At 42.3% G+C, this 143,037-nt stretch overlaps 3 protein-coding genes and 1 pseudogene across 22 annotated transcripts; 3 read left to right on the forward strand and 1 right to left on the reverse strand.

Moving 5' to 3' along the window:
- Positions 1–7,459: 7,459 nt before the first annotated feature.
- On the forward strand, positions 7,460–14,168 carry LOC131817696 (KRAB domain-containing protein 5-like). Its single transcript, XM_059151227.1, has 3 exons — positions 7,460–7,540; positions 13,368–13,494; positions 13,990–14,168. The coding sequence occupies exons 1-3, from the start codon at positions 7,460–7,462 to the stop codon at positions 14,166–14,168; spliced, it is 387 nt and encodes a 128-aa protein (XP_059007210.1).
- A 7,921-nt stretch (positions 14,169–22,089) lies between these two features.
- On the forward strand, positions 22,090–23,757 carry LOC131817697 (zinc finger protein OZF-like). Its single transcript, XM_059151228.1, has one exon. It carries the CDS (start codon positions 22,090–22,092, stop codon positions 23,755–23,757), a length of 1,668 nt encoding a protein of 555 aa, XP_059007211.1.
- Positions 23,758–60,401: 36,644 nt separating this feature from the next.
- LOC131817370 (KRAB domain-containing protein 5-like) lies at positions 60,402–97,225 on the forward strand. Of its 20 annotated transcripts, none has more exons than XM_059150642.1 (9): positions 60,421–60,609; positions 64,672–64,798; positions 67,431–67,612; positions 68,433–68,491; positions 72,109–72,235; positions 72,729–72,824; positions 75,514–75,595; positions 80,924–80,985; positions 84,078–87,251. In XM_059150642.1, the coding sequence occupies exons 4-9, from the start codon at positions 68,477–68,479 to the stop codon at positions 84,143–84,145; spliced, it is 450 nt and encodes a 149-aa protein (XP_059006625.1). In that variant the 5' UTR covers positions 60,421–60,609; positions 64,672–64,798; positions 67,431–67,612; positions 68,433–68,476; the 3' UTR covers positions 84,146–87,251. The 20 variants fall into 20 exon arrangements, with proteins under 20 accessions (XP_059006617.1, XP_059006616.1, XP_059006619.1 ...); XM_059150643.1 differs by lacking the exon at positions 84,078–87,251 and adding an exon at positions 81,565–83,471; XM_059150641.1 differs by lacking the exons at positions 80,924–80,985; positions 84,078–87,251 and adding an exon at positions 95,188–97,225.
- Positions 97,226–101,382: 4,157 nt separating this feature from the next.
- On the reverse strand, positions 101,383–102,198 carry LOC131817698 (nuclear transcription factor Y subunit beta-like; annotated as a pseudogene).
- Positions 102,199–143,037: the final 40,839 nt, after the last annotated feature.

Consider the following 143,037-nt stretch of genomic DNA (forward strand, 5'->3'; position numbering starts at 1 on the left):
AGCTGTAGATTCATTGCTTTGCCAGCCATGGAGGCCTCAGCAGGTCAGGCCTTCAAACCTGCAGCCCGCCTGGTAAAAGGGCTGGGGATTTGTAGGGAAATCTGGGATTATGTCCCATTTTCAGAGGAATTGTGTCTGTGCTGCCAGCCATGTTCATCATGTCGTCAGGGTGGAACCAGGTTCCTGAATCAAAGGGCTGAGAAGGGAGGAGAACAGGTTTGTGGGGAAGAGAAAGATTACTTATTTGGAAATGGAGTCTCACTGAGGTGGGAAGTGTTATGCCCCAATAATGGGTTTGTGATTAAAGGAGTGAGACTGGGCGCCTGGGTGGCTCAGTGGGTTAAGCCTCTGCCTTCAGCTCAGGTCATGATCTCGGGGTCCTGGGATCGAGTCCCGCATCGGGCTCTCTGCTCATCGGAAAGCCTGCTTCCCTCTCTCTCTCTGCCTGCCTCTCTGACTACTTGTGATTTCTCTGTGTGTCAAATAAATAAATAAAATCTTTAAAAGTAAAAAAAAATTTTAAAGGAGTGAGACTGATACAAAGCGAAGGCCAAGCAAAGCTTTATTTCACGCCAAGCATCAAGAATGCAACCCAATGTGGGCGCCTGGGTGGCTCAGTGGGTTAAGCCGCTGCCTTCGGCTCAGATCATGATCTCAGGATCCTGGGATGGAGTCCCGCATTGGGCTCTTTGCTCAGCAGGAGCCTGCTTCCTCCTCTCTCTCTGCCTGCCTTTCTGCCTACTTGTGATCTCTCTCTGTCAAATAAATAAATAAATAAATAAATAATCTTAAAAAAAAAAAAAAAAAAAAAAAAAGAATCTAACCCAACGTTCGGGGCCGCACCTCTTACCAGAGAAGGCGACCCTTCGCTGCTTTACAGACTAGCTTTTAAGGGCAAAGGCCATGCGGTCGGGCCTGGCCACGCACAGGTGGCCAATGAGATTGTAACACACACAGGAAACTCCACAGTGATGCTAGGTGACCAATTGAGTTACAATTTACCCTAGTAGACATTTGAACCAGCGTTATTACACCTTGATTAGGATTGGAACCAAAAAGGCTCCCAAAGGGCGGGCCCCATACTCCTTGATAACCAGGGAGACACTATGCACCCCCCCCCCCATAGAAGTGTCCACCTGTCCTGACCCACCTTTGTATCTGGGCTTTGTTACCTGAAGCTGGTTTCTGGGACTTGTCTCCAAGTAAATCTCCTGGGGAAGGGGTGCAAGGACAGTTTTTGAATAGGTCCTTATATTCCCCCCTTTTCTTTGGAGACTAGTCAAATCTTTGACTTTTTAGCTAGTTCTATAACCTCTTTTTAATGGCTGCTAGACTGTTTTAATGACTCCAGTGTGATTTACCCCAAAACAGTATTTTCTACTAATGTTATGCAGAGCCCCCCTCCTCCTTTTATCGGAAACAGTAGGTTAAGTGCCCCCCTTTTTTTCCCAACTGCTTATACCTCCCTCCTATATCTTAACAACAGGGCCAACAATAAATTTAATGAACTCATTGTTTTGTTTTGTTTTATTTTGTTTTTTGTGTTTTAGTTTTAGTCCATGATTGGCAGGGTCCATTGGCAGCGGCAACCACCTCTGGGGGGTCGTTCTCGTCCTCGGCTCATTTGATGTGACCCACATGAATCCAGGTCCTGAAGCCATCTACTTTTATTGCTATGGTGGTGGTCAGGATGACCATAAATGGTCCCTTCAAGCAAGGCTCCAAGCCTCCCACTTGGCAGCAGAGCATCCAAACTTAATTCCCTGGGTTGGCGAGGATGTGGCTCCACCTCCAATTCTGTCCCAGTGTGGGCAGTCCAGATCCCTGTATGGGCTCCTTTAAGACAGACTGTAATGCCTGCAGTGACTGGAGTACAACCTCTTTCTCTTTCCCCTCTTCCCATTCTAGTTCTTTCCGCATTTACCGCCTGACATTGAACACATTTATCAACCACATCTTGAGCAATACGCCCTAATTTAGAAACCTAGAACTGCTTACCCATAAGCTCTTTAAACTTGCGTGTCCCCAAGTGAGTGCCCTGATGTATTTGGCTTACTAATTTTCTTCTAGTCTTAGTCCAATCTCCTTTATAGCCTAATTTAGTCCACTCTACCATAGTGAGTCCTCCCTTAGTCAGTTCATAGAGGTCGCGCCATCTCCAACAACTGCGGTATCCACAGCCTGCAGTAGCCCAATGTCCCAAGAAACTCCCTCATGGAGACCAAAGCCTAAGTAAGTGGTGTGGCTCTTACAAAGCTGTGTTTTCATTGCTGACACCTGATACACTTAATCTTGCTGAGTCTGTAAGAGAGCTCTCATCTCCTGCAAGCAAGACCCATAGTCTTCAGGACCCATAGTCCTCAGCGGCTATTTCTAGTATTCCCACTAACTCAGTCAGATTCTTCCTGTTGGGCTGCCAGGAAGGGCTACCAAAGATGGCGAAAGTTCCCGCCACAAGACCTGAGCTCGGACAGGAGAACAAAGGCCCAAGCAGGAATCTGAGACCCCCGCCCCGGGCTACTGTGGACCAATGGGATCCCGATGAGCAGGCGGGATATCCAAATAAGGGAAACTTGCCAAAAGACCCCTGAGCTTCCCCCAAGACCCCTTAAAAGCCCCCTCCTCCCTGCCTTGGGCGCGACTTCCGCCACTCTGCTTTCCAGAGTTGCAGAACCTCGCCCGAGGGTGCCCACCTCCTCCCGGCACAACTTTCCTGGCTCCCCTTCTCCTGAGCCCTGAAACTTCGCCAGAGAGCATTTTTAATAAATCTTGCCTTGCACCCACTTTGCCTGGTGTTCTGTTTATCTCGCCGGAATGGACTTTACACTTCCTTTCAAATTCCTCAATTTTGTGAAGTTTCTCCCTTATATCTGGGGCTGACTGACTGGCAAAGGCAAGATTGCCTACATGAGTTATCGTCCAACTTCTCTGAAGCTTACCTTAAGTTGTCTAGCTTAGGTAAAAAAACATTTAATAACAATCTAATCTAGAATTTAATACCCATAAAGCCGTGTTATTAGAACATAATTTTTCTCTCTAAAATAACCCTCATTTCCAGAGATAGCCAAATCAGGACTAACTTGTTTGAAAAACAAGTCCAGTTTTAACAAACTTGGCCTAATTATTTACATAAGCTCAGCAAGAACAGTAAGTAATCATGATCTTTTAGAATCTGCTTTGCTGAAACTTTTTTTTTTTTTTTGGTTTCTGTTTTTTTGACAGAGAGAGATCACCAATAGGCAGAGAGGGAGGCAGAGAGAGAAAGAGGAGGAAGCAGGCTCCTAGCTGAGAAGAGAGCCAGATGTGGGGCTTGATCCCAGGACCCTGAGATCATGACCTGAGCCGAAGGCAGAGGCTTAACCCACTGAGCCACCCAGGTGCCCCTGCTGAAACTTTTTATAAGGAATCTCTAGGTTGAACTTTTAGTAGCCTCTCCGGGCCAGAAGCCAAGCCACAGTACTTGCCTTCAGACATGCCTGCAATACCTGTTGATTTGGGCAAACTCCTGAGGTGCCCAAGGTATCTTGAGGCCTTTACTCCTACCAGGGAGTGACATTCTTTACTCACCTGGTGAGGCTGCTGGGAACTCTGTAAGCAAGGTATCAGGCCAACAGTTCCAAAGGGCTTTACGGCTCCAGGTTTTACAAAGTCAACCTTAGTTCCTTTAAGCTGGCCATATCTGAGTCTTTTAAAATATGAGCCTTGGTAAAATAATCAGTGTCCAATGCTTTCCTGTTACAAGGAGAACAGATTCTTATTGAACTTATGCAAATGACTGACTGCCAAGGAAGAACTTATTGAGCCCTTTTGGTTTCAGGGGGTTCAGATAGAAAAGTTGAATGCCTTGATTCATTTACAAATGAATACCTTTACATCTCTATAAGTTAAAGGTAACTTAAGAAAAAGTTTCCCTAGTCTAGAGGAGCAAACATTACAGAACTGGTAATGTTTCTAAAACACGAAGAGACACAACATTACAACCTTTCAGTTTTTCTAGTCCCATGTTACTAATTCTGGTTTAGTCTGAATGTAGCCCTTACTTCTGTAAATCTTTACCCATTTCAGTTCCCAGGATTTTAACATATCAAAGACCTGTATTTGTCCAGGAAGTCTTCCCGTATGGATTTCCTTTAAGGTGGAACTTATCTTACAAGAGAACTAAAACAATTGTAAATGAAAAAACTCAGAACAGATATAGTTAAATATCAAGTGATGACCCTTATCAAGACATTAACATTTTAGGAATTGTATAGAACCTTTAGAATAATTACAGCATTTACCCAAATGCAAACCCAAGGTTTATCAGTAACTTAGCATATCAAGGAAGCCTTATGAGCCAAAGAGATCTCATTTACAACTCTGGGCAGGCAAAGAGAAAACCATTTACATTTCAATTAACCGAAGAAAACTTTGCCCTCTTAAACAGAGAGAAAACCAGCTTTTCTATACCAGTGTCTTTCCTTTTTTAATTTTTACGTGTGCATCCTTAAGATAGGAGTTTTCTGGGTTTCCTTCCCATTATGAATAAAGTCGCAGACAAAAGGAGGGGGATCTTTCGGATGCTTTCCTGCTCGAGTCCCTCGCGGGCACTTAGGAGCATCTTAGCTAAGGTCTGTCCGTATAAACCCCGGACTAGGCTACTCCTTGGAGTAGATGACCGTTATGTCATATGACGCCCCACGAGACTCAGGGTGCAGTCCACTCAGACTCCGTAGCCGAAGCGGTGGAACCACACAGACACATTCACACAGTCAGGCACTCTTCAGATTCAAACAGGTTAGACACCTCCCCCCACCAAGTCTCCCCTTCCATTCTGTAGCAATGGATCTAGATCAAACAGTGGCCCCAGGCCTGTTTTTCTTATTTAAACAGGATCAGAGATCTGGTATCTTTTCACCTATTTCCTACTTTTCTACAGAGTTGTTTCCCTTATTTCCATCAGTCTTAATTACACTTAGCAGAATTTTCTACTCTTAGAAATACCTTAACCTCTACTAAAGATTAAATATAAACCAATTGTGAACTGTTACAACAGAATTCTTTAGATGGCAAATTTATCAATTAGTTAAGAACAAAACATGTTTACCAACAGATTTCAAAAGCACAAACCTAGTTCCAGCAACAAACGCACTAGCATTTCATCCCATTTGGTTGAAGTTTCAGGTTAACAAAGACCTTGAAAGCTACTTTAACAATTACCCATTGAAACTCTGAGACAGACAAACATCATTTTAGTCATCTCTTTGCTAACAGATTTCAACACAGATTTTTTTTTAATTTTTATTTTTTTTTCATTTTTTCAGCATAACAGTATCATTTTTTCACCACACCCAGTGCTCCATGCAATCTGTGCCCTCTATAATACACAACACCTGGTACCCTGACCTCCCAACCACCGCCCCCCCACTTCAAACCTCTCAGATTGTTTTTCATAGTCCCTAGTCTTTCATGATTCACCTCCCCTTCCAATTTACTCCAACCCCCTTCTCTCTAACTCATGTCCTCCATGCTTTTTGTAATGCTCCACAAAAAAAATGAAACCTATGATAATTGACATTTTCTGCTTGACTTATTTCACTCAGCATAATATCTTCCAGTCCCGTCCATGTGAAAGACCCGCGGATCCCCTTACCCAAGAATCCAACACTGCCACTGGATGCAATCAGCAAGAGGTTCTTTATTGTTACACAGGCGCCTGCGGGTGGTCAGCGCGCGCCTGCGGGTGGTCAGCAGCTCCTGCTAGCTGAGCACACCCGGCTGGGGTGGTGCCGGGTTTTTATAGACAGGTACAAACAAGTTTTGGGTGGGGCGCAACTGATTGGTTGACGGTTAGAACTTTTGAAAAAGGCATACTGTGGAGTTTGCTGATTGGCTTTGGGGACCCGCGCGAGCAAAAAAAGAGGCGGGAAGGGGGAACAAGCTGATTGGTTCTGAGGGCCCGCGCGCGGGAGGAGAGAGGCAGGGAGGGGGAACAAGAAGGGGGAAGGTAGGAATGCCATCATGGCGTCTTCTATTATTTCTATAAGCCAAGCAGTTACAGAAGGGCAAAAGAGCAATTAATAAGCAATTAATCACACAATTAATAACCTAGTCTTATATCTAAAGGCCAGCGGTTTATAGAAAAGCAAACAAGCGGTTTTAGTTATTCTATTTGTCTACTAAGGGAGGGGGCTTTCCAGGGAAGAGGTCTTTCACATGTTGCTACAAAAGTTGGGTATTCGTCCTTTCTGATGGACGCATAATACTCCATAGTGTATATGGACCACATCTTCCTTATCCATTTATCCATTGAAGGGCTTCTTGGTTCTTTCCAGTTTGGCGACCGTGGCCATTGCTGCTATAAACATTGGGGTACAGATGGCCCTTCTTTTCATTACATCTGTATCTTTGGGGGAAATACCCAGGAGTGCAATGGCAGGGTCATAGGGAAGCTCTATTTTTAATTTCTTGAGGAATCTCCACACTGTTCTCCAAAGAGGCTGCACCAACTTGCATTCCCACCAACAGTTTAAGAGGGTTCCCCTTTCTCCACATCCTCTCCAACACATGTTGTTTCCTGTCTTGCTAATGTTGGCCATTCTAACTGGTGTAAGGCGATATCTCAATGTAGTTTTAATTTGAATCTCTCTGATGGCTAGTGATGATGAACATTTTTTCATGGACAGATTTTTTTTGACCTGAAGTAAAAACTCTGGAGTTTCACATTTACTATTGTTAACTCAAAAGACATGTTTATCCTAATCAACCCAACAAGCTTAACTTAGTTCAAATACTGATTTATGTTCCACCTGGACCCACTCCATTTCGAATGTTTACCTGAGGCCCAGGTGGGAAGATCCGGAATGGGGGTGTTAGGCCTAGGAGTGCTCTTCTTGTTTTCCGACAGTGAAAAACAGAACAAAGTGTCACCAAAAGGCAAAGAAAGGGTTCCCAATTCTAGGGCTAATCAGCTCCAAGAGAGGAGCACACACCATGCTTTCCCGCCAGCAAGGGGGAGAGGCTAGGCAGTCTCCGTCGGGCCAGAGAGGGCAAGGAATGTCCCCGAAACAAAGTTGTTTCAGCAGCTGCTTGGGAATATTCCTTAAGTCTCTGTCTCGAGTTAGACTAACCCCAGTTGGCTCCAGTTATAGCCATTTGAAAGTCAGAATTCCTCACTCTGTTTGCCCCATTCCTTTAAACACAACAGCACAGCACAGCAGACAACAAAAAGACAAAACAAAGACAACCACAGGCCCAGCAGATCTTATCCAGAACCTGCCACCGGTGGGGACTTTTTATCTTCTGGCCGTCCAGGGGGACTCGAACCCCCTGGCCACCTAGGGGGACTCAAACCCCTGGTGACTACCTGGGGGACTCGAACCCCAAGACCTTAGGTGACAGCCTAGGGGGACTCGAACCCCCTGGCGATCTACCAGTGGAGGAAAGGGGCGTCCCCGCATCCTCTCCAGCCCTGAGGAGCATGGCCGCGTCCGGTTTCACCCCAGTGGTCTATACCCGGAGCTCCACCCAGACAGACCAACCGATCGGCGGATCCCACAGAGTAAAATCTGTGAGATCTTACCTCGAGGCTTTTCCCAGAAATTCTGATGCTGGCTCAGTTCTCGTCGTTTAATCCTGGACGGAGCCCCCATATGTTATGGACCCAATAATGGGTCCATGATTAAAGGAGTGACACTGATACAAAGCGAAGGTCAAGCAAAGCTTTATTTCACACCAAGCATCAAGAATCTAACCCAACGCTTGAAGCCGCACCTCTTACAAGAGAAGGCAACCCTTCGTTGCTTTACAGACTAGCTTTTAAGGGCAAAGGCCATGAGGTTGGGCCTGGCCATGCACAGGTGGCCAATGAGATTGTAACACACACAGGAAACTCCACAGTGATGCTAGGTGACCAACTGAGTTACAATTTACCCTAGTAGACATTTGAACCAGCCTATTACACCTTGATTGGAATTGGAACCAAAAAGGCTCCCAAAGGGCGGGCCCCATACTCCTTGGTAACCAGGGAGACAGTATGCATCCCCCCCCCCCCCATCGATGTCTCCACCTGTCCCTGACCCACCTTTGTATCTGGGCTTTGTTATCTGAAGCTGGTTTCTGGGACATGTCTCCAAGTAAATCCCCTGGGGGAAGGGGAGCAGGGACAGTTTCTAAATAGGTCCTTATAGGAAGCAGAGTCAGAATCAAAATTACTCAATTTCCTTACCCACTGACAAGCCCTTGATACAGGCAGAGCGACTCTCCTTTAGAGACTCAACAAACTCCACGTTCAGGCTTTGCTAAGGGCAAAGGGCAATCCTAGCCTGACAATCCTACCCCAACCAGGATCCTGGAAGTCTACTCTATTCCTTGTAAACTTTATCTCTAAACGCTCCAAGATACATGTTGACAATCATTCCCAAGCATATGGCCCACTGACATACATCTAAAGGGTCTCACAACAAAGGTTTTATTACCAATAATGAATAACCTTTTCCCCAATAATACCTAGCTCCTCAAGGTCCTGGAAACCTTGCATCCAAAACTCCTTAGAGACTTACACCATCCCTGACCCCCTCCCAACTGGCGAGTATATAACGAACCACTCCTCACAGCCCCAGTGCAGCAGCTCTATCTGCCCGAGGTCCTGTCCCTGTGCTTCAATAAACCACCATTTTGCACCAAAAATGTCTAAAGAATCCTTTCTTGGTCATCAGCTCTGCACCTCACACACCAAACCTCACTTATATTCTAAGAACCAGGTTCCTAATCAAAGGGCTGAGAAGAAAGAAGAGGTCTGTGGAGAAGAGAAAGGTTATTTATTAATGCTTCCCACTGAAGCATTAATTGCTTTTATGTTTGTTCAACCTGATGCCTTTCAAGTGGTTTTCATTTCAGTGACCAAGACAGCTGTTGTAAGAAGACTGCATAGTTTACAGTGAGAAACCACTCAGTGTTTTCTGGAATGGCTAAAATAAAGAAAAATGACAACACCCAATTTTCCTGAGAATGGTGAGTTAGAATTCTCATATCGCTGATGGGAAAGTAAAAAGAACATGCAGTGTGGAAGACTGTGTGGCAGGTCCTTATGAACAGAAACACTTACCTACTGAAGGGAAATAGTCACCTGAAAATATGTCTCCTTAGCCTGAACATTATTTTTGGGTCAGTTATTTTGAATCAAGGAAGATAAAGGAAAAACACTGAAATCCTGTGTTTACTTTGAAAGAGACATTTGCATTTATAAGTGTGTAAGCTGTCTCCCTCTGTGTAGCAGAAAGAGGAAGAAGGTGTCAGTCTCCAGAAACTCTGATGGTGGGAAGGCAGGCCTCAACTCTGCTTCCAGCCCCAGCCTTGGTTCCCCTAGTTGGCCAGGTCACCTCCCCAGTTCCCTCCCAACCTGTGGAGTTTCAGAAAGAATCTTCTCTGCGGGCCTCCCCCTCAGATTCTGTTAGTTGGTTTGGGCGAAAACGACACTGTTGTGTTAATTAAGGGCGCAGGTGATTCTGTGAGGCTGGGTGGGTGGGTGGGTGGCCCGAGGGCTTTTGGTGGTTTTCTGAGAGTAAATTTTCAGCTTTGGTCCGGGAGAAGTGATAAGGTCTGGGAGGGTCGGGTCCCTGCAGCCCGCAGTTCTGATGCTGACGCTGAAGTTGTGAGTGGCAGGGGCAGGGGACCCCTCCCTCCCCCCTCCCTCCCCACAAAGCAGGTGAGGAAAATGCAGAGATGGGTGTCCTCCTGGGAGCACACAGTTTCTGAGCTGCTCCGGACACAAAGGACTGGGAAGTTGGGCCTTTTCTGCATGAGTCCTGCCCGTGGGCGAGTGGTGTGAGGGCAAGAAGCTCTGTTGGTGGATTTCAGGGCATTTTCTCCTGATGCAGCTGTGATTTCCCCACAGATCCCTCGTGAGGACGAAATCTATAGGTGGAGGTGAAGGCAGAAATGGCCGGTTCTCAGGTGAGCCTGGTGTCCCCGCGGAGCCGTGTCCTCTGTTTCTCCACAGACCCTCGCGTTTAGAAGCTGCAGATGCAGATGCCTCTAGTGCGGGTGCTTCTCGCTTCTGCGTTCACCTGTTTTTAAGATCTGGTCAGAAGTGTACTCCTGGTTAGATCTTTAGAATGCTTCTCTATGTCCCAGAGCCTTCTGTCCTTTGTCCCCAACCTGGCTAGGGCATCAGCCATTGTCACTTTGAATTAAAGTCTCTCGAGGAGTGACAATACTCCATTGGTGGCAGATCCAGAGGGGAAGGTGTCGAGTCCTAAATTTCTTACGGCTGATGAGGTCTGGTCCTGGGATATCAGGGAGGGAAATAATTAATCATTCGGGCTCATCTGAATTCTCGATCAGTTGTGTGCAGCCGGGGAGGAAGGAAATGCAGATAAGAGCTCGGTGGGTATGAGTCCAGAAAAACTTGGAAACGTCTCATTCTAAGAAAGGGGGTGTGTGTGTCCATCTTTAGCACGTGAGAGAGATATTCTACTTAAAATGCACTAGAAGAGGGTGCCTGGGGCCTCAGTCAACTAAGGTTTGACTGTCGATTGCCGCTCAGGTCGGGATCTCAGGGTCCTGGTCTGGTATCCCCGCTTAGGCTCTGTGCCCAGAGGGGAGTCCCTTTAACATTCTTTTTACTCCTCTCCTGCCCTTCCCGACCTCCTCTAAAATATAAGTCTGTCTTGGGGAGTGAGGATGGTTCAGTTAGTTAAGAGTCTGCTTTTTGCCTCAACCTCAGGTCGTTATCCTGGGGACTTAGATCCAGGTTCGTTGGGGTCCCAGGTCGGCAGGGATCCTGCTTCTTCCTCCCCCTCTGCTTTACTCCCTGCTTGTGGTCTCTCTCTTGCTCCTTTTGAAATAAATAGAATACTTTTTTTTCAAAATTTTATTTATTGTGGTACTTTGGTGGCTCAGTGGGTTAAGCCTCTGCTTCCAGCTCTGGTCATGATCTCAGGGTCCTGGGGTCCAGCCCCACATCAGGCTCTCAGGTGGGCAGGGATCCTGCTTCTCTCTCTCCTTCTCCTGTTCTGCTACTTGTGTTCTCTCACTTGGCTCTTGTTGAAATAAATACAATCTTTGTAAAAAGTTTTATTTGTAAGCAAAAGAGTGAGAGCACAAATAGGGTGTGTTAGGGGCAGAGGTAGAAGGCTCCCCACTGAGTAAAGACACTCCCCCACCACCTCAATGTAGGAGTCCATCCCAGGACCTTGTGTCTTGCCCTGAGTAGAAGGCTGATGCCCTCTGACTGAGCCATCCAGGTGCCCCTATAAACAGAATATTTAAAGAAGATGAAAATTAAAATAAATCTTAAAAATTAAAAGAAAATAAAGGAGTAAACTAAGTATTACTAGCACAGGGACGCTCTGCTGTCTCAGTGTAGTCTACTCTGTCAGTCGTTTGGGGCCCCAGACATGGGTCCTTGATCAGCCTGAAGCCTGTCCCGCACCACTGCCAGAATTCCCTGAGGCAGAACAAAGGCAGTGGAAGTTTCCTGAAGACCAAAGAGATGAGCAGGCAGGACGGCATAGGAGAGCCTGTCTGCAAGGGGTGGGGGGGGGGGGGGTGGTTGTTCCTTAAAGGGGGAAGGAAGGTGAGGAGTTCTGGGGAATGAGGAACTTGCTCCTTTTTGCTCACTGTACCTGGTTGTCAGAAGCCCATTGATTCTTAGGCTCTTGGGAATTTTGAGGTGGGTCCCCTGCTGTGCCTGTCTGGACTCAGCCAAGGGGACACTGGGACCCTTCCTCCACTCCTTTGCTCAAGCTTCCTTGCCTAAAAGCAGCCTCTACAAATCTTACAGTGATTCAGTTGTTTATGTATATCTCTGTATTTCCAAAATCAGATTTATATTCTGAATTCCTGTTTTCAGTCCAATGGAAACTCCAGTGATAATGTGTCCTTTGATGTGCATTTGGCAATGATAAACGTTTGTTTCCATTCAGCTGATGGGAACTTCTTTTATTGGCTTGGTGCTGTCTGCCAGATCCTCCCCTGAAATGTTCCTGTTTTCCCTCCTGTCATTTGTAAGGAACATAGGATACTGAGGAATATGCAGGAACTGTCGCATTTCAGGTGTAAACTTCTTTTTTCTGTGTTTTGCTTGCTTGTAGGTTCGTTCTTTCTTTCATTCTTTCTTTTACACATTTTCTCAGTTGTGAGACAGAGCACATGAGTGAGGACAGGGAAAGAAGGAGAAGCAGATTACCCATTGAGTGGGGAGCCCAACTGAGGGTTCCACCCCAGGAGTCTGGGATCATGACCTGAGCTGAAGGCAGACCCTGAGCAACTGAACTATCTGGTTCCCCCTTGCTTATAGTTTCTGAGGAGGAAAACAAAGTCAAAAGAGGTGTGGATAAAATTCAGTTTCCTTCAGCTTCCAATCTCTTGATAAATACCTGAGAAAGACAAGAGTGGGACATTCCCCAGGGAACTCACAACTGCCTCAAGGTTCATATTTTGTTGGATGCAAATAGCAGCCTTAGCTTGACAGTAGACCTCCAGGATCTTGTAATTCCACTTTATTTTTTTTTAAAGATTTTATTTATTTATTTGTCATAGAGAGAAGCGAGAGCAAGCACAGGCAGACAGAGTGGCAGGCAGAGGCAGAGGGAGAAGCAGGCTCCCCGCCAAGCAAGGAGCCTGATGTGGGACTCCATCCCAGGACGCTGGGATCATGACCTGAGCCAAAGGCAGCCGCTTAACCAACTGAGCCACTCAGGCGTCCCTGTAATTCCACTTTAACAAATGAAAATTGCTTTGGAAACTAACTTGAACTCTATTCCCCAAATGTAGCTTACCCACCATCCTTCAAGCTTGTGGCTTTCTGATAGATATTTGGAGGGTCTCCTGACTAAAGTGTTAACTAAACAGTGAGTGGCCTCATCAAAACACCAGCTGGGAGGCCCTGAGGGTCCTGGAAACTTGCTTCCAAATTCCTTAGAGCCTCCTGCTATCCCTCACTCCCTCCCCATCTGAACGCATAGAACCAGTCACTGCTCACAACTTTGCTCTTCCCTTGCATTAGGACCACAGTGTTTGTACCATGGGTATCTCAACAATCCCTTCATCATTCACTCCATAACCCCAATATTTCACATCAGAAACATGTCTAGAATTGCTTGACCATTGGTTCCTCTCCCATAACCCAACACTTTGCACTGGACAAGGAGGGCTGTCACCTCTGTGTAGTAGATAGAGTTGACTTCTGAGAGTGAAAGGAGTGAAAGTTCTCAACCAGGCAGCACCCTGCCCCATAGGTTTTCTTTCTTCCCATACTCCTATCACGGAGATGAAAAGGTCAGGTCTGGTTCTAGCTGGTGACACTAATTTTCTCTTCATCTTAGGGACCATCTTAGGGGCACAGTTTGTCACTGGTCACTTGGTGACTGTGTTATTTGTTACAGGGACTGCTGACCTTCAGGGATGTGGCCATAGAATTCTCCGAGGAGGAGTGGGGACGCCTGACCCACACTCAGCGGCAACTGTACAGGGATGTGATGTTAGAGAACTATGGACATCTCCATTTCTTGGGTGAGGAAGACTCCTTCCAGGTTTCTAAAGCCCCACACAGGGTTTTGTTCCTTCCTGGGAAGACTGCCTCTTGGGAGATTTCTCTTGGAATGACTGGATTCCAGATCCAGGCAGAAAGGGAAAAAAGTAGGGGTCTGTGGATGGAGAGACAAATCTTCATGATGTTTCCTTTTCAGCGTCAGCTTCTACTTCCTCGAGGTAACATCATGGCTTGTGAAGATGAGTGGCAGTTCTCAACATTGAGTGACATAGAATGGTGCTGCTTACATCTGAAACTGAAATTTACCCTTCTTCTTATGTCTGCTACTTGGAAGTGGAGATCAGGATGTGAACATTGGAAATGCCTCCAGTGTGTTCTAAATGGACTTTTGGGCAACAGCTTTTGGGAAACCATTTTCTAAAATTGTCTAATACTGTCTCTACTCCACTGAACACAAGACTCATGGGAAGTTAGAACCGGCAGCAATAGTCGTTTTCCTTTTTCCTCGTAAACAGGTCTCCTCCTGTCAAAGCCAGACCTGATCATGTTTTTGGAGCAAGAGAAGCAGCTCTGGGATGTGAAGAGAAAGGAGTCCAGAGGCTTCTCTCCAGGTAGGTGGGAAAGAATGAGGCAGATGACAGGGGAGGTCCAAGTCCTAAGGAGGAAGGTAGACCTTAAAATGTGGTTCTGGTAGCTTTCCTTGAATGAAAATCAGTTGGAGACATGCCCAGTTTCCTCTCTCTCTTTCTCTCTCTCTCCCAGAGGGGACATCTGCTCTCCAGCATTATCAAGCTCTTTCATTCTCTAGGGACTCTTTCTTCAGCTCCAGTGATGATCCAGCATATAATCATCATATAATTGGAGGGGAAGGCCTCCTTAATCTCCCTCCATTGCTATGAGGACCCTGGGGAAGTCATCGTATTTCTGAGGACCTCTACGCTAAAGTCTTTGTAAATTCTCGTTTTCATCATGAGACAAGCAGGTCAGGGGGTTTGGTGCAGAAATTTCCAGAACACTTGAGACAGATTTCTAATGTTCTCTGGCTTATACTTTCTAATGTTACAGAGGCTTCAGTAACTTCATCAGTTAACAAAGCACCGCCCTAAAATGAGAAAATGTACTGCTTTATTTACCTTCAAATGTTCTTTTTTCTTATTCTTTCTTTCTTTTTCTTTTTTTTTTTTTTTTACATACAGTTATTTCCACTCTTTGAATTTGGTTCCTCAGTGGTGAAATAGTGTAATAATGTCTCTCTTTGTTTCTTATAATTCCCACATAACAAATGCTACTGGGGAACTAGCACATTTAGAACTTGAACCTGTAGCCTTTAATAAAGTCTCATTTATTACTTCATTTTTTGATAATTTCATCATGATTCTGTCTTCTGTGAACTTCTTGTGACTTTGTCATATGTGTTTTCACTTTCTGGTTAATTCTATAAGTGATTTAGCTCAATATTTTGTACATCAAATATCCTGATATGACATGTGCATGTGCTTTTTAAGAAGTGAGTTAGACTGTTAGTAAAATTCCCATATATTTTGTTTAAAAATTTTATTTGAGAAACAGAGAGAGAGAAAAAGTGAGTAGGGAAAGGGCAAAAGAAGAGGGAAAAGCAGACTCCCTGCTGAGCAGGGAGTCTAGTGTGGGGCTGGATCCCAGAACCCTGAGCTCATGACCTGAACTGAAGGAAGCTGCTTAACTAATTGAACCCCACGGGTACCCCAAATCCCAATGTTTGGAAAATCATCTTTTCAATACTGTGATGTTATTTCTGGTAAATAAATAATGAACTTTTTCTTCCACATTTCTCAGAATGTATCAGAATTTAACCCCAAATATTAATTTAATATACAGTGTCTCAGCATATTTTTCAACTTTCACGGTGTTTATTTACTGAGAAAAGAAGATGTTGTTTGTTTCCTCTGTCTTACAGAATGAATTACAGGGTTACAATTTGTGCAGGAGGAGGAGTGTATTAATAACCTAGTATTTCTTTCAAGTCTTTTAATTGCTCATAAAATTTTCATTTATAGCATTTTGTGATTGATTTTAATGAGAATTATTTATGATGCTATAGTCCATGAAGACATGCCAATCAAATGCTTGTTTTTCATGGGTACATGGACACAGTTTTAAATTATGGTTATATTGAAGTTTTCCTTTTCTGTCATACATCAATGTTTTATTTAGAATTTCGTGGGTCAAGTTTTGTCTTAGTCTGGTATGGTTATTTCCTAATAATGTGCTGCTTCTGTCTGGCTCATTCCAGAAAATTAGCTAGGTGTAGATTTGGTTTTATCTGTGTATGTTGTTATAGAAAGAGAATTTTTCAGCTCAGTATATTTCAAGACCATCGAAGTATGCCTCAAAAAAGAATGACCTTCATTCTTTTTGCTGATAAATTTTGTGTGTCTTTGTCTTGTGTTTGTATGTCACACATACATACTGTGTGACCCCTACTTTTTGTCTCCTTGGTGAGTGGTCAGTGAATGTTGTACTGTGTCTAGGTGATTTGTTGTCAACATAGAATTCTTTTCACCATGTATTTGTGGGTGAATCTTTATTCTCTCTGCATGAGAGAAAGACTGTTTTGAATTCAAAGTAATTTTCAAACATTTTATACTTCTGTATCATGTTTTGGTATGAAATATGAAAGATAGATTTTATCTGTAATTGTAAGATGAAAACCCATGATATGCCTTGGTACCTTTCTCATTGCCTTTTGTGTCTTCTGGGAGTATTTTCCTTGTGGTTACCTTAGAGATTCCTTAAAACAACATTGTTGTAAAACAAACCATTTCAACCTCTGTGTTGGGTACATAGAAGATTCTTTCTCCTGTTTCTATCCCTGCACCCACTTTGTTAACAGTCACACATTCTTTTATGTTGTGTACTTTATGACCTACTTTAATGATTTTTATACCTTTTTTTTTTTAAACAATGCTCTGTAGCAGAAATGAACGTGACTGGTATCTCATTACAACACTGCAGGTTGGTGTAATTGTCTACATATTTATTCAGCAGAGAGCTTTGTGTCCTTGTGTGATTACAGTTCCTGGGAAGAATTCCTTTTTTTTTTTTTTTTTTTTTTTTAAAGATTTTATTTATTTATTTGACAGAGAGAGAGATCACAAGTAGGTGGAGAGTCAGGCAGAGAGAGAGAGAAGCAGGCTCCCGCTGAGCAAAGAGCCCGATGCGGGGCTCGATCCCAGGACACTGAGATCATGACCTGAGCCGAAGGCAGCGGCTTAATCCACTGAGCCACCCAGGTGCCCCGAAGAATTCCTTTTATTTCTTCGAGAGAATATTCCTTTAATGGTTCTTTTAGTCTGTTTGTCTCCTTGGATAGATCTACTGGTAAACGTAGAGAGGTCTTGTCTTGGGAATGTCTTTATTTCTACATCTGTGGAAAAGAGTTCTGCCTGATAAAGTATTACTGGTGGTAATTTTCAACCTTTCGGTACTTGATTGCATTATGCCGGCCCCATTCTTGTTTGGACTTCTGGGAATCCCACTGTTGCTGTTCTGGGAGCTCTTGCACAAGGTGAAGTACATTTGCCATGCCGTTCTAAAAGTCCATTTTCCTTTGTGGTCTTTGATGGATTAACTACAACATGTTATCAGTCCTCCCATTCTTTGTATGTGGTCTGCTGTATATACCATAGTTTTATAAGGAAGTAATTTGAGGAAATTGAACATAAGGCAATCATAGGGAAAAGACATTTACTGTAGTGCACTGGAGTCATCAAGATAAACTTGTCTGGGTAAGTGGACCATTATTGATGAAAAGCACGTTATTCATTGGCTAACTGTATTTGTTAGTAGATCTGGAAGTATTCAGGGGCAGGTCGATCTCCAGAGAGGGATCAGTATTTTCATTGTGATTCTTTTTTTTTTTTTTCTTTTGACTGTATTTTATACATGCAGATGGATGTCCAAACAAAACCAGAGTAGCGGGGCACCAGGGTGGCTGAGTGAATTGAGACTCTGCCTTCAGCTCAGGGTAGGGTCCCAGGGTCCTGGGATTGAGCTCCACATCAGGCACTTTGCTTGGTGGGGAGCCTGATTCCTCTCTCTCTCTCTGCCTGTCTTTCTGCCTACTTGTGATCTCTCTCTCTCTCTCTATCAAATAAAGTTTTAAAAATCTTTAAAAAAAATAAAAAAAGAGAAAGGCAGAATGGCAAAACTTTCATCAGATAAACTAGCCTTTTTAAGTTTTGGTAGAGATAGCATTTTCTATAGATCGCTTCAATATTTATTGTTTTTCAAATATTCCAGTGAAGGAACATGGATGCATTTCCTAGTTATTCATTCTTTGATTCTTTCACAGTATATTACACTTTTCTTCTTTCTGGTTTGACCTCTACCATTATATTAAATTGGAAGATTTTTTTGGGGGGAGGGGGTTTGCTCAAAATGTATGATGTGTCTGTTTTGGGAATTGTTCCTTGTTGTGTAAAAACAAAACTAATTTTTACGTGTTGGTTTGTGTACCAGTTTTATAAAATCCCTATGAGTTTCAACAGGATTAAAACCATAAGCATTGGGCACCCGGGTGGCTCAGTTGGTTAAGCAACTGCCTTCAGCTCAGGTCATGATCCCAGGGTCCTGGGATCGAGTCACGCATCGGGCTCTCTGCTCCATGGGGAGTCAGCTCCCTCTGACCTTCTCCCCTTTCATGCTCTCTCTCACTGTCTCTTCTCTCGAATAAATAAATAAAATCTTAAAAGAAAATAAATAAGGATTCCCAGGAGAAGCAATGGCCATGGAGCAGGAGGATTCTAGACTCATGTGTCCTGTCATGAGTGCCACTAGGCAACTGTCAGGTCATCCTAAATGACCAGACATTGGGCTGAGGAGTGACAGGACAGACTCCCAAGTGAAAGAAGAGAGAGGCCACATGGAAGATGGCAGATAATGTGGAGACATGGTTTAGGGAGGAGAGGAGTATAGCACTGTGGAGGGCAGGGAGCCCCAGCTGTGTAGTAGGTGTCATGACAGAGGAGCACTCAGGGGATGCCTAAGGAGGTTTCCCAAAGCCATTGGCTTGGAAAGGGAAAAGGGCTGAATTTCATGAGTTCCTGGAGTCAGCACATCTTAAAGCCTGGAGGTTTAATGATCAGCAGGTTTGGATGGGATAGAACCAGGAGGGCACTGGGGTGCTCCCAGACAGAAGGTTGGTAAACAACCTGGAGGCACCGAGTTTAGAAACAGTCATCTGAAGAACACCTGGGGTGCACAGTGGGGAGAGTATTCAGTAGTCTAGGAGCACATTCCTGAGAGGAAATATTCAGTGACATGTGGCTTCCAAAATATGGGATCCCTCTCCTGTCCTGTAGATAAAGCAGAGCCCCACTCAGTGAGGACACTGACTGGCTGCCTTGCTTACAACAGTCCCCACCCCATGTGATCTGAGGGGCCTGTCCTCAGTGAGGCTTCCCTCAGGCTCAGCAAGGTCAGCCCCTGCCCACATCACATCTCCTGAGCAGAGATTCTGCAGGTTTGCAGTCCCGGTGGAGTTGATGTCAGGTCTCATTTCACAATCAGAGCAGAGCTCACCTAGTCCAAACTGGCCACATTCAGGCCAGGGACCAAACACTGCCCGTAGCAGGCAAGGAGAGCCCCTGCAGACCACTGTTCTAAAGGATACAGCAGGACACATCACTGACTTTTTTCTAATGGACTGAGGAAGGTAGAGAGTTAGACAAATGCCAAGATGAAAGAATTTATCCCAAAGAAAAAAATTAGACCAGGGCAGAAGATACAAGGGAAACAGATAGTAGTAACCGTAGAATTTAAGTCAACAATCAGACGGATATTCAAAAGGTTGAGAAAAGGATAGTGAGAACTTTACCACAGAGGTAAGAGTTAAAAAAATAATTGGGTGCTTGGTGGCTCACTTGGGGAAGCCACTGACTCCTGATTTCTGCTGAGATCTTGATCTCAGGGTCCTGGGATCGAGCCCCACATCAGGCTCATTGCTCAGCAGGGAGCCTGCTTCCCCCTCTCTCTCTGCCTGCTTCTCTGCTTACTTGTGAACTCTCTGTCAAATAAATAAAGGAAATATTTTTTAAAAAAATTATAAAAATCAGACATAGATGAACAATGCAGTAAGCGAGAATAGAAACAGGTTTGATGTAAGGGTATGCTGGAAGCAGAAGAATGACTTTGTCATATGGAAGGGAAAATATAAAAATACAGAGTCTGAACAAAACCGGAGGGAGAACAATCATGCATCACAGGATTTATTTAGGAAACTCATTGACCCCATCAATAATAGCAAAATTCCTAGGTCTTGGGCTTTTCTGTGCTGGTAGAGTATTGATTCCAAATTCAACGTTCATACTTTCTATTGATCTAAGGAGATTTCCCTTTTCTTTGGTTCTTGTTTAGTAAATAAGTCTTTATAATTTGTCCATTTTTAGGAATTCTCTAGTTGTTTTTTTTTCTTCATAAATTAACCCATTAATTATTATATTGGTTTATGGAGTTTACACATTGCCAGTTTTATTTATTTTATTGATTGAAAGGGGCATTATTTTCTGTGTTCCATTAGTGTTCATCTTGTATTTTATTTATTTCAGATTTTTCTTTATTTTGTTTCTCTACTTTCATCCTAGTTTCTTCCTTTTTTAGTTCTTCTGGTGGAAATTAAGTTGTTTTTTTTTTTTACAACATTTTTCTTAACTTTGTATTGTATAACATGAAGAAATTGGGAAATGGAAAAACTGGCAGAAATAAACAATACAAAAAATGACCAAAACAGTAAATAAAATTAAAATGATGATTTTTAGGGATTTTCTTTTACGATTTTATTTATTTATTTGACAGACAGACATCACACGTAGGCAGAGAGGCAGGTAGAGAGGAGGAAGCAGGCTCCCCAGCGAGCTGAGCGCCCTATGTGGGGCTCCATCCCAGGTCCTGATCCCAGGACCCTGATCATGACCTGAGCCCAAGGCAGACACTTAATCGGCCCGATTTTTAGGGTCTATAATCATGTCATGTGTGAACAGAGAGAGTTTTACTGTTTCTTCTTCAGTTTATATTCCTTTACTCTATTTTTGGTTGCATAATTGTTCTGGCCAGAGTGTCCAGTACTATACTCAGGGGCAGTGGTGGGGTCACTTCATTACCTGCTGATCATAAAGGAGAAGCTTGCAGACTGTCCCTACTGAATAGGTTAATTTGCAGCTTTTCATACATCTGTGGCGTTCATAAGGTTGAATAGGTTTCCTTCTTTCTCTGCTTTGTTTATAACATGACATGTCCAGTGTGCCCATATTTGTATTCTGCCTCACTTAATATGATCATGTCTTTTTTTTTTAAAGAGTTTATTTATTTAAATGACAGAGATCACAAGTAGGCAGAGAGAGGAGGAAGCAGGCTTCCTGCTGAGCAGAAAGCCAGATGCAGGGCTTGATCCCAGGACCCCGGGATCATGAACTGAGCCAGAGGTAGAGGCCTTAGCCCACTGAGCCACCCAGGCACACCAATCATGTCATTTTTTATCTTCATTCTGTTATTGTGAAGTCTTCAATTTACGGTTTTCTATATGTTGGAGGGCCCTTAATTCCTGGACTGTTTCCCACTTGGTGATCTTTTGTAAAAAGGGAAAATGTGCTGTTGATTCAGATTGCTATTTATTGTGGGCTTTGAATGAATATTCCTCACAGGCAGTAGTTTGTAAACTTTGTAGTGTCTTTGTCTGGCTTGCATGAGCTGGTAATGCTGGTGCCACAGAGAGAGTGTTCTGCTAGTTTCCCTGATCATCACTCCTTGGAAATGTTTGAGGAGATTTGCAGTCCTTTCTCCTTCAGTGTCTGTTTGAATATCCAGTGAATTCATCTGGCACACAATTTTTGTTTGTTGGATTTTTTCCTTTATTCCTCTTTCATTCGGCTTCATGGTTGCAGATCAGTTGAGATTTTTTTGACTTTTCTGAAAGAGGGAGTGGAAATTGGTTATACCTTTTTTTGAAATGTATACTTGTTTTTTAGTATCAATTTGTGGGCAATGATTATCCATTGTTGCCTCTTATAATTACTTTGATTCCTACAGTCAGTTAAACTGTGTCTGCTTTCACTTCTTCACCAGTCATTTTAGTCAGTTTTTTTCTCTGTTATTCTTAATTTACTTCTTGGTCTGCCAGTGTTCATCTTTTCTGACAAACAGCTCATCCTGTGGTTGATACCTTCCTATTTTTCACTGCACTCTATTTGGTTCAGTTCAGTTTTATGTTTCAGTATCCATTGTTCTGCTAGTTTTGATCTCATGTGACCCTTTTTCTGATTGTTAGAGATACAGGAAAGTGATTTGTGCTACACCATGACCATACTGCAGAATTCTCTATTAGACTCTTTGCTCAGTACGTTCTGTGCCATGTTATGTGTCCATGGAGAAATGAAGTCCTGATGACTCCTTCTCAACCATTTTTCTGACATTGTCTGATTGACTTGATGCTTTTATATTAGCAGTCATCAGTATATTCTTCTGAATGTAGTAAGTGTAATGGTTTAACTTTTATTTGGTATCTTTCAGCTCTATCTTCACATGATACTCAGAGTTTTCTGCTAAAGCGGAGCACAGAAGGTTCTTTCCAGAAAGTATCAATGCACAGATACAAACATAGTGCTGTTGAGATTTTACACTTAAGCACAGACTGGGACAGTGATGGGGAGAGTAAAGGGCATCAGAGAAATCCCGGACGATATATGCAAACCAAGGCAATTGCCCTTAATGAGAATCTCACTGCCCCAAATGGTGAAGGAAATAAAGTGCTGTGGAAAACATCCCTTTTTAAGTCAACTGTTTCTGCAGAGCAGTGTGTTTCTTTCAGCACAAGCTCCAATCAAATATTCAATCATAGCGATTTGTGGACAGACTGTTCGGAACATCTGGAAAGTAACATCGCCCAAGCTGAAAATACTTTGAGCCATTTGGAAGATAAGATTGGCCTGAACTTTCAGTCAAGTATTTCTGATCATCAGAGATTTAGAAATGAAGAAGAAAGTGCTCAGTGGGATCCATACGAGACAGGTTTCACCGAGGAGTCCACCCTGCAGAATGACCAGAGGGTTTCCACTGGAGTCAGAATTGCTCAATGCACTGAATCTCAGAAAACATTGAACCAGGGCTCCAGTGTTCACAGATGTCTCAGGGCTAGGTTTGAAGAGAACCATCATGAATGTGATAAATATGGGGAAGGCTTTCATTCAAACTCTAACCTGAGTATACATAACAGTGTACTTTTGGGAGACAATCCTCATAAAGATAATGAATGTGGGAAATCTTGTAACCAGTCCTCCAGTGTTGGTGATCATCAGAGAATTCACGAGGGAAAAAATGCATTCAGTCCAAATAAACAAGGGACCATGTTTACTCGGTCAGTAAGTCTAAAAAGAAATGACATAGTTCCTAGGGGAATGGAAACCTACATCTTTAAGGAATGTGGTAAATCCTTTGACTGCCAATCAACACTGTCTCAACATCAGCGAATGCGTACTAGAGGAAAAGTATACAAATGTGAAGAAGGTGGTCAAACCTTTAAGGACTGTTCATCAATAAATGGACATTTGCAGATCTGTACTGGAGAGGAAAATTACAAGTGTAATGAAAGTGCCAAAGTCTTTAAATCACACTCAAAACTTACTGAACATCACAGAATTCATAGTGGAGAAAAACCTTACCAGTGTCAAGAATGTGGCAAGACTTTTAAGCATAATTCACACCTCAGTCGACACAGCAGAACTCATGCTAGAGCAAAATGCTATAAATATCAAGAATGTGGGAAGGCCATTAATGGGAGCTCAAGGCTTACTCAACATCAGAGAATTCATATTGGGGAAAAACCTTACCGGTGTCAAGAATGTGGCAAGACCTTTAAGAATAATTCACACCTCAGTCGACACAGCAGAACTCATGCTAGAGCAAAACGCTATAAATATCAAGAATGTGGGACGGCCATTAATGGGAGCTCAAGGCTTACTCAACATCAGAGAATTCATATTGGAAAAAAACCTTACCAATGTCTAGAATGTGGCAAAGCCTTTAACCACAGGTCACCCTTTATTCGACATCACAGAAGTCACACTGGAGAGAAACGTTACCAATGTCAAGAATGTGGTAAGGCCTTTATTGACAGTGGTGCCCTTGTTCGACATCACAGAATTCATACTGGAGAGAAACCTTACCAATGTCAAGAATGTGGCAAGGCCTTTAACGTGCACTCACACCTCACTCGACATAACAGAACTCATACTAAAGCAAAACGCTATTAATATTAAGAATGTGGGAAGGCTATTAACTGAAGCTCAAGCCTTACTCAACATCAGAGAATTCATATTGGAGAAAAACCTCACCAATGTCAAGAATGTGGCAAGGCCTTTAACCACAGGTCACCCCTTAATTCGACATCACAGAATTAACACTGGAGAGAAACATTACCAATGTCAGGAATGTGGCAAGACCTTTGTTGACAGCAGGACCCTTACTCGACATCACAGAATTCATACTGGAGAAAAACCTTACCAATGTGAAGAATGTGGCAAGGCCATTACCCATCTTTCACAACTTACTTGACATCACAGAATTCATATTAGAGAGAAACTTTATGTCCAGAATGTGGCAAAGCCTTTAATGAAAGCCCAACCTTTACTCAACATCACAGAATTCATACTGGAGATAAACCTTAATATCATAAATGTGGCAAGCGCGTTAACCATAGCTCAGCCCTTATTCAATATCACAGAATTCATACTTGAGGGAAACCACATCAATATCACAAATTTTCAAAACCTTTATAATCACTCAATCCTCACTAATTATCATCAAAATTCATACTAGATAGAAAGCTTACCAGTGTACACAATGCAATAAAAGGAGCACCTGTGTGGCTCAGTCGGTTAGGGTGCTCACTCCTGCTCAGGTTATGATCCCAGGGTCCTGGGACCAAGCTCCTCATTGGACTCCCTGCTCAGCGGGCAGCATGCTTCTCCCTCTCCTCCTGCCTGACCCTCCTCACTACTTGTGCTCTCTCTCCATCTCTCTGTCAAATAAATAAAATCGTGAAGAAAGAAAGAAAAAATTGTGAGAAAAATCGGTTAAGGAGTGCTCACCCATTCATGCCTATGAGAGAATTTATATCAGATGATAACTTCAGAAATAGAACCAGTGTGGCAAGGTCTTTGTCAAGCATGCACGCCTTCTAAACAGAGAATTCATACTGGAAAGACAACGGATGGATAATGTGGCCAAACCTCTAGCAGGCGCACAATCCTTACTGCACGTCACAGAATTTACACTGCAGAGAAAATTATGAATGTAATGAATGTGAGAGAGTGCCTAAGGACAGCTCTCTCCTCACTCTGTATCGGAGATTTCATACAGGAGAGTAAGTGTACAAATACTAAGAATGGGGATGCCTGGGTGGCGCAGTGGGTTAAAGCCTCTGCCTTCGGCTCAGGACATGATCTCAGGGTCATGGGATCAAGTCCCACATCGGGCCCTCTGCTCTGTGGTGAGCCTGCTTCCTCCTCTCTCCCTCTCTGCCTGCCTCTCTGCCTATTAGTGATCTCTGTCGAATAAATTTTAAAAATCTGAAAAAAAAAATAAGAATGTGTCTGCCTTGTCAGTTGGGACTCCCAACTTAACGTTGTAGTTTTTTATAGGAGTAAAAGTGTGAAATTTAAAGCACATAGCCAAGCCTATAACTGGAATTCAATGCTTACTCAGTATCTCAAAATGCATATTAGCTTCAAACCCTTGGAACATCATGAATGTGGAAAGACCTTCATTTTGGTATACATTTGGAGTAAACACCAGACAGTGCGTTATAAAAGTAAATTGAAAAATAGCAATGCTTTAAAACTAACTAAACATCAAATGCCAATAAATGTTACAGAGATCAAGCCAATGGAATACATTATTCAGTCTATTCAGAAATTAGTCTGTATGAAAATAGTCATATAAAAAGAAATCAAACACTTAGAAAAATGTATGTGGTATTCTGTTGAATGGATTAGCGGATGAACTTTCACATATGTATGAGGGATTTCAATATTTTTAAAAATTTCTTATATTGACCACATTTGAGATTTTTGACTAAGAATTATTAATGCGTTTTCCCCTGAAATCACTCCAGAAAATTTCTCTTTTCCCTTGGGTGTGTAAGACCATGTTGTTGATTCTTGCTACGTTGAAGATACTAGATGTCCTGCTCCATTAAGTAGGACTCCTGTGTACCTAATTTTCCATGGAAGAGGACCGTGTGATATACAACATAGAAAGTACATCTCAGTGGAGATGGTGCTTACGGTTGATAACACTGGTGTTAAGATTCCATGGGATAGGTGTTCAGAGCACACACTTCTGCATGTATTGACACTAAAGAACTCCCTCAATATTAGAAATAGGAGGTTTTCCTAATTGTTCTTTAAGGAAAAAGAGGTAGCCGACCAGTAAACTACTAATGTACCTTCCTACATGCAATCGTTAGAGTATGACTTGATGTGCTTAAATGAGGAAATCCTGACATGACTGAAAGAGGGTAGCTAACTCTTTCCTACAATGCCATACTATTGAGGATACACATTTCTGAGGAGTGTATCTCTGTTGTGAAATTTTTGGAAATAGGTACTACCACATCCTTCTTGCAACACTTGAATGCTTTTGCACATGCGTATTTTGTATTTCGAATGGTGACAGTAGAGTGGATTTGAAAAACATAACTTAGTGTATGTGTGAACATAATACATTTTCATTAATAAAACACTTTTTCTTAACATGGATATGGGTGTTGTGAATGATGTGTTATCCTCCGTTTAGTGTTCATCTATCTCTTTGAGGGTTGTAGGGTGCTGATCAAGTCGATCACCTGTTTGATACTGGAGTAGAACAATAAACCTAGGAATCCATTCTGTCGTCTGAAGGTTTAAGGCATATGTGATTATTTTCCCCCTAGTCTATGCTGTGATTTTCTCCTCTTTGTGAATAATATTACAGTGGATGTATTACCGAGGTATGTAACATAGAGATATTGTTGGTGTTTTAGCTCACGTGCTCCATGATACTGCTACTTGGCATTGATTTTGTGTAGCCAGCAGTTTTGCAGGGCCCTTGCACTAACAGGAGCCCTTTTCACTAGTGCATTCCCCAGTCAGCATACTTCAGGTTGACAAGTTAGTGGAACATCTCATGACATCTGCACTCTGTCCTTGTAAGCCACCATCTCTCCTTTCTCCCAGTGCTTTCCTTCCCAGAGAAGACTCCCCCTCCCACAGCACTTCCCTAAATCTGTTTTAGTCAGAATGGCATCTTCTGGACTTAGACTTGGGACACTCTAGCACTGCACCATGGCCCTAAATGAAGGTATGTGTTCCACGTCCTACATTGAGTGTTGTTTTGATGTGACTATGAGGTACGCATGCGCATATGACCATCCCATGTGTGTCATAGATACCCCATAGGAAAGAGAAATCTATCCCAATAGGAGTGAGGACATAGCCCAGGGAAGAGACAGAAATATTTTCTGCTGAAGAATTAGAATGTAGAGGAGGACAACTATCCCTAGTTGCCTGTGACTCCCTAGATGTAGAAAAATAACTTGTATTTGTTTTATGACCTACTTACCTTCAGATCTCCAGTTGTATTCGTGGTCATTTTTCTTTCCACCTATGTAGGCACTACAACCATTCTTTTTTGACTATATTATTAATAGAGTGTCCTCAAGAAAATGCTTAATTGAGATTAGACAGATGGAAAGCAAATCGGTATTAATGCAGACAATGTGGGATGTGAATCTAAGTAAAAATTTGAGGAAGGCACCATCCTTCACGAGAAAGACAGGATTTATTAAAATGAAATGTGAGGAACTCTTATCCAGGTTGGGAGGGACCTGGAGGTGGCTCCCTTTAGTCACTGCAAAGGCACAGGATCTCTTTCTCGTGTCATCTGATGAATATATGTTATGGGGAAAAGAAATGGAACATGTGAGTTTCTCAGTAGTAGGGAAGTCCTGATTTATCCTGATGATTTGATCGACCTCCTGTGTCTTCCTGAGGACTAATGCTGTTGGATGTCAGTGATTACTCTACTTCCCCTGGCTAGATCCATGACAAGGGATGGAGAAGGGTGTTGGATGATGCAATCACGTGGGCAGCTTTAAGACGTCACGTGGTAAAATAATTGTTTGAGCTGAAGAAGACTTATGGGCAGTGGCGTAGGGTGGATGAGGAAGACATGTGCTGTGGTTGCTTCCAAGCCCTGTTTCCCAGGTAGTTAACCCCAGTCAAGGTCAGATCTGGTGTGGTTGGGTGATCTTCAGGGAAGCTGCTTCACTACTGTGTGGGACTTGCCTCCCTTTTCTCAGAGCCATAATCAGTGTAGTTCTAGGGGTGCCTGGGTAGCTCAGTCATTAAGTGTCTGCCTGAAACTCGGGTCATGAGCCCTGCATGGTGCTCCCTGCTCAGCAGGAAGCCTGCTTCTCCCTCTCTCACTCCCCTTAATTGTGTTCCCTCTCTGTCTCTGTCTCTGTTGAATAAATAAAATGTTAAAAATATAATTTAAAAAAATAAAGAAATTGGTGGAAACATTTATAGTCTATTACGGTATGCAAGAGCCCACACCCTTGAGAAAGAAGTATACAACCACCTCCTTCAAACAGGAAAACTGTAGCTCTTAGGCGCTCTGGGGGTGGGTCAATTAAGGGTCTCACTTTGACTCAGGTTTCCAGCACATCCCTGCGGTGGGCTCCCTGCTCAGTGGTGACTTGGTTTGTCTCTCTTCCCCTGCCCATCACAACCCACATGCAGGAGTGCCTCTCTCAGTCTCTCAAATAAAATATTTAAAAAATTAAAGTGTAGCTCTTTTTCAGCAGATGTCCCACCCATGTGCTATTTCAATCAACTTACTACGTTGTAACCTAAAATATTACATAAGTTCTTCCTGACCACTGTGCTGAAGGATCCGACAATTTTCTGATCCAGAAACCAAGCTGGCTGTTACCCTTTGAAAGGCAATGCATACAGGATGAGTTTTGATGGGAATGGAATATCAGCATTATTCAGGAGGCGAGCCACTTGGAAAGAAGAAAGACTCATATTCAAAAATCAACTCCAGGGGCACTTGGTTGGCTCAGTGGGTTAAGCTTCTGTCTTCAGACAGGTAATGATCTCAGGTTCCTGGGATCAAGTCCCACATCTGGCTCTTTGCTCAGTAGGGAGCCTGCTTCCTCATCTCTCTCTGCCTGCCTCTCTGCCAACTTATGATCTCTGCCAAATAAATAAATAAAATCTTAAACAAACAAACAAACAAACAAACAAAAAGCCTCCAAGGATTTGGCCAGGCCTTCAGAATTTTAAAGGAGCTTGAGGACAGTGAATCAATAGGAGAGAAGCGGGTCAGTCTGATACAGTTCATGATCGCCTGTCCACTCACTGTGCCTCCTAGGGACCATAGGGAGGTGCTTGGAGGTTGTGTATGGGTTCTCAGGGGTGGTTGAGCCAAAAGGTGGGATTACCAGTCCTTGTAAACAATGTGTGATGTATAGATGTACAAAGAAGGGTTTAGTCCATCATTCATGGAAAGGTGCATCCCGAAATTTAAAGACTATTAAGTTCGCCAAGGCAGGGTTTCAATGTAAATTAGAAAACGGTCTTTTAGGTTTGTCCTGTGTTACAAATGCTATTATTTCCTTCTGCTGTGATGCTGAGATGTATATATTCATATACATATACACATACACATACGTATATATGTAAGATTCAATTAGATGGAGGACCTTTATTAGGAAAAGAGATGATACCTGCTCTGGAATAATTTTTGCCTCTGCATACGGGGGAGAGGGGGGAATCCAGAGATGTTATTGCCCATTGCCTACAGGCTTTCGCAGCATGGGGAAAGCCACACCAATTAAAGATAAATAATGGTCCAGCCTACACCTCACAATCCTTTAAAGCCTTCCTACAACAACTTGACATTCACTTGATACATGGAATACCCTATAACCCAAAAGGACATAGTGTTGTGGAGCGCACGCATCTTACATTAAAAAATGCACTTTATAAACAAAAAGGGGGAATAGGGGACACCTTCAGGTCCCCTAAAGATAAGCTCAATACCATTCTCTTTATTTTGAATTTTTTGACATTGGACAAAACGGGTAAATCAGCTGCAGACAGGCATGCAAGTGATTCTGCTGCTTCCCCTAAGCTTTAGTACTTTGGAGGGACATCCTCACAGGAAAGTGGAATGGACCAGATCCAGTGTTAGTATGGAGTAGGGGGTCTGTATGTGTTTTTCCACAGGAAAAGGAGGCTCCAATTTGGATCCCAGAGCGGCTGGTGCGTGCATCCTTGACTCGGAACACTAGTCATGATGCTGAAGATGCTAACTCTGGGGATGCTACACCTCCTGCGGCAGACTCAAGCCAGAGAGCTGTGGGCAGTGGTTAAAGCATGGTTTTATCCTTTACCAGTGACTAACTCTTCTCTCATATTCCCTCCTCTCCCTTTGATGCATGGCAGGTCTGTAACTTGCTAGGAGCATGTACTAATATCTCAGCAGTGTCCATGTTAAATGGTGGCAAATTCCTCAACTGTTCTTATAAACAAAATGACTCTAGTACCTTTGAGACAACAGTTAATGTGTCTTGTCCCAATAATATTACTTATCAGCCCACTCCCATATGGGTCTCACCACCGTTTCTTTTCCTCGTAACAAGTGCTAGCGAGCTGAATGATACATTGAATTGCACTAAGAATTGCTATCTTTCCCAGTGCTGGAATGTCACGGCCTTCAAGCTGGCTGTGATTATGCGTATCCCTACCCACGTTCCTATCCCAATTTCCATTCCAGAGGACAAGTTACCGGTGGTGCTATCCAGAAAGAAGAGAGATTTTGGTATCATAGCCGCCATTGTGACAGCATTGGCTATATCTACAGCATAACAAAGGACTTCAAATCTCCTCAAACATTTCCAAGGAGTGAAGATCAGAGAAATCAGCAGAACATGCTCTCTAGGGCACCAGCGTTACCAGGTCATCTGAGCGAGGAGAAGACACTATAGCTAAAGAAGTCTACAAACTACTACCTGTGCGGAATATTTATGCAAAGTCCACAATAAAATAGAACAAACTAAGTCAAAAGCCGATTTTACCATTTGGCAACATAAGTTAATAATCTCGCTGGAATTAAGGGTGTTGAAGTATGAAAAACTATAAATTGAAGACTCCATAATAACAGAATGAAGATCAAAAAAGGCATGATCCTATTAATTGAGACAGAACACAAGTATGAGCATATTGGACATGTCATGATTAAAAATACTCAATAAAAGTGCCTGGGTTAGGGCGCCTGGGTGGCTCAGTGTGCTGAAGCCTCTGCCTTTGGCTTGCGTCATGATCGCAGGGTCCTGGGATCGAGCCCCATATCAGGCTCCCTGCTGAGCTGAGCTTCACCCTCTCTTTCTGCCTGCCTCTCTGCCTACTTGTGATCTCTGTCTGTCATAAAAATAAATAAATCTTTTAAAAAAAAAAAAGAAAGAAAAGAAAAAAGTTGGAATAAACAACTTTCCTACTAAAAGAAGGGAAAAACTGGGGTGCCTGGGTGGCTCAGTGGGTTTAGCCTCTGCTTTCAGCTCAGGTCATGATCTCAGGGTTCTGGGATCAAGCCCCACATTGGGCTGTGCTCAGCAAGGAGCCTGCTTCCCCCTCTCTCTCTGCCTGTCTCTCTCTGTCTACTTGGGATCTCTGTCAAATAAACTAAGTATTTAAAAATATAAAATAAAATAATAAAATAATATAAGGGGAAAAATACTGAAAATAAGTTTTCCTTTCAGAAAAAACTACTGAAATTTAGTAGAGAAAGAAAATAACAAAAATGTGAAATAAATAGAATAGATCAGAATAAACAATAACAATACATTGAATGTAATGCTCTTTTTATTTTTTATTTTTTTTTCTGTTGGTTTTTTAAAAATTATTATTTTTTTATTAACATATAATGTATTCTTTGGTTCAGGTGTATAATGCCCTTTTTAACCAAAATAATAAACAAAACTGGCAATGCTTTAATTAGGTCAACAATTACATACTAATCAGGTAACTTAGAAAAAAAAAATACCCAGATAATTCATAAAAATGCACAAGTTACTAAGACTGAATTATCAAACTTATACCAAAAAAACTGGGAATCTTCTTAGATCAGAATAACAGTTTAATTTGGAAACAAAACTGTCTCAGCACAGAAAAGCTCAAGATCTAGGAATGATACTATATTTGATGGAGTCACTCTGTTCCCTAAATGAAATCTTGAGAGAGATGATATATCTCTCTTTGATTCAGATTCATTATTTTTCATTCATTCATTCATTCATTGTCCTCTAGGTCAGAAAGTTGTTCCTCTATTTCTTCCTGCCTCCTGTTCATTGCATCAAGCCTGTTTCCAAACTGATTGATTGCATTGTTAATCTCTTTGATTTTTTTAAAAGATTCATTTATTTGAGACAGAGAGAGAGAGAAAGAGCATGAGTAGGAGCTATACGAAAGGAGAGGAAGGGAGAATACCAAGAAGACACCACAATGAATGAGGAACTTGACTTGGGGCTAGATCCCAGGATCCTGAGATCACTACCTGAACCAAAACCAAGAGTCAGATATTTAATGGAGTGAGATACTCACATGCCCCCATTTTTTTTTTTTTTTCTGCTCTCTATGTTAAGGTTCTCATTATTCTTTTCTCATCTCTGGGAATATCCCCCAAGATTGTTGCCTTAAATTCTCCATCAAGCAAGTCACTCATTTATGTTTCCATTAGGTCTCTAGCTATGACCATATCTCATTTCACGTAAGATAAATTTTTTCATCTTGGTATTTTGTCTAAGTCTCTGCCTTCTTCTGTATTTGGAAAAGCCACTAATGTGCCCTCTTCTATCCTTCAGGCCAGTGGTCTGCAGAGGCTCTCCTTGCTTGCTGTGGGAAATCTTTGGACCCTAACCTCACTGTGATTAGGTGAGCTCTGGTCTACCTGTGATAGGAGACCTGACATCAACTCCATCAGAGCTGAGGCCCTACAGAACTCCCTGCTCAGCAGATGTGGTGTGGGCAGGGGCCCACCTTGCTGGTCCTCAGGCAAGCCTCACCAAGAAGGGCAGTCCCACCAGAACACAGGGAAGTGGGGCTTGGTGCAAGAAAAGCAGACAGCTAGTGTCCCTGCTGAGTGGGATTCTATGTTTATGCTCTAGGGCAGGAGAGGGAAATGGTGCCATCCAGCTTCTGTGTTCTTGAAAACACATCTCACTGCAAGTTTTGTCTCAGGATAGGACTTTTAGACTACTGAATAATCTTCCACTCTGTGCCATCCTTCAGATGGTTGTTTCCATGTTGTCTGCTCCCAGGTTGTCTGCCTCCCTTCTCTCCAGGGGCACCAAAGTGCCCTCTTAGCTCTATCCCAGACAAACCTATTGCCTATACTCATGTGTTTGGCAGTAAATCTGTATAACTTCACCTACACCCAGTGAAATAAAGACATAATGATAAAACAGCCATCAGGTTGCCAGGATTCCAGCTACAGCTTGTAACATGAAGACTGTTGCTATTGCCAAGCCCCAGAGGCCACGCTAGTGTGGGAAGAGGAATGATCATTCATTTGAGTCGAGTGGCCCATGGAAGGTTTATGACATCCAAGCTGACATGGGTTGTGTGGTCCTGTGTGATTGCTAAGCAGGACTAGACGCAGGAAAAGATGGAAACAAATCACAGAGAAGTTGATTCCAAGACTGTGGCAATGTGAATCCATATCAAGAAATGACTTCTGTAAGCAAGTGAAAAGAAAGCACAACATTTTCAGAATACATTTCAATTTGTTAGTTATGTTGGGGGGATAAAAAAAGAATAAATACTTCAGTTACTACAGAAATCTCACAATTCATTGATTTTTTAATGCATTTCTGATTGAAATTTTAAGGATAATGTTGTGTTTACAGAAACTAAAAGGATTCTATCTCTGTGGTCTTGGTGTAAGAAAAAGTTCCGAAGAACAATAAAAAACACTAACCATGAAAGTTGAAATGACAAATTAGAGGACAAGAAAATTAAGAATTACTGATATGGTAATATGGGGATAGGCACAACAATCCAAGATTTCCAAATGTTCCAGTGGATTCTAACACAGGCTAAAATGGACGCCTCTACAGGAACTAAGTCACAGGTCATCCCTGAGTTATCTATAGATAAGTCACTCTTGCAAACCCTCTATGCCTCTGGTCACGTTAGTGTTGGGACACAAACACACACAAAATACACAACACACATTTTCTTTATTCATTAATGTATCTGACTCTGACAGAGTCTTCACTTCTTTCATCTCTCTCTTCCCTCTATACCTTCCTTGAGCTCCCACCTCAAATATACTTCCTTGAGCTTCCTGAGATGACCCCATATGCACTTTAGTTCATGTTCTTGAATGAAAGCAATCCAAATTTAAGTGATTTGGAACAGGGGTACCTCGGTGGCTTAGTTGGTTAAGTGGTTATGACTCAGGTCATGATCTCAGGGTCCTGGGGTGGAGCCCTGCATTGGGCTCTCTACTTAGCAGGGAGTCAGCTTCAGAAATCCCTTTCTCTCTGCCCTTTACCCTACTAACTCTCTCCCTCTCTCTAAAATAAATATTAAATATTAAAAAATAATAATAATAAAGTGTAGCTCCCGGGTGCTAATCAGTTAAGCAATAACCTCTTTGTTTCAGATCAGGTCACAATCTCAACATCATATTATGGAGCCCTGGGTTAGACTTTGAGCTCAGCAGGATGTTGGCTTGGGATTCTCTCTCCCTCCCAGTCTGCCCCACCCTGCCGCACTCCTTTGTACTTTCTCTAAATTAAGTAAATAACTCCTAAAAAAAATGTATTGGAAATTATTTAAATATTTTTCAAATAAGTCAAGAAATGTATACAAGACATTAATATAGGTTACAAATTTTAAAGGGATTGGATATAACATTTTCACTCTAAATCTGTATTTAATCAATTTTCTCATAAGAAAATAATTGCAGGTCTAAGTAGCTGTTCATCAGCTATGCATTTACATATAGCATAAAATCCCTGAGCATTAAGATGAAGGATACTGTTAATTCTAGGGCCTTTTTGAAACAACTAGTTTTGGGGCACCTGGGTTTCTCAGTGGGTTAAGCCTCTGTCTCCAGCTCAGGTCATGATCTCAGGGTCCTTGGACCGAGCCCCACATTGGGCTCTCTGCTCAGCAGGGAGCCTGCTTCTCCCTCTCTCTCTGCCTGATGCTCTGCCTACTTGTGATATTTCTCTCTGTGTCAATAAATAAATTAAATCTTTTTAAAAAGCTTTAAAAAAAATGAAAGAAAGAAACAGCTAGTTTCAGGACAAAGTGTGATTGCCTTTGTGCCAGATGCTGTGGTGAAGTTCAAGAGACGTTCTCAAATATCTACATATCTACATCCATGTGTGTAACATTTATATATTACACTGGCCCATAGAATAGTAGGGTTCAATGGCATTGTGGGAGTACTACCTTGGGGAAAATTGTGTTCCCTGAAGGAAAACAGAAAGAATTCAGATCAAATTTCCTAAATCCTATCAGATTGACAGTCTCTTTTGCTGCAAGGAACATGGATTGATGCCTAGTGGTGAGGCAGGTATCCTGGGGCAAAAACAGGGCAAGAATAAGTTCAATGCCTGGGGGTAAACAACACTAGAGAGAAGAAATGGAAAAACCAGAGTATATCTAGGGTATCTGAGCTATTTTATAAGACCTGAGCATCTACCTACTCACTGTGTACATAACACAAAATATGTGTCTTCTTTCCTACAAGTACACAACAGCCTTTTCATGGTATAGCTGACCAGAAGATGACACATACTGAATAATGAATTATTATCCTTCTTTTTTTTAAAGATTTAACTCACTTATTTTATGTACAGTGTTTGTATACAATCATGGGGAACAGCAGGCAGAAGGAGAGAGACATATTTGGCTGAGCAGGGAGCCAGTTATGGAGCTCCTTCCCAGGACCATCCTGTTCTGAGTAAAGGCAGATGCTTAACTAAGTCACCCAGACGTCCATATCCTTCAATTGATCCAATTTCAAATGTAAGCATAACAGGGTACTCAACTTAATTTTATCAGCTTCTACAACTGATAAAAACCCACTTTTCACTCAGGTCAGGAGTATAAGGAGAGCATGGGCTGTGAAACAACATAGGGACATCTAACCTAAAAACTGGGTGGGCTGTTTGAAGCAGAAATAGTCACCTCTATTTACTGGTGATCAAGAGGGAGAAACAGGGAACAAAAGCAGGGGGAGCTGCAGACAGAGGGAGGGGGAGAAGCAGGCTTCCCACTGAGCAGGGAGCCCAACACATGGCTCAACCTCAGGACCCCAGGATCATGATCTGAACAAAAGGCAGACACCCAACTGACTGAGCCACCCACTTGCCCCTCAATTCTCTTTCTTTCTTTAAGAATTTATTTATTTATTTGACAGAGATGACAAGTAGGCAGAGAGGCAGGCAGAGGGCAGGGGGGAAGCAAGGTCCCTGCTGAGCAGAGAAAATGATGCAGGGTTCGATCCCAGACCCTGGGATCATGATCTGAACCAAAGGCAGAGGCTCAACCACTGAGCCACCTAGGCAACCCCCAATTTTCTTTTTTTCACAAATACAGTGCACTACTGTAAATTCACTTTCCCTTCATTATGACTGTGTTAATGTTTTATTTTCTCAAGTTTCATTCATTATAGAAATACAATATACACCATTGACCCCAGCAAAGTATGATATAATGGACTGTTAATGTTCTAGGTAAGGGTTCTGGTCAAAAATAGAATATTTCCATCTAAAAGTAGGTATGGCTTTCAGTTTAGGGAACACAAACGATCCACAGAGATGTCCAATTGTGGAGAGGTTGGCAGCCCACATGCCTACATTTTCCATGACTAAAATATAATTAATCTAGTTGTTTTTTTCTCTAAAAATAAATATGCTGATTTAGAATCAGAGGCAAAGAATTAGGAAAACATGTTCTAATCAGAGGAATGAAATAAATCTCTAAAATTGGCCCTGAATTAATAAGGAAGTACTTACTGTCTGAGGAAGAATTCAAATAACTGTCATAAAAATCGTCATGGAGTAAGAAGAAAAGTAGGAGGGTAACTAAATGCCATCAGTAAAACTATACATGACAGAAATGTAACCCCAAAGACACAGAAAATACAACAATCAACCAAAGCTTGGAGCTGAAATGTACAATCACTGAAATTAAAAATACACAAAGGGGGGACGCCTGGGTGGCTCAGTTGGTTAAGCGGCTGCCTTCGGCTCAGGTCATGATCCCAGCGTCCTGGGATCGAGTCCCACATCGGGCTCCTTGCTCCGCAGGGAGCCTGCTTCTCCCTCTGACTCTTCCTTCCACTCTGTCTGCCTGTGCTCGCTCTCATTCACTCTCTCTCTGACAAATAAATAAATAAAAATCTTTTTAAAAAAATAAATAAATAAATAAATAAAATAAAAATATACAAAGGGGTCAGTCACAGACTTGATCAAAGAGAAGAAAGATGCAGACAACCTAAAGACCCCAGGTTTTAAATTATCTGCTGAGAGGAACAAAGAAACATGTGGAAAACAGCAGAGTAGGGACTCATGAGACACCAACAAGTGCTCTCATATGCACGTTATGGGGACCCCAAAGGTAGGGGAAAGTAAATGGGGAAGAAGGTTTATTTAAAGATCTAAAGACTTGTAATTTCCATGTTTGTGGAAAGAAGAGACAAATTCAAGAAGCTCAGGAAAATTAAAGTAAGATAAAATTCAAGACATGAACACAGTGACACATTACAATTAACCTATGAAAAGTCACCAGTAAAAAAGCGAATTTTGAAACAGTGTGATAAAAACAATTCATCTTATTTAAGAGATCTCCATAAGATTATTACTGGGATTCACAGCAGACCTGGTAGGAAGAACTGCATGGGACAGTTTATTCAAGCACTGAAAGATCAAAATATCCACCAAGAATCCTCTATCTGGGAAAACTGTTTTCCATAAAGGTAGAAATGAACACTTTTCCCACATAGAAACCCCTGTTAAGTTTACTCCTAGTCCTGTTCTACAAGAAATGTTAAAGGAAATCCTTCTAGATCAAGTAAAAGAATTCTAAGCAGTAATTAAAACCATATACCAATAAAAACCTCTCTGCTAATTATAAATATTTTCACAATTATAGAAACCTGCAGTGTTGTAATGAGGTAGCACAAGTTGTTTTTATTTGTGCCACAAAATGTCTTCTTTATAGATTTTATTTATTTGACACACACAGAGAGATCACAAGTATGCAGCGAGGCAAGAGGGGGTGGGAAGGGGTGGAGAGAAGCAGGCTCCCTGCTGAGCAGAGAGCCCAATGGAGAACTCAATCCCAGGACCCTGAGATGATGACCTAACCTGAAGGCAGAGGCTTAACCCTCTGAGCCACCCAGACGCCCCTACAAAATGTTTTTAAATCAAAGCATTTAAATCATAAACCCAATATAAAAGATAGAATTTGTGATACTGGTAACAAAGTGGGTGCAGGGGTGGAGATAAGTTGAATAATTTTGTATGCAATTGAGAATATCAGTTTAAAATGCTTACTTAATATCTCTTTTTAAAGATTTATTTCTTTATTTGTGAGAGAGAGCACGTGTGTACAAAGAGGGGAAGCAGCTGGCAAAGGGAGAGGTAGGCTCCCCGCTGACCAAGGAGACCAACTTGGGACTCTAGCTTCCAAGATTCTAGCTTCCAATCACAGTTGTGCTCAGTAGAGAAGAGAGAACATTGTAGAATCTAGAATCCCAGAACCCTAGGATCATGACCTAAGCCAAAGGCAGATGCTTAAGTCACCAAGCCACTCTTGCATCCCATAGAATAAAATACACAAGCAAAAAGGAAAGCACAACTACTTCATGTTGTGGAAAGTCCCAGACAAAAGAAGTACATTATTATAGAATTGCAAAAGCAGAAAAAAGACCAAATTGAAGATAAAAAATTCTCAATAAAAAATTAGATGAATTATCTAAAAGGAAAATCACTATATAACTGTATTTTCAAACACAGACTGTGACCCCATGAAAAACAAACATTGGAATTGTTGGCATGCCTTCACTGATAGTAAAATTGTAATGAATATTCATTAATATTAACCATAAGAAAGTCTAATGAAAGATTTTACTAGTAAGCACTTAAAAGACATTGAAAAATGTATGATGTTAATATACACCTCCTTTTATGTAGAATATAAAGCTATAATTCATTCTGTAGAACCAAGCAACCAAAAACCTTTTTTTTCTAAATAAACACCAACTTTGGAAAATATACTGACAATGACTTTATTTTTTTAAAAACGTATTTGGGGGGCGCCTGGGTGGCTCAGTGGGTTAAAGCCTCTGCTTTCGGCTCAGGTCATGATCCCAGGGTCCTGGGATCGAGCCCCGCATCGGGCTCTCTGCTCAGCAGGGAGCCTGCTTCCTCCTCTCTCTCTGTCTGCCTCTCTGCCTACTTGTGATCTCTGTCTGTCAAATAAATAAATAAATCTTAAAAAAAAATAAAATAAAATAAAAAATAAAAACGTATTTGGATGAATTCAGGTATATTCTGAGGAAATCAGAAGAAAAATCCAATGACTAATTTTTCCCTGAAGTAAAATTACATTTATAAGCAAAAGTTTTTCTTAAATATAGGGATTGTACTAATTATCTCCCTCACTTTTTATAAAGTACATGTCCATGTCCCATCGGAACTTTGGATCTAAAAAATCAAAACTGAATCTCATATACAACTAATTAGAATGGAAAAACACACAAGAACTTCATATAAGATAAAATTATTAAATGATACAATTATTAATAAATAAGGTAACAACTGAGACTATATTAGAGGCTATAAATTGAGTTCTAAATGTCCTAGCTCCCCTATGGCATTATTTAAGTAGGAATTCTAGGAAACAAATAGATACATTACAGTATTTCACCATGTAGGAATGGAACACACAGACTGTGAACTTCTGAAGGGAAATACAGGATGTGAATTTTCTCATTTTAGGGAGGTACTTTGTAATCTGATGAAGTTACAGAGTCTCAGTTTTGTATAGTCCATATTAAACCCTCCATAACACCCAAAAACATAAACCTGAAAGTATGAGATGTCTGTCTCCAGTGTTTCTGGAATTTCCACACATACTCCAACATGTTCAGCACTACCCTGACACATATCTCACAGGAGGCAAAACAGAACTTACGAAGGGCTTAACACGAAAGTCTTCAGAAGTAGGGTGATTTCCCCAGGGCCCTCACAGCAATGGAGAAAATCTCAGATTAGGGGGGCCCTCCCCCTCCAAGGAGAGTCTCCAGGCCCTCCCTGTGGATATGATGAACCATCACTGGAGCTGAAGGAGAATTCTTCAAGAATGTAAGAATTTTATCATCTTGGATAGCAGATATCCCTCACTGAGAGGGAAACCAACAACACTGGGCTTCTTGAACTAATTTCCATTCAAGAAAATACATGGGGGGTGCCTGGGTGGCTCAGTGGGTTAAAGCCACTGCCTTCAGCTCAGGTCATGATCCCAGGGTCCTGGGATCAAGCCCAGCATCGGGCTCTCTGCTGAGCAGAGAGCCCGCTTCCCTTTCTTTCTCTCTGCCTGCCTCTCTGCCAACTGGTGATCTCTTGTCTGTCAAATAAATAAATAAAATCTTAAAAAAAAAGAAAATACATGGAAGCTACACACTTTAGGTCAACCACCCTCTTTCACATTTGGATCTCACCTCTGTCATCTGCTTCATTCTTTTCCACCTACCTGGATGGAAAGCTACTGTCTCCTTTCTTATCACATCCCAGAACTTACTCTGTTCCAAAAAGGATACCAAGTCTGGCTTGGACCCAATGAGACTTGTTCATTAGAAAAAAGGAAAACAAGTACTGCTGGAGATTCTAGCTTCCAATCACAGGTGTGCTCAGTAGAGAAGAGAGAACATTGTAGAATCTAGAACATGGGAAATGGAAATCTAGAAAATTTGGGAAATGGTTTCCCAAATGGTATTGCTCAAAATCCCCTTTACAACAGGATGGAGGGATTGCCAATGTTCACACCCTGACCTCCACTTCCAAGCAGTAGATAGAATAATGAATGAGAATTGGTGCAGAAGATGTGGGCAGTACCACTTAAGCCACTCAATGTTTAGAACTGCCAGGAATCTACAGAAGTGATGATGTTACCTTGAGGAAAGGGAAGCTAAAGCTGAGAAGGAAACATCATAAAGATGTTTCTCTCCATCTACAAAACCCTACTATTCCCCTCTCTTCCTGGATCTGAAATTCAGCCATTCAAACAGGAATCTCCCAACAAACAGTCTTCACAGGAAGGATCAAAACCCAGAGTGGGGTTTGGAAAATCTGGAAGGAGTGTTCCTTACCCAGGAAGCAGAAGTGTCTGTAGTTCTCCAACATCACATTCCTGTACAGTTCCCGCTGAACGTGGGTCAGGCATCCCTACTCCTCCTCAGAGAATTCTATGGCCACATCCATGAATGTCAGTTGTCCCTGCAATAAATACCACAGTCACCAAGTGGCCATTGACACAGTTCACGATGGTCCCTAAGATGAGAGAGGAAGTTAATGTTCACCTCTAAACCCAAGATCCAAACTTTCTTGGTCCTGCTTGTACCCTCTGAACTTTCTACCACATTTTACTTACCCTCTTGTTTCCACCTTATCTTCATTTTATTCAAAACACCCATGGACAGAGTCTGCTCCCAGGAAAACAGAAACTATCCAACTAAGGGCACTTACAGCCCTGAGGAAGAGCTTGGGCTGGTGCAATTTGAACTTCACCCCCATGACAAGCAGATGGACCAAGCAGTAAATGTTGGAGTGATCTACAGTCCCCTTTATCTCATGATAATATGAAAATCTCCACCGAAGAAGGTATACAAAGTCCATTTACATAAATACAAAGTATGTAGACAAGGTTTCCTTGAGGCTCTTGTGCCATCTAATGCCCAGCTCTACAGAAGATAAGGCTCCAGTTTCTGAATATGTACCCTAACCCCAAATAATAGGAAATCCTTCTCCCTTGTTCTAGGAGTCTCTATGTTGCAAGTTATTTCCTGTGATTTTTTTTTTTTTTTAGGCAAATCAAGTTTGCATTCTGTGACAACACCATCAATTGTAGTTTCTATCTGTGACTCACCAAGCAGTGAACTCCTGTTAGTCCAGTTTTATTAGGACAACTGGTTCTGCCTTCAGAGAACATCCTCCTTTGTACAGGAAGATCATTTTTAACCCAGTAATAGGCTCTAATGTATTCTGTGACTTTGAGGTAAGAGGATGGCATAGGATCCACAAAACCAGTATAAATACTGTGGGTTTATCCAAAATAATTTGTCAAATGAAGTCCTCAACAAAGGAATACACAGTTTTGAGTACTGTGTTACTATCATACAGTATTAGTTGTGGCTACTTCTTAAGTGGGATGTTTTAGTGGGTTACAAATGTACTTATCACATTCTATTGTGAATTCGAATTTTAAATCAGTACATTGGAGATCTTGTAAAAATGTAGATTCTGTTCAGAAATACTGGGGTGGGATGGGAGTCTGCATGTCTAAGGAGGCAATAGCACATGACCCAAGAGATCTATTTTTTAATGAGAGTTAGAACTCCAAGGCATGAATTATTGGAGGACTTGGAATTGAAATGGTTGGTTTTTGTTTTGTTTTACTGATTTTCATTTAATTTCAAACACAGAGAGAAAGAGAGCAAGAAACAGCATGAGCTGGGGTGTGGGCAGTAAGGTGAGGTTTGCAGAGAGAGAGGGATAAGCAGACTCCCCACTGAGCAGGGAGCCCATCACAGGGCTCCATCTCGGGACTCTGGCACCATGACCCAAGCCAAAGGCAAACAGTTCACTGACTAAGCCACCCAAGTGTTTCTGAGTAGGTTTTATACCAATGACAGATTCTACTGGAATAGCAAGAAAGTCAACAACAATCCTTTTCTCACCATTTCCTAGTTTCTAGAGAGCATCTAACAATTGTTCATAAATTAAGGTGAAATGAAGAATAATAATCTTAGAGAAGAAAACATTATTCTTCTAATTTTACGGGATATTTTGTCAAACATCCAGTAACATGGAAGGGATCAGGCTTTCACCAAGGTTATCTGACCTAGAGTTGATCTAAAATGGCACTCAGGTCAATATACAGAGAGACCCTAAAGCAGTGTTCATAGAAGGTGCCCAACCTGAGAAGAATGATGAAAACAAGAAGGATCCACCCAATGCTGATCTACCATTGTACATTCATGCACACATCCATATATTTAGAAGGTACTTATACCCACAGGAAAAGTGATAGAATAGAAAATTTTTGTGATGCCTAATTTAAGAAACAGTTTCAATGACATGACATTCATAAATCTTTTTGCTGATGATGATGCTTTTTTTAAAAAGATTTTATTTATTTATTTGACAAACAGAGAGTCAGTGAGAGAGAGAACACAAGCCAGGGCATTGGAAGAAGCAGACTTTCCACTGAGCAGGGAGCTGGATCTGGTGCTCCATTCCAGGATCCCAGCATCATGACCTGAGCCCAAGGCAAAGGCCAAATGACTGAGCCACCCAGGTGCCCTGATGACGATGCTTGTCTTTTATTACACTATCAACACAAACACACTGGATGACAGAAAGAAAACAACTCTTTATTTCTGACACTACCATGATAAGGGCTAGAAGCAAAAAATGTTCACTTGTAGTCCAGAGGGCTGACCTACAGCTGGCATAGTTTTTCTGTTGTTGTAGTTTTAAGATTTTATTGAGAGAGAGAGAGAGAGAGCATGAGCAGGGCAGAAGGAGAGGGAGAAGCAGCCTCCCCATGGACCAAGGAGTCTGATGTGGGCTCAATACCAGGACACTGAGATCATGACCTGAATCAAAGGCACACCCTTAACTGACTGAGCCACCCAGGCATCCTGCCTGCATAGTTCTAGAAGTATCACCTAAGGCCAAATTGCTACATTCTCAGTGGATCTTGAAACTACCTGTACATCTCCCCCATATTAATATCAAGTGGAATAAGTGTCCGAGGAATCTTGCAAAAGGAGTTTTACAAGTATAGATTCAAAGAAACATTTATGATCTTATACTCCTTGCACAGCCCCTCCCCAATGAATATAAAGCACAGAACCACCAGTTTGATGCAGCCAAAGTGCAGCTCTTCCTGCCCATTGATACAGTGCTGTTAAAATAAACTTACTCAGGGCACCTGGGTGGCTTAGTGGGTTAAAGCCTCTGCCTTCTGCTCCAGTTATGATCCCAGAGTCCTGGGATGGAGCCCCACGTTGGGCTGTCTTCTCAGCAGGGAGCCTGCTTCCTCCTCTCTCCGCCTGCCTCTCTGACTAATTGTCATCTCTGTCTTTCAAATAAATAAATAAAACCTTAAAAAAAAGAAAATAAATTTACTAACTTGCACCATATATCCTCTCAAGAATTCTCTCTTTCTTGGCCATTGTAGTCAATGATCCTGTATCATAGTAGTTCATTGAAAAATTTGATTAAATTATGATTTGTGTTGTATTAGATCTCAGGATTTTAAAATACTGAACAATGTTCATTTTGTGACTCTTGGGTTTTTTCTGAAAACACAAAGAAGTAAATAGAAGAGTAAGTCTGTGATAGGAGTGTCCAATAGAAGAAAAACTATGGGATGGTGGGTTGACTGAATGAGAATCTCCAACCCAGAACTCATATATACCAACTACACAGAAGTGAGAACCCTTCTTGTCCAGTGCAAACTGATGGATTTTGGATATGAGCCATTTGTCAAGAAAGAATTTTTGAGATGTTTTTGATGTGAAATATTGGGGTTCAATAGTGAATTATGAAAAAAATCATTGAGATATTATTGGTACAAAAAATATGGCCTTATTAAAGCACAGGTGAGGACCTTTTGGTCAAAGAGTTGCACTGGGGTTGTAAGCAGTGACTGATTACATACTTTCAAATGGGGAGAAGGTGAGGGATGGTGGAAGTGTCTAAGGAATTTGGAGTCTAGGCTTCCAGAACCTTATCAGGAGATCCATCAGATATCTATCAGTGGGTCATATGCTTGGAGGATGATGGCCAACACATATTTGGAGAGTAGAGATAAAAGAAGTTTCCAAAGGGATTTTCATATGTTAAAGAGTTTTTAGATGATCCTGGAGGCCTGGCACATCAAACTAAGGCTGCTTTTCACCTCCAACAAATCATGAACATTGAGGCAGTTGTGAATTCCTTGAGGAATGCCATACCCTGCTTGTCTCAAGTATTTATCAATGGGCTGCAAGTTGAAGGAAATGTATCCACACTTCTTAGGACTTTGTTCTCTTCCTCAGAAACTATAAGCAAGGGGCACCTAGGTGGCTCAGTTGGCTAAGGGTCTGCTTTTGGTTCAGGTAGTGATCCCAGAGTCCTGGGATGGAGACTTTCCTGGGGCTCTCGCTCAGTGGGGAATCGGCTTCTATCTGTCCCCCACCCCTAATTCTCATACTCTCTCAAAATGTAAATAAAATATTTTTTTAAGAAAAGAAACTCGGGGTGCCTGGGTGGCTCAGTGGATTAAAGCCTCTGCTTTTGGCTCAGGTCATGGTCCCAGGGTCCTAGGATCAAGTCCCGCATTGGGCTCTCTGCTCAGTGGGGAGCTGCTTCCTCCTCTCTGTCTCCCTGTCTGCATACTTGTGATCTTTGTCTGTCAAATAAATAAATAAAATTTTAAAAAGAAAAAGAAACTAAAAGCAAGTGAAACTCGGAACAAAGAAGTTTCCAATTGGAAGGCAATGGTTGCTGCATGTGGCTCAGAACATCTAAGCTCCTTACAAATAATAAGAGGGAAAACATGAATATTATAAGGGATGAATCTGGCAGACAACACCAAGCAAATAAAAGCAGTTCTCATCAAGTGTATAGAAACAAATTGCTATCAGTGCCTAAGGCACACCCAAGGACACACCATCATGGGTGTTTCCTTAGAGTCCAGAAACAGGAATTCAGAATAAAATCTTATTATGAGAATGCAGTGGATTTATATACATTTCAATCACATGTAGATTCTGTAGAGCCTACTTTTAGGCAAAGAGGCTTCAGTAAAGGAGGGGAGAAAGTGCCCATCGTGACCCTCCTGCTGAGTCCAAATAGCCCCAACAGGGGGCCCACCTCAAGGTAGCCATAGGACCTAACAACCAGGTACAGTGATGAATAAAGGGTCCTAAGTCCCCACAACTCCTCACCTTCCCCCTTCCAACACAGCCCCACTCACTGCATCCTGGCAGCCAGCCTCTCCTCTGGTGCCCTGCCTGCAGCTCTCTGGCAGGGTGTTCAGTCAATTTATGTCTCCTGTGTTCTTCCTCAGGTGCATTCTTCTCAATGCCCACATGACTGGCTTCCTCCCAATCTTTGATCCATGTTTGGGGTCCCCATCTGACTGTCAGAGTCATTGAAACACCAGTTTCCATGACCTGTAATAGCTAGTATGTTTTAGTTTTGGGTTTTTTTTTTTACTTTATTTAAAGATTTATTTATATTTTAGAGAGAAGAGGGGAAGCGCTGAAGAAGAGGCAGAGAGAGAATATCAAGCAGATTCCCTGCTGAGCATGGAGCCAAAACAGGGCTCCACTGAAGGACCCTGAGATCAGGACCTGTTCTGAAATCAAGAGTCTGACGCTTAACCCACTGAGCCATGCAGGTGCCCATCTAGTATATTTTATTATTATTTTTTTAAAGATTTTATTTATTCGACAGAGAGAGATCACAAGTAGGCAGAGCAGCAGGCAGAGAGAGAGGGAAGCAGGCTCCCCGCTGAGCAGAGAGCCTGAGGCGGGACTCCATCTCAGGACCCTGAGATCTTGACTTGAGCCAAAGGCAGAGGCTTAACCTACTGAGCCACCCAGGCACCCCCAGAAGCTTTTTATCCTGATGAAGTCCCAAAAGTTCATTTTTGATTTTGTTTCCTTGCCTTTGGAGACATATATTGAAAGAAGTTGCTGTGGCTGATGTTAAAGAGGTTACTGCCTGCATTCTCCTCTAGGATTTTACATCACAAAATGGGCAAAAGACATGAACAGACACTTCTCCAAAGAATACATACAAAAGGCTAAAAGCACATGAAAAAATGTTCATCATCATTAGCCATCAGGGAAATTCAAATGAGAACTACATTGAGATACCACCTTACACCAGTTAGAATGCTCAAAATTAATAAGACAAGAAGCAACAACTGTTGGAGAGGATGTGGCAGAAGAAGAACCCTCTTGCACTGTTGATGGGAATGCAAGCTGGCATAGTCACTTTGGGAAGCAGTGTAGAGATTCCTTATGAAATGAAAATACTGGGCGCCTGGGTGGCTCAGTGGGTTGGGGCCTCTGCCTTTGGCTCAGGTCATGATCCCAGGGTCCTGGGATTGAGTCCCAAGTTGGGCTCTCTGCTCAGGGGGGGAGCCTGCTTCTTCTTGTCTCTCTGCCTGCCTCTCTGCATGCTTGTGATTTCTGTCTGTCAAATAAATAAATAAAATCTTTAAAAAAATTAAAACATTGAAAAAATAAAATTAAATTCAGATGTTAAAAAAAGTTTCCATTTATAGATATAGCTTTACCCCATAGTCAATGCCAACAATGAATGAAGATTTAGAAATCTTAATAAACGCAGAGGTATGGTAGATTCTGACCTTCTGCTTGAAACAGAAGCCACCACCCCCTTCCCACTATGAGGATGGTGGGCAGACGTGAAGGTCCTAACAGCCAGGACAGGTGAGGAGAGGAGGCAGCCAGACCCTGAGATATGAGTTCAGGAATCTGTAACCTCACCAACCCCCTGACCGCACTTATCATTTCTCCTTCAGTGGCAATGAGAGTGCAGGCTGGGAGGAAGAAAGTTTCCAGAAACCCTTTTCCAGTCGCTAATTAAAAAAAAAAAAAATCAACCAAACAAAACAATTACACATCTCCTTTCATTGTCTCCCAAGGGAGTTTTGGAACGTTTGAGAATGACTCTTTCTCCATGATCCCTAAAGGCAGATGCTGGCAAACATTAGCACATCTAAAGACCACTATCACAATACTGCAATGAAGTGGGCAGGAAACACATGGGTCTCCTTGCACTCACAGAGAACATCTGTAAGAAGTCATTCTGCCAGGAAAACATGTTCTTTCCCTCTTTGGACTGTCACGTGCACCAAAACATCAGTTATGAGCAGAGACAAAAATGAGGCAGGCATCCCCTGAGGATTTCCAGACAGATGCAAGTGAAAGCTATCCACGACACCAATATTTCAGTTAGAAATCAGTGGACTTAATCTGCATGACTCTGTCCCCATGTTGAGTTCTCGGCATAGTTCAATGCAAATTAATATGAATTCATAGGAAGGTGAACAGTGACACTGACCCCTACTCACAACAGGAACAACAGAAGAGTGTCCATGGAAGAAAGAGGGAAGTCTCAGAAGAGCCCCTCACAAATAAAAGCATTGGGGTCAGACTTTAAGAGGCAGATTGTACTACATTTTTTAAAATGATTTCATTTATTTATTTCACAGAGAGAGAGATCACAAGTAGGCAGAGAGGCAGGCAGAGAGAGGGGCATCAGCCTCCCTGCTGAGCAGAAAGCCAGATACAGGGCTCAATCCCAGGACCCTGAGACCATGACCCAAGCCAAAAGCAGAGGCCCAACCCACTGCAACACCCAGGCACCCCAGATTGCACTATTTCTATCAATCACTTAACCCAATGGAACTTACTGAAATCTAGAGTAGTGAAGGATTACCATAGTTCTCATCACTTGATTTTTTCCCCAGAATTGTTAACAATAAGCACTGGTTGAAATCCCACTGAACGGGGTCCAGGCACTAGTGATGAGGGAGCAGGAGGCTGGCTGAGGACAAAGCAAAAGCTGGCACCTTGCACCTCCTCTCCACCCACTCCCCTTGGTAATATGTGTCACATTCCTCAGGCACCCCTGACTGCCCTAAAAGGAAAACAAAGAGTTAACTTGCCGAGATCACAATCCTGCAAGGCAGGAGTCTCCCTTGGTTTACAAATGTCCTTGAGATTTACAACAAATAAATTACCTTATCAATAGCCCAATTTCCAAAGGCACAAAACTCAATTCCCCAAGCCCTAATGTCACCCTCCCCTCCATAAAAACTGAAGAAGGCTGTGGTAGAAGGAAAAGTAAATAAAGTTAAATTTCTTCTAAACCCAAATCTCACTAACAAGGACGCTTGATAGCAGGAATGTAACATTCCACCAGGAGACTCCCAATTGTCTTTATGTTAGTGCCTCATCAGAGGGAAAGTGGCCTTGGCTTAATAGTAACCAGGTTTTAGTATCCTGACAGTCTTCTTTACCCCAATAGCCCTTGTTCTCACCTACCCAACTCCTGTGTATATAACCAGCCACTCCTCACATGCCGGGCGCAGCAGCATCTCCGTCTGCCCACAGGTCCTGTCCCTGTGCTCTAATAAACCACCTTTTTGCACTAAAGACGTCTTAAGAATTCTTTCTTAGCCGTCGGCTCTGAACCTCACCCCATTGAACCTCACTTAGGTTCAAGAACTTCATCACTAGCACGGCTCCTGTGAGAAATCTTCAGTCCCATTCCTGAATGTCAACCATCTCTGAGATAAAGAATACATTTATCATGTGGCCATTATGCAGAGTTTTTCATTTTGCCTAAGAGAGTTCAGAGAACTGACTTAGGTGAGTGGCATGAATTACACACTGAGATGATTAGACACAAAAACGCTCCCTGATGTTTTCCCTAATTCAGAGGAAAGAGGTCAGCATAAGGTTCACAAAACCCTGATAAATACTACTTCCAGGGATGGTAAAATGTATTAGGGCATCAACACAGGCATACATGGATATGTTTGGTCTCTCTATTTACATCGTAAGTTGTGTATCTTTCTCAATGGGAGTCATGGTGAGTCAGAAGTGCACTTCTTCAAAATTTAATGTATACAGCCACAAGCTGGAGATCTTGTTCAAATACAGGCTCTGATTCCATTCTGGGGTGGGACCTGAGTTTCTGCAGTTTTTTTTAAAGATTTCATTTTATTTATTTGACAGAGATCACAAGTAGGCAGAGAGGCAGGCAGAGAGAGAGAGAAAGGCCCCGATGTGGGGCTCGATCTCAGGACCCTAGGATCATGACCTGAGCTGAGCCACCCAGGTGCCCTGAGTTTCTACATATTGAACAAGTTCACCAAGTGTTGCCTCTGGTCTAAGAGACACACTCTTTTTTTTTTTTTTTTTTTTAAGATTTTTTTTTAATGTTTTTATTTTAGAGAGAGTGTATAAGAGGGGAAAGGGTCAGAGGGAGAAGCAGACTCCCTGCTGCACAGGAAGGCCTATGAGGAGCTCAATCCTAAGACTCTAGGATCATGACCTAAGCCAAAGGCAGATGCTTAACTGACTGAGCCGCCCAGGCGCCCCTAAGGGCTTCACTTCCGAATAGTAAAGAAGTAAAATCTTGAGGGAAATAGTTATGTGTGACTTAGAACAGTTTTATGGAAATTATAGATCCTTTTTAAAAAATATTTTATTTATTTGACAAGAGAGACAGATTACAAGTAGGCAGAGAGAGAAGAGGAAGCAAGTTCCCAGCTGAGCAAAGAAATTATAGATTCTAATATATGACCACAATCTTTTTTGAATATTTCCCTAGGTATTATTCAAAGAGCTTTCATCATTAACACATAAAACCACAAAAATAAACTAAGAGAATATTATTCTTCAACTTTTATGAGACTATTCTGTCAAACATCCAGTAAACAGAAGGGCCTGGGTTTTAACCTCATTTGTGAGATGTAGAATTTCTCCAAAAGGACCGCATTGGTCAATGTACAGAAAGGTGCTAAAAGACTATTCATGACAGGTTTTCTAAGTGAGAGGAATAATATAAAGAAGGTAAGACCACAGAACTCATCTAACAACTTCTATATTTTATGCATATACTGATACATTGACAAGATAATTATATACACTTTAAAAGAGATAGTGTAGAGGCACCTAGGTGGCTCAGTGAGTTAAAGCCTCTGCCTTTGGCTCAGGTCATGATCCCAGGGTCCTGGGATTGAGCCCTGCATGGAGCTCTCTGCTCCGCAGGGAGCCTGCTTCTCTTCCTCTCTCTGCCTGCCTCTCTTCCTATTTGTGATCTCTGTCTGTCAAATAAATAAATAAAATCTTTTTTTAAAAAAAGAGGTAGTGTATGGGCGCCTGGGTGGCTCAGTGGGTTCAGCCGCTGCCTTCGGCTCGGGTCATGATCTCACGGTCTTGGGATCGAGTCCCACATCGGGCTTTCTGCTCGGCGGGGAGCCTGCTTCCTCCTCTCTCTCTCTCTCTGCCTGCCTCTCTGCCTACTTGTGATCTCTCTGTCAAATAAATAAATAAAATCTTTAAAAAAAAAAAAAAGAGGTAGTGTAGAAAATTTCTCATTGTGACTGCAATTTTAAATATTTTCAGTGGTATAAAACATACACATCTATTTGTGGATGACTCTTTTGGGTAGTTTCAACACACCATGGAGACAAATATACAGACTAAAATAAGAGCTACTGTTTCTGATTCTTGTTTTCATTGAAAATTTATTTTGTTGATCAATTGGGTGTTATCTTTTAGAATTCTGGGACCCTTGAACATATGTTAATATGATATGATTGTTTCCCAGCAATAAGAAGAATGTGTCTGTGTGACATGAGCGTGGAATGGGTGTAAATTTGCAAGACCAATGCCCTAATGATTTAGAACCTCCACCTGCAAAGTTAAGAATCTCCAAGTAAAAAAAGGTGAGAGCCTTCATTTCCCAAGCAAACTGTAAGCAAAGAGAAAGGAGAGAAGGGGCTTTCCAGATTAAGCACCATGTTTTGGGGCTCCTGGGTGGCTCAGTGGGTTAAAGTTTCTGCCTTCAGCTCAGGTCATGGTCCCGGGGTCCTGGGATCGAACCCCGCATCTGGCTCTCTGCTCAGTGGGGAGCCGGCTTCCTCCTCTCTCTCTCTCTCTCTCTCTCTCTCTCTCTCTCTGCCTGCCTTTCTGCCTACTTGTGATCTCTGTCAAATAAATACATAAAATCTTTAAAAAAATAAATAAAAAATAAACACCATGTTTTATACTCATCTCAAAGCAATTCACCCAGGACCCATAGTAAAAGACAAACTTTTTTTTAATTAATTTTTTAAAAATATTTATTAGTTTTTCAAAAATTTAAAAAAAGATTTTATTATTTTTATTAATTTTTATTAATTTTATTTATTTAACGATTTTTTATTAATTTTTAATAATTTTATTAATTTTTAATTTTTTTAATTTTTAAAAAAGATTTTATTTATTTATTTGACAGAGAGAGATCACAAGTAGGCAGAGAGGCAGGCAGAGAGAAAGAAGAGGAAGCAGGGTCCCTGCTGAGCAGAGAGCCGGATGCGGGGATCAATCCCAGGACCCTGGGATCCTGACCCATGCGGAAGGCAGAGGCTTTAACCCACTGAGCCACCCAGGTGCCCCTTATTAATTTTTTTAAACATTTTATTTATTTATTTGAGAGAGAGAGAGAACACAAGCAGGGGGAGGGGCAGAGGAAGAAGGAGAAGCAGGCTCCCCACTGAGCACGAAGCCCAACAGGGGTCTCAATCCCAGGACCCTAGGATCATGACCTGAGCCAAAGGCAGACGCTTAATGAACTGAGCCACCCAGATACCCCCTTTACTAACTTTAAAACAGTATTATCTCAGCAATTGCACTGTTTACCCCAATGGTAAAGATGTAGTGAAAAGAAGGGGCACCTGCACCCCAATGTTCATAGCAGCAATAGCCACAACAGCCAAACTGAAAGAGCTGAGAAGTCCTTCAACAGATGAATGGATAAAGAGGTCGTGGTCCATATACACAATGGAGTAGTACTCAGCCATCTGAAAGGAAGAATACCCACCATTTGCATCAACATAGATGGAACTGGAGGGGATTATGCTGAGTGAAGTAAATCAATCAGAGAAAGACAATTATCATATGGTTTCACTCATATGTGGTACCATAAGAATAGTGTGGAAGACCATAGATGAAGGGAACGAAAAAAATCAGAGAGGGAGATGAACCACAGGAGACTCAACTCTAGGAAATGGACTGAGGGTTGCTGGAGGGCGGATTGGGTGACTGGGGGATGGGCATGAAGGAGGGCATGTGTTGTGATGAGCACTGGCTGTTAAATGCAACTGATGAATCACTGAACACTCCATTGGAAACTAATGATACACTCTATGTGGGCCAATTGAATTTAAATAAGGATGAAATGCTGTATTAGCTGTAGAGCGGGGTGATCTGGCAGAGAACACCTGAGCTGAGGGGATGAAGGTAACATCAGCCATAACATAGCACATCACAGCGCTGTCAGGTGCCTGATGTACCCAGGACACATCACCAATTTTTGTGTCATTGGAAAAACAAAATCCAGACGCCTCCTGCCTGCACCAGTGCCTCCCTGTCACTTGCTGTGGACCTCCATCCTCAGCTGGACTCCAAGTAGATCCCAGGAGCTCACATTCCACCAGCAGCCCAGGCACCTGTACCAGCTCTTACCAGTGCATCACACTGTGGGCCTGGCCTTGTGCCCTAGGCTGTGTCGGCATTGGACAAGTGGGGCTGCCGGCCTCCATGCGGGGGAGAGCCTGTTCCAACATGCACAGAGCTATAGCTTAAAAACAATTATTTTTTGTATAAACCTGACTTATTAGCTACAATCCTGTTTCCACAATATATGTGAATTACAATAAAAGTTGACTTTTTTTTAAAGATTTTATTTATTTATTTATTTGTCAGAGAGAGAGAGAATGCGGGAGAACACAAGCAGGCAGAGCGGCAGGCAGAGGCAGAGAGGGAAGCAGGCTCCCCACTGAGCAAGGAGCCTGATGCGGGACTCTATCCCAGGACTCTGGGATCATGACCTGAGCTGAAGGCAGTGGCTTAACCAACTGAGCCACCCAGGTGTCCCAAAAGTTGACTTTTTTTTTTTTTTTTTTTAAAGATTTTATTTATTTATCAGAGAGAGAGAGCGAGCACAGGCAGAGGCAGACAGAGGCAGAGGGAGAAGCAGGCTCCCCGCCAAGCAAGGAGCCTGATGCGGGACTCGATCCCAGGACGCTGGGATCATGACCTGAGCCGAAGGCAGCTGCTTAACCAACTGAGCCACCCAGGCGTCCCTGCAAAAGTTGACTTTTAAAGAAAGAAAATTATAATCAGAATTGAATCATGAGAAAACATCGGCTTTATGCAAATATCAAGGCACATTTAGCTTCCAAGCCCTATAATCTGCAGGGTATGTAAGTAGTGTTTCTTTAGCAAACTACACAGCAAAGTTCTTTTTTGCAGAAAATTCTGAATTATTTTAGACCACCAATCCTTCCTGTTTATTTGCACATTTTCTTTTTTTTTTCTTCTTCTTTTCTTTTTTAAGTGTGCTTATGGAGCCTGACTCTGGGCTCAAACTCATGACCATGAGATGAATACCTGAGCCCATATCAAGAGGCAGATGCTTAACCAACTGAGTCACCCAGGTGACTTTTTAAAAAAATGATTTATTTATTCTTTTAAAGATATCTTAAAAAAAAAAAAAGATGGTTTTTTTTTAAAGAAAAGATTTATCTACCCATTTTAGAAAGAAAGAGAGAGAAAGGAGCGGGGAGGGGAAGAGGGAGAGAGAGAAACTCAAGCAGAGTCCTTGCCAGGTGCAGAACCCAACACAGGGCTCGATCATACAACTCTGAGATCAGACCTGAGCCAAAATCAATAGTCCAACACTCACCGACTCTGCCACCCAGACACCCCAGATACCACTCTTTCTAAGAGGTGGAGACTGATTGACCTGCTAAACTTACTGACTCCCTTCCAGTCAGTACAGAATGGGGATGGGCAGATAGCAATTTTACAGTGGAGAGACTGGATAACACTACCAACTCTTGATAACCACGTGATCAAGATTACCATCGCCAATGATAAGTAGTAGCTAATTGCATGAATTCCCTGATGTGATATGATGTGATTAGATGAGATGTGAGATGTTTTTATAAAAATCTATATACATGTCTTAAATCCATCAGAATCCTTGAGGAGAACACAGGCAGCAATCTCTTTGACCTCAGCTGCAGCAACTTCTTCCTAGCAAGGGAAGCAAGGGCAAAAATGATCTACTGGGACTTCATCAAAATAAAAATATTTTGCCTAACAAAGGAAACAGTCACCAAAACCAAAAGACAATGAACAAAATGGGAGAAGATACCTGCAAATTAACTATCAGATAAAGGGCTAGTATTCAAAATCCATTAAGAGGGACGCCTGGGTGGCTCTGTTGGTTAAGCATCTGCCTTCAGCTCAGGTCATGATCCCAGAGTCCTGGGATCGAGTCCCGCATTAGGCTCCTTGCTCAGCAGTGAGCCTGCTTCTCCCTCTGCCTCTGCCTGCCATTCTGTCTGCCTGTGCTCGCTCTCTCTCCCTCTCTCTCTCTGATAAATAAATAGTGTCTTCAAAACCTATTAAGAACTTATCAAACTTAACACCCAAAGGACAAAATATCCAATAAATAAATGGGCAGAAGACATGAACAGACACTTCTGCAAAAAAGACATCCAGGCCACCTGGGTGGCTCAGTGGGTTGGGCCTCTACCTTTGACTCAGGCCATGATCTCAGGGTCCTGGGATTGAGGCCCATGTCAGGCTCTCTGCTCGGCGGGGAGCCTGCTTCCCCCCCTCTGTCTATCTGCTGCTCTGCCTACTTGTAATCTCTCTCTGTCAAATGAATAAATAAAATCTTAAAAAAAAAAAAAGAAGAAGAAGAAGAAGAAGAGAAGAAGACAGCCAAACAGCCAATAGACACATGAAAAAGTGCTCAACCACTTGGCATCAGGGAAATACTAATCAAAACCACAGTGAGATCCCACCTCACATTGGTCAGAATGGCTAAAATTTACAAATTAGGAAACAACAGGTGTTGGCAGAGAATGTGCAGAAAGGGGAACCCTCCTACACTGTTGGTGGGAATGCAAGGTGGTGCAGCCACTCTGGAAAACAGTGTGGAGGTTCCTCAAAAAGTTCCAAATAGATCTACCCTACCACCCAGCAATCACACTACTGGCTATTTACCCCAAAGGTACGAACATAGTGATTTGAAGGGGAGGTCCAAAAATGAGTGCTATGAGTTGTGTAAGACTGAGAAATCACAGACCTGTATCCCTGAAACAAATAACACATTATATGTTAATTTTAAAAAGGGAGAAAAAAATCTATAAACACTATCGAATCAGACAAACCCAGGTACTAGAAAGTACCTGGCCAGTCATCCACACACCTATCATGTTCATAAAAACTGAGGAGACAGAGAATCTGACAGAATCTGACAGAGAGAAGAGGAGGTGGGAGACACATGTGGGCTACATGTAATGTGGTATTTTGGATTGGATCCTGGAAGAGGGAGGAAAAAAGACATTTGTGTTAAAACTGATGAAATAAGAATAAAGTCTACAATTCAATTTCTAATGTGGTGTCAGTGTTGGTTTCTTAGTTTTCCAGAATGTACTATGGTAACCTAAGATGTTAACAATAGGGGAAACAGACTGAGTGGAAGATGGGAATTCTCTGTATGTTCTTTGCTAAACTGACTCCAAAGTAAAAAATTACATTAAAGTTGCAACCATCTGGCATCTGGGTTGTTCAGTCGGTTAAGTATCTGCCTTCTACTCAGGTCATGATCCCACGGTCCTGGGATCAAGCCCCTGGTTGTGCTCTCTGCTCAGCAGGGATCCTGCCCCCCCCCCCCGTCTCTGCCCACTTGTGATCTGTCAAAAAAATAAATAAAATCTTTAAAAAAAAAAAAAAAGACACCCTACATGTGATTTCTCAGACAGGGCAGTCCTTTAGAATTACCTGGGAGTTTCAAAAAATATGTCAGAGATTCTGATGGAATTGTATCATGTGGCTATCATCAGGGATTTTGAGATGTACTGTCCTAGATGACCATATTGAAAACTCTACAGGCATAAGTACTTGTCAAATTCAACTATACCTTATATCTATGAACACTGAAGTTTTCAAAGTATTAGGATGTGGCTTTGGTAGCATTTCTCAGATGGGAAAGATTTTTGCTATTAAGAATCAAGATTGGGCACCTGGATGGCTCAGTGGGTTAAAGCCTCTGCCTTCAGTTCAGGTCAGGATCTCAGGGTCCTGGGATCTAGCCTCGCATCTGCCTCTCTGCTGAGTGGGGAGCCTGCTTCCCCCCTCTCTCTGCCTGCCTCTGTGCCTACTAGTGATCTCTCTCTGTCAAATAAATAAATAAAATCTTTTTTTTTTTTTTTTAAAGAAAAATCAAGATTGGGGCACCTGTCTGGCTCAGTGGAGCATGCAACTCTTGATCTTGGGGTTGTGAGTTCAAGCCCTTTGTTGGATACAGAGACTGCTAAAATGAAAATAAAGACTCAGACCTAGGCAGTATGCAAAGTGAAGTAAGTCAGAGAAACACAAACACCATAGGATTTCATTTATATGTGGAGTCTAAAAAACAAAACAAACACACAAAAAAAACAGAACTCTTAAATGCAGAGAACAAATGGGCGCTTGCCAGAGAGAAATGGTGGGGTGATGGGTGAAAGAGGTGAAGAGGAATAACACATACAAACTCCCAGTTATAAAATAAATAAGTCAATATGGGAAACATAGCCAATAATACTGTAATTAACATTGTATGGTGAGTAAATTTATCATGGTGAGCACTGAGCAACATATAGAATTTTCAAATCACTATGCTGTACACCTGAAATTAATATAACATTGTATGTCCACTAAACTTCAATAATAATTTTTTTTAATTTTATTTATTTGACAAAGATCACAAGTAGGCAGAGAGGCAGGCAGAGACGGGGAGGAAGCAGGCTGCCCGCTGAGCAGAGAAGCTGATGCAAGACTCGATCAGGACCCTGAGATCATGACCTGAGCTGAAGGCAGCAGCTTAACCCACTGAGCAACCCAGGCGCCCCATAATAAATGTTTAAAAAAAAAAATTGGGACCACTTCTCCATCAGTTTGCATTATATGTTCCAACTCTTTTCATGCTTTTGTACCTTCTTCATATGTTTTCATTGTTTGAGGAGAGTTGATCATTTAAAAAAATATATTTTATTTATTTGACAGAGAAAGATTACAAGTAGACAGAGAGGCAGGCAGAGATGTGGGGGGAAGCAGGCTCCTTGCCGAGCAGAGACCCCGATATGGGGCTCAATCCCAGGACCCCAAGATCATGACCTGAGCTGAAGGCAGAGGCTTTAAACCACTGAGCCACCCAGGCACCCTGAGGGCTGGTCATTTTAAAGATAATCAACATGGCAATATCTCACCAGATTGTCAGGAAATCTTATGAAATATTTTGAAACAAGTGAGAAATTTGAAACCTGTGAAAGATTTTAAAACCTGGTTTCCTTTCAGGGGAATGCTGGCATCCTAGGATTGGTGTTATTTGGCACATGTTTCCCTGTGATGATTGGGATGAATCACAGACTCATTAGTTTTTATCTTTGCTGAAATAGCTTATGATAGTTCTCTACAATAAAATATTTGTATTTAAATACTGTTTCTTCTTACACTTTTGTTAAACGATGTGTTTTGGTTTTTTTAAGTAAGCTCTACACCCAATGTGGGGCTCAAAATCATGACCCTGAAACCAAGAGTTGCACGCTCTACACACTGAGCCAGCCAGTTGCGCCTAAGAAATACTCTTTATTCCACTTGAACACACACATAGTGAAGCTGCCTTGGCCCCTCCAATCAATCTAGAAGTCTTTAAACTATAGCAAATACTCTTAGCCTCTGTGATTGATTATCTTATCTTTGAATATCTATAGGTCATACATTCTTTCCTAGAAACAGCAGAGCACCTCTGTGCTTCACCAAACAAAACCCAGACCCAGGGGCGCCTGGGTGGCTCAGTGGGTTAAGCCGCTGCCTTCGGCTCAGGTCATGATCCCAGGGTCCTGGGATCGAGCCCCGAGTCGGGCTCTCTGCTCAGCGGGCAGCCTGCTTCCTCCTCTCTCTCTCTGCCTGCCTCTCTGCCTGCTTGTGATCTCTCTCTGTCAAATAAATAAATAAAATCTTTAAAAAAAAAAAAAAAACCCAGACCCACTGTGTAATCTCTGGGTACTAAGGAACCAGACCCCTGACACTCTTGCACAACCCCTGGGGCATAAGGAACCAGACCCCCTAGTACAAATTCTAAGCACTGAGATAACATCTGTAGCTGGTGTCATCAGAGTCTGCCTTCTCTCCAGGTGGCCAGACTCCTAAATCAAGCCAAAATTCCTTCCCAGTCATTACTCATCTCTTGGGGAGCACCTGGGTAGCTCAGCCAGGTAAGCCTCCAACTCTTGATCATAGCTCAGCTCCTGATAGCAGGGCCTTGAGTTCAAGCCCCACGCTGCCCCCCATGCTGGGTGTGGATCATACTTTAAAAACAAAACAAAACAGAAATTCATGTCTTGTCTCTTGGGTATTGGTCTTTTGAGCCATGGGAACCTGGACTTTGGGTGCTGTAACAAAACATCTATCAATGTGGGATTACAGTAGGGCAAAAAAAATTCACCGAACAGAAAAAAAAAGTAGATATAATCCAACTATTTCAAGAGACATGGATTTATGGCTCACCTCCAGCATATAATATATAGATCAACACACTGAAGATAGATGAACAAAGTAACTAGTAACTAGTACCTATTTTCAAGGGTTTTTTTAAATTGATTTTTTTTTAAATTTTTATTTATGTATTTGTCAGAGAAAGAGAGAGAGAGCACAAGCAGGCAGAGGCAGAGAGAAGCAAGCTGCCTGACCAGCAGTGAGCCGGATGTGGGACTTGATCCCAGGAGTCTGGGATCAGAACCTGAGCCGAAGATGGCTTAACCATCTGAGCCACCCAGGCATCCCTAAACTGGTTTTTTAAAAAAGATTTCTTCACTTATTTTAGAGAGAGCCCGTGTGCGTTGAGGGAGGGGCAGAGGCAGAGAATATCAAGCAGACTCCCCGCTGAGGAACGAGCCCTAAGAGGGGCTCGATCTTAGGACCCATGAGATCACGACCTGAGCTGAAATAGAAGTCCCACACTCAACCCACTTAGCCACCCAGTTGCCCCTATTTCATGGTTTAAAGCAATAGATTGGTGACCTAAACCATCAGATTCCTGTCCACCCACCCACCCATCCTTGTTCCTTGAAAGCTGCTGGACCTGAATCCTCTGGTTGCTCAGCCGTCCTGCGGGGGGTGAAGAACGGAAGCTGTGTTCTGGTGGAAGTGGGTACAAAGCTACAGGTTCTGCACAGGCGCTATGCCTGACCCTTCCAGCTCATGTACCCTGAACAGACAACAGACATCTCCAGTTTTCCATCAACTAAATAAGCCATTCTCCCTGTCCGGGCTGCAGGTACAGGTCCGGAGTGGAGCCAAGGTCGACACAGATCCCCGCGGAGGTCCCAGCGCCCCCTCACGTCTCCACTTGCTAGCAGAGGCAGCTTCAGACTCAAAGCTTTCCCGACTAGTAAGAGGAAAACATCTCAGCTTCCGGCCTAAGTGTCCACAGCACAGTAAGCTTTTACCCTGAACGGTTGGAAACGTTTACTGTAGAATAGTCAGGAGGCTTTGCTAGGGGCTCCGCGTGATGCCGGAAGAACACAAACGAACCCAAACCAGAAGACCAAGCTCAGCCTGGCAGATAGGGCAGGGCGCACAGAAGCCGACTCCCCGCTCACTCGTAGACCCCGCCCCCGCCCCCGCGACCGCCGCGGACCCGCCCTTTTCCACTCCCAGCACCGCCATGGCGTATTTCCGGCAGACCCGGAAGCGGTTCTGGAGCCCTGGCGGTCTCCCTGTAGAAGGTCACTTTGTTTCCGCTTCAAGCTGTAGCGCGGCGGCACTCAGTCGGCCAAGGTCCGTACATGGGTGTGGGGGTGGTAGGATACTAATGGCCCCTGTGTTCTCCAGTCATGAGCCCGGACGTCGCTGCGACACGATCGGAGGGCTGGGTCTCGCCTCCGTTGCCGGTAAAATCCTGGGGAGGCCACCCCTGGTCCCTCTCCAGCTCTGGCGTGGGGACACCACCTGCCTCTTCGTTTCTCTGCTTGGTACCCTTGGCCCACCTTCCTCACGCACCCGGTGCCGTGTGAAAGCCCCACTAGTGGCCGGATGCCACTCGCGGGGGCGCCGTCCCGCCAGCGGCCGCCCCCCTGCCCGGTGTCCTCCCTGGTCCGGGGCTTCTGTGCACCTCACCCTGTCTTGAGGCGCCACCCCCACAGCATCACGAAGGGCCTCTTTTGCCTGGGCTTCTGCTCACTGTTGCTACCCCTGCAGAAGGTGACAGGCTCGTGTCCCGTGACAGGTCGTGTTTGTTCCATCCCTAGGCTCATCCCATGAGGGGGATGTGCTAGTCGTGCTGTGGCTCGGGGGCAGCTGTGCAGCAGCAGCTTGATGTAAGAAAGATGTTAGAGCCTGAAGTGACGGCCAAGAAATAATTCTTGAGACGTCTTAGTGCAAAAAGGTGATTTTATTACAGCACCGGGACAGGACCTTTGGGCAGGACCTTTGCACTGGGGTCATGAGCGGTGGCCCATTGTATACTTTCAAGTTGGGAGAGGGTTAGGGATAGCGTAAGTCTCTAAGGAATTTCGGGAACAAGGTTTCCAGGATCTTGAGGGGGCTAGCTGTTAGGGTAAGGTCATTTATTACCATCTAATAAAACCTTGGTCATGAGACTCTTCCAGTGTATATCAGTGGGTCATATGCTTGGCGGATGATTGTTAACACATATCTTGGCGGGGTGGGGGTGGGGGGGACTAGGTTAGAGCTACAGGAAAATTCTAAAGGAGTTTTTATGTGTTAAAGTAGACGTGCAGGATCCAGGAGGTTGGGCTGGGATTGCCTTTTGCCCTTATCAAAGTATGAACATCAAGGCAGCTGAGTTCCTAGAGGAATGTCACTCCCTGTTTGAAGGACTTACCATTGGGCTGTAGTCAGTAAGAGCATTTAATAAGTTATCTTCTGCCTCGATTTCCCACATCACAGCGGAGGGCTGGGATCCACATCTTTTGGGGTCCTAAACAAGCCAGGTTCTGCCATTCCCGCTGACAAAACTCAAAGGCAGAGAAACCAGTGGTGGTGAAAGAAAAAAAGGATTTGCTTCAGGGAGGCAGACAGTGGGAAGACATCAGAGTAGCCTCTCAAAGACTGTTCTCCAAACTATTGAAAATACTGCCAAGTTTCTAAGGAAAATGTAGGGCAAAGGTGGGTGGATGAGTAGTAGTGCAGGTAGGCAGTGGAAGTCTAAGTGACGGCGTCTGTGAGTCAATCATTGGTGGGGACTGGCTGGCTCAGGGCCATTCTTTCCTTGAGGGGGTGGATTCACTTTCCCTCAGGATGATTTGCTCTCAGGATCTTCCATGTGAGCTGAGACTGGAACTGGAAAGAACCCAACCAGAAAGATTGAGGTCAAAATGGAGGCACCCAAAGTCCTCTTTTAGTGGCATGTGTTCGGCCCCAGTGCCCCACTGGAAAGAGTATTCCCCATACAAGGGTTTTGGGGGGTTTTGTTTTTTGGGTTTTTTTTTTTTTGGTTTTGGTTTTTTGGTTTTATTCTGTTTTGTTTTGTTTTTCCTATCTTTGTATCCTCAAGTTTCATTTAAATTTGATTCCAATTTTTTTTTTTAAGTATCCAGTGTTTTTCCTTTAAATTGTATCACAGATGAGTTCTCAAGGGTTTTATAATAATTATATATTGAAAAGACTCTTAGTATCTGGTACATAATTTTACACTATTTCATTGTGCACTTGCTTAACATACAGGAGTCCTAGTGCTGCTTTAACAAAGTACCACAAATAGGGATGCCTGGGTGGCGCAGTTGTTAAGCATCTGCCTTCAGCTCAGGTCATGATCTGAGGGTCCTGGGATCAAGTCCCACAAGAGGCTCCTGCTCAGTAGAGAGCCTGCCTGTGTGCATTCTCTCTCTCTCTCTCGCAAATAAATAAAATCTTTAAAAAAAAAAAAATACCACAAATAGGGTGGCCTAAAACAGAAATGTTAAAAAAAAAAAAGAAAGAAAGAAAGAGAAGCCAAAATAAAATAAAAACAAATGTATTGATTCCTAGTCCTGAGTGTGGAAGGTGTCTGCAAGGCCCTGTTCCCTCTGAAGCCTGTCGGGAAAAAAATCTTTCCTTGGTTCTTCTAGCTTTTTTTTTTTTTTTTTTTAAGATTTTATTTATATGCCAGAGAGAGAGAGTACACACAAGCAGGCAGAGAGGCAGGCAGAGGCAGCAAGAGAAGCAGGCACCCTGCCAAGCAATGAGCCCGATTGGGGACTCAATCCCATGAACCCTGGGATCAGGACCTGAGCTGAAGGCAGCAGCATAACCAACTGAGCCACCCAGGCATCCCCTCCTCTAGCTTCTGGTCTTGGTGGGCAGTGTTTGACTTTCCCTGGCTTGTGGTGCATCACTCCAGTCCTTCATCTTCACAAGATGCATGTCTTTATATAGGGACACCTGTCATATTGAATTAGAGCCCTGTTCTACCCCAGGATAACCTCATCTTAACTCATTATATCAGCGATGACCCCACTTCCAGTAAGATCACACTGAGGAAGCCAGGGGCAAAGGGGGTGTGGGTTAGGACTTAACAATATCTTCTCTGAGAAAAAGCACAGTTCAACTCCTAATACTAAGGATATTGATGATCTCTTACATTAAGTCAAAAACTAATTTAACCAGACCATCTGATATGTTTAATGTTACGTTCTCCTTTGTGCAAATCTGGAAATGCTTCATAAGAAAGAGTCACAGTGTATTTGCTGATGGGAAATGCAACCCGTTCGATTTTTGTTTGCATTATTTTTTAATTACTGCTAGTAAAGCAGAAAGACTGATGTCACTGTGTTAAGGATTTGCTCTGTGTTCTTGTAGGGACACAAAGCAGGCTGCCCCCAAAAGTGGCACATAAAAGTTGTTCTGAGCTAAAAGTAATAAAAACCCAGCAGATGCAGGAAAGGCCCTCTGCTTCCCATGTAACTGCCTAACACACATCAGAAAGATCAGCCTGCTGCAGGAAGACAGGTGTTAACCGAGGCCCCTCATCTGCCTGATGGAACAATCTTGTTTTTCCAAGCTTCTCTTTCACCTTGCCAAGGAGTCTTCTTCCCTGCCCCTCTCCTTAGCTCAAGTAAGCTTCGTGGTGCCTAGTTGTCTTTGGACTTGCATGTCTGAGTTCCACGGATGTACGCCTGTTTCGTGTCAATTTGATTCTTAAGCCCAGTGAGAGGGAACACAGGGTAGGGGAAGTTCTCCCTCACTGACATTCTCAATTCTCTTGTTAGTCTAACACTCGAAATACAAACTCTGCTGTTTCAGGTATGTAATCACGTCGCCCATGAATAATAACAGTTCTAGCCTTCTACTGTCCTTGTCTTGTTTCCACCTTTACCTGTTTCTCTGGGTCCCCGCTCAGGCATCCTGTGTGTAGTGAACGGGAAGAACCCGGACTGGGCCCCTAGTCCCAGACTCACTTTCACGAAAATGCTCTCAATGTTGACTGCTGATCATAGTGTTTGCTGAAACTTTCTTGCTGAGATGTAATTTTAAATGTTGTATTTGGCATGATTTTACTACCAATTATCTTGCTGATGGGTTAATTGTACTCAAATATGTTTTGCTTAAATCTGTTATTTTGAGGGGTGCCTGGTTGGCTCAGTGGGTTAAGCCTGCACCTTTGGCTCAGGTCATGACCCCAGGGACCTGGGATTCAGCTCAGCATCTGGCTCTCTGCCCAGCAGGGAGCCTGCTTCCCTTCCTCTCCCTGACTGCCTCTCTGCCTACTTGTGAACTCTGTCAAATAGATAAATAAAATCTTAAAAAAAAAAAAAAGTTAGAAATCTGTCTTCAAGGTTTGTCCTCTAATACAAATGGCATTATTATCTTCTGCTATGATGCCGAGTTATATGTGTGTGTGTGTGTGTGTATTCAAGAATCAATTAGATGGAGGACCTTTATTAGGAAGAGAACTGATCATGATGTGGGAAACAAAGGCAGAAGAAAAACTACTAATATCCTTATACCTACAGGTCATTGACATATCCTTGAAACAGGCAGAGTGACATTTCTCCAAGGATTCAACTGCCATGATGTTAATAGGTTGCTAACGGGAAAAGACAGTCCTGACCTTAACTCCCCAACCCCCACCAGGATCCTGTAAGTCTACTTTAACATAAAACATTTCCTTTGGAAACTTCCCCTTTCTCTCAAACCCCCTAGCTATCTATTGGTAATCATCCTCCAAGCAGATGGCCGGCTGGTAGACATCAGAAGGGTTCCCTGACTAAAGATTTTTGGTTGGCAATTAATGACCTTTTCCCAAGAACCGATAGGCCCCTCAAGGTCCTGGATACCTTGCTTCCAAAATTCCTTAGATTCTTGTGCTATCCCAAACCCCATCCAACTTGAAAGTATATAATGGGCCATGCCTTATGACAGAGTGTGGTCTTTCTTCCCCTGGGTCCTGTCCCCATGCTTTCATAAAATCACCTTTTGCACCATAGACATCTCAAGAATTCTTTCCTTGCCATGGGTATCAAGCCCTAATGTTCTTTCCTGCATAGATACCAGAGATGAACAGTTTATATCACAAACAGTTGCCTACCTATAACAGACACATGAAAAAAGTTTCAACATCATTAGCCAACAGGGAGATTCAAATCAAAACCACATTAAGATACCACCTTACACCAGTTAGAATGCCCAAAATTAACAAGACAGGAAACACCAAGTGTTGGAGAGGATGTGGAGAAAAAGGGGCCTTCTTACACTGTTGGTGGGAATGAAAGTTGGTGCAACTACGTTAGAAAACAGTCTGGAGATTCCTTGAGAAATTAAAAATAGAGCTACCCTATGATTCTGCAATTGCACTCCTGGGTATTTACTCCAAAGATACATATGTAGTAAAAAGAAGGGCCATCTGCACCCCAGTGTCCATAGCAGTAATGGCCACAGTCATGAAAGTGTGCAAAGAGCCAAGATGCCCTTCAACAGATGAATGGATAAGGAAGATATGGTCCATATATACAATAGAATACTATGCCTTCATCAGAAAGGATGAATACCCAGCTTTTCTATCAACATGGATGGGACTGGAGGAGAGAATGCTGAGTGAAATTAAGTCAAGCGGAGAGAGTCAGTTATCATATGGTTTCATTTACTTGGAGCATAAGGAATAACAGGGAGGACATTAGGAGAAGGAGAGGAGAATTGAATTGGGGGAACTTAGAGGGGGAGATGAAGCATGAGAGACTATTGTCTTTGAGAAAGAAACTGAAGGTTATGGAGGGGATGGGGTGGGGGGTTGGGTGAGCCTGGTGGGGGGTATTAAGGAGGGCACATACTGCATGGAGCACTGGGTGTGGTGCATCAACAATGTTGGAACATTGGAAAAAAAATAAAATTGAAAAAAAAAAAAAATAAGAGTTGTCTACCTGGAGGACAAACATTGATAAATATTGATAAATATTTCATCTTTCCTTTCTCTGAATGTAATCCCCTCTTTGGAAATTCGAAATCTTACCTCCTTCTTAAGTCACCGTGACACAGAAGCTTCAAACACCTGTCTTTGCGTCTCATGTCTTTCTTGTTTCCATAATTAAGAACTTAATTGTTTTCTCTACTGAAATTGTTTTCTCTACTCTTACATCATTTTAAGTCTTAGACCAGCCGAAGAATTGAGAACAGCGCAGGAAAAACAAATTTTCCTCTCCTCACATTCATTCTGTTGTGTGAACTGACCTCCATGCTTCACACCCAGAACAGAACATGCAGACAGCTGGGGATCAAGGGCAGCCAGAGTTTCATTGCTTTGCCAGCCATGGAGGCCTCAGCAGGTGGGGCCTTCAAACTTGGAGCCCACCTGGGGAAAGGGCTGGGGGTTTGTAGGGAAATATGGGATTATGTCCCATTTCCAGAGGAATTGTGTCTGTGCTGCCAGCCCTGTTCATCATGTCATCAGGGTGGAACCAGGTTCCTGAATCAAAGGGCTGAGAAGTGAGGAGAAGAGGTCTGTGGAGAAGGAAAAGGTTACGTATTTGGAAATGGGAGTCTCACTGATGTGGGAAGCAGAGGCAGAAGAAAAATTACTCAATTTCCTTATCCACTGACAAGCCCTTCATACAGTCAGAGTGACTCTCCTCTAGGGACTCAACAAACTCCACATTCAGGCTTTGCTAACGGCAAACGGCAATCCTAGCCTGAAAGACCCCTACCCCCAACCAGGATCCTGGAAGTCTGCTGTAACTATTCCTTGTAAACTTTATCTCTAAATGCTCCAAGATATGTGTTGACAATCATTCCCAAGCATACGGCCCACTGACATACATCTAAAGGGTCTCACGTCAAAGGTTTTATTACCAATAATGAATAACCTTTTCCCCAATAATACCTGGCTCCTCAAGGTCCTGGAAACCTGGCTTCCAAAACTCCTTAGAGACTTACACCATCCCTGACCCCCTCCCAACTGGCGAGTATATAATGAACCACTCCTCACAGCCCCAGGGCAGCAGCTCTTTCTGCCTAGGATCCTGTCCCTGTGCCTCAATAATCCACCATTTTGCACCAAAAATGTCTAAAGAATTCTTTCTTGGTCATCAGCTCTGCACCTCACACACCAAAACTCACTTATATTCTTAGAACCAGATTCCTGAAAGAAAGGGCTGAGAAGTGAGGAGAAGAGATCTGTGGAGAAGGGAAAGGTTCCTTTTTAAGAAAAGGAGTCTCACTGAAGCATTAATTGCTTTTTTCTTTGTTCCTCCTGATACTTTTCAATTGGTTTTCATTTCAGTCACCAAGACAGCTGTTTTAAGAAGACTGCAAACTTTACAGTGAGAAACCACTCCGTGTTTTCTGGAATGGCTAAAATAAAGAAAAAGGATAACATCCAATTTTCCCGAGAATGCTGAGAATTAGAATTCTCATATCGCTGATCCGAGGGTAAAAAGAACATGCCGTGTGGAAGACTGTGTGGTAGGTACTTATGTACAGAAACACTTACCTACTGAAGGAGAATATTTTGTTACCCAAAAATATGTCTCCTTGAACTGAACATTATTTTTGGTCGGTTATTTTGAAGCAAAATAAGATAAAGGAAAAACTCTGAAATCCTGTGTTTACTTTGAAAGAGACATTTGCATTTATACAGGAAAGTTCAGTCTCTCAGTGGTCTCCCTCTGTAGCAGAAAGAGAGAGAAGGAACCAGTCTTCAGAAACTCTGATGGTGGAGAAGGCAGGGCTCAATCTCTGCTCCCAGCCCCAGCCTTGGTTCCCCTGCTTGGACTGGTCACCTCCTCAGTTCCTTCCCAGCAAGGTCACCTGTGGAGTTTCAGAAAGGATCTCTGTCACTTGGTTTGACCTAAAACAACACTGTTTTGTTAATTAAGTACTCAGGTTATTCTCAGTGAGGCCAGGGGGCGGGGGGAGCCTGAGGGATTTGGTGGTTTTCTGAGAGTAGTTTTTCAGCTTTGTTCCTGGAGAGGTGGCAGAGTCTCTGCTCCGTGAGTCTGGGAGGGTAGGGGCCCTGCAGCCTGCGGTTCCTATGCTGACGCTGAAGTTGTGAGTGGCGGTGGCAGGAGACCCCTCCCTCCCCACAAAGCAGGTGAGGAAAATGCAGGGATGGGTATCCTCATGGGAGCTCACAGTTTCTGAGCTGCTCCGGACACAGAGGACTGGGAAGTTGGGCCTTTTCTGCATCTCCGAGTCCTGCCCGTGGGCGAGCAGTGTGAGGACAAGGAGCTCTGTTGCTGGATTTCAGGGCATTTTCTCCTGATGCAGCTGTGATTTCCCACAGATCCCTCTTGAGGACGAAATCTAGAGGTGGAGGCAAAAGCAGAAATGGCTGGTTCTCAGGTGAGCCTGGTGTCCTCGCAGAGCCGTGTCCTCTGTTTCTCCGCAGACCCTTGCGTTTAGAACCTGCAGATGTGGATGCCTTGACTCCGGGTGCTTCTTCCTTCTGTGTTCACCTGTTTTTAAGATCTGGTCAGAAGTGATAACTCACAGGTCTTTAGGATGCTTCTCAGAGCCTTCTGTCTTGTCCCCAACCTGACTTTGATAGGGCATCAGTCATTGTCACTTTGAATTAAAGTCCCACGAGGAGTGACAATATTCCATTGGTGGCAGATCCAGAGGGGAAGGTGTTGAGTCCGAGATTCCTGTGGCTGATGAGGTCTGGTCCTGGGATGTCAGTGGGGGAAATCATTTCTCATTCAGGCTCTCGGGATTCTCGATCAGCTGTGTGCAGTCTGGGAGTAAGGAAATGTGGACATAAGCTCTGTGGCTATGAGTCCAGAAAAACTTCGAAAGTTTTTATTCTAAAAATGGGTGTGTGTATCTCCATCTTTAGCACTTGAAAGAGATATACTACTTAAAATGCACTAGATGAGGGGTGCCTGGGTGGCTCAGTGGGTTAAGCCTCTGCCTTCGGCTCAGGTCATGATCCCAGGGTGCTGGGATCGAGCCCTGCATCGGGTTCTCTGCTCAGCGGAGAGCCTGCTTCCTCCTCTCTCTGCCTGCCTCTCTGCCTGCTTGTGATCTCTCTCTCTGTCCAATAAATAAATAAAATCTTTTTTAAAAAAATGCACTACAGGAAGGTGCCTGGGGGCTCAGTCAACTAAGGTTGGACTGTTGATTGCCACTCAGGTCAGGATCTCAGGGTCCTGGTCTGGTCTGGTATCCCCGCTTCAGGCTCTGTGCCCAGAGGGGAGTCCCCTTGACATTCTCTTTCTCCCTCTCCTGCCCTTCTCCATCTCCTCTAAAATATAAATCAGTCTTGGGGACCTAAGGTGGTTCAGTTGGTTAAGAGTCTGATTTCTACCTCAACGTCAGGTCCTGATCCTGGGGACTTGAGTTCCAGACCCACATCAGGTTCCCAGGTGGGCAGGGATCCTGCTTCTTCCTCTCCCTCTGCTTACGCCTGTTTGTGGTCTCTCTCTTGCTCCTTTTGAAATAAATACTATAGTTTTGTGGGGTTTTTTTCAAAATTTTACTTATTGTGGCACTTGGGTTAAGCCTCTGCCTCCAGCTTAGGTCATGATCTCAGGGTCCTGGGGTCCAGCCCCACATCAGGCTCCCAGGTGGACAGGGATCCTGCTTCTCCCTCTACTCCTGTTCTGCCTGCTTGTGCTCTCTCACTTGCTCTCTTTGAAATAAATACAATCTTTGTAAAAAATTTTATTTATTTGTAAGAAAAAGAGTGAGAACACAAATAGGCTGTGTTATGGTCAGAGGTAGAAGGCTCCCCACTGAGTAAAAACACACCCCTGGGCCTCAATTTAGGAGGCATTCTCAGGACCTTGTGTCTTGGCCTGAGCAGAAGGCTGATGCCCACTGACTGAGCCACCCAGGTGCCCCTATAAATAGAATCTTTAAAGAAGACAAAAATAAAAATAAATCTTAAAAATTAAAAGAAAGGAGTAAGCTAGGTATTACTAGCACAGGGACGCTGTGCTATCTTAGTGTAGTGTCTCTGTCAGTCGCTTGGTGCCCCAGACATGGGTCTATGATCAGATGGAAGCCTGTCCCGCAGCACTGCCAGAATTCCCCTGAGGCAGGACAAAGGTGGTGGGAGTTTCCTGAAGACCGAAGAGATGAGAAGGAGGAGGGCACAGGAGAGCCTGTCTGCAAGGGGCTTGGGGGTGTTGTTCCTTAAAGGGGGAAGGAAGGTGAGGAGTTCTGGGGAACCAGGAACTTGTTCCTTTCTGCTCACTGTACCTGGTTGTCAGAAGCCCATTGGTTCCTTAGGGTCTTGGTAGTTTTGAGGTGGGTCCCCTGCTGGGCCTGTCTGGACTCAGCCAAGGGGACACTGGGGCCCTTCCTCCACTCCTTTGCTCAAGCCTGCTTGCGTAAAAGCAGCCTCTACAAATCTTACAGTGATTCAATTGTTTAGGTATATCTACTGTATTTCAAAAATCAGATTTATATTCTGAATTCCTGTTTTCAGTCCAGTGGAAACTCCAGTGATGATGATGTGCATTAGGCACTGATAACGTTTGTTTCCATTCAGCTGATGGGAACTTCTTTTATTGGCTTGGTGCTGTCTGCCAGATCCTCCCCTGAAATGATCCTATTTTCCCTCCTGTCATTTGTAAGGAACATGGGATACTGAGGAATATGCAAGAACTATCGCATTTCAGGTGTCAACTTCTTTCTTTTGCGTTTCACTTGCTTGTAGGTTTGTTCTTTCTTTCTTTCTTTTACACATTTTCTCAGTTGTGAGACAGAGCACATGAGTGAGGACAGGGAAAGAAAGAAGCAGATCCCCACTGAGTGGGGAGCCAAACAGAGGATTCCTTCCCAGGAGTCTGCGATCATGACCTGAGCAGAAGGCAGACCCTTAACCAACTGAATGAACTATCTGGTTCCCCCTTGCTTATAATTTCTGAGGAGGAGAACAAAGTCAAAAGAGGTGTGGATAAAATTCAATTTCCTTCAGCTTCCAGTCTCTTGATAAATACCTAAGAAAGGCAGAGTAGAACATTCCTCAGGGAACTCATAACTGCCTCAAGGTTAATGTTTTGTTGGATGCAAAAAGCAGCCTTAGCTTGACACTAGCCAGACCTCCAGGATCTTGTAATTCCTTAACAGATGAAAATTCCTTTGGAAACCTCCTTGAACTCTATTCCCTAAATGTAGCTTGGCCATGATCCTTCAAGCTTGTGGCTCTCTGATAAATACCTGGAGGGTCTCCTGACTAAAGTGTTACTAAACAGTGAGTGGCCTCATCAAAACACCAGCTGGGAGGCCCTGAGGGTCCTGAAAACTTGCTTCCAAATTTCTTAGAGCCTCCTGCTGTCCCTCACCCCCTCTCCCCCTGAACGCTTAGAACCAGTCACTGCTCACAACTTTCCTCTCCCCTTGTGTTAGGACCACAGTGTTTGTACCATGACATCTCAACAATTCCTTCATCATTCACTCCATAACCCCAATATTTCACATCAGAAACATGTCTAGAATTTCTTTTTTTTTTATTTTTTTATTTTTTTATTTTTCATAAACATATATTTTTATCCCCAGGGATACAGGTCTGTGAATCACCAGGTTTACACACTTCACAGCACTCACCAAAGCACATACCCTCCCCAATGTCCATAACCCCACCCCCCTTCTCCCAACACCCCTCCCACCAGCAACCCTTAGTTTGTTTTGTGAGATTAAGAGTCACTTATGGTTTGTCTTAGAATTTCTTGACCATTGGTTCCTCTCCCACATCCCAGCACTTTGCACTGGACAAGGAGGGCTGTCACCTCTGTGTAGTGGATAGAGTTGACTTCTGGGAGTGAAAGGAGTGAAAGTTCTCAACCAGGCAGCCCCCTGACCCTTAGGTTTGCTTTTTTCCCACACTCATATCACGGAGATGAAAAGGTCAGGTCTGGTTCTAGCTGGTGACACTAACTTTCTCTTCATCTTATGGACCATCTTAGGGGCACAGTTTGTCACTGGTCACTTGGTGACTGTGGTATTTGTTACAGGAACTGCTGACCTTCAGGGATGTGGCCATAGAATTCTCCGAGGAGGAGTGGGGACGCCTGACCCACACTCAGCAGCAACTGTACAGGGATGTGATGTTAGAGAACTATGGACACCTCCATTTCTTGGGTGAGGAAGACCTACTTTCAGGTTTCCAAAGCCCCACACCGTGTTTTGTTGCTTCCTGTGAAGACTGCCTCTTGGGAGATTTCTCTTGGGATGACTGAATAACAGATCAAGGAAGAAAGGGAAAAAGTAGGGGTTTGTGGATGGAGAGAGAAATCTTCATGATGTTTCCTTTTCAGCGTCAGCTTCTCCTTCCTCAAGGTAACATCATGGCTTGTGAAGAGGAGTGGCAGTTCTCAACATTGGGTCATAGAATGGTGCTGCTTACATCTGAGACTGAAATTTACCCTTCTTATCATGTCTGCTACTTGGAAGTGGAGGTCAGGATGTGAACATTGGAAATGCCTCCAGTGTGTTCTAAATGGACTGTTGGGCAACAGCTTTTGGGAAACCATTTTCTAGAATTGTCTAATATCATCTCTACTCTACTGAACACAAGACTCATGGGAAGTTAGAATCAGCAGCAATAGTCATTTTCCTTTTTCCTCATAAACAGGTCTCCTTCTGTCAAAGCCAGACCTGATCATGTTTTTGGAGCAAGAGAAGAAGCTCGGGAATGTGAAGAGAAAGGAGACTGTAGCTGTCCATCCAGGTGGGTGGGAATGGGTGAGGCAGGTGACAGAGTGGACGTCCAAGTCTTAAGGAGGGAGGTAGACCTTAAGCTGTGGTTTGAGTAGCTCTCCTTGAAGGAATGTCAGTTGGAGACATGCCCAGTTTTATGTCTCTGTCTCTCTCAGAAGGGTATCTGCTCTTCCACTAGGCTAAAGCCTTTGTAAATTCTGGTTCATCATGAGACAAGTAGGTCAGGGTTGATGCATGCACAGTGAGGTTTGATGCAGAAATTTCCAGACCACTGGAGACAGATTTCTAATGTTCTCTGCCTTGACTTTCTAATGTTAGAGGCTTTAATACTAGTCTTAAACAAAACTGAGATTTAGTAACATCATCAGATAACATAGCACTGCTCTAAAATGAGAATATATACTGCTTTTTTTCCCTTCAAGTGTTCTTTTTTCTTATTTCCTTTTTTTTTTAACCTACAGAAATTTCCACTCTGAGTTCTGTTCCTCAGTAGTCAAATAGTGCAATGTCTCTCTTTGTTTCCTAGAATTCCTACGTAACAAATACTACTGGGGAACTAGCACATTTAGTGCTTGGACTTGTAGCCTTTAATAAAGTTTAATTTATTATCTCATTTGTTAATAATTGCATCATGATTCTGTCTTCTGTGAACTTCTCGTGACTTTGTCATGTGTGTTTTCACTTTCTGATTAGTTCTATATGTGATTTAGCTCTATATTTTGTACATCAAATGTCCTGATACAACATGCACATGTGCTTTTTAAGTAGTGAGTTAGACAATTAGTAAGATTACCATATATTTTGTTTAAAAATTTTATTTGTTTGACAGACAGAGAGAAAAAATGAGTAGGGAAAGGGCAAAAGGAGAGGGAGAAGCAACGTCCCTGCTGAGCAGGGAGTCCTGGATCCAGAACCCTAAGCTCATGACCTGAACTGAAGGAAACTGCTTAAATAATTGAGCCCCACAGGTACTCTGAATCCCCATGTTTGGGAAATCCTTTTTTTCAATAATGCAATGTTATTTCTGGGAAATTAATCATGAGCTTTTCCTTCTACTTTCCTCAGAATGTATCAGGATTTAATCCCAAATATTAATTTCATATACACTGTCTCTCAGCATATTTTTCAACTTCCATGGTGTTTATATACTGAAAAATGAAGAGGTTGTTTCCTCTGTCTTACAGAATGGATTATAGGATTACATTCTGTGCAGGAGGGGAAATATATTAATAACGTAGTACATTTCTTTGAAGCTTTTTTAAGTGTTTATAAATTTTTTATTTACAGCTTTTTATAATTGATTTTAATGAGAATTCTTTTTTTTTCTTTTAAAGATTTTATTTATTTACTTGACAGAGATCACAAGTAGACAGAGAGGCAGGCAGAGAGAGAGGGAGGGAAGCAGGCTCCCTGCTGAGCAGAGAGCCCGATGCGGGCCTCAATCCCAGGACCCTGAGATCATGACCTGAGCGGAAGGCAGCGGCTTAACCCACTGAGCCACCCAGGCGCCCTAATGAGAATTCTTTACGATGTTATAGTTCATGAATACATGCCAATCAAATGCTTGTTATTCATGGGCACGTGGACACAGTTTTAAATTATGGTTATATGGAAGTATTCCTTTTCTGTCATACATCAGTGTTTTATTTAGAATTTCTTGGGTTGAGTTTTGTCTTACTCTAATTTGGTAATTTCCTAATAAAGTGTTTCTTCTGTCTGGCTTATTCCACCATATTTGTTAAGTGTGGATTTGGTCTTACCTGTGTGTGTTGTTATAAGAAGGGAATTTTCAGCTCAGTATATTTTAAGACCATGTGAGCATAACTCAAAAAAATGCTGTTTATGTTTTTTGCCAGTGAATTTTGTGTGTCTTTGTCTTTGTTTGTATGTCACACATACATACTGTGTGCCCCTACTTTTTCTCTCCTTGGTGAGTGGTCAATGAATGTTGTACCATGTCTAGGTGAGTTGTCATTAACATAGAATTCATTTCACCATGTTTTTGTGGGTGAATTTTTATTCTCTCTGCATGAGAGAAAGACTGTTTTGAATTCAAAGTAATTTTCAAACATTTTATACTTCTGTATCATGTTTTGGTATGAAATATGAAAGATATATTTTATCTGTAATTGTAAGATGAATACCCATGATATGCCTTGGTACCTTTCTCATTGCCTTTTGTGTCTTCTGGGAGTATTTTCCTTGTGATTACCTTAGAGATTCCTTAAAACAACATTGTTATAAAACAGTTTAAAACTCAGTACCAATACCATAAAGAATTCTTCTTCCTGTCTCTACCCCTGCACCCCCCCACTTTGATACTACAAATTCTTTTATGTTGTGTACTTTATGACCTACATTTGTGATTTTAATACTTTAACAAAGTATTAAACAAACAAAAACAAAAACAAAGGTCTGTAGCAGAAATAAACGTGACTGGTATCTCATTACAACACTACAGGTTTGTGTAATTGTCTACATATTTCTGCTCAGTGGAGAGCTTTGTGTTCTTGTGTGGTTGCAGGTTCTGGGTAGAATCCTTTTATTTCATCTAGAGAGTGTTTCTTTAATAGTTCTTGTATGATAGATCTACTGGTAAATGTAGAGGGGTCTTTACTTGGGAATGTCTTCATTTCTATGTCTGCGGAAAATAATTTTGCCGGGTAAAGTATTGTTGGTGGTATTTTTTGATCTTTCAGTACCGGAGTGCATTATGCTGGCCCCATTCTTGTTGGGACTGCTGGGATCCCACTACTGCTCTTCTAGGAGCTCTTGCACAAGGTGAAGTGCATTTGCCTTGCTGTTTCAAAAGTCTCTTTTCATCTGTGGTGTTTGATGGTTTAATTGCAACATGTCATCAGTCTTCCCATTCTTTGTATGTGGTCTGCTGTATATACCATAGTTTTATAAGGAAGTAATTTGAGGGGCGCCTGGGTGGCTCAGTGGGTTAAAGCCTCTGCTTTTGTCTCAGGTCATGATCCCAGGGTCCTAGGATCAAGCCCCACATCAGGCTCTCTGCTCAGCAGGGAGTCTGCTTCTTTCTTCTCTCTCTCTGCCTGCCTCTCTGTCTACTTGTGAGCTCTCTCTGTCAAATAAATAAATAAAATCTTTTAAAAAAAATTTTTAAAAAAGGAATTAATTTGAGGAAATAAAATATTAAGGCAGTCATAGTGCAAAGACATTTACTGTGGTGCACTAGATTTATTAAGATAAACTTGTCTGTTGTAAGTGGACTGTTACTTATGAAAAGCACGTTATTCAGTGGTCGACTGTATTTGTTAGTAGACCTGAAAGGATTCAGGGGCAGATGGATCTCTAGAGAGGGACAGTTATTTTCAGTGTGATTCGTTTTTTCTTTTGACTCTATTAGTACATGTAGATGGATGTCCAAAGAAAGCCAGAGTAGCAGAAAATTCATGAGATAAACCAGCCTTTTATCTTTTGTTTATACTACTTTGGTATCAGGGTATGCTGACCTCACAGAATGGTGTTTTTTTTTTTGTTTTTTTTTTGTTTTTTTTTTTGTTTTTTTTTTTTTAAAGATTTTATTTATTTATTTGACAGAGAGAGATTACAAGTAGACAGAGAGGCAGGCAGAGAGAGAGGAGGAAGCAGGCTCCCTGCTGAGCAGAGAGCCCGATGCGGGACTCGATCCCAGGACCCTGAGATCATGACCTGAGCCGAAGGCAGTGGCTTAACCCACTGAGCCACCCAGGCGCCCTCACAGAATGGTTTTGAGTGTATTTTTCTATTTCAGTACATAAAAATTTCTTTTTTATTGCTAAGATTTTGGTAAGGATTGTCATGAATGGTTTTTGTAAATGTTAGTTTCTTTTTGTTGTACTGAACTAATGCCCAGGGTTTCTACCTAACAAGTGCTAATTGAACAAAGTCACTAAAAATATAATGATATGGCCTAGTCAGAGAATTCTCAGGGACTCTCAATAAAATTTTATCCTGTATGTTTCTCCAGTTGTTCTGTGAGCATAGAGAACACAAGCAGAGTTTTAGGGTTTTGATATGCACAGAATGCAATGTGTTATATTAAGCTAAAGACAGATTTGGGGGTCAGAGAACTAACTAGGAAGAAGCACGTGTACATACATATGTGTGGGTACCTGTATCTTCAGAAGGAAAAGGAATCCTGTGTGTGTGTGTGTGTGTGTGTGTGTGTGTGTCCCCAACACTAATGTGACCACAAGCACAGGGGGTTTCTGAGAGGGACTTTTTTTTTTTTTTTTTTTTTTTGACTGACAGAGATCACAAGTAGGCAGAGTGGCAGGGGGAGAGAGAGAGAGAGAGAGAGAGAGAGAGAGTGGGACAGGAGGAAGCAAGCTCCCTGCTGAGCTGAGAACTTGATGCGGGGCCTGATCCCAGCACCCTGAGATCATGACCTGAGCCAAAGGCAGGGGCTTAACGCACTGAGCCACCCAGGTGCCCCTGAGAGGGACTTCTGTGGGGATAACTCAGATTGACCTGTGACTTAGTTCCTGCAGAGGTTGTGCAGATTGGCCTGGGTCAGAATCACCGGGAGCACTTATAAGTCTTGGATCCCTATGGCTAACCTTACACTACCATGTCAGTAGCTCTGGGGTGCAGCCCCTCACCTTTCCTTTCTTACCTAGTCTCAGGTGGCTGTCTGGGGACTAGACCTTGAGAACCTGTATCTGGCAACACATTCATTGTTGGGTTCTTCAGGGAAGGTAGTAGTCTGTGGGTAATGTAGTGAGATACTCAGGTGTGTAGTCTTGGGTCTCCAGGTGTGAATGTGGACTCCTGTGTGTTGGGCCTTTCCTGTATTGTTCCTTGGATGCCTGACCTTTGTGTCTACTTCTGAGTAGTCAACCTGGAAACCACTCAGGCTATATATGTGTGGTGTGGACTGGAATGTTGACTTTAAAGTGTCCTTTCATGGAAGCTGTTCTGTGTGAGGACAGCTGCGTGAACCATTGAGTGTCCAGGAGGAAAGAGAATCCAAACCTGGGTCACCTTCTAGAAGGGTCTCTTTCTCCTTTGTCCGTATGCCTCATGTTCCTATGTAGGGCAGCCAGATTCAAACCCTGCTCTACCAATAGGGGCTCACTATACCTTCCTTTATCTACATCATTTCTTTCAAAATAAATAAATGAAAAAATAAATAATTTATTTCAGTACAAGGAAAATAGTGTTAGCTCTAAACCATAGAATCCAGAGCATTGAATACATTAAGAGCAGATTCAATAACCGTGGGACATACATTGTATGCAGTATGCAGAGGAACATGTCAGATGCTAGTGAATATTTGGATTTTCTTTTTAATGATTAAAAAGTAGCCCACAAGCCATGTTTCATGGTGAATCATCTCTGAAAATGAATATTGAACCCTGTTTAAAAAAAAAAATACCCTGTGTGCATTTGAAACGTGAGAGTATCTGTCTGATGCCAATTTTCATTGGAATCCTTTGAAATTGTGGTTTTATTCGCAGTCATCTGAATGTAGCCAACTGTTTGGCATTCCTTCTTGAGGTATCCCATGGACCTCAGCAACTTCTGCTGTAAAACATGTGCGATCATTTTGAATATACACTTATTCTCTATGAGCACAGAGGGCTAGACATCTGTCCGACACATTTGGACTCCTGAGTGCCTCCAAAACCTATGCTGGCAACTCTGTGATCAGCCAGGGCCAGAGGTGATGCTGAACATGTGGCGGAACCAAAGGCCATTCTCTATTGCTGGGCAGGACCATAGGCTGGGCTCAGAGGCTGCCCAGGTTCACTGAGGAGGCTCCCTGCTCATGCAGAGTAAGAGGTTATGCTCAATGCTTGGTCCCTGCTGCTGGCTTGGTTTTCTCCCCAGAGGCCTGTTAGAGAGGCTCTGAGGTTGTCTAGGGTCTCTGTTCAGGCTTCTAGTGGAGCAGGATTGGAGGCTAGGTTCAGCCATGGGAAGTAACTTAGAACTTGCATAGCTACCAGACAGAGAACAGAGAATGTTCTAGTTCAAAGCGTTGGCTGGACACCCAAGTCAGTCACAGCTGCTGACAAATCTCCTTAGCCAGGTAGGTTCATCTCCTCTCTGCAAGTGGGCAGATTCCCATGGATCTCTGATTCATTGCCACTACAAGTTGGAGCACTCTCTTGTCCGGCAACTCTACGATCTGAGCACTGGTTGCTGTAAGCGCTGCCCACCTTCTCTGTTCTATAGGATCCCCAGTGGTCCAGCACCACAGATTCCCCCAGGGATCCCCGTGAGGTGAGCTCTCACTGGGCCACCCAGAGAGTGGTTTGCCCTTTGGGGAATGCTGGATGTCCACTCTGTGCTGTCATTTTCTTTGTGGAGCCATTGTAGTTCCTTCAGGTCCCTCTTAGTGGCACACTTTGCTGGCCCGGGGAAGGCATACTGGGATGCATGTGAAATTGCTCCTGTTACCCTTCTAGAGGTGTCCTTCTTGGTCTCTGGGGTCCCGGGGTGCATCAGCCTATGCTTTTGTATTGAGAATCATGAATTGGTGTCTCATGTGAACAATTGTTTGTTGAGCGAAGGTGGAACTACTTTTTCACTATCTTCATGAGGTCCTCACTCTGTGAGGAGCAGTCTTCTCTCTCCTGGGGTAAAAACAGTTGTTTCCCTGTATACATGTGTTTGTGGGTTTTTTTTTTTTATATGTGTGTATGAATTTGCACATATACATGCTTGATATCCAAGAGGTAGTATGTTTAAATCATGATTTTTTTGATATTGAAACATAACCCTAATAGAGACAAATGCCTTTCATGTTAATGATTATTCTGTGAGATATGTCTGTTGCCATGCTGCTTATTTGATTGCTTATCACCACATGGGTTGTTTCTTCTTCCGTCTCTTTAAATTTGATCATCCAGTTTTTTATTTATAGCTAAAAGAAAAATTTCAGTTTCTGCGTTGTCCCCATATTGGCAGCTTATGTGATTTTGATGTTTGGCTCCTGGTTCATACATGATCATACCATGTCCTACTTTTATCTGCTTTGTTGCTGGTGGTGCTTCTCTCTATTACTACAAAGTTGGGCACTAACTGTTGGCCAATCTCTTTCTCAAAGTGTCTAGTGAGTTCTTGTCCTCATTTTTTTCTGTTATGCCTTTTTCTTCAGTCTTTGTAGTTCTCCATGTATCATGAGAATGTGTCCTCTATTTCTCTCTCTTGAGCTTGTGATACAGAGATGTTTTTAATTCTTTTTGTAATCCTTTTCTTCATTTCACCATTCATGGTTGGTGTGTTGTTGTTGTTTTCTTCCTCTTAGCAATTTTTTCTTTTACCATACCCCAGAGATTGAGTCCTTATATTTATCAGTCAGAAATGTAGTATAAACTGATGTGCTCTGTGGTTTCCTTAGTGTCTGGGGTTTCCTAATTTTTTCTCCCTACATGGCTAACAAAATGAAATGTCCTCTGAAAAAGTTGAACCATGTTTTCTTTTCTTTTTCCTTTTTTTAAAAAGATTTTATTTATTTATTTGACAGAGATCACATATAGGCAGAGAGGCAGGCAGAGAGAGAAGGGGAAGCAGGCTCCCCAGTGAGAAGAGAGCCCAATGCAGGGCTTTATCCCAGGACCCTGAGATCATGAGCTGAGCTGAAGACAGAGGCTTTAACCCACTGAGCCACCCAGGCGCCCCTGAACTATGTTTTCTTTTCATTTCCTTACACAGATCAGTTTTTCTACAGACTTTACTTATTTGTGTGAGAGAGAGAGAATGAACACAAGGTCAGGGGAGGACCAGAGACAGAAAGACAAGCAGACTCCCCACTGAGCAGGGAGCCCCAGGCAGGGCTCTATCCCAGGACCCTGCATCAGGATCCAGTTTTTAGGCAGAAGCTTAACTGACTGAGCCACCCAGGCTTCCCTACACAAGTTGTATCTTGATATGGATTCACATGGCCAAGATCTTAGATGCTGACTTCTCCGTTGACTTATCTTTCTGTCTTCCTCCTCTAGCAGTGTTTTTCAGTCTCCCAGGCCCACACACCCAATGTCAGTTGTGGTGTCATCGATCTTCCATGGGCCTTTGTGCTCAGATGAATGATTATTCCTCTATTCCCACAGCAGACATGCCTCGAGGAGCTGGGCAAATGCCATAATCTTTGTCTTGCAGGCTGTCCCTGCAATCCTGGCAACCTGATCGATGCACCATTGTCTCTCTTTACTTCACTGGAGGTAGGATAAGTTCTACAACTTTTATTGCCAAACAGGTGAGCATAGGCAACTCATTGTCCATTGTCTGTAATGGAGTCGCACCCACACTGACAGCTTTTGGATGAAAGATTTCTGCCATGATGTTGGATGCACACTTCATTTTTAGGTTTACAGAGTAGCCAGGGATGTGTCTTTGGTGGTACCATGTGCATCTTAGGTATCTTCCAGAGCTTTGCAATTGGCCCTATGGCCGATGGTTGGAAAATCTTAAAGTCAAACCTTCCAGGTACATTGACTTTGTGACCTACCCTGCATGTAACTGTATATCACTCCCAGATGAGCAGCAAAAGATCATGAAGGAAAATGTATTGGTTACTGTTGTGGATACCTGCATCGAATCACAGATGTGACTTATATAGTATTATCAATATTCCTTGAAGTCATGTGGTGACCTCATGATCTGCACAGGTGTTTCCTTGACTGATATTTTAGTTATAATTGTCATTCCACTCATATTTGGTAGTATAGTGATGGCATCTTGATTGTGGGTAGCGGACAGATGAGTTTATTGTATTGGAAAACAGATGTTTCTTTTCATAGCTGAAGATTGGACATATACGCTAGCTGTTCCTTGAAGATACTGGGGTTTCCTATGCTCAGAGTGTCCAACATAAACCAACCGCATGTGCAGTGCATCCCTGTATGAGTTGGGGGTGAGCAGCTGGCCAGTGTTATTAGTGTGATGAAGATGTTTATGATGTTTGCTATGTCATGAGCCATAAGACACTTGGACTTTGACCTGGGAACCTCTTGTCTTCTGCCCATATTGGAACACTGTTACATACCAATGGGTTACAATATGGAATGTGTGTCATCTTGGAAGTTTTATATTTATTGAGATTATCCATGGACTTTATTCAAAACAAAATAGATGTTCATAGGTCTGTTTCTTGTTTGTTCATTTACATTGTTGTTTTGATTGTACATATAAGTGAATATGTATGGTATTTGTCTTTGAATCTCTGACTTAGTTCACATCACATAATTACTTCTGGGTCAAACCTCATTATCGCAAATGCAAGACACAATGAAAAAAGCATAAAGAGACACACAAATACAATGTATAGCCTGAATGTTACCAGTGTGGAATGGAGAAGGATGATGGGCATCATGAGGAAGTGGGAATGGGAACTAGAGGCTTCCATGGGTGAAAAGAATACAGGGAACTCCTCCAATGGTATTTTCATAGCATATTATGGTGCCAGATGGTAGTTACTTGTGGTGAGCATAGTAGAACCTACAGAGTTGTCGAATCCCCATGTTCTACACCTGAACTAATGGAACATTGTCCATTATACATTCATAGAAAAGAAATCAAGATGGATACCGAGAGGCATATGCCTATGTAGATTAAACTAGTGTCTTAAGAAGTTGCAGGTAGGGTGCCTGGGTGGTTGACTGGGTTAAGCCTCTGCCTTCAGCTCAGGTCATGATATCAGGGTCCTGAGATTGAGCTCCACATTGGGCTCTTTGCTCAGCGGGGAGCCTGCTTCCCCCTCCCTCTCTGTCTGCCTCTCTCTCTCTCTCTGTGTCAAATAAATTTAAAAATCTTAAAAAAAAAAAAAAAAGATTTGCAGGTAGAGAAAACTAACCCTACTCTTCCAAGGAAGCTACTCCTATGTATTCATATAAGGATAAAGTCCTAGGAAAGCAAATTGATCTGTACAACAGTAGAGATAAAATTTCCTTAATATAGAAGGGAGGGGACAGGGAATAAGAAGCATGTACCCAGCAGTGTGAAGAAGTGAGCCGGAAGACCAAGAAGAGCCTGTGGTCCTCATAGGCTGAGCAGCCACGAGGGTACATGGAAAAACAGTCATTTTTGTGAGAGCTTTTTTTTTTTCCTTTTTTTAAACTTGGTTTTGTTTTTTTTTCAGTGTTCCAAGATGCATTGTTTATGCACCACACCCAGTGCTCCATGAAATATGTGTCCTCCTTAATAGCCACCACCAGGCTCCCCCAAACCCCCACCTCACTCCCCTCCAAAACCCTCAGCTTGTTTCTTAGAGTCTGCCAGCTCTCATGGTTCACCTCCCACTCCGATTCCCACCAGCTCACTTCTCTCCATCTGCCAATGTCCTCCGTATTATTCCTTATGCCCCACAAATAAGTGAAACCATATGATACTTGACTCTCTCTGCTTGACTTACTTCACTCAGCATAATCATCTCCAGTCCTGTCCATGTTGATAAAAGTTGGGTTTTCATTCTTTCTGATAGAGGCATAATATCCCATTGTATATATGAACCATATTATCTTTAAAAAAATAAAATTTAACATATCATGTGTTATTAGCCCCAGAGGTACAAGTCTGTGAATCACTAGGCTTACATACTTCGCAGTACTTCTGTGAGAGCTTCTTAAGTCTGTTTCCTTGAGTGTGGTCTCTCTCATCTCTCCCCATTTAAGAGTGGGTAGTAATGGCCACAGTTTTCAGGATGGCTTTTCTGTGTAAGTGTATTCTTTGGAGAAGACCAGAAAGTATAACCAACTTTTATAAAGTGCTCATTTTCACCAAAGTCAGTTTCTTTTTTTTTTTTTTAAGATTTATTTATTTATTAGACAGAGAAAGAGATCACAAGTAGAAAGAGAGGGAGAAGTAGGTCCCCCACCGAGCAGAGAGCCAGATGTGGGACTTGATCCCAGGACCCTGAGAGCTTACCTGAGCCGAAGGGAGAGGCTTAACCCACTGAGCCACTCAGGCCCCCCACCAAAGTCAGTTTTCAGGAGGAAGCCTAGGTGGAAAGAAGTGATCCTGTAGCCTGAAGCCATGAGTATTAGGAAAAAGTGCAGGGGAAACCTGAAATTCATAAAGGCCATGGACACAGTGGGGTCCAAGCTACAAAATCCAGGGTTGCAGCCAGAAGTAGATTGCACCTGCATTTCTCATGAAAGAGGGAGCTATTTCTGTGAATACGGTGGCGTGGTGAATTGAAGAAACAAAAATAAGAGGAGGTCCAGAGAAAATTTTACAGGGGTAGAGTTGGCTTGAATGAAGAGGGAAGGGAAGGGAAGGTCTCCATGCCCACCTCTATGCTCTTCCCACCTTTTAGGAACCTTTGAAACTCTTCATCATGATTCAGTTGTGGAGTTCTGTGGGAAGCATGCATTGTCAATGTAAGACATCAATGGCATATTTGTGAAAAGTAGAAACTCAGACCTCATCCAAACATCCAAATCAGAATATGGGGGTGCCTGGGTGGCTCAGTGGGTTAAGGCCTCTGCCTTTGGCTCAGGTCATGATTCCAGGGTCCTGGGATCGAGCTCCACATCAGGCTGTCTGCTCAGCAGGGAGCCTGCTTCTGCCTCTCTCTGCCTGCCTCTCTGCCTACTTGTGATCTCTGTCAAATAAATAAATAAAATCTTTTAAAAAAATCAGAATATGAATTTTAATAGTCTCTCCAGTTCATTGTCATACACATTAACACTGGAGACGTGCACATCTAGCTCAGCCAGACTCTTCCATTATTCTACTCCTGATGTCATGTCTATAGGACATTAGTTTGATATCTGTGCTTTGTATGCTATAAGTCAGGATATATGCTCTTCACTTCCCAGATTATTTTGGGCATGGGTTATCCCATGACATCACATAATGTTAGGATGGATTTTGATCTTTGTGCAAAAATGACATTGGCATTTTGTAGAGATTGCATTTTCTATAGGTCACATCAAGATTTATTGTGTTTCAGTTATTCCAGTGAAAGAACATGGATGTGTTTCGTAGTTATTCATTCTTTGAATCCAGCACAGTATATTACACTTTTCATCGTTTCTGGTTTGACCTCTACCATTATGTTAAATTGGAAGCATTTTGTTGGGGGGGAGGGGGTTTGCTCTAAATGTATGATATCTCTGTTTGGGAGTTGTTCTTTGTTGTGTAGAAACAAAACTAATTTTTATGTGTTGATTTGCATACCAGCTTTATAAAATCCATATGAGTTTTAACAGGATTAAAACAATAAGGATTCCCAGGAGAAGCAAGGGCAGTGGAATAGGAGGATCCTAGACTCCTGTGTCTTGTCATGAGCACTACTAGGTAACTGTCAGGTCCTCCTGAATGCCCCAGACATTGGGCTGAGGAGTGACAGGACAAACTCTCCAAGTAAGAGGCAGAAGAGGCCACGTGGAAGATGGCAGATTGTGTGGAGACATGGTTTAGGGAGGAGAGGAGTATAGCATTGTGGCGGGAAGGGAGCCCGGCTGTGCAGTAGGTGTCATGACAGAGGAGCACTCCGGGGATACATTTTTGGATTCCCCAAAACCATTGGCTTGGAGAGGGAGAAGGGCTGAATTTCATGAGTTCTTGGAACCAGCACATCTTAAAGCCTGGAGGTTTAATGGTCAGCAGGTTTGGATGGGATAGAATCAGGAGGGCACTGGGGTGCTCCCGGACAGAAGGTTGGCAAACAACCTGGGGGCACCGAGCGTGGAAACAGTCATCTGAAGAACACCTGGGGCACACAGTGGGGAGAGTATTCAGTAGTCTAGGAGCACATTCCTGAGAGGAAACATTCAGTGACATGTGGCTTCCAAAACATGGGAGCCCTCTCCTGTCCTGTAGCATAAAGACTGAGTCCCACTCAGTAAGACACTGGCTGTCTGCCTTGCTTGCACCAGTCCCCACCCACTGTGATCTGAGGGAACTTCCCTTCTCAGTGAGGCTTTCCTCGGTCTCAGCAAGGTCAGCCCCTGCCCACCTCACATCTCCTGAGCAGAGAGTTCTGCAGGGCCACAGTCCTGATGGAGTAGTAAGGAGCTTGATGGAGAATTTAAGGTCATAATCATAAGGATACTCAAGGAGTTGAGAAAACAATAGTGAGAACTTTACCACAGAGATAAGAGTTAAAAAATAATTGGGTGCTTGGTGGCTCACTTGGGTAAGTACCAACTCTTGATTTCTGCTCAGATCTTGATCTCAGGCTCCTGGGATGTAGGCTCAAGTCACCCTGTGAATTCAGTGTGATGCCTGCATGTGATTCCCTCTCTCTGTAGTTCCCACCTGGAATCTTGTGAGTGCCCCCCTCAAATATATAAGTCTTTTTAAAAATCAAACATAGATGAATGATGCAGTAAGTGAGAGTAGAAAAAGGTTTGATCTAGAGAGCAGGCTTGAAGAAGCAAAAAAAATGACTTTGTCATATAAAAGGCAAATGAAGTAATACTGAATCTCAACAAGAGAGGGAGAAGAATCATGCAACACAGGATTGCATTTAGGGAACTCATTGACCCAATCAGTTGTAGTAAAATTCCTTGGTCTTGGGCTTTTCTGTCTGTGCTGCTAGAGTATTGATTCCAAGTTCAATTTTCACCCTTCTTACTGATCTCAGGAGATGTCCCATTTCTTTGGTTCATGGTTAGGAAATCAGTCTTAATAACTTGTACAATTTTAGGAATTCTCTGTTTTGTTTTTGTTTTTGTTTTTAATAAATTTCCCTAGTTGGGCGCACTGGGAAGCTCAGTGGGTTAAAGCCACTGCCTTCAGCTCAGGTCATGATGCCAGGGTCCTGGGATCAAGCCCTGCATCAGGCTCTCTGCTCAGTGGGGAGCCTGCTTATCTCTTTCTCTCTGCCATTTGTGATCTCTGCCTGTCAAATAAATAAATTAAATATTAAAAACACAAATTTCTCCATTTGTTGTTATGTAATGGTTTGTGGAGTTAAAGCATTGCCAATTTTGTTTTATTGATTGAAATTGGCATTACTTTCTGTGTTCCATTAATGCTTATCTTCTACTGTATTTATTTCACACTTTTCTTTATATCATCTCTCTACTAAGTTTCATCCTAGTCTCTTCCTTTTTTAGTTCTTCTGGTGGAAATTAAGTTGTTTGTTCCAACATTTTTCTTAATTCTGTATTGTATAACATGAAAAACTTGGGAAATGGGAAGTCTAGTAGGGAAAAACTGGCAGAAATAAACAATACAAACAATGACCAAAAACAGTAAAAAAAATTAAAATGATGATCTTTAGGGATTTCAGTAATCACGTCCCATGTGAACAATGAGTTTTGTTGTTTTTCAGTTTAGATTCCTTTACTCTAGTTTTGGTTGCATAATTGTTCTGAATAGAGAATCCAGTACTATGCTCAAAGGCAGTGGTGGGCTCACTTCATTACCTACCTGCTGATGATAGAGGAGAAGCTTGCAGACTGTCCCTACTGAATAGGTTTCAGCTTTTCATGCATTTGTGGCATTCATTAGGTTGGGGTTTCTTTCTGTCTCTCCTGTGAGTATGTTGTCTGGTATGACGATATTTGTATTCTGTCTCCCTTAATGTGATCATGTCATTTTTGCCCTTCATTCTGTCAATGTGGAGTCTTGAATTTATGGTTTTCTGTATGTTGGAGTGCCCTTAATTCCAGGTCCGTTTCCCACTTGATCATCTTGTAAAAAGGGAAAATGTGCTTTTGATTCCATTTCCTCTATTTTGTTGTGGACTTTGAGTGAATATGCATCACAGGTAGAGTTTTGCAAACTTCGTTCTTTGTAGTGTCTTTGGCTTGCATGACCTGGGAATGCTGGTGCCACAGAGAGAGTGTTCTGTTGTTTTCTCTGGTCATCACTCCTTGGAAATGTTTGAGGAGATTTGCAGTCCTTTCTCCTTTGGTGTCTGTTTGAATACCCTGTGAACTCAATTTCCAGTGAACTTAATTTCCACCAGTTTTTTTTTGTTCGGCTTTTTAATTTTATTCCCCTTTCATTTGGCTTCATGTTTGCAGATCAGCTGAGAATTTTTTTCTACTTTTCAGAGTGATGGAGTCTAAATTGGTTATACCTTTTTTGAAATGTATACTTGTCTTTTATTAACAATTTATGGGCACTGATTATCCATTGTTGCCTCTTATAATTACTTTTATTCCTACAGTCAGTTACATTGTGTCTGCTTTCACTTCTTCCCCTGTCATTTTAGTTTGTCTTTTTTGTGTTATTCTTAATTTAGTTCATGGGCTGTCAGCGTCATTGATCTTTTCTGCCAAACAACTCTTCCTGTGCTTGATATGTTCCTATTTTTACTATACCCTATTTGGTTCAGTTCAGTCTTCTCTTTCTATATCCTCTATTCTTATGCTAATTTTGAGCTCATGTGACCCTTTTCCTGATTGTTAGAGATACAGGAAAGTGATTTGTGCTACACCATGACCATACCGCAGAATTCTCTATTAGACTCTGCTGAGTACGTTGTGTGCCATGGTGTGTTTCCATGGAGAAATGAGGTCCTGATGACTCCTTCTCAGCCATCTTTCTGACTTTGTATGATTGACTTGATGCTTCTGTATTAGAACTCATCAGTATATTCTTCTGAATGTAGTCAGTGCAATGGTTTTACTCTTGTTTGGTATCTTTCAGCTGTATCTTCACATGACACCCAGAGTTTCCTGCTACAGCGGAGCATAGAAGGTTCTTTCCAGAATGGATCAATTCCCAGATACAAACATAGTGCTGTTGAGATTTTACACTTACGCATAGACTGGGACAATGATGGGGAGAGAGAAGGGCATCAAAGAAATTCTGGGCGATACACGCAAACCAAGGCAATTGCCCTTAATGAGAATCTCATTGCCCCAAATGGTGAAGGATATAAACCATTGCAGAAAACCTTCCCTTTTAAGTCAACTGTTTCTGCAGAGCAGTGTGTTTCTGTCAGCACAAGCTCCAATCAGATATTCAAACATAGCTATTTGTGGACAGACCATTTGGAACATCTGAAAAGTAACCTAGTCCATGCTGAGAATAATGATTTGAGCCATTTGGAAGATAGGACTAGTCTGACCTTAAATCAGAGATTTAGAAATGAAGAGCAAAGTGCTCAGTGGGATTCATTCAAGAGGGGCTTCACTGAGGAGTCGACCCTCCAGAATGACCAGAGGCTTTTCACTGGAGACAGATTTGCTCAATGCACTGTATCTCAGAAAACATTGAACCAGGGCTCCAGTGTTCACCGATGTGTCAGGGCTAGGTTTGCAGAGAATGAATGTGATAAATGTGGGGAAGGCTTTCATCCAAGCTCTAACCTCAGTATACTCCCTTCAGGAGACTGTCTTCATAAAGATAATGAATGTGGGAAAGCTTGTAACCAGTCTTCCAGTGTTGGTGATCATCAGAGAATTCATGAGGGAAAAAGCCCATTCACATCTAGTAAACCAGGGACCATGTTTACTCAGCCACCAAGCCTAAACATCAATGAGATAATCTCTCAGGGAGAGGAAACTTACATCTTTAAGGAATATGGTAAATCCTTTGACTGCCACTCAACACTATCTCAACATCAGCGAATGCATACTGGAGGAAAAGTATACAAATGTGAAGAAGGTGGTCAAACCTTTAAGGATTGTTCATCACTAAATGGTCATTTGCAGATCAATTCTGGAGAGAAACCTTACAAATGTCAAGAATGTGGCAAGGCTTTTAATGGTCACTCAAGTCTTAATAGACATAAACGAATTCATATTGCAGGGAAAAATTACAATGGTAATGAATGTGCCAAAGCCTTTAAATCATTCTCAGAACTTACTCAACATCACAAAATTCATTGTGTAAAAAAACCTTACCAGTGTCAAGAATGTGGCAAGGCCTTTAAACACCCTTCACACCTTACTCAGCATCATAGAATTCATACTGGAGAGAAACCTTACCAATGTCAAGAATGTGGGAAGGCCTTTAATATGCACTCTCATCTCACTCAACATTGCATAATTCATAGTATAGAGAAACCCTATAAATACCAAGAATGTGGCAAGTCCTTTAATTTGAGCTCAGGGCTTACTGAAAATCAGGGAATTCATAATGCCAAGAAAACTTATGAAAGTCAAGAATGTGGCAAGGCCTTTTATGATAGGTCAACCCTTACTCAACATCACAGAATTCACAGTGGCGAGAAGCCTTACCAATGTCAAGAATGTGGCAAGGCCTATGCCTTCCCTTCACAACTTATGCAACATCACAGAATTCATACTCGAGAGAAACCTTACCAATGTCAAGAATGTGGCAAGGCCTTTATTTGGAGGTCAAGTCTTACTGAACATTATAGAATTCATACTAAAGAGAAACCTTACCAATGTCAGGAATGTGGCAAGGCCTTTTATGACAGGTCAACCCTTACTCAACATCACAGAATTCATACTGGAGAGAAACCATACCAATGTCAAGAATGTGGCAAGGCCTTTAACCACAGCTCAATCCTTATTCGACATCACAGAATTCATAGTGGAGAAAAACCTTACCAATGTCACAAATGTGGCAAGAGCTTTAACCGGAGCTCAGCCCTTATTCAACATCACAGAACTCATACAGGAGAGAAACCTTACCAATGTCACAAATGTGGCAAGAGCTTTAACCGGAACTCAGACCTTATTCGACATCACAGAATTCATAGTGGAGAGAAACCTTACAAATGTCACGAATGTGGCAAGGCCTTTATCTGGAGGTCAAGTCTTACTGAACATTACAGAATTCATAGTGGAGAAAAACCTTACCAATGTCAAGAATGTGGCAAGACCTTAAAGGACAACTCAACTCTGATTGAACATTACAGTGTTCATACTGGAGAGAAATGTTACCAATGTCAGAAATGTGGCAGGAGCTTTAACCAGAGCTCAAGACTTATTCAACATCAAAGAATTCATTCTGGAGAGAAACCTTACCAATGTCAAGAATGCGGCAAGGCCTTTAACTGCCTTTCACACCTTACTCGACATCATAGAATTCATACTGAAGAGAAACCTTACCAATGTCCGGAATGTGGCAAAGCCTTTAACGTGCACTCACACCTCAGTCAACATAGCAGAACCCATACCAGAATGAAACACTATAAATACCAAGAATGTGGCAAGGCCGTTAACTGGTGCTCAAGGCTTACTCAAAATCAGGGAATTCCTAATGGAAAGAAATCTTACCAATGTCAAGAATGTGGCAAGACCTTTAACCACAGCTCAGACCTTACTCGACATCACAGAATTCATACTGGAGAGAAACCTTACCAATGTCAAGAATGCGGCAAGGCCTTTAGCCACAGCTCAAGCCTTACTCAACATTACAGAATTCATACTGGAGAGAAACCTTACCGATGTCAAGAATGTGGCAAGTCCTTTATCCACAGCTCAACCCTTATACGACATCACAGAATTCACACTGGAGAGAAACCTTACCGATGTTGTGAATGTGGCAAGAGCTTTAACCGGAACTCAGGCCTTATTCGACATCATAGAACTCATAGTGGAGAGAAAACTTAACAAGTCATGAATGTGGCAAGGCCTTTAAGGACCGCTTAGCCCTGACTCAGCATCACAGGGTTCATCCTGGAGAGAAATCTTACCAACGTCAAGAATGGTGTTAGGCCTTTGCAGGCACTCTGTCCTCGTTAAACATCATAATATCCATATTAGATAGAAAGCTTACCAGTGTACAGAATGTAATAAGAGGGATGCCTGTGTGGCTCAGTCAGTTAGGGCACTCCCTTGGGCTCAGGTTATGATCCCAGAGTCCCGGGATTGAGCTCTGCATCAGGCTCCCTGCTCAGCAGGCAGCGTGCTTCTCCCTCTCCCCCTGCCTGACCCTCCTCACTATGTGTGCTTTCTCTCCATCTCTCTGTCAAATAAGTAAATAAAATCTTTAAGAAAAAAGAAAAAAAAAAAACATGAGAAAAATCAGTTAAGGAGTGCTCACCCATTCATGCCTATGAGAGAATTCATATTGGACCATAACCTCCCAAATATAACCAGGGTGGCAAGGCCCTTGTCCAGCATGCACACCTTCTAAACAGAGAATTCATATTGGATGAATGATGTGGCCAAACTCCTAGCAGGCACACAACCCTTACTGCACATCACAGAATTCACCCTGCAGAGAAAATTATAGATGTAATGAATGTGTGAGAGTGCTAAGGACTGCTCCCTCCTCACTCCATATGAGAGATTTTATTTATTTATTTATTTTTTTAAAAGATTTTATTTGACAGAGAGATTTTAAAAAGGAGAGTTAGTGTACAAATACTAAGAATGTGTCTGACCTCTCAGTGGGACTCCCAACTTTCTTAACATCGTTGTTTTCATACAGGAGTGAAAGTGTGAAATGTAAAGAATCTGGCCAAGCCTGTAGCTGGAATTCAGTGCTTACTCAGTATCTCAAAATGCATAGTAGATTCGAACCCTTGGAACATCGTGAATGTGGAAAGATTTTCATTTTAGTACATTGGAGCACACACCAGGGGGTGCATTAAGAGAAGTCAGTAGAAAATTAGCAGTGTTTAGAAAACTATTGAATTGAACACCTGATGCCAATGAATGTTACAGAAATCAAACATTATTTACTCTATTCAAACATTACTCTCTATGAAAATAGTGATTATAAGGAAAAATCAAACTTACACACTTAGAAAATGTATGTGGTATTCTGTTGCAACAGATTTAGCGGATTGACTTTTTCATATATATAAGGATTTCAGTATTTTTTAGTTTTTTACATTAACCCTATTTGAGATTTGTGAATAATGTATGAATGTATTTCCTCTGAAATCACTCCAGAAAATTCTTCCTTTCCTTGTAGGTGTGTAAGACCACGTGGTTGATTGTTGCTACATCAAATTAGATGTCCTGCTCCATTAAGTGGGACCCATGCGTACCTAATTTTCCATGGAAGATGACTGTATGATATAAAACATATGAAGTATATCTCAGTGGAGATGGTGCTTATGGTTATAACATTGATGTAAGATTCCATGGAAGAGGTGTTCGGAGCACACACTTCTGCATGCATTGAAACTAAATAACTTACTCAATATTAGAAATAAGAGGTTTTCCTGATTGTTCTTTAAGGAAAAAGAGGTAGCCCGTCAATAAACTACCAATGTATCTCCCTAAGTGCAATCGTTAGAGAGTATGACTTGATGTGGTTAAATGAGGAAACCCTGACAGATGACTGCAGGAGGGTAGCTAACTCTTCTTTACAATGCCATACCATTGAACATAGACATTTCTGAGGAATGTACCTCTGTCCTGAAATTTTTGGAAACAGGTACTCCATATCCTTCTGAAAACACTCGAATGCTTTTGCACATGTGTTCTGTATTTCGAATGGTGACAATAGAGTGGATTTGAAATGCATAACTTAGTGTTTGTGTGAACTTGATACATTTTCATTAATAAAACCTAGGGTGTTTTAACATCTGGATATAGGTGTGTCATAAATGATGTATGATCCTACATCTAGTGTTCATTTATCTCATTGAAGTTTGTAGGGATCTAATTGAGTCAATCACCTATATGATACTGGAGTAAAACAATATACTAGGAATCCATTTTCTCTGAAGGTTTAAGTTGTCTGAAGGTTTAAGGGATAACTGATTATTTTTCCCCTAGTCTATGCTGTGATTTTCTCCTCTTTGTGAATACAATGATATTAACCATGGGTGTATTACCGAGGTATGTAACCATGGGTGTTTTACCTCACAAATCTGTGTTACTGCTACTTGGCATCAATTTATGTAGCCAACATTTTTGAAGGTCCTTGCACTGACAGGAGCCATTCTCAAGAGTGCAGTCCCCAGTCACCACACTGCAGGGTGTCAAGTTAGTGGAATGTCTCATAAGACATCTGCACTCTGTTCTTGTGAGCCACCATCTCTCTTTCTCCCAATGCTTTCCTTCCCATGTCCCTTAGAGAAGACTTCCCCTCCCCCAGAGCTTCCCTAAATCTGTTTCAGTTGGAATGGCATATTCTGGACTTAGACTTTGGACTCTCTAGCACTGCACCATGGACCCAAATGAAGTCATGTGCCCCATGTCCTAAACTGAGTGGTATTTTGATGTGTCTGTGAGGTGTACATGCGCATATGACCATGTTATGTGTGTCATAGATACCCCATAAGAAAGAGAAATCTATCCCAATAGGAGTGACGTGGTAGCCCGGGGAAGAGACAGAAAATATTCAAGATGAAGAATTAGCATGTAGAGGAGGAGAAGTGTCCCTAGTTTCCCAAGGGACTCCCTAGATGTAGAAAAATAACTTCTAATTGTTTACGACCTAGTTATCTCCAGATCTCCAGTTGAATTTCCTCATTCTTCTTTCCAGCTACATAGGCACCACAACCATTCCTTTTTGCCTGTGCTGTGGAGAGAGCGTCCTTAGAAAATGCTTCATTGAGATTAGACAGGTGGAAAGCTGATGGGTATTAGGACATTTAGCACGGGGATGTGGGATGTGAATCTAAGTAAAATTTGAGGAAGGTACCATCCTTCAAGAGAAAGACAAGACCTATTAAAATGAAATGTGAGGAACTCTTTCCAATGTGGGGAGGGACCTGGAGGTGACTCCCTTTAGTCACTGCAAAGGCACAAGGAGCTCTTGCTGGTGTCATCTGATGAATACATATAATGGGGGAAAGAATTGACTAATGTGGGTTTCTCAGGAGTAGAGAAGTCCTGCTTTATCCTGATGATTTGATTGATCTCCTCTGTCTTCCTGAGGACTAATGCTGCTGGAAGTCAGTGATTACACTACTTTCCTTGCCTAGATCCATGACAAGGGATGGAGGAGGGTATTGGATGATGCAATCATGTGGACAGCTTTAAGATGTCACATGGTAGAATAGATGTTTGAGATGAAGAATCCTTCTGGACAGTGGAATAGGCAGGATCTGCAAGACATGTGCTGTGGTTACTCTCAAGCCCTCATTTCCCAGGGAGATCACCCCAGTCAAGGTCAGATCCAGTGTGGTTGGGTGATCTTCAGGGAAGCTGCTTCACTGCTGTGTGGGACTTTCCTCCCTTTTCTCAGCACCATAATGAGTGTAGTTCTGTATTGTGGGTCTTTGCATGGCATGGATTTGTTGGTGAAGCAGTTCAGCAGTGAGAAGCAGTGAGTATATCTGCTTGAAACAGTCCAACCCAAGCGTTTATTGACCCCTCAATGAATAAAAAAGAAAGATAGAAATCAAAAGACATATTTATAACCCTAAAAGTGATGAAATCTTGCCATTTGCCACAAGATGGATAGAGCTGGGGTGTATTCTTCCAAGTGAAATAATTCAAAGAAAGACAAGTATTGTATCATTTCACTCATGTTTGGAATTCAGAAAACAAAACAAGTGAGCAATCGGAAAGAAAAGAGAAAGGGAGAGGCAATGCATGAAATAAACTTTTTAAAAAATGATTTTATTGTTTTTACAGAGAGACAGTGAGAGCGGAAACGAAAGGAGTGGGAGTGGGAGAGGGAGAAGTAGGCACTATGTTGACCATGGAGCAGGATTTGAGGCTTGATGCTGGAACCTTAGGATCGGGACCTGAGCTGAAAACAGATACTCAATGACTGAGCCACCCAGGCACACCAAGAAACAGATTCTTAACTTTGGAAAACAACCTGATGGTTGCCAGAGTGGACATGGTTTAGTGGATGCATTAAGTAAATAATGGGGATTAAGGACTGCCCCTGTGATAGTCATAGAATGTTATATGGAATTGTATAATCACTGTTGTACACCTTAATCAAATATTACTTCATATGTTAACAAAGTGGAATATAAGGAATAATCTTAAACATATTTTGTGTTTTGCACATTTAAGAGATTTTTTTTGTTTTATATTGTCTGACTTGTAGCTGTTGCCCAAAATACACCTTTGCCCACAAATAGAAATACTTATTGTTCTCCCTTCCTCATTCTTCCCAAATTCAGAAAGTTTTGGTGACTGTTCTTAATTTTTATGCCATTATATGTTTTAGCTCTGAATGAATATGCTAATCAGAGTGATCTTACTATATTTCATGTTATGGTTTTCTCTGTAGTTAGTCTGCCTAAATTCAAAGTGCTTAGTATGTTAAGTGGCTGATTCTTCTACACTTCCCTTGATGGAATACCTAAATTATTGGTGTCCTGAATGGAAATCCCTGTGGGATGGCTGTTGGATGCTGAAGCTGACTCTGCCGCTGTCTACTGAGAGGAACTACTGTCGTTTTTGTGTTTGGATTCATTCAGAATCTTACTGCAAGAATGCATCATTTCAATGGGTTACATTGTGAAGGATTTAAAATTTTAGGGGTGTCTGGGTGGCTCAGTGGGTTAGGCCTCTGCCTTCAGCTCAGGTCATGAACTCAGGGTCCTGGGATTGAGCCCTGCATCAGGCTCTCTGCTCAGCGGGGAGCCCGCTTTCCCCCCCAACCCTGCCTGCCTCTCTGTCTACTTGTGATCTCTCTCTCTGTCAAATAAATGAATAAAATCTTTAAAAAAAGAATTTTAAATTTCAAAAGACAGTTTTATCTGTGCCACAGACTTGCAATTTGTGCTTCTCCTAACTCTAAAGTGTGTTGTGGCCATGCAGTATTACAAAAGAAAAGTACCTTCCTTTTAGTAGATTCATAACTGAATTCCTAGTGATTTTTTAAAATTATTTATTTATTTATCAGAGAGAGAGGGAGAGAGAGCAAGCATAGGCAGACAGAATGGCAGGCAGAGGCAGAGGGAGAAGCAGGCTCCCTGCTGAGTAAGGAGCCTGATGTGGGACTCGATCCTGGGATGCCAGGATCATAACCTGAGCCGAAAGCAGCCGCTTAACCCACTGAGCCACCCAGGTGCCCCTAGTGTTCTTAATGCTAACTTTTTGATATACACAGTCCCTTTACAGTAACTTTTAAATTTTTTTCTCTTTGGTTTATGACAACTTAATTCTAGGATTTATTTTGTAGTCTTAACATAGAACAATTGCTTTTTAAAAATTCTTATGAGATGGGGTGCCTGGGTGGCTCAGTTGTTGTCTGCCTTCAGCTCAGGTCATGATCCCAGGGTCCTGGGATCAAGCGCTGCATTGGGCTCCCTGCTCTGTGGGAAGACTGCTTTTTCCTCTCCCACTCCCTCTACTTGTGTTACATCTCTCGCTTTGTCTCTCTCTGTCAAATAAATAAATCTTTAGAAAAAAATTCTTTTTTTTTAAATTTTTTATTTTTTATAAACATATATTTTTATCCCCAGGGGTACAGGTCTGTGAATCACCAGGTTTACACACTTCACAGCACTCTAGAAAAAAATTCTTATGAGAGAGACTACACTTGTTACTGGTGGTGTTGGGGGAGGGCAGTGGCAAAGGGAGAGAATTTTAAGTACCCTCCACCCTGGGGACAGAGCCAATCCTGGGGTTCCATCTAACCCTGAGATCTTGACCTCAGCCCCATCAAGAGTCAGCTGCCTATCCAACTTAGCCTCCGGTTTTCCTTTTTTTTTTTTTTTTTTTTAAAGATTTTATTTATTTATTTGACAGAGAGAAATTACAAGTACACTGAGAGGCAGGCAGAGAGAGAGAGAAGGAAGCAGGCTCCCCGCTGAGCAGAGAGCCCAATGCGGGACTCGATCCCAGGACCCTGAGATCATGACCTGAGCCGAAGGCAGCGGCTTAACCCACTGAGCCACCCAGGCGCCCTCCGGTTTTCCTTTTTAAATAATTTATTTTGATTCCAATTAATTAACATAACATGTTTTCGGTTTCAGGTGTTGAATTTAACGATTCCACAGTTCTGTACCTCCCCCAGTACTCACCAGGTGTATGTCCCCCTTAATCTTTGAAATGGAGTCTCCCTGAAGCATGAATGCAGCCGTGTGATTTTTTTTTTTTAAAGATTTTATTTATTTATTTGACAGAGATGACAAGTAGGCAGGCAGAGAGAGGGGGAAGCAGGCTCCCCGCTGAGCAGAGAGCCCAATTCGGGGCTTGATCCCAGGACCTTGAGATCATGACCTGAGCCGAAGGCAGAGGCTTCACCCACTGAGCCACCCAGGCGCCCCCAGCCACATGATTTTTGTTCCACTTGATTCTATTATGTGGTTTCCCGTTTCAGTCACCAGGACCACTATAGAAAGACCACTTCATCTTTTACAGTGAGACACCTGCAGTATTTCCTGGAATGGCTAAAAGAAAAAGGATAACAGCAATTTTCAGTGAGAATGTTGAGGAATTAGAATTCTCATATCGCTGATGGGAGAGTCAAAAGGACATTCACTTCAGAATGTGTGGCAGTTACTTATGAAAAGAAACATTTACCAACTGAAGGGGAACGATTTGTCACCCTAAAATGTATCTGGCATAAGCATTATTTTAGGCTGATTATTTTAAATAAAAGTCAGATTAAGGAAAGGCTCTGAAATCCTGTGTTTACTTTTGGAAGACTTTTGCATTTGTAAGGAGAAGCTCTGCCTGTAAGGTGTCTCTGTGTAGCAGAAAGAGGGAGAATGTGTCTCCAGAAACTCCAGTGAATCTTCATCTGTCACCACCACAGCCTTGGTTAATGTGCTTTGCCTAGTCACCTCCGCAATTACGTTCCAATAGGATCACATGTGGAGTTTCAAAAAGGATCTTCTCGTGGCTCAGGGGGTTAAGCCTCTGCCTTCGGCTCGGGTCATGATCCCAGGGGCCTGGGATCGAGTCCCGCATGGGGCTCTCTGCTCAGCAGGGAGCCTGCTTCTCCTCATCTCTCTCTCTGTCTGTCTCTCTGCCTATTTGTGATCTCTCTCTCTGTCAAATAAATAAAATCTTTAAAAAAAAAAAAAAAAAAAAAAAAAAGGATCTTCTCTGTTAGTCTCCCACTCAGATTCTGTTGGTCAGTTTGGGTGGAAACAATCCTGTTGCATTAATTAAGGGCTCCAGGTAATTCTCAGTGAGGCCAGGGGTAAGCACGAGGGCTTCAGGTTATTTTATGAGAGTGAGAGCAGGCTTTGGCTCATGGAGAGGCAACATGGTCTCTGCTACGTGAGTCTGGGAGGGTCAGGACCATGCAGCATATGGTGCCTATGCGCTCTCTGTCTCTCTGGGCATTTTGGGAGCGGAGCCCCCCTGGAATTAGAGAAGGAAAATTCAGGGCCTGGTGTTCAAGTAGGAACTCCAAGTTTCTGCATAGCTCTGACACAAAGCACTAGGATGTTGGGTCTATCTGCATGTCAGGGTCTTGTCTTCAGGAGAGCAGTTTACAGATGAAGAGTTTGTATTGGTGGGTTGAGGGGCATTTTTTCCTGATAGAGCTGTGACTTCTCTACAAAAACCTTATGAGAAAAAAAAATCTACAGGATGAAGTGAAAGAAGAAATGGCCGGCCAGTTCTCAGGTAAGCCTAGCATGCCAAGTCAGAAGTCTAGTCATGTTTTTCTCCTGAAATTCCTTGCATTTAGAAATTGCAAATGTTGGTTGCTCTAGTCCTGATGTTTCTGGTGCATGTGTTCTTGAATGTAGTATTCATTTTCTGAAGTGATACCATAGGCTCGGTCTTTAGAACACTACTCCCCTATATCCCAGATAACCCCTACCTCCCCTACCTCCCTTCTCTGCCTTCTTTCCAACCTGGCTGCAGTAGGCCATCAGCAGTTGTCACTTTGAATTAAAGTCCTGCAAGTATTGAAAATATTCCCGTGGTGGCATATCCAGAGGGGAAGGTGTGTGGCGTCTAAGATTCCCGTTGCTGATGAGGTCTGGTCCTGGTTTATCAGGGAAGGGAAACATTTCTCATTTAGGGCCTGTCTGTATGCTTTACCAGGTCTGTGTAGCCCAGGAGGAAGAAAATGCACAAATAAAATGATGGATATAGGGTCCAGAATAACGTGGAAGTTGCTCAGATTAAAAAAGTGGGGGGAGGAGATTGTTGAATCTTCCCCTTTAGAATGTGAAAAAGATGGGAAGCCTGGGTGGATCAGTCCATTAAGCAGCTGCCTTCAGCTCAGGTCATGATCCCAGGGTCTTGGGATTGAGTCCCCCATTGCGCTCCTAGCTCAGCAGGAGCCTGCTTCTCTCTCCACCTCTGCCTGCCACTCTGCCGGCTTGTGTGCACATGCTCTCTCTCTCTCTCTCTCTCTCTGACCAAAAAATAAATAAAATATTTTTTTAAAAAATAATGTAAAAAAGATGTTCTATGTAGAATACACTAGAGGTTTGCCTGGGTGGCTCAGTCAGTTTCGCACTGGACTGTTGATTTCAGTTCAGGTCATGATCTCCAGATCCTAGAATCTAGGATCTCCTAGATCCTAGAATCCTGGTTCCCTGCTCAGTGGGGAGTCTCTTTGACTCAGTGGCTCAGTCAGTTTTGCACTGGACTGTTGATTTCAGCTCAGGTCATGATCTCCAGATCCTAGAATCTAGCATCTCCTAGATCCTAGAATCCTGGTTCCCTGCTCAGTGGGGAGTCTCTTTGAGATTCTCTCCCTCTAATTCTGGCCCTCCCCTCCTCCTTCTAAAATATAAATCTTTTAATAAAAATAGACATTAAAAAAATACAGTAGGTATTACAGCACGTGGTGTCTAAATGTGGTATCTCTGAGAGTCAGATGGGGACCCCGAATGTGGGTCAATGATTGGGTGGAAGTCAGTCAAGTAGGCACTGAGAAGAATTCACCTGAGGCAGAACAAAGGTATTAGAAGTTTATTGAATACACTGCAAGAGAGCAGCAGGCAGGACAGCAGAGGAGAGGCTGTCTATAAGGAGCCTTTAAACACAGGGTTTAAATGGGGAAGGTGGGGGTTATGGGAGCTTATCCAATTTTCCCTTTTCTGGTCACTGTACCTGGTTTTCAGTAGCCCGGTGGTTGCTCAGGGCCCATGGTTACTTTGAGGTGGGTACCCTGATGGGCCTGTCTGTATTCAACCATAGGGGTGCTGGGGGCCCTTTCTCCATTCCTTTGATCAAGTCTGCTTCCCTAAAAGCAGCCTCAATAGAAACTATAGGTGATTTAACATCATTTATATCCACTATTTTCATAATTAGATTTCTAGTCTGCATTACTGTTCTCAGACCACAAGAAAACACCAGTGATAACGTGTCCTTTGGTGGGCCTTGGGCACTGAGATCAAGTTGTTGACATACACCTAATGTTAACTGCTTTTATTGGCTTGTTGCTCTTTGCCAGATTCCTCCCCTATAGTGTTCATATTCCCCATCTTACATTTGTACAGACCTTAGGTGTACAGAGTGATAAGCAGAAACCATCACATTTCAGATGAAAACTTCTTTCTCCTGAGTTTCTTTTGCTTGGAGTCTTTCCTTCTTTTAACTCCACCCTTATATTTTACCAAAACAGCAAATACCATGAATTAACCCAGCTGTTGACTTGAATTATAAAAGTAACATGATTTAACATGAAAATAAGAAACTTTCTACAAATCTCTGACAGTAGTAAATTGCAATGTATAATGTATATAGGAGTCCTACAGAGCAACAAACTCATGTGAAACAAAAATGTTTTAATACCTTTAAAATCCAAATATTTCTTAAATCATTCATGAAAAAGCATCCCAAGTCAGAATTAAGCCCTCAGTCAAGCATTAGGAAGCTACATTACAGCTATTTAATGTACAAAGAGTCTTCTTTTCCTAGTCACTTCATCCAATGTCTGTTCCAGAATCATACAGACTTAAGCTTCTCTCCACCGCATGCCACCATTTCTTCAGACCCTGAAAACTGAATTCGTTGAACACCAGAAATATGACATTGTATAAACGTAACATTTTGTTGATCCTCTGTAAGTTCTTCACTTAGTCCATCTGTAGCTATGAGTCTTCCACCAACTCCTTTCTCTCCTTTCATAGCCTCTCTGAATTTCTGAAAGGATAATTTTATTTATTTATTTTTAAAGATTTTATTTATTTGACAGAGATCACAAGTAGGCAGAGTTAGGCAGAGAGAGAAGAGGAAGCAGGCTCCCCGCCAAGCTGAGAGCCTGATATGGGACTCGATCCCAGGATCCTGGGATCATGACCTGAGCCGAAGGCAGAGGCTTTAACCCACTGAGCCACCCAGGCGCCCCTGAAAGGATAATTTTAGAAGTTCAACAGAACCATCACAGCCTGAGGTCAGCATGGCAAAGAGAATTTCTTCTCCCTTGATTGCCCTCCATTTCTCTTGATGGCATCTTTCATTTGCTTCAGATGTTACAAAGCTGATGAGCTCACTTACTCATTCTTGAAAACAGTCCTTGGCATTTTACAATCCTTCCTGTTTGAGGTATGACATTTTTCATTATCCTTGCTACATTTGCAGTTGGAAGATAGATATCGCATTCTCTGAAACTGTCTTTTGAACCATTTGTGTCTTCAGATCATTCACGCTGTGCTCAGTGTCATCATGAGGCTGAATCACATCGTGGCTTCCTCCCATGTAGTGTGCAGCTGTGCCTAGTAGAGAAGCATCTGTCGTAGCACTGTCGCCATTGGTTGTCATGAAATACTGTGAGAACCGTGTTGTCAGTGGTGTTCAGAAACACCTTTCTAAAAAGGGGTCTGATCTTTGCCCAACTTCAGCCTTTGAGGCAAGTCCAGGGACCACAAGCCGCCAGAAGGCTGCATTTTTTACATGTAAGCCAGACTGCGGGGAGACCAAATCCACTCCTCCCTCCCGGGCACCTCCGTTCCTACCCAGGCAGGTTTGCAGGCTGACCCTAGCCCCTCCGCCCCTGTGGGCTGACTGTCAGGCCAACCATGGCATGCATCACCCTACTCCTTGACCCAGGCCAGGCTAGCGCCCAACACCTGTTGGGCATCTACCCGCCCAGGGCACTGGGGCAAAGATACCCAGCCCTGCCATGCCCCTGCTAGCTGTTGGGAGCCCCCCACCCCCACCCTGACTCTGTGCACCAGCCTTGCTAAGGGCCCAGGGTCGGGAATGGGGTCCAGGCCAGTGTCTCCCACCCAGCTCACCGCACAAAATGGAGCCGGCTGGGGTACCATTGAGAGGAGGTCTGACGGTGCCCTCTGGAGCTCCCTCCTCAGCCTTGGGCCAGGAGCTCCTCTGAGCAAGAGGAAGCCTTACCTGCCTCCAGCAGCACAAAGCTGCCTGCAGCCAGAGCAGCCTGCCCCCATTCTGGCCCCAGCCCAGGGCGGGGGTGGGAGGGAGGCAGGTATAGGAGGAAGGCCAATGGCACTGGCCATGGCAGCATTGGGATAGGCAGGAGATTTCTTTCTTTCTTTCTTTCTTTCTTTCTTTCTTTCTTTCTTTCTTTCTTTCTTTCTTCCTTCCTTCCTTCCTTCCTTCCTTCCTTCCTTCCTTTCTTTCTTTCTTTCTTTCTTTCTTTCTTTCTTTCTTTTTTAAAGATTATATTTGCTGGGGCATCTTGGTGGCTCTCTGGGTTAAGCATCTGCCATGGGCTCAGGTCAGGATCCCACAGTCCTGGGATGGAGCCCTGCATCTGGCTCTGGACAGTGGGGACTGTGCTTCTGCCTCTCCCTCTCCCTCTCCCACTGCTTGTGTTCCCTCTCTTGCTGTCTCTCCCTCTGTCAATAATAATAACATAACTTTAAAAAGATGACATTTATTATTTGATAAAGATAGCAAATGAGCAGTGGTGGAGGGTGACCTCAGAGTCAGATCCAGGGCTCAATCCCAGAACCCTGGGATCACAATTTGACTTGAAGGTGGACAGTTAACTGAGCCACCCAGATGCACCTTTCTTGTATTCTCTGAGGAAAAGAACACAATCAAAGAAGTGCAGATAAAATTAAATTTCCTTTTACTTGCAGCCCATTGCTAAACTCTTGAGACAGGCACAGTGTGACATTCCTCAAGGTGTTCACAATGATGGCAATGTTGTTTTGTTGGAGGTAAAAAGTAACCTTAGCTTGTCATTAGCCAGACCTCTAGGATCCTGTAAGTCCTCTTTAACATAGGATAATCCCTTTGAAAACTGTCTTTATGGCTACCCCCTGAATATATGTTGGCAATCATCCCCCAAGCATAGAGCCCACTGATAGATATCTGAAGGGTCCATGACTAAGGTTTTACAAGATAGTCATATGTGACCTCATCATGATACCACTTTCAAGGTCCTGGAAACCTTGCTTCCAAATTCATTAGAGACTTCTGTTGTTCCCTCAACCCCCTCCCCCACTGAACATACATCATCAGTCACTGCTCACAAACCTAGTATAGCTCTTTCTACCCACAGGTCCTGTCGCCATATTTAATAATACCACTTTTTTGCACCAAAGACATCTTAATGATTTCTTCATCGTTCACTCCTGAACCCCAACATTTCACATCAAAAAAATCTCAAGAATTCTTTCTTGACCAGTGGCTCCTGTCCCACATCCCTGTTTGCACTGAATAGGGAGAGCTCTCACCTTTGTGTAGTTGATATATTTGACTTCTGGGGGTGGAGGTTCTTAGGCAGCCAGCCCTCTGTCCCATTGGTTTTTCTTTTCTCCACATTAATGTCATGGACATACACTTCTTCTTCTTCTTTTTTTTTTAATAACAAGTTTTTTTTTTTTTAAGATTTATTTATTTGACAGAGAGAGAGATCACAAGTAGGCAGAGAAGCAGGCAAAGAGAGAGGGAGAAGCAGGCTCCCTGCTGAGCAGAGCCTGATGTGAGGCTCAATCCCACAACCCTGAGATCATGACTTGAGTGGAAGGCAGAGGCTTAACCCACGAGCCACCCAGGACATACATTTCTGTTTAGCTCTTTGTGTTTTCAGAAAAAGAGAAAAATCACATAATTAACATTTTTAAAAAGATTTATTTATTTATTTGACAGACAGAGATCCCAAGTAGGCAGAGAGGCAGGCAGAGAGAGGTGGGGGGAAGCAGGGTCCCTGCTGAGCAGAGAGCTGGATGTGGGGTCCTATCCCAGGACCTTGAGATCATGACCTGAGCCAAAAGCAGAGGCTCAACCCATTGAGCCACCCAGGTATCCCCATAATTAACTTTTTGAGGGTCTTAAAATCCTGAAATATAATAGATCACAAATGATCATTGAAACAAAACTTTTTAATGAAATACCATGTTGAGGAATCATGGATTAAAATAGCCAAGAAAGGGGTACCTGGGTGGTTTAGTGGGTTAAAGCCTCTGCCTTCAGCTCAGGTCATGATCCCAGGGTCCTGGGATTGAGCCCCACCCCTGGCTCCCTGCTCAGCAGGAAGCTTGCTTCTGCCTCTCCCACTGCCCCTACTTGTGCTCCCTCTCTTGCTCTGTCTTCCTCTGTCAAATAAAGAAATAAAATCTGTTTTTACAAAGTATGGATGTGTGCATGAAAAGTAAATAGGTAGATCAATTGGGTGCCTGGGTGGGTCAGTTAAATAAATGCCTTCAGCCCAGGTCATGATCCTGGAGTCCAAGGATCAAGTCCCAAATATGGCTCCCTGCTTTTGGGGGCAACTGCTTCTCCCTCTGACCCTGCCCCCTTTTGTGCTGTCTCTCTCATTCTCTCTCTCTCAAACAAACAAAAAGTAGATCAATTTTATTTAGACCCCTTCTTGTTTCCCTCATTCTTCTCCAGTTTGACACCTGCTGTGAACAGTGCTTTAAGGTCCTCTCTGTATATTGATCTGCATGTCATTTTAGATAGACTCTATAAAGGTCAGAAAACCTGGGTGAAAACCCAATCACTTCCATGTTACTGGATGTCTGACAAAATATTCCCCCCAAAATAGAAGAAGAATTTATTAATTCATTATTTATTGATTTATTATAATTAATTTATTATTTTTGTTATCATTAATTTATTAATTATAAAGATATGACTATATTATAATTAATTATTAATTATGATTTTATTGATCATAAAGATATAATTATATTATATTTATATAATTATATAAATTATATAATCATATATAAATTATATAATTATAATAATATATAATTATATTATAATTAACTGTTTATTATAATTAATTTATTATTCATTAATTTAATTTATGAATTACTGTTATATGGTCTTGGGTAACTAGGAAATGGTGAGAAAGGATTGTTGTTGGCTTTCTTGCTCTTCCAGTAACATCTATAATGGGTATAAAACCCATTCAGGGAGCACCTCTGTGGCTCAGTCAATTAAGCATCTGCCTCCAGCTTCGGTCATGGTCCCAGGATCCTGGGCTGGAGCCCTGCATTGGGCTCCCTGCTCAGGGGGGAGTCTGCTTATCTCTCTCCCTCTGTAACCCCTGCCTTCCTCAAGTCATCTCTTGTGTTCTCTCTCAAACAAAAAAAAAGATTTTAAAAAATAATTAAAAGCATTTTTTACCTGTTCCAAATCCTCCAAGACTTCTTGTCTTAGAGTTCTACCCCTTTCTTCTTTAAAACTTTATCCCTTTGCCCATAAGTTACTGCCTTGTTAGAAAGGTTGACTCTAGACACCTGGGTGGCTCAGTCAGTTGAACGACTGCCTTAAGGTCAGGTCATTATTCTGGAAACCCAGTATCAAGTCCACATTGAGCTCACGGCTCCACGGGGAGTCATCTTCTCCCACTGACCTTCTCCCCTCTCATACTCTCTCACTCTCTCTCTCAAATAAATAAATAAAATCTTTAAAAAAAAAAAAAAAAAGGAAAGAAAGAAAGAAACACAGACTCTGATCCCACCCCAGTACTCCTGAACAGAATATGCATTTTCACAACATCTCTAATGCATGGTTTTGAAGTTTAACCCACTAAGAGATTCCACCTAAGAAACAGACACAACTTTCTGTATGATGTAAACACAGTAGTAAAAAATGTGTATGCCTGTGTTGATGCCTTCATTTGACAAGTTATCTTGGAGAAACAAAGTGTTAATAATGGTCTTGTGGATCCTAGCCATCCTCTTACCTCGAGGTTAGAGAATCCATTAGAGCATATTACTGTGTTAAAAATTATCTTCCTGTGTAAAGTAGAAAATTCACCTAAGCCAGAACTAGTTGTCCTGGTATAATTGAACTAACATGAGTTCGCTGATTGGTGAGTCACAGAAAGTGTACTCGGTAGGGGTTGTCACACCAAAAAAGCCCTGCAATTTGCAGCCAATAAGGAGGTAACAGTAAATAACTTCCAAAGTAGAGATTTACAGAGCAAGGGAGAATGATTTCTTTTTATTTGGGGTTAGGGTAAATATTTAGAAAGTGGATCCTTGTCATCTTCCGTAGAGCTGGCCACAAGGGGGCACAAGTGCCCCAAGAAAACACTTCTCTACATGCTTTGCATTTTACCTAAATGAGTTTGTGCTCCTGCTTGGGTGGAGATTTTAAACTATAATGAGATAAAGGGAACTAACTAACTCCCTGTATCATCTTGGGTACAATATGAACTCTTCCAATGGCCAATTGGTGACTGGTATTTATTGCAGGGACAGCTCAGGGACAGCTCACATTCAGGGATGTGGCCATAGAATTCTCTCAGGAGGAGTGGGATTCCTGACCCACACATAGCGGCAACTGTACAGGGATGTGATGTTGGAGAACTATGGACACTTCCTATTCTTGGGTGAGGAAGACTCCTTCCAGATTTCCCACACCCCACTCAGGGTTTTTTGTTTTTTGTTTAAAGATTTTATTTATTTATTTGACAAAGAGAGATCACAAGTAGGCAGATAGGCAGGCAGAGAGAGGGAGAAGAAAGCAGGCCCCCTGCCAAACAGAGATCCCAATGAGGGACTTGATCCCAGGACCCTGAGATTATGACCTGAGCCAAAGGCAGAGGCTTAACCCACTGAGCCACCCAGGTGCCCCCCACTCAGTCTGTGAAGACTGTCTCTTTGGAGATTCCTCTTTGAACACTGGATTTCAGATCGGGGCAGAAAGGGAAATAAATACAGGTTTGTACATGTAGAGAAGCAACTTCATGATGTGTCCTTTTCAGATTTACCTTCCCTTCCTTAAGGGAACATCATTACTTCTGTAGATGAGTGTCAGTTCTAAATACTGAGGGGCATAAAATGGGTACTTCTCACATCTTCTACTTCAATTTCTACTCTTTATTATTGTATTTCATTCTTGGAAGTGAGGGTCAGGATGTGAACTTTGGAAATCCCTCCTTCATGTTGTAAAGGGGCTGTTTTTCAGCAGCATTTGGGAAAACATGTTCTTGATTTTGCAGTGTCCTCTCTTCTCTCCTGAGCACAGTCATAATGGAAAGTTAGAATCTCCTGCAGTACTCCTTTCCTTTCATTTCTTTCTTTCTTTAAGAGAGAAAGTGCAAGGGGGTGGGGAAGGTCAGAAGGAGAAGCAGGCTCCCCACTGAGCAGGGATTCCTGATGCAGGACTCCATCTGGGACACCAGGATCATGACCTGAGCCAAAGGCAGTGGCTTAACCCACTTAGCCACCCAGGTGCCCCACCTTTCCTTTTTTTTTTTTTTCTAATAAATAGGTCTCATTGTGTCAAAGCCAGACTTGGTCTCCTTTTTGGAACCACAGAGGGATCCTAGGGATGTGATGAGAAAGGATACTGTATCCCTCCATCCAGGTGGGTGGGAATGAATGAGGCGGATGACAGAGGGGAGGTCCAAATGCAAAGGAAGATGATAGACCTTAAACTGTGGTTTGAGTAGCTGTCTGAATAGAAATTAGTTTAGTAGTGTGGTGTTATTTCTCTCTTTCTTACAGAGGGGCAGATGCCATCCAACATTCTTGGTCTCTTATTCTCTAAGGATTCTCCTTCAGTCATGGTCCATCACATTCACAAGGAGGGCCTCCATAATCTGAGAGTTTTTCCATTGCTTCGAGGGCCTGCAGAAATCTCCCTATTTCTGAGGAACTCTATGTTTAGCCCTTTGCAAGTTGTATTTTTCCTCCTCTAAGAAATGTGTCCGGTCATGGTTGACATATTGGAGTTTAGTGCAGAAATCCGGGAACAGTGGAGACAGATACCACATGTATGAACCAGAAATGGTTTATGCTTTCCAATGTTATGGAGGCTATAATCTGAAATCTACAAAACTGAGACTCAGTAATTTTGTCAGATAACAAAGCACCTCCCTGAAATGAGAAAATCTAATGCTTCCTTTCCCTTCAGAAGTATTTTTTGGGGGCGCTGGGTGGCTCAGTGGTTGGGTGTCTGCCTTTGGCTCAGGTCATGATTCCAGAGTCCTGGGATCAAGCCCAGCATCAGGCTCCCTGCTCCTTCATGGGAGACTTGCTTCTCCCTCTCCAACTACCCCTGCTTGTGTTCCTTCTCTCACTATCTCTCTCTCTCTGTGTCAAATAAATAAATAAGGTCTTTTTTTAAAAAGTTATTTTTTTAAATATTAACTAATATAGAAATTTCCACTCTGTTTCGTTCCTCAGCGTTGAAATAACATAGAATTCCTACCTAAATGAATGCCACAGTGGAGTCAGAACATTTGGATTTGTAGCTTTTAATAAAGTCTCAGTTGCTACCTTATTAAAAATTGCATCAGTTCATAATTCTGTCTTGTATGAAGCTCCTGTGACTTTTTCCTGTGCGTTTTCATTTTCTAAATAGTTATATATGGGTGCCTGGGTGGCTCAGTGGGTTAAGCCACTGCCTTCGGCTCAGGTCATGATCTCGGGGTCCTGGGATCGAGTCCCGCATCGGGCTCTCTGCTCAGCAGGGGGCCTGCTTCCCTCTCTCTCTCTCTCTGCCTGCCTCTCCATCTACTTGTGATCTCTCTCTATCAAATAAATAAATAAAATCTTTAAAAAAAATCTTTAAATAGTTATATATAAGCATCCTCATTTTTTTTTGATCAAAAGTTCTCATAGTATGTAGGCATGTCCGTTATAAGAAGCAAGGTAATGAGTAAAATCCCCATATTTAAGGAAAAAATTTTGTTCATAAATTTTTTACTTCACTAAAAATTAAACATGTACTTTTCATCTACTTTCCTCAGAATGTATCTGAATTTCATCCCAAATATTTATGTTTAATGAAGTTGTCAGGATATTTTACATATTGGTGGTGTTTATTTAGAAATGAACAGATTAAGGTGTCTGTGTGACTCAGCTAATTGAGCATCTGCCTTCATCTCCTGGCATGATCTAAGATTTCTGAAATTGAGCCCCAGGTCTGATTCCTGCTCAGTGGGGAGTCTACTTCTCCCACTGCCTCTGCACCACCCCCCCAGCCGCTCATGGGCTCTGTCAAAAAAAATAAAGTATTTTTAAAAATAGAAATAAAAGGATTTTAATTTGCTTGGTTCCAAGGAATGAGTTATATCTTACATTCAGATGAAAGGAGGAATATATTAATAACATGATACATTTTTTTTTCAAGTCTTTTAAGCACTTATTTGTAAAATTATCATTAGACTTTTTTTTGTGTGTGAATTTTATTTTATTTTATTTTTTTTTATTTTTTTTTTAAAGATTTTATTTATTTATTTGACAGAGAGATCACAAGCAGGCAGAGAGGCAGGCAGAGAGAGAGAGAGGAGGAAGCAGGCTCCCTGCTGAGCAGAGAGCCCGATGCGGGACTCGATCCCAGGACCCTGAGATCATGACCTGAGCTGAAGGCAGAGGCTTAACCCACTGAGCCACCCAGGCGCCCCTGTGTGTGAATTTTAATTAATTTGTCAGTGAAGGCCTGTCAGTAATTCATTGCTTGTTTTTCTTGCATACACAGTTTAAAATTGTATTTATTTAGTAGTTTTCTTACTAAATCGTGTTTTTTAATGTAGAAACTTGGGTTCAATTTGGGCTTACTCCAGCTTTGCAATTCCATAATCATGCACTTCCTTTTGTCTGGTACTCTCCACAACTTTAGTTACTTCTTGTTTCCTTATTAACTGTGTATCGTGATATAGGATAACAATTTTTAAGTCTGGATTTGAAAACCATGTGTATTTACTCAAATATGAATCCACTTTATGCCCTTTGCCAAGAATATTATGTATCTGTCTGTGTCAATATCACCCATACATACTTTGTGACTCATCTTGTGTATTTCTTTCACTGGTTAGTGGTCCGTGTATACTGCATCATGCCTACATGAGTTGTCATTATAGAAATAATTTCATCATCTATTTACTGGTGGATTTTTATTCTCCTTTCATGAGAGACACTTTTGAAAAGTAATTTTGACACACTTCCTGGGGCACCTGGCTGGCTCAATGGGTTAAAGCCTCTGCCTTTAGCTCAGGTCATGATCCCAGGGTCCTGGGATTTAACCCCACATTGGGCTCTCTGCTCAGCAAAGAGCCTGCTTCCTTTCCTCTCTCTGCCTGCCTCTCTGCCTACTTGTGACTCTGTCAAATAAATAAAATCTTAAAAAAATAAATTAAACTGATAGTCTCAACTGCATCCAAAATTATTCTCCTTATCTCCATTCCTGCACACACCTTGTTTGTAATATCATGAATCCTATCTTTTATGTTGTGTGCTTTATTACCTATATTTATTATGTCTTGTGCTTTGGTTTTTAAAATATTTTGAGGTAGAAATGAAAGCAACCTGTGCTACCTTATTACAACACTGTGGGTTTCTATAATCTTGGAAATATTTATATTTAGTTGAGAGCTTTATGTTGTCTTGTGGTTTTAGTTTCTGTTTAGAATCCTTTTCTTTCAACTAGAAGTACTTCCTTTGGTATTTCTTGAAGGACAGGACTACTGGTAAACATACAGGGGTTTCTATGTGGGAAAGTCTTCATTTCTACCTTCATGGAAAATAATTTTCCCCGATAGAGTATTCTTGGTGGATATTTTGATCTTTCAGTGCTTGAATACACTGTCCCATACAGTTCTTCCTACCAGGTCTACTGAGAATCCTACTACTTATAGGAGCTCTCTTGTATAAGAAGAATTGCTTTTTTCATATTGTCTCAAAATTTTCTTTTCACCTTTGATTTTTTTCATAGGCTAATTACAAGGTGTCCCTGTGTTGACATTTATCCCACTTTGAATTTCCTGGGCTTGCTGAATTTGTTCTTTCCACATACATGAGAAGCACAAGCCCTTAGAACTTCATGTAAGCCCTCTGCCCCCTTTCACTCTCCTTTCCTTTTGGGGCCCCTTCATGTAGCCATGGGACCACTTTCTGGTGTCCCGTGAGTGCCTAGACTATCCTATTCCACATTTTTCTTTGGTCCTCTCAGCAGGTAATTTAAAACAAGGGGTCTTTGCAAAACAAAAAACAGAACAAAATAATGGATCTTGAAGTTAAATCTTTCTTCCACTTGCTCAAGTCTGTGGGTGAGCTGCTGGTGTGTTTTTCACTTCAGGAATTGTATTCTTCAAATCCCAGTTTCTGGTTGGTTGGTTGTTATAGTTTCTGTGTCTTTGGATTTACATTTTGGTCCTGCATAGTTTTCCTGATAAGATTTACTTACCCATCTATTTTTCTTCTTTCTCCATGAGCAGCTTTACCATGGTTATTTGAATTCTTTCTAAGGCAATAAATAGCTATTAATTTATTTATTATTTTTAAAAAGATTTTATTTGACAGATACAGAGAGAGGGAACACAAACAGGAAGTGGGAGAGGGAGAAGCAGGCTTCCTGCTGAGCAGGGAGCCTGATGCGGGAATCGATCCCAGGACCCTGGAATCATGACCTAAGCTTAAGGCAGATGCTTAATGACTGAGTCACCCAGGCGCCCCCCTCTTTTTTAAGATTTTCTTTATTTGACAGAGACAGCGAGAAAGGGAACACAAGCAGAGGGAAAGGAAGAGAATCAGTTATTAATTAATTAAGAGCCAGTATTGGACATTTGTTTCATTCATCTGGTTAGAACACAATTTTCTGGTTCTTTGAATGCCTTATTATCTTCTGTTGACATTTGGGAATTTTTAAAAAGCAGCCTCCAGGCCCAGGATTATGGACTTGCTTTGTACAGATGAACAGAAATAATAGCAGTTTGGGGACTGCTCTTACATGTTCTAGGCATTTGCCGTGTCTGAAAATGTGTGATTTCTCAGTTCTCAAAATGTAGTTACCTTTTCAGAGTCTGTGATATCTTCCTCTCTTGCTTCATCTCTGTAGTCTCTCCATTGGTTGAACAAATGCTCACCTTTTGGCCGGGCAGCCACCACAGTGCATCTAGAAGGTGCTGTCATTCCTTGCTCCTTCTGTGTCAGGCATGACTGAAGCATGTCCACAGGCAGCAGCAAAGTAGTGAGAGCACTGAACGCACAGGTCACTCATTTGTTTCTCTCCTGAGGAGAGGTGAGAGTGTTCTCACAGTGTTGCCATGGAGTGTCTGGGAGGGTGAGTCACCATCGTGGGCAAGCGTCACAAACTTTGTCTCCCTGATGTGTGTATATGTATATGTATATAATATATGTGTATGTATATATGATATAATATAGTTCATTAAATATTCACATATATAAATATACACATGCATACATGTGTATATATACATATATGTATACATGTAGACGTGTGTGTGTACACACAAACACCACATCTTTATCCATTTATCTGTTGATTGACATCTGGTTTTTTGGTTTTGTTGACTGTTTCCTTTACTGTGCAAAAGTTTTTTTATCTTGCTGAAATCCTAACATTTTTGCTTTGGTTTCCTTTGCTTTTGGAGACATGTCTAGCAAGAAGCTGTTGCGGCCAAGGTCACAGAGGTTGCTGTCTGAGTTCTCCTCTAGGATTTTGATGGACTTTTGTCTCATGTTTAGATCTTTGATCCATTTTGAGTTTATCTTTCTATATGCTGTAAGAAAATGGCCCTGTTTCATTCTTCTACATGTGTCTGTACAACTTTCCCAATGCCATTTTTTTAGGGGATTATCCGATTTCCACTAGATACTGTTTACTGCTTTGTTGAAGATACATTGACCATAGAGTTCAGGGACCATTTCTGGGCTCTCTATTCTGTTTGATCTATGTGTCTGTTTTTGTGCCAGTACCATACTGTCTTGATGTTACAGCTTTGTGATACAATTTGAAGTTAGGAATTTTGATGCTTCCAGAATTGTATGTCCTTTTCATTATTACTTAGGATATTTGGGGCCTATTTGGCTCCATAGAAATGTTAGGATTGTTTGTTCCAATTCAGTGAGAAATGCTGATGATATTTTGATAGGGATTGCATTGAATGTGAGACTGCTTTGGGTAGCATAGATATTTTAGTGTGTGTGTCCTCAATTTCTTTCCTAAGTTTTCTTTAGATTTTAAGAGTACAGATCCTTTCCCTCTTTTAGGTTTATTTTTCCCCTCTTTTAGGTTTATTCCCAGGTATCTTACAGTTTTGGGTGCAATTATAAATGAGATGGATTCCTTGATTTCTCTTTCTTTTGCCTTATTGTTAGTGTATAGCAGTGCAACTGATTTATGTGCATTGATTTTATATCTAGCAACTTTGCTGAATACTATATCATTTCTAGCATTTTTTTTTAAAATAAAGATTTTATTTATTTGACAGAGAGACACAGCAAGACAGGGAACACAAGTGGGGGAGTGCGAAGGGGAGAAGCAGGCTTCCTGCTGAGCAGGGGGCCTGATGTGGGGCTCTATCCCAGGACACCAGGATCATGACCTGAGCCAAAGGCAGATGTTTAATGACTAAGCCACCCAGGTGTCCCACTTCTAGCAAGTTATGAGTGGAGTCTTTTGGGGTTTTTACATAGAATATCATGTTGTCTGTGAAGAGTGAGAGTTTAACTACTTTGCTGATTGGGATAGGTTTTATTTTTTATTGTGTGATTGCAGAGTTTAGGACTTCTAGGATTATGCTGAACATCAGTGATGAGAGTGGACTTCCCTGCCATGTTCCTGACCCTAGAGGAAAGACTCCCAATTTTTCCTACATTGAGAATATTAGCTGTGTGTTTTTCATATATGTCCTTTATGATGTCAAGATATGTTCCTTTTATCCCTACACTGCAGAGAGCATTCTGTCAAGAAAAGATGCTGTTTTTGTCACATACTTTTTCTTTACCAATTGAGAGGATCATATGGTTCTTGTCCTTTTATTAATGTGATGAATCACATTGATTTCGTGGATGTTGAACCGCCCTTACAACCCAGAATAAATCCTACTTGGTCCTAATGAATAATTCTTTTTTTTTTTTTTTTAAGATTTTATTTATTTATTTGACAGAGAGAAAGAGATCACAAGTAGGCAGAGAGGAAGGCAGATGGAGGGGGAAAGCAGGCTCCCCCCTAAGCAGAGAGCCTGACGTGGGGCTCGATCCCAGGACCCTGAGATCACGACCTGAGCCAAAGTCAGAGTCTTAACCCACTGAGCCACCCAGGTGCACCAGGAATAATCCTTTTAACATATTTTTGGATCGTATTATTAGTATCTTGATGGGAGGTTTTTTTTTTTTTTTTTTTAAGATTATTTATTTATTTCACAGAGATCACAAGTAGGAAGAGAGGCAGGCAGAGAGAGAGAGGAAAAAGCAGACTCCCTGCCGAGCAGAAAGCCTGATGTGGGACTCAGTCCCAGGACCCTGAGATCATGACCTGGGTCAAAGGCAGAGGCTTAACCCACTGAGCCACCCAGGCACCCTTGGTGAGAGTTTTGGCATCCAGGTTCATCAAGGATATTGATTTGTAATTCTCCTTTTCAGTGGGGTCTTTTTCTGGTTTTGGAATCAGGGTAATGTCATAGAATGAGTTCATAAGTTTTCCTTCCAAATCTACTTTTTAAAACATTTTCAGAAGAATGGGTATTACTTCTCCTTGAATTGTTTGATAGAATTCCACTGTGAAGCCATCCAGCCCTGGACTCTTTTTTGTTGGGAGATTGTTGACTACTGCTTCAACTTCTTTGCTGGTTATGGGTCTATCTGGGTTTCTATTTCTTCCTGCTTCAGTTTTGGTAGGTAGAGTTTTTGAGGAATATATCCATTTTTCTTCTAGATTTCTTAATTTGTTGGTATATTATTACTCTCAATATTATTTTATAATTGTTGCTATTTCTTCAGTGTAGGTTATGATCTCTCATTTTTCATTCATGATTTTATTTGGGTCCTCTGCTCTTTCTCGTAAGTCTCCTAGGGGTTTATCAAGTTTATCAGACAATAATTCCTTCAAAGATACAGTTCTTAGATTTGTTGATCTGTTCTACTGTGGGTTTGTTTTTTTTATTTCTATTTCATTGATTTGTGCTCAGATCTCTTCTGCTGGCTTTAGGCTTTATTTGCTGGTCGTTGTTGTTTTTCCAGTTCCTTTAGATGGAAGGTTAGATTACATATTTGAGATTTGTCTTTTTCTTGAGAAAGGCCTCTATTGCTCTATACTTCCCTCTTAGGGCTGCCCTTGGTGCATCCCACATGTCCTAAACAGTCATGCTTTCATTTTTATTTTTTTCCATGTATTTTTTAAAATTCTTCTTTAATTTCCTGGTTAACCCATTCATTTTTTAGTAGGATTTTCTTTAACCTCCATTTATTTGTTTTCCTTGCAAATTTTCTCATCATTGAGTTCAATTTTAAAGCAGTGTGGCCTGGAGCACCTGGGTGGCTCAGTGGGTTAAAGCCACTGCCTTCGGCTCAGGTCATGATCTCAGGGTCCTGGGATTGAGACCCTCATGGGGCTCTCTGCTCAGTGCTTCCCCCCCCTCTCTGCCTCTCTGCCTACTTGTGATCTCTGTCAAATAAATAAAATCTAAAAAAATTTAAAAATAAAGCAATGTGGCCTGACAAATGCAGGGAATAATCCCATTTTTTCTGTACCATTCAAGACCCATTTTTGACCCAGTATGTGAACTGTTCTGGAGAATGTTCCATGTGTACTCAAGAAGAATGTATATTCTGTTGCTGAGTAGATATTATACCTCAGGAAAGAATCAGTCCTCTATTAGTAGTGATGATGCCTCTTAAGGTAAGAGATGAAACATGTCTAAGCTGAATCACTGGCATGAAGTCTTCATTGGAGAGTGGCCTGTCCAATGCTACACTATTGACTCTGAATCTAGAAAGATAAGTTTTACTTGTTTCCTTTTTTTTTTAATATTTTATTTATTGATTTGACAGAGAGTGAGATCACAAGTAGGCAGAGAGGTAGACACAGAGAGAGAGGCTCCCCACTGAGCAGAGAGCCTGATGCAGGGCTCACTCCCAGGACCCTGAGATCATGACCTGAGTCAAAGGCAGAGGCTTAACCCACTGAACCACCCAGGTGGCCAAATTTTACTTGTTTTCCTTCTGAATCCTCTCACATCTTTTGTCTCTTCTTCTCCATTCCAATGATGGAGGTATCAAAACTGATCTTCATTCCTGTGTTCTGGAAAGCCCACTGTCACTGCTCTCCCCCTCCCATCTAAACCTTGCAGGCCCTTGCAGTCCTTAGGAATAGCTTGGAATTTTCCACTTCAATGGTAAAAGGTTGGTAACAGGATCATTTGAGGCCATAACTGAGATTTAAATACAGTGTTGTCACCACTTCATTGGAAGCATAGGAAAATGCCACCAATGGGAACAGGATTAATTTAGGTACTAGCACTTTGAGAGTTGGGAGGAGCAATAAAACATGATGACACAGCTTGAAGGAAGTTAAATCCTATGAAAATCAAATATGGAGAACTCTTGAAATGTGAGGAAGTTCTTTGGTCACTGCAGGGCTTTAGGAATCTACTCATGATGAGCACATGTGACAGAGATGTGTTCTTGGGAATTGCGGTGTTTTTCTGGGAAGTCAGGTGTTTTTCTCATGATTGAGAATTTCCTGGTGCTCCTGAGACCAGTTGCTGTTGGATGACAGAGATAACTCTACTTTTCCAGGCTCCGATTCACGGAGTGATGTGGGGGGGGGGCGATATTGGAGGATTTAAGTATTGTGTGCATAGTTTGAAGATATCACATGACTGAGTAGATGCAGAAGATGAAGAAAGGCTTCTGGGTGCAACTAGTTAGAACCAGCACAGTGTGTGTTGTAGTTCCACAAAGCATTGGTATCCCAGGAATATAACCCCAACACCGATCTCTTCGAGTATAGATGGGTGACCTTCCAAGGAAGCTGACCTGAGGTTGGCAGGAACTTCCACTCAGCCCCATGATGAGTCTAGTCCTGTGCTCTGAGCTATGTGCAAGGCATTGATTGAGAAGCAGGTCACCTGACACCATAGGGACCATTTCTGTTTTAAACAGCCTACCCAGTTTATGGGCTAGCTGTCCCTAGGTTGTTTCACAGCCTGTGCTGTCCCTCTACTCCTCCCGACCTGGGAGAAAAGAGGACTTGGTTAGCATGTTACAGTCATATTTAACGTTGCATCAATTGACGATAATTTATTTTTTAGTACCTTTGTTTTGTGGTCAGCTATATAATGAAAAGGTTGATGTGTACATATAGAAAAGATAATGTTATGTTTTCAGTTATGTATACAGTGAGTAGGTAGACACTCAAATCTTATAAAATATGTTAGGTACACTTGGGTATCCTGATTTTTCCATTTCTGCTCTCCGGTATTGTCCACCCCCAGGCATTGTGATTATATTCACAACCCTTGGATCCTGACTTCAGTTGAAACTTAGAGTTGGATGGTGAACCAACAGAGCACACAGGAGCCACACTTTATTTTTTTTTTAAATAAAGATTTATTGATTTATTTTGATTTATTTATTTGACAGAGATCACAAGTAGGCAGAAAGGCAGACGGAGAGAGGAAGGGGGAAGAAGGCTCCCCTCCCCACTGAGCAGAGAGCCCGATGCGGGGCTCGATCCCAGCACCCTGGGATCATGATCTGAGTGGGGAGCAGAGGCTTTAACCCACTGAGCCACCCAGGCACCCCAAAGGTTTATTTATTTTAGAGCAGAGCAAGTGAGTAGGTACAAAGAGAATCCTGAAGCATACTACTGGCTGAGCTGAGAGCCCGATTTGGGGCTTGATCCCAGAACCCTGAGATGATGACCTTAGCTGAAACCGAGTGATTGCTTAACCAATAGAGCCACCCAGGCACCCCTGTTCTAATTAACATAAATTTGGATTGCTTTCATTCAGGAATGTGAACTAAAGTGTATTTGGGGTGATCTCAGCAAGCTCAAGGAGCATAGAGAGGAGAGAGAGATGGAAGAGGAGGAAGCCAAGACAGACTTTGTTAGAGTCAGATGTACTTATGAATAAAGAAAATGTGTGCTGTGAATGTCATATTTGTGTGTCACAACGGTAAAATGCCCACAAGCATAGAGGGCTTCTAAGAGGGACTTCTGTGTGGATAACTCAGGATTGACCTGTGACTTAGTTCCTGCAGAGGTTTCAGAATCACTTGGAGGATCTGTAAATCTTGGATTGTTGTGCCTATCCCCACATTTCCATGTCAGTAGTCCTGGGGTACAACCCCTCTCCCCCAGCTTGCCTTTCTTACATAATCTCTAGTGCCTGTCTAGGGAAGATGTTGAGAACTAATGTCTGGGGATATATTTATAGTTTTGTTCTTCAGGCAAGGTAGTAGCTATACAAAATGTTGTCAGATACACAGGTGTATAGTCTTGCTTCTCCAGGTGTGAAAGTGAACTAATTCCTGGGAATTTCCTGTGTGTTTACCTCAGACACCTGACTTCTGTCTCTGGTTCTCAGTAGTCAGCCAGAAAGCCACTCGGGCTACATGTGTGTCATGTAGCCTGGAATTTTCAGTTTGAAGTCTCAGTTCATGGAAGTTCTGTGTGAAGACTTCTGGGTGAGCCATTGAGTGTCAAAGAGGAAAGAGAATCCATTCTCTTTCTGAGAAGTCACATTCTGGAAGAGCATTTGACCTGGGTTCCCCATGTTGATTTTTAGAGTATCCATATTTAAACACTGACTCTACCAATATCGAGGCTCACTAAACCCTCATTAAATCCTTTCTGTCCATAAAAGGACAATAGTATTAGTATTAACACATAGAATCAAAAGAACATTAAATACATTATAGTAGATAAAGCATTAGTAATTGTGGGACATACATTGTACATTTTATGTAGAGGAATGTGCCAGATACTAGTGAATATTTTGGATTTTATTTTTCAGGAAAAGATAGTCCACAAGTCATGTTTCATGCTGAGTCCTCTCTATTTGAATGTGAATATTGAACCTTGGAAAAGAAATACCTGTGTGCATTTCATTAGTGGAATGATCTGTCTGGTCCAGTATGTCAACTGACGTCTGCAGAATTTCTCTTGTATGTGTACCTCTTTCTTAACTGAAATGGAATGAAGGCAAGTTTGAGAGGTTTTATTCTCCGTCATCTGAAGGTAGCCAACTATTCTGTCCTTTCTTCTAGAGATCTCCCAGAGACATGGCAACTTCTGGTTTAAAACATTTGTCATTTTTTTTTTTTAAGATTTTGTTTCATTTATTAGAGCAAGCACCAGCAAAGTGGGGGCTAGGAACAAAGGGAGAAGGAGAAACAGACTCCATACTGAGCAGAGAGCCCAATGCAGGGCTCGATCCCAGGACCATAGGATCATGACCTGACCCAAAGACAGATACTAACCACTGAGCTGCCCAGGTCCCCCACAATCATCTTGGATGTAATTTCATATTCTAAGATTACAGACTGCCACATATATGTTCATTGACACTGGGGTCCCCCATGTGTTTTCCAAAACTATGCTGCTAGCTCTGTGGTTTAGGTGGGGACAGAGGTGATATTGAGATTTGTCAGGACTAATGGACATTCTCTGTTGTGAGCAGTACCATCAGCTAGCCTCTGAGACTGCCTAGATTTACTGTTCAGCTTCCTTGGTCAAGCAGAGTCAGATGTTATACTCAACACTAAGGAAACAGTGCTGGCTTGGCTCTCCCTTTGTTTTGGTAGAAATTCCCTGTCTTCTCTGGCCTGACATGGACTGCCTATTCCCCCTGGTTTGTGGGAAAACATGGTGATGGCTCCTCTGTTGGATTTGATGACCTCTAGAACCAGGGACCCTTTCTCTGTCTTCTGTCAGCACTTTGCCTCTTCTGTCTCCCCCTGCCCTTCTTCCAGTTTCTGTACCAGCTGGGGTGAGACCTGAAGAACTTCTGAACAACCATCCTCAGTGCCTTCTGCACCACTGGCTTCTCCTACCCTCCTTGTCAAGGAGCCAAAAGAGCACCCCTGGACTTAATACCTCCCACTCCAGATTTCCCCACTGGTCTCAGATAAACATTGAAAATGGGATAGGTCCAGGTGGAACACAGTTCAGTACTTAAGTTTAAAAAACAAAAACCAGGGACGCCTGGGTGGCTCAGTTGGTTAAGCAGCTGCCTTCGGCTCAGGTCATGATCCCAGCGTCCTGGGATTGAGTCCCACATCAGGCTCCTTGCTCAGCAGGGAGCCTGCTTCTCCCTCTGCCTCTGCCTGCCATTCTGTCTGTCTGTGCTCGCTCTCTCCTCCTCTCTCTCTCTGATAAATAAATAAAATCTTTGAAAAAAAAAAAAAGAATTTAAAAAATTTAAAAAAAAAAGTGTTTAAAAAATAAATAAATAAAAAAAATAAAAAACAAAAACCAAAAAAAAAAAAAAAAAACCCTAAAACTAAACTAAGTTTGTTGGTTTAATTAAGATAGACCTATCTTCTAAGTTATCAGCAGTAAACATGAAACTTTTATTCTGTGGAGGTTTACTGAAGGTCAGATAAGCCATTTTATCTCTGTTGCAGTTTGTTAGCAATAAACAGATGTAATGATTAATCTTGTCTTGTCTCAAAGTTTTCATACAAAATTGTGAAGATAGCTTTCATCAAAGTTTTCGGTAACCTTAAACTTCAAACTTTTGCTTAAATGATAAATGGGATTGAATTCATTGGACATCTTGGTCTTTTCAAATAGGATAAAGTGCTAAAGCCTTGAGGACTGGACATAGGTTTGTGCTTTTGTTTACTTACTGGAAAAACCCGGAGGATATTTGAGTCTGTAGGTAAACATGCTTTATGCTTAACCGATTCACAGATTTGCTATCTAAAGAATTCTGGTGTGACAGTTGACAGTTGGTTACTACTTAGTTGTCACTGGAGACTAAGGTTTCTAGGAGTGCAAAAGTTGCTAAGTATAACTAAAACTGATGGAAATAAGGGAAGATGCTCTGTATGTAGAAAAGTAGGAGATATGTAGGAAAGAGAAAAGGAATGAAAATACATTTTTTTTGAAGGATAAAAAGGTAATTTTGTCTGAAATAAGGTGGATATTTGGTGAGGATGTGGAGAAAGAAGAACCCTTCTCCACTGTTGGTGGGAATGCAAGCTGGTGCTGCCACTCTAGAAAAGAGTACAGAGGTTCCTCAAAAAGTTGAAAATAGAGCTACCCTACAACCAGATTCCAGAATGTAACCTCAGTTGGATTCTCTTTCCTCTTTGACACTCAATGGCTCACCCAGCAATCGCACTACTAGGTATTTACCCTAAAGAATCAAATGTAGTGATCCGAAGGGGCATGTGTACCCAAATGTTTATGGCAGCAATGTCCACAATAGCCAAACTGTGGAAGGAGCTGAGCTGTCCATTGACCTATGAATGGATAAAGAAGATGTGGGGTGTGTGTGTGTTGGGGGGTGTATAATGGAATAATATGCAGCCATTAAAAAACCAGAAATCTTGCCATTTACAATGTTGTGGATGGACCTAGCATATTTCAATATGCTAAGTGAAATAAGTCAATCAGAGAAAGCCAATTATCATATGATCTCTCGGATATGAGGAATTGGGGGTGTGTGCTGTGAGGGGTAGGAAGGGAAAGATGGGACTGGGGAGGAAGACAAACCATTAGAGACTCAGTCTCAGGAAACAAACTAAGGGTTGCTGGGGACCAGGGCGGGGGGAGGAATAGGGTGGCTGGGTGGTGGATATTGGGAGGTTTGTGCTATGGTGAGTGCTCTGAATTGTGTAGGACTGATTCACAGACCTGTACCCCTGAAGCAAATAATACATTACATGTTAATAAAAAAAAAACACATCATTTTTAATTTGTGGTAAGTTACACCACAGATTTTTAACATGTAAACATAGAGTAATTATACTTATTTCCTTTTGCTGAAAATTAAAAAGAAAAGCAATAAAGGAGAGAACACTTGTGACATTGTACAGAATAAAATGGAAACTTACAGGTCCATGACTCATTTAAAACTTTTATTTGCAAAGGCCAGGATCTCCAGTAAACAAAGGTTAGAGCTTTCATTGTCTGGGGGCATCCAGCAGAGAAACCCTGAATCAAGTCAACAAATTTTAACATCAGATGTAACAAGACAAACTGGTATCGATGGCATGAAGCATGTAGAAAGAATTACCACTGCTGTGATACTGTTTACAAAAAAAAAAAAAATATATATATATATATATATATATATATAATAATTCCAATTGTGAAAATATTTTTATGAAATTAAGACAGATTGCTCTCACGTCCTATAATCTTGAATGTATTTCAAAGTTGTTTTTTTTTTTTTTTAAGATTTTGTTTATTTATTTGACACAGAGAGAGATCACAAGTAGGCAGAGAGGCAGGCAGAGAGAGAGAAGGGGAAGCGGGCTCCCCGCTGAGCAGAGAGCCCAATGTGGGGCTTGATCTCAGGACTCTGGGATCATGACCTGAGCCAAAGGCAGAAGCTTAATCCACTGAGCCACCCAGGTGCCCCAGTAAGTCTTTCTTTGAAGCAAGCTAGACAGCAAGGCTGTCCCCGAACTTTGGCTTGTTCTGGGCCTAATAACCATGGGGCTTGTTTATGTTCATCTAGGTTCCATAGAGTCGGGCCACATCCAGACAGGACCTCAATGGTATGTATTCTCCTCTTACACTGGGGTCCTGAAATCTGAACCACCTCCAGTAAGAATCTTGGATTTTAACTCATCCCCATATTAGTTTGTCACAAAGTGAGTATTTTCAATAGTTCCAGATCATGAGTTCATGGTAGGAATTCATGCTGCATAGAAAACCTTGTTGGAGAGAATGGAGAGACAGCCCAGGGATGAAAGAGAGAAATATCCTAAAGGGCTGACTTTGACTATCATTGAAACAACAAACAGTAGTGGAAAATACATTTGGCAGACAGTTCCACCAGAGCTAGAGAAGTAAATGTGTATAAATTCTAAATACATGACATTTCAGTAAAAAATGAGAACAGTGCCCTGAGCTAAGTCAAAACAAGATTTACCTGAGAAGCAGCCATTTCTTCCTCTCCCTTCTGTTGCAGGTTTCTTTCTCGGGGTGAGATAATACAGAGAAATCTCACCTTTAAGCCTTTTAAGTTCTTGGCACAGTCTCTTCACCCGCTATCATCAGCTCAGAGGCAGAAGGATCTCGAACTGCACAAAAGGCCACCTCTCCTTTGTCAGAGGAAGGATTCAGAAAAAAGGAGCTGCTAAGTGGACACTTACAAGTGTGTTTCTCCTTCCCGGTTTCAGATGCCCTCACTTCCCACAGGCAGCCACAAATCCTGCCACAGCACAGGGAGCCTGGGCTGCCCTGACCTGCCCCTTTCAACTGCAGAGGGAACAGACTGTTACCTTCTCTTCACCAGAAAGCCAGCTCAGCTCTCACAGATATACCTTCAAATCCTCGTGCTTTTCCCTGGTCTCCCTGAAAAATCACTTGGAGCAAGTAGTTAAAGCGGCACTGATGCTCTCCCCTTGACTCATAGACAGACTCTAGCAGAGTGCACAGGTGATGGCGGTTCTTTAAAACGCACCGTGGGATCTTTACCGTAAACCCAGGCTGATAAGCAATGATGAGCTTTCACATTTCGATGGGCATCGAAATCACCTGGTAGGAGCGCCTGGGTGGCTCAGTGGGTTAAAGCCTCTGCCTTCTGCTCAGGTCATGATCTCAGGGTCCTGGGATCGAGCCCCACATTGGGTTCTCTGCTCAGTGGGGAGCCTGCTTCCTCCTCTCTCTCTCTGCCTGCCTCTCTGCCTACTCGTGATCTGTCAAATAAATACATAAAATCTTTTTTAAAAAATCACCTGGTGTTCCAGGTTCCACAGAAAAAGATGGCGATTCTGCAGGTTTGGAATGGGATCCCAGAATTGGCACCTTTCACAAGTTCCTCCTTAGTGCTGATGCTGCCCCTGGGGAATCGTTTAGTGGCTACACTGGAGAATGCAAGGACAGCACACCTGAGCCCCCCCCCTCCCCCCCGCCACCATCTTATGTCAACACAAACATTTCCTGGTAAGTTCCCAGGAAAGAATTTACTATTTACTTTTCACTGTTGTGAGTTTACTGTTGGTCCCAGCAAAGACTACCATCACCACCCTGAAGGACCACGTGCTTTCACAGCACTTTGAAGTTTACAGAAAGAAGACCAATGAATACACTAATGTCTGAGCAAGTCTCTATTTGGAAAACAATGTGTACACATTGATTACTGCAATGTTGACTGAGCACTGATTTTGTGTTCACAAGGGTTATGGTGCGACATGTTGGCAACTGCCCATGTATGATGCGATTTCACCCCCATATAATCCTGCAAGCTGGGCACTAGGTGTATTGTAATAACCATGAAGATGTAGATACTGGCCCCCACCTATCTGCCTTTTTTCCTGTCGATTACAAGAAATGTTTGTATTCTGTATGAGTGAAATATGGATGAATGTAAAAATACAGAAAGGAAGAAAAGTTCAGGGAGTTTTCATTGTGCATTTACATGTTTTTAAGAGGAAAGAAAATATTTTATACATAAATGAGTTTTTGTGTACCATGTATACTCTCTTCATCAATATATGATTATTTTTTTAAACATTTTATTTATTTATTTGACAGACAGAGATCACAAGCAGGCAGAGAGGCAGGCAGAGAGAGAGGAGGAAGCAGGCTCCCCGCTGAGCAGAGAGCCCAATGCGGGGCTCAATCCCAGGACCCTGGGACCATTACCTGAGCCGAAGGCAGAGGCTTTAACCCACTGAGCCACCCAGGCGCCCCCAATATATGATTATTTTAATTCCTCCACAATAGTGTAAATTTCTTTTTTTTTTTTTATAAAGATTTTATTTTTACTCATTTGTCAGAAAAAGAGAACTCAAGCAGGGGGAATGGTGGGCAAAAGGAGAAACAGGCTCTCTGCTGAGCAGGGAACCCAGTGTGGGACTTGGGATCATAACCTGAGCTGAAGGCAGACACTTAACCACCTGAGCCACCTCGGCATCCCTGGTGCTACAAATTTCTATTTTTTTTTCTCAATTTTAGTTATTCTAACAAATAGGAAGAGTAGTCTCCCTGGTTTCTAAGAGTAGTGACTAAAGAAAACTGTATATGTATATAAATATAAATATCATATAAATATATTATTTATGATATATATAAAAATACATATCAAATATATAAAATGTAGACATATATACATATCAAATATATACATTCAAGATACATATAAAATAATATAATATTGATCTCTGTATCTATCTATACAAAACTCGGCTTAGAAGAAGGACATCCTTCCATCTGGACAGTGGGGGTGAGCATGGAGGATATTACACTAAGTGGAATAAGCCACACAAAATGGCAAATACTGTATTATCTCAATTATATCTGAAATCTAATGAAACTGAACTCCTAAAAGCAGAATAGAAATGTGATGCCAAGAGGTAGCTGATGGCGAAGTGGGAGGTGCTGGTCAAATAGTACAAAATTTCACTTATGCAGTTGAGTAAGTTCTGGGATCTGAGCTACAGCATGGTAACTACATGTGTCTTTTAATATTTGAAATTTGCTAAGGGAGTATATCTTAGATGTTCTTACAAAAATTAAAGCATCAAAAATGAAAAATTTCTAACACTTTGAGGTGATGGACATGTTCATTAGCTAGGTTATTTTAACCATGTCATAATGTATACATATATTTCTATTTTGTTACTTGAGTAACTACTCCATCTTCAGGAATGGAAAACAGGATTCTGAGTGAAAGACTTGTGAAGCACAGGACTTAATGATAAAAACAGAAATGAAGGCACTAAGATACATAGTTCTTTGCTCCCATTTTTCTGATTCCCGGTTTTGGGAATTGTGAGTACCAGCCCTGGAGAGATGAAAGGAACAGCTGCTCAGAATCTGTTCTCTAATCTGTCCCGGGAAGGGAGGAGCTCCCAGAGCCAGAGAGACAGGGACCCAGACTCAGAAGAGGGTGTATCTGGTTTGACCTAGGGAGGGAGTGGGCTGTAGGCCCTTATCTCCCTGCCTCGGGGATATTTCCAGCTCTGTCATTCCTAAGCCTATCCAAAGAAGATTAACACACAGAATTCATATTATTTAAATCTATTTGGTCTCTTTACTTTCTATGTTAGAAAAAAAAAAGCAACTTAACATGAACAGAATTTTCTGGGACAATTATATCAGAAAGCTTTTCTTAAGAAGAATGTCAAATCAATGCTACTGTTACTGCTAATAAAAAGTCTGTGGGGGGCGCCTGGGTGGCTCAGTGGATTGAGCCGCTGCCTTCGGCTCAGGTCATGATCTCAGGGTCCTGGGATCGAGGCCCGCATCGGGCTCTCTGCTCAGCAGGGAGCCTGCTTCCCTCTCTCTCTCTCTCTCTGGCTGCCTCTCTGTCTACTTGTGATTTCTCTCTGTTAAATAAATCTTTAAAAAAAAAAAAAAAAAGTCTGTGGTCCATGGATGACCCATCAGGGGTAACATCAGAACACACACAACAACACAGACAAGGAACTGACCCAACTGAAACAAAGTTCCATGTAGACCACTCTTCCTCCTCACATTGACTCCACAATCCCGAATTCAGCAATGTGCCCAATTATCCTAACCTAAAAATTCCTGGATGATGTGGGTCATGACTCTTTATCTGTTTTTCTAATGATGGGATGCTATGGAAATAAAGTTTCTGTTTTCATCTCTATACTTTCTCAGTGTTCTTTACCATAGTATGAGGAACCCAGAGGGACTCCCAGCTGGGTACCACGAAGAAGATTCCCTCTGTGGAGGGAGAAGAGGACCCTGAATAATTCATTCCTCTTTCTTGGAGATGAAAGCAGATTCAGATTCTGATGCCAATCTAACCCTAGTCTATAGAGGCCATCCCTATGTACTCCCAAGAGTCCCTGGTCCTGAAGAGTGTGTCCCCAGTGAGACTGTCCCCATAGGGATCCAGGGAGCAGAAACCTTGGGCTGAGTCTGGGCTATCAGGTAGAGCACAGACCTGTCCTGGTGGAGCAGTGTCCTCTGATGCAGGTGTAATATTTCCCATGTCTGAGCAGGGCTCTCTGCAGTAAGTAGCCTGTACTTCAGTTAACATGGGTTACAGGTAACTGTAGTTATGGTCATGATTTTAGAACTGCTGTGGATCTTAACTTTGCACTGTTAAAGAATCTAGCCTTCCTCCTGAGGCTGCACTGAGGCAGAACCTAATGTGGTAGGTTTTAATGCCTATGCTTGTTGCCATGTAGACATTCTGCTCTTACCATCAGGTGCACCAGTTTCTTGAAGGACCATCAAACTTGTTAACCACCTCTGTGGAGCTTTTCTTTATAACCCAACCCCCAGGTAAATGGTAGGCAAATATAACATCTCATATTGAAAGTTATACATTCAAAGACATTTGAGTATCTCTGCATTCTTTCAAGAGAAACTACTTCATCATTGATTGGACTCTGACCTTATCTCTTGGGACCCTCAATATAACATAATTGTATGGATAATTATATAATAATTATAAAAGGATTCATTCTATGGCTATAGTTTATTATTTCTTACTATGAAATAGTAAGAATTTACAATTTTACCTACAATGTGACTGTCTTGTCATTGTATATGACACTCTTTGAGGCATGAATATGTAAATGACATACATGGAGGAAAACAGACTACATTTTGCTCATGAGATGAGGAAGTTTTCTGATTTCTCCAGGATACAGAGAAGGACCTGGATACACAGTGGTCATCACTCAACAGAGTAAAGTTCTGGCAGGTTGGAAACATGCATTGATTAAGACCCAGTTGTTCCTTTCCCTCCATGTGGTTTAATAAAAAAGAGAAATTACAATGATGGCAGAGAGAATATAAAAATTTACAGCAGTGCTCCCCAGGATGAGAATGTTTGGGGTCACAGCTGTTATCTCAGGGGAGAATCTAGGTGTGATATTTCCTATGAAGGTGTTGGCCCCTCAGCTTGTACATGAGCAGAATTAAAACCATAATGAGTCCTATGCACAAAACAGTTGAGATACATCTGAATGCTGCATAGAGTAACTATGTGTTCCTCACAAGGTAGAGTAGTAGAACAGGATCCAAAGCTTAATAATGTTTGTGATGTACTTGATCTTCTGGTCCTATACATACAAAGTAACTATGATATTGACCAGCTGAGGTAGAATTCAGCAGAGATTATTGGAGCAGCCAATGGAATGTGGAACCTTTCCTTAATGCTTTGCCTAGCTGGACTGATGGTGATGGCCTGGAAGATATTCAAGAGGTCAGAGTTGCCAGTGGGCAATCTCTGGACACTCTGTGAAACTAGAAAATGATGGAGAAGATGTTTTAAAGCAAAAGTTGCCAAGGTGTCTGGGATTCCACTAGAAGGATGACCAACACTTTCCTACATTCAAATGACTGAGAAATACTTCTCCAACTTGTCATGGTTGCACTGCAGTTAAGGAAAATGATGACACCCAATGTCTCCAAACCCATAGTTGCCCTTCACTTGATGGGCACATGTCCACCACATCATGGTGCACTCCAGAACCTGGCACCCTTTTCACATGTGGAAGATATATCCATCAATGTTTACCAGCTAACCAGAGAGGCCCATGTCCATGGATGCTTCCTACTCCACAGGTAGATATAGTCCCCAAAAATCAATCCCTCTCCATTCCCTTGTTGGCATATGCACGGCCCAAGAGGGCCATCCAAATCATCCCACTTTTGGTTGGATTAGGCATAATGATAGCTGTGGGCATAAGGATAGGAGGAATGGCCTCATCCTATTACTACAAGAAGCTGTCAGAAAATCTTGCAGAAGATATGGAGCAGGTGGCTAAGTCTATGATGACCATATAAGATAAGATTTACTCCTTAGAAGCAGGGGTACTACAGAATCAAAGGGGCTTAGACCTGCTCACTGCCAAAAAGGGGGGAACTCTGCCTCTTCCCAAAAGAGGAATGTTGTTTCTATATGAACCAGTCAGGGTTAGTCAGAGACATGATCTAATGACTACAAGATCAGATTGCACACAGGAGACAAGGGGCAATTGGTATGATGTCTGTGGCTGGGCTGTGTGGCTCCTTAGCCAGCCCTCTTCGCATCCTCCTGTTGGTACTCCTGTTCAGTCCATGTATTATTAATCTTATCCCCTATTCATCAGCTCTCAGTTGGAATCAATTAAATTGCAACTATTGGTAACTCAGTACAGGTCTCTAGATCAACAAAAAATCCAATGGAAATTATCGATGTCCATTCTAAGTTTAAAAAGTCATTGAAAGCAGGGGATGAAGAGGAAAATCAGTCAGAGCAGGTCCACCCAGGGTAGCCCCAGGCCAGCAAACCCCAGTAGATAGAGCAAGAGATAACTAGAAGTCCCACTAAGGAGCAAGAGAAAACCAGCTCTTTCTGCTTCTGTAAACAGACTTCCCACCACAAGCCCCCTCCACTGCCATAAGAGACTAAAGCAACCTCCCTCTCCCCCGGTTTAAATGTACCTCCCAGCAGCTAGCATAGCCCTTGGAACCTGACCCCTTATACCCCCCTATAAAAACTCTGTAATCCCACTACATAGGGCCCAGAGCTTTGAGCACTAGCTTGTCTGGGTCCACCAGCGTAAAATAAATTCAAGTTCTCCTACTACTCTGAGTGTCTCTTGGTCTCTTGCCAATCTGATTATTTTCTGTGACAATACAGCCATACCACAAATATCACCTGCCCCAGACTTTGCACAGTTGGTCTCAACCTACAAATATCTATGTAAGCAAAAGTAACATTAAAAGCATTTGTTCTGTTTTAAAGGTATAAAAAATAGAATTAAACTGTAATGAACAACAACAGAAAGGTTTAAAAGGACTGTGCATATCAAAAACTTAGCTTTAAGAAAACTGAAGGAAAATGTGAAATGACTCCTAAGTATGGTGTTTTCATTTTGCAGTGGGAAAAGTAAGGCTTCTGGCTGGGAAGATCTCTCTTGGTAAATAACTTAGCATATGTGACAGCAGAGAAATTTCTTTTTGTGTCGTTGGAGTTTGATCATAAACTCATTTTGGTGAGGACTGGTCCTCTACTAGTTATAGTAGGCTATGGAATCTGAGAAGCTTGATGGTTTTTGTTGTTGATGAGTGTGTGTGTGTGTGTGTGTGTGTGTGTGTGTGTGTGTTTAACAGAGAGAGAGAGACAGACAGACAGACAGATGGGGGGGTTGGGTAGAAGGAGAGAGAAACTTAAACAGGCTCCATGCGCAGCATAACTCCACCAGAAGTCAATCACAGGACCCTGAGAACACAACAAGCAACCCAAGTGTTCCTGTTTAAATTGTTTTTTAGCTAGCCACGAGAAACTGTTTCTGATCTAGCTCCCCATTTATAGCCCAATAGGCTGCACGTTACAAAATTAGCTGCAGTTCAGTTATGACTTGACTAAAGGATGATGACTTCATCTTGTAATACCGCATGGCCACAATATGCTTTATGGTCAAGAGAAGCACAGATTGCAGACCCAGATGCATCTGCCTCTTAGATATTTAAAATTCTTCACAATGCAGCCCATTTAAAGGCTTGATGCATTCTGTAGAGGAGATTCTGAATAAAGCCAAAGACAAAGGACCTTAGCTCTTCTTAGTAGAACCTGACAGAGTCACCTTCAGCACCCATCAGCCATGGCCCGGGGAAGACATTCACAATACAAATAATTCAGATGCTCCATCCGGGGAAGCATAGAAAACTCACCACTTAGCACACTGAGTGCTCTGAATTTATGACTCCAGAGAAAACCAGCAGAAATATAATCAACCATCTCCAGTGACACCAGAAGGAGCAAGAGGACTCTAATCAGCACATTCAGTGACAGCTAACTCCCCTGAGGTAGTGCTGAGCAATCAACCCACAAGGATGGAAAGTAACCATCACACCATGAAAGAAGTGATAGAGATCCACCTTCCAACAATCTGGTATGACTCATGTTCAATACACATTGGTGACATGTTTCCAAGTGTCTACATTATTTTTTTTTTTTTTTAAAGATTTTATTTATTTATTTGACAGAGAGAAATCACAAGTAGATGGAGAGGCAGGCAGAGAGAGAGAGAGGGAAGCAGGCTCTCCGCCGAGCAGAGAGCCCGATGCGGGACTCGATCCCAGGACTCTGAGATCATGACCTGAGCCGAAGGCAGCGGCTCAACCCACTGAGCCACCCAGGCGCCCCAAGTGTCTACATTAAATGAAAATTATACTAAGGATGATTTTAATGTTCAAGTGGCCTAAATGAGAAACATTGGAAATACATAATTTGCATAATTAGGCACCTACCGTGAGAGAGACAACTATTAATCTAAACAAACTAAGTGGACACATATTTTGACCGGGATTGAGAAGCATTAAGGAACCACTGACAAGACAGCAACCACGCAGGAAACAACTAAGGAACCCTGAGAGACAGTGACAACAGCAGAGGTCAAAAATCTCAACTCCTGCAGAAGTATTTCCTACTACTCCACCTTCTTCACATACTTTTTTTTTAAAGATTTTATTTATTTATTTGACAGAGAGAGAGCACAAGGAAGCAGAGCAGCAGGCAGAGGGAGACAGGGAAGTAGGCTCTCCACTGAGCAGAGAGCCCAATGCGGGCCTTGATCCCAGGACGCTAAGATCATGAACTAAGCCGAAGGCAGAGGCTTAACCCACTGAGCCACCCAGGCATCCCTCTTTATATACCTTAAATAGGATGTCAGGAAATGAGGCATTAAAATCAAATCCTCGGGACGCCTGGGTGGCTCAGTTGGTTAAGCGGCTGCCTTCAGCTCAGGTCATGATCCCAGCATCCTGGGATCGAGTCCCACATCAGGCTCCTTGCTTGGCAGGGAGCCTGCTTCTCCCTCTGCCTCTGCCTGCCACTCTGTCTGCCTGTGCTTGCTCTCGCTTCTCTCTCTATGACAAATAAATAAAATAAAATCTTAAAAAAAAGAAAATCAAATCCTCTATCAGAGAACAGGAATTCTTGTCACCTCAAAGATCCTTCTAGCTAGACTAAGAATCACAATGACATGAGCAGATTAACAAGGAAAAAAATCATATTAAATCAGTGTACATATAGGGAGTCTGCAGAGACTTGGAAATTCCAAAGACTGTCAAGCAAGATGAGGTACAAATGTCATCCTGAACTAAGACAAACGGGTCAGGGCCTGGAGCTTCTGAGGAAAGGAAAACCCCTCACAGGGTGATAAGAAGAGCACATATTTGGTAACTGGATATTTGTCCTACCTTACCGTTGGGTCATGGAGATAAACTTGGTCTCTGTGACTAACCCTTGTTCTGAGAAAGAGCCCCAATTTAGATTCCATTGTGTGGTTAAGAGAGCAGGGAAAAGCTTTCTTGAGGCTGCAGGTTCTCAAGTGCCTTGAACTCAAGTTACCTCCAGGACAAAGCAGCACATTCAGGCACTGGGGGCATGGACCGGCTGTCTAGAATCCCTTCAGTTCCCTACCTGAAACTTCCTTATGAGTCTCATACATTAAAATTTCACCTGATAAATTGTTTCCTGTCACTGATCCAGCATTTTGGGCCTGACAATAAATAGGTCAGTAGAGTCAAAGTCATTTCAGGAGGCAGTGATGCAGGTGTATTTTCAAAGTTAGCCCTGTGGCACAAGTAATGTAATTAATGAAGTATTTACGCTTAATGATTAGAGCAAATGTTAAGCCAGTTTCTGTCTTCTAAGGGTAGCAGTTGACCAGACATCCGGTCAGATGTCAGACTTGAAGTATCCTGAGATAGAGGACAGGTAGCGACCACCGGACAGATCTTCCTGGCTTATAGTTCAAATACATCTGGCAATGTTTGCAGTGGCCCATGGAGCCACAGCCCTAAGATTGTCTCTCCATGAATGTAAGGGTGATTTTGCTCCATCAAGTCACTTATATTAAGTTTCCAGAGCTTCAGGGAAAAGGACAGTTTTAGTTCTCGCGTAATTCCATATCAGAATGGTGCGAGAAAAATGAAAATACTAGTTTAGCGTTTTGTAGCCAGACATCGGAGAACCCTAGAAGAAATCAAGATCTAGTCCATTGTATATGAAAACTATTGAAACTTTTTATGCATAGGGGCACCTGGGCGGCTCAGTGGGTTAAAGCCTCTGCCTTTGGCTCAAGTCATGATCCCAGGGTCCTAGGATTGAGCCCTGAATCCAGCTCTCTGCTCAGCGGGGAGCCTGCTTCCCTTCTTCTCTCTCTGCCTGCCTCTCTGCCTACTTGTGATCTCTGTCTGTCAAATAAATAAATAAAATCTTTTAAAAAAATAAAATAAAATAAAACACAGTTTTCTCTGGGTGCCTGGGTGGCTCAGGGGGTTAAAGCCTCTGCCTTTGGCCCAGGTCCTGGTCTCAGGGTCCTGGGATCAAGCTCCACATCAGACTCTCTGCTCAGCACGGAGCCTGCTTCCCCACCCCACACCCCACCCCCGCCTGCCTCTCTGCCTACTTATGATCTCTGTCTGTCAAATAAATAAAATCTTAAAAAAAAAAAAACCTACATTTTTCTCTATAATTACCTGCATTTTTACCAGACATAGAAAAAACATCAATTTCATCACAAAATAACTCTAGTTCAAGAAAGAAAACTCAGCCTGATTATTTACATAATTCCACCAAGAACAGAGATTTGATTTACAGACTTTAAAACCAGCTTTGCTGGCTGTTTCATAATGAATTTCTAGACTGAACTTTTTTTTTTAATTTATTTATTTGACAGAGATCACAAGTATGCAGAGAGGCAGGAAGAGAGAGAGAGGAGGAGCAGGCTCCCCGCTGAGCAGAGAGCCTGATGTGGGGCTCGATCTCAGGACCCTAAGATCATGACCTGAGCCAAAGGCAGAGGCTTTAACCCACTGAGCCATCCAGGCGCCCCAAAACTGTGTTTTAATAACACATCTTAGTTGATAAAATATATATTTTAAAGATTTTATTTATTTATTTGACAGAGATCACAAGTAGGCAGAGAGGCAGTCAGAGAGAGAAGAAGGGAAGCAGGCTCCCCGCTGAGCAGAGAGCCGGATGCGGGGCTGGATCCCAGGACCCTGAGACCATGACCTGAGCTGAAGGCAGAGACTTGACCCACTGACCCACCCAGGCACCCTAGAAAATGCTCCTCTTTACTGACATATTATGGCTGCTGGGAACTCTGTAAACAAGGTATCAGGCTGCTATTTCCAAGGGGGCATTAATGGCTCCATAAAGTCAATCTTAGTCCCTTAGAGCCGTCCGTCATATGTGGATCTATGCAGCTCTTTCTGCTATGACCTTCCAGTCCAAGCTTTTGTTATATAACCAGTGTTTTTTATCATGCCTTGTCATAAGCAGAAGTTGCCTACTGAAATTATGCAAATACATAGGTTGGCAAAAAATTTATATATATATATATATATATATATATATATATATATACACACATACATATATATACATATATACACATATATAATTTATATATATATTTATACACACACACACACACACACACACACATATGCATATATATATGAGTGGTCACCAAGAGTTTCTGAATTTGGGAGGAATCAGAAAAGAAGAAAAGATAAAGATTCCAGTTTCTTTCTAAAGGAGTATTTTTGTGCCACTGCTACAAGTCGGTCAACTTAACACAAAAAGTTTTCTAAATCTGTAAAAACAAAACATTTTTCAAGGTTTTTGTATATATTCCAGTTAGTTAACATGGAAGGTAGCATTTGGTTCAGCAGTACCACAGCGGTTGTACAGTTCCATACAATTCCCCGTCTGCATCACAAGTGCCCCCCATAAACCGCATCACCCACTTAATGCGAGCAGCTACCCAGCTCCTCTCTGGCAACATCAGGTTATGATCTATAGTCAAGGTTCTTTTCTTGGTTTGCCTCTCCCATTCTTTTATCTTCCCCAGTGCACACTTGTTTTTGTTTTGTTTTATTTTTAATTCCACATAGGAGTGAAATCATATGGTATTTGTCTTTCTCAGACTTACTTCACTTAGCATAATACTCTCCAGCTCCATTCATGTTGCTGCAAGTGGCCAGATTTCATTCCTTTTTAGGGTGATTTAAATATTCCAAACTATATATATTCTATCATCTATTTTTTTTTTTTAAGATTTTATTTATTTTATGTGACAGACAGCACAAGCAGGCAGAGAGGCAAGCAGAGAGACAGGAGGGAAGCAGGGTCCCTGCTGAGCAGAGAGCCCAATGTGGGGCTCGATCCCAGGACCCTGGGATCATGACCTGAGCTGAAGGCAGAGGCTTTAACTCACTGAGCCACCCAACATCTACTCCGAATGGTTACGTCATCCAATATGCCTCCTCTATTCACTGCCTCTGATCTAGGCCTAGGCCATCACAGTCATTATTGTCATCCAACAGCATCCGGTCCTCAGTAACACAGGAATTTGATTAAATCATGAAGACGAAGTAGGACTTCACTACTCCTCGGAAACCCACCACATCTGCCAATTCCCTTTCTCCATTACATGCATTCAACAGATGACCCCACCAAGAGCTGCCTGTGCCTTTGCAGTGACTAAAGGGAGCCCCTCCAGGCCCCTCCCCACATGGGAAAAGTTCTTCACATTTTCTTTTAATAAGACTGGACTCTCCAAGGTTAGTGCCTTCGTTTTGTTTTATTTATATTTACATCCCACATCTCCGTGCTAAATGTCTGAATTAACACCCATTGCTGGTCCATCTCTGTAATCTCAATTAAGTGTTTAGTGAGGACACTCTTCCCACAACTCAGGCAAACAAGAACGGTTGTGGTGCCTACGTAGCTGGCAACAAAATGAGGAAAAATACAACTGGGGCTCTGGAGACAACTAGGAAATAAAACAAGTAGGAGCCATTTTTTTTCCAATCCAGGGAGTCTGGTGTCCAACTCAGGACAGTTGTCTTCCTCCACATGCTAATTCTTCATCTTCTGTATTTTCTTTTTTTTATTTAAATTTTAATTGGCTAACATATACTACATCATGAGTTTCAGACATTGTGTTCAAGGATTTATCAGTTAAGTAGAACACCCGATGCTCATCATGTCAATCTTCTCTTTCTCTCCCCTGGGCTACAATATCACTCCTATTGGGATAGGTTTCTCCTACTTAGGAGGTACCTGTTACACACCCAGCACTGTTCAATGTGCATGTTTACTTCAGAAACATACCCCAGCAACACCCCTACATGCAAAGAGAAGCACATATCTCTCTATCTGGGGCCGTGGTGCTTTAGAATCCCAGGAAGGAGTCTGCATTAGACTGTTCAGACCAAAACAGGCCTAGGTCAGCTCTGTGGGAGTCTTCTCCAAGGACCCTGGGAGGGGAAAGAATTGGGAAAAAGGAAAGATGGCGGCTCAGAAGGGTTTGCTGGGGCTGTCATATCAGCAGTTACGATTAGCTTGTGACTCAGCATCATGTTGTTTAGAGAACGCACTAGTGACAGGGACTGGAGCCCATTCAGGGTCCCTGCAGAATGACTGGGCATGCACAGTGGATGCCAAGCAGCAGTATCATGGAGCACGTGAGCTAAAACACCAACAGTACCTCCACATGATCGGCAACATATCCGTCATAATACTGCCGCGTTCACAAAGAGAAGAGGATACAATATTAGGGGGACAAAATAATCACACGTCATTTAAACCTTCAGAGCACTGAGAAAATGGGTTCTTGGAAATATTATCCCACTCCATTACCAAATAGGGAATAGATACCATCAGTTCCCTACAACCTTCGGTAAAATGAGATGCGTTCACCTTGGTGCTGGGATATGTCATTCATTACACATCCATGTTAACACTTTAAAAACCATTAAGTTTTACTAATTAAAATACATTAAGTTCACACACAGGTTATGTTATGCATTTCAAATCCACTCTATTGTCTTCAAAATACAGAATAGAAGTGGTTAAAAGCATTCAAGGGCTGTTAGAATGAAGTGGGAGTAGTAATTTCCATAAATTTCAGGACTGATGTCTTTTTAAAAAAAATTTTTAAATGTGATTTTTTTAAAAGATTTTATTTCTTTATTTGACAGACAGAGATCACAAGTAGGCAGAGAGGCAGGCAGAGAGAAAGAGGGGAGCAGGCTTCCTGCTGAGCAGAGAGTCTGATGTGGGACTTTAACCCAGAACCCTGTGACCACCACCCAAGTGGAAGGCAGAAGATTTAACCCACTGAGCCACCAAGGTGCCGCTCCCCACCCCCCAGGACTTGTTAATTCCATAAATGAAAGATTGTATTTCCCATTCCCATTTCCTCATTTTGCCAATCATCTTTCTCCATTCCACTCTGGTAACCAGCAGGTTATTCACGGTCTTTATGGGTCTCTTTCTGCTTTTTTCATTGTTTCTTGACATTTGTGATAGTGTGGATAGACCCAGAAGGTATTATGCTATTTGAAATAAGTCAAAAAAAGACAAATACCATATGAATTCACATATATATAAAATCAAATCTAAAAACAAGTAAATAAGAGTAGAAGCAGATCCATAAATATCTATTTTGTTTTTAATAAAGTCCATGGACAATCTCGAGGACTATTAAAAACTCCAAATTACACACATTTTAAAATGTAACAAGCTAGCCACTCACAATTTTCCAAACCCAGCAGAAGACAGGAAGCTCCTTAAGCAATTAAAAATATAACTACCCTATGACCCTGCAATTGCACTACTGGGTATATACCCCAGAGATGCAAATGTAGTGAAAAGAAGGGCCATCTGTACCCAAATGTTCATAGCAGCACTGGCCACAGTCGCCAAACAGTGGAGACAACCAAGATGCCCTTCAACAGACGAGTGGATAAGGAAGATGTGGTCCATATACACTATGGACTCTTACGCCTTCATCAGAAAGGATGAATACCCAACTTTTGTAGCAACATGGACGGGACTGGAAGAGATTATGCTGAGTGAAATAAGTCCAGCAGAGAGAGTCTATTATCATATGGTTTCGCTTATTTGTGGAGCATAAGGAATAACACAGAGGACATTGGGAGATAGAGAGGAGAAGGGAATTGGGGGAAATCGGAGGTGGAGATGAACCATGAGAGACTGTGGACTCAGAAACAGAGGGTTTTGGCGGGGGGTTGGGGAGGAGGGATGGGTGAGCTTGGTGGTGGGTATTAAGGAGGGCACGGATTGCATGGAGCACTGGGTGTGGTGCATCAACAATGAATCTTGGAACACTAAAAATAAATAAATAAATAAATAAATAAATAAATAAATAAATAGGGGCGCCTGGGTGGCTCCATGGGTTAAAGCCTCTGCCTTCGGATCAGGTCATGATCCCGGGGTCCTGGGATCGAGCCCCACATCAGGCTCTCTGCTCAGCAGGGACCCTGCTTCCCCCTCTCACTCTGCCTGCCTATCTGCTTACTTGTGATCTCTGTTTGTCAAATAAATAAATAAAATCTTTTATAAGTAAATAGATTTAAAAAAAAAAAAAAAAGACAGGAAGCTCCTAGCAAAGTACAAAGTATGTTATGGCTCATGACACAGCGAAAACCATTAACTTCTCCATCACACTAATCTCACTTGTCAGCTCCACCACCTACAACTGATACAGGCAGATGCTGCACATGCAGTGGTTTTCATTCACATCTGTAGACCATGAGCATAGGGAACTCCAAGAGCTTAAATGTATATCCAGCGTATCTACCCAAACCACTGCCATGGAAAAAGGCATCCATTGGTTTTCCTGAAATATATTGGGAGTGGAACTCTTTCAGAAAGGGTAGTGGGGAAGTTATTTTCTTTTTATTTTAATTTTAATTTTAATTTTTATTTAGAGACTTTTTTATATTTTAGAGAGAGGAGGCGAGGGGCAGGGGAAAGGGGGAAAGAATCTCACAGTCTCACCTCTGAGCGCAGAGCCAAAAATGAGGCTCCATTGTAGGACCCTGAGATGACAACCAGATCAGAAATCAAGAGTCCCAAACTAAACCGACTGAGCCACCCACATGCCTCTCTATCATATTTTTTATAATATTTTATTTATTTATTTATTTGATAGAGAGAGAGAGACATAGAGAGAGGAACAGAAGCTGGGGGAGTGGGAGAGGGAGAAGCAGGCCTCCCACTGAGCAGGGAGCCCAACGAGGGGCTCCATCCCAGGACCCTGGGATCATGAACTGAGCTGAAGGCAGATGCTTAATGACTGAGCCATGCAGGTGTCCCCTATCATATATTTTTTAAAAGATTTTATTTATTTATTTGACACATCACAAGTAGGCAGAGCAGCAGGCAGAGAGAGAGAGAGAGAGAAGGAGGAAGCAGGCTCCCTGCTGAGGAGAGAGCCTGATGTGGGGCACAATCCCAGGACCCTGTGATCTTGAGCTGAGCTGAAGGCAGAGGCTTTAACCCACTGAGCCACCCAGGTGCCCCCCATCATATTTTTAGTAGAGCATCTTTTTCACATTCTCAAGAACAAGACTCACACTGACACCTATTTGCAGTCTGAAAACGTTGCCAGTTATTCTAGACCTCATATCCATCATGGGTATTTGTGTGTTTTTTTGCTTCTGGGCTAGAGAGAGCTGGTAAAGTATCCAGGTGGGACCTAGATGACGTTTTCCTTCCCCGAGATCCCAGGAACAGACCTTGTCAGCAATAGGAAACCTGGACTCACCACCTTCCCCTGCGGATCTGTCACCGAGGAGTATTTTCAACACGCACAGGACTTTAATTCAGTGACAAACACTGATGGCCCTACTGGAAGCCTGGCTGGAGACATGGGAGAGAAGGATCTGGGATATAGGCGAGAAGTGTTCTAAAGACCTAGCCCTGAGTGTCATTTCTGGAGAGGTTTTATAAATAGGTGAAAACATGATGCAGAAACTTAAAAACCAGAGGAATCAACATATGCAAATTCTTCTTCTTTTTTTTTTTATTTTTTAAAGATTCATTCATTTATTTGACAGAGAGAGAGAGACAGCCAGAGAGGGAACACAAGCTGGGAGAGTGAGAGGGAGAAGCAGGCTTCCCACTGAGGAGGGAGCCCGACACGTGGCTCGATCCCAGGATCCTGGGATCAGGACCTGAGCCTAAGGCAGCTGCCTAACAACTAAGTCACCCAAGCACCCAACATTTGCAGTTTCTTTTTTTCTTTTAAGTCTTTTTTTTTTTTAAGGTTTTATTTATTTATTTGACAGAAATCACAAGTAGTCAGAAAGGCAGACTGAGAGAGAGGAGAAAGCAGGCTCCCCACCGAGCAGAGAGCCCAATGTGGGACCCGATCCCAGGACCCTGAGATCATGATCTGAGCCGAAGGCAGAGGCTTAACCCACTGAGCCACCAAGGCACCCACATTTGCAATTTCTAATGCAAGGAATTTCAGGAGAAAAACATGACATGGTCTCGGACTTGGGACACAAGACTTACCCAAGAACTGACCATTTCTTCTTTCCCCTCATCCTCTAGATTTCTTTCTCACGAGGTATTTGTGGAGAAATCACAGGAATATCATGAAAAAAAAATGCCCTTAAAGATACCAACAGAGGGCGCCTGGGTGGCTCAGTGGGTTAAGCCTCTGCCTTCGGCTCAGGTCATGATCTCGGGGTCCTGGGATCGAGTCTCGCATCGGGCTCTCTGCTCGGCAGGGAGCCTGCTTCCCTCTCTCTCTCTCTGCCTGCCTCTCCGTCTACTTGTGATTTCTCTCTGTCAGATAAATAAATAAAATCTTAAAAAAAAAAAAAAAAAAAAGATACCAACAGAGCCTCTTCACGTATAACCTGCTCACCTGAAGACCGGACCACGAAATGCAGAGAAGTCCTAGCTTCCTCATCCATTTTGTCAGCAGCTCCTACTTGAAGACCAATCCCTAACTTTTTCTTCCCTGCTCTCAGGGACCCTCCCCTTCCACAGATGCCCACAAATTCCGCTACAGCATAAGAACTGTGTGCTGCATGGACATGACCCACCCGGACTCTTGTAGGAGAGTCTCTCAGACCTCTTCTTGAGCCAAAGCCTGCTCTCAACACTCAAAAAATAACAGGAAGCCCTCAAGTTTAACACAGGATCACCTAGTCTCATTGAGTATCACCTGGAGCCCCCAATTAACACAACACTGTTGTTTTCACCCAAACCAATTGATAGAACCAGAGAGGGAGGGCTCAGGTGACAATCATCTTTCAAACTCCACACCTGGGCCTATGGGGAAGCGTTTGGAGAGGTGACCAGGCACAGAACAGGAACCAAGTCAATGATTGTGAGCACATTTAGATCCATGCTTTCCCCACTGATCAGATATTTTAGGGTGACAAAATGCTCCTCTTTGGTAGATAAATACTTATTTTCATAAGTATCACACAGTTTTGCAAAGTGAATCTACTTTTTACTCTCTCATCAGCAATATAAGAATTCCAATTCATCCACATTCTCAATGAAATTTATTGTTTGTTTTATCTTTTTTCTTTACTTTACCCATTCTAGAAAATGTGGACTGGCTTCTCACTATAAAATATGAAGTTGTCTTCCTACACTTGTCCTGGTGACTGAACCAGAACCACTTCAAATCATCAAGTTGAACAAAAACCAAAATGGTGAGGCCTGGGTGGCTCAGTTGGTTAAAGCCTCTGCCTTCGGCTCAGGTCATGATCCCAGAGTCCTGGGATCAAGCCCCACATCGGGCTACCAGCTCCATGGGGAGTCCGCTTCTTCCTCTGACCTTCTCCCCTCTCATGCTGTCTCTCTCTCAAATAAATAGATAAAATCTTAAAGACCTGAAAGGCTTGTATTAGCCATTCTCAATTAAAAAAACCAAAACCAAAAATGGCTGCATTCCTGCTTCAGCAAGACTCCATTTCAAACTAAATGAACTGTTTTCTCTCTTCTATAAACCTCCCTTCCTACCTTCTGAGCCTATTGTTTCAGGAATCTGATTCCACCCTGACAACCTGATGAACAGGGCTGACAGCACAGACACACAATTTCCTCTGGAAATCGACCATAATCCCATATTTCCCTACAAACCTCCAGCCCCTTCCTCTGGATGGGCTGCAGGTTTGAAGGCCCTGACCTGCTGAGGCCTCCTTGGCTGGCAAAGCAATGAAGCTACTGTTCCTCTTTATCCACAACTCTATGTTCACATTGTATTTTGGGTCTGAAGCACAGATGTCACTGTTTTTTGTTTTGTTTTTATTTTTTCCAATAAATGAACATATAGTGTATTACTAGCTTCAGTGGTAGAGTTTAGTAATTCATCAGTTATATACAACACCAAGTCCTGGTTACATCATGTGCCCTTCTTATTGCCCATCACCCAATTACCCCATCCTTCATCCACCTTCCTTCCAGCAACCCTCAATTTGTTTCCTAGAGTTATGAGTCTCTTGTGGTTTGTC

The sequence above is a fragment of the Mustela lutreola genome, chromosome 16 (genome assembly GCF_030435805.1).
Source record: "Mustela lutreola isolate mMusLut2 chromosome 16, mMusLut2.pri, whole genome shotgun sequence".
Taxonomy (NCBI): domain Eukaryota; kingdom Metazoa; phylum Chordata; class Mammalia; order Carnivora; family Mustelidae; genus Mustela; species Mustela lutreola.

Excerpts from the sequence above, each read along its gene's own strand:
- LOC131817696 (XM_059151227.1), top strand. The coding sequence starts at position 7,460 with ATGGCCGCGTCCGGTTTCACCCCAGTGGTCTATACCCGGAGCTCCACC. Across the intron at positions 7,541-13,367 it reads CGATCGGCGGATCCCACAGA|GGACTGCTGACCTTCAGGGA; the intron begins GTAAAATCTGTG and ends TATTTGTTACAG. Across the intron at positions 13,495-13,989 it reads TGGACATCTCCATTTCTTGG|GTCTCCTCCTGTCAAAGCCA; the intron begins GTGAGGAAGACT and ends CCTCGTAAACAG.
- LOC131817697 (XM_059151228.1), top strand. The coding sequence starts at position 22,090 with ATGCACAGATACAAACATAGTGCTGTTGAGATTTTACACTTAAGCACA.
- LOC131817370 (XM_059150634.1), top strand. Across the intron at positions 72,236-72,728 it reads TGGACACCTCCATTTCTTGG|GTCTCCTTCTGTCAAAGCCA; the intron begins GTGAGGAAGACC and ends CCTCATAAACAG. Across the intron at positions 72,825-88,372 it reads GACTGTAGCTGTCCATCCAG|CTGTATCTTCACATGACACC; the intron begins GTGGGTGGGAAT and ends GGTATCTTTCAG.